The following is a 105,890-nucleotide window of genomic DNA, read 5'->3' as shown; positions in this document are numbered from 1 at the left end:
TCATTTTTAAAATTAGATAGCCAGTGGAAATTTGCTATATGACACAGGGAGCTCAGATCTGGTGCTCTGTGACAACCTAGAGGGGTGGGAGGGAGTGGGAGGTGAGAGAGAAGTTTAAGAGGGAGGAGACACACGTACACCTATGAATGATTCATGTTGCTATACAGCAGAAACCAACACAGTATTGTAAAGCAACTATCCTCCAATTAAAAATAAATATTTTATAAAGACCTATTGTTCATCAAAATATATTAAAGTGAAAAAAGAAGCCAAAAGTGTTTATGTACAAAGGAAGTATGTTCAGAAAGTATAAAGAACTTCTGTAAATAAGAAAAAGACAACCCAACAGAAAATGGGCAAAAAACTTGAATGGACACTTCACACAAGAGGATATTCAAATGGCTAACAAATATAAATGGTGGATAAATTTAAAAATATAAAAGACCAAGAGCTTTCGATTTTAAAATACCCTTTCCTGGAACTACCCTAGTGGTCCAGAGGTTAGGAATCCATGTGCCAATGCAGGGGACACAGGTTTGATCCCTGGTCCAGGAAGATCCCACATGCCATGGAGCAACTAAGCCCCTGCACCACACCTACTGGAAGGCATGCTCTAGGGCGCATGCTCTGCAACAAGAGAAGCCATTACAGTGAGAAGCTCCAGCACCAAAATCAAGAGTAGGCCCCACTCTCCACAACTAGAGAAAGCCTGCACGCAGCAATGGAGACCCAACACAGCCAAAAATTTTAAAAACTCTTTCCTTAAATAAATAAAAATTAAAAAAACCCTTTCCTCCATATTTCTGAAGCATGTAAGTAACATGTATGATAATTCAGTTCAGTTCATTTCAGTATGATAATTAAAATTTTTAAATATATTTAAGATTAAATCAAGTAAGATGTTGGAAGAAGATAGTTGTGGTGCAGGGACTTAGTTGCTCTGTGGCATGTGGGATCTTCCTGGACCAGAGATCAAACCTGTATCCCCTGCATTGGCAGGTAGATTCCTAACCACTAGACCACCAGGGAAGTCCTGGAAAAGGGTTTTTTAAAACCAAAGCTCTTGGTCTTATTAATAGTAGTTATCTTTAGAAGGAAGGGGACAGTTTTCATCTTTTATAGTACATATTTCTGAATATTTTAAAAGTTATAATTTTTTACTTCTAATGGATAACATTCACCTGGTTCAAAAACCAATAAATTATAACACATGCATCGAGAAGTCCTTCACCCTGTCTTTCCCTCCACCCCACAAGAAATTATGATTGTTTTCTGTGTATCTTCCCAGAATTTATTTATATGGAAACAGGAAAGGATCATAAAATCTTATTCTCCTCTCCTACACAAAAGGCATATCTTACTTGCTAAGTTAAAAAGCCCAAGTACAAGAGTGTTTTAACTTAGGAAGACATCCTGGAGATCTTTCCATATCAGTACACAGGGAACTTCCTCATTCTTTCTCACAGCTGCATAATGCTCCACTGTCCATATCTATTACAGTTTTTAAAATCAGCCCTCTGATGGTTATTTGGGTAATTTTCAACCTAATTACAACCAACAGGCTCATACATCACTTCATATGTAAGCAAGTGTGTCTATAGTAAGAATTCCTCAAAGACGGATTTAGTTGAATCAAGGTGTAAATACACCTACAGTTTGGTAAACACTAAGGGTTGTGACATTCTCCTCTTCCATCTGCACTGAGGCAATGCCTGTTTCCCCATATCCTCTTACAGAGTATATCTCCAGACATTTTCTTGTTTGCCAAGCCAATAAGTACATAACAGTAACTCCGTGCAGCTTCCCTGCTGGCTACATTGGTAAAGAATCCATCTGCAATGCAGGAGACCTGGGTTCCATCCCTGGGTCTAAAAGATCCCCTGGAGAAAGGGAATGGCAACCCACTCCAGTATTCTTGCCTGGAGAATTCCATGGACAGAGGAGACTGGCTAGCTACCGTCCATGGGGCCGCAAAGAGGACACTTTCACTTTTTCATTACAACTGATACTAAACATATTTTTGTATATTTGAGGCCTATTTGTAATCATTTTTCTGTGAAGTCTTTGTTCCCCGGTTCTTTGCCTATTTTTCTAGTGGGTTTTGAATGTAAATTGTTAGATATTTTACAATGAGTACTCAATATATATTTGTATTTGGGGGAAAATTATTCAAAAAGGAAAAACAGATGTTAAAACTCCAGTCATAAAAACAAATATGCCAGCCTTTCTTCCAGGAGTCTGGAATCCGGTCAAGGCGTTGGGGGGCGGGGGGTGGGGAGGAGCTACACACGATTCTCCTGCCGCGGTTGACAGGAGCCAGGATCCCACAGCGCATGCCTGTGTACACGTGCTCAGCGGTTTCCTAACGGAACATCTGTTGCGCATGTTCCTAAACCCGTCCTACTGGGACATTTCCCACAAAAAAACTGAAGGCCGTTTGCACCTGTGCATTGCGGACGCTGTGAGCATCACCTGGCCACCTGCTGTTGGAAAACGTCCCCGACTTGAAGAAGGAATTCCACTACAAACCAGACTTCTTCCCATGGCTCTTAAACAAACAAAAAACCCCATTGCATCACATCAGCGGGTATTCATCACAGCCTCTCTAAACAGTATCTAAAGCGAGTGTTTCAAATGGATGCTTTATATTGAGGACGAAATAGGATGATAAAGGACTTTAAAACGTGTCAGGAGTTTAACAGTAAACTATATACTTACTAGACAGAGAAAGAGACGCGTAGAAAGAAAAGGCTGGGGAGCAGGGGTGGTGGGAATCTATTATTCACAGAGAAATAGATGCTTTTCCAGTTTGGTTGATGAGATGGAGAATTAAACCTTACCAAAAGGTACCATTGACTCCCAAAAGGATGCTGCACCAGTCATGTTTCTGCATTTTGTGAGACTTTTTGAAAGCTCTGGAGACAGTGCCCAAAGTTTTTAAAGCCTTAGAGAGGTGGTTCTGGATGCTCAAAGACCTTTTTCCCCAATAAGCTATAATGTTAGCTCTACTCTCCTCACCCTGAAAAGCATCTTGTGTTCAATAGCTGGTTATATATGGCCCGAAGAAGTTTCTTTAGGGACCAGAGAATTTTTTAAATAAGTCCTGCCAAGCATTACCTTCATATTTTAAATTTATCTTTCTAAATAAGTTTGGAATGTCAGATGGTACCTGCTACGAAGTGGGGGAGATGGTGATGGCTGAGCCAAGATTTATTCGAAGTGCTCAGCTTTTCCTACCATTTCAGCTGTCCATACCTAGCCAGATGCTTCATCAAAGCTCTAATAGGACAGCATATTTCAGAAAATGGACTGAAGCCTTGGCTGTGTAAATGCAGCTTTTCACCACCACGACACTCCTGGTTGGAGCCAGTTGGACCAGGTGATCTGTCCTTAAACTAGTGTATCCTGTGTCCTGGTCTTTATTAATGTTTAGTTATAAAATGCACTTACTGTGTTTGACCACTGTGAGGGTAAATTCTTTAATAGCTACTTTGGGTCAGACTTCTACATTAGAATTTCTTTTTATCTTTTTTCCTGAAGCTTTAACTATTTCTTAGGTAATGTTTATTGGAATTTAGCAATGTGGATATTGTTGATGGCCATTGTTAAAGCATGTTCAGTGGCCTGTGGGGACAGAGATGCAATTAGGGTGGATTTTAAGAGAATAGGAGTCAGTAGAAAAAGCATGTGTACACCAGTGGCCTTCAAACTAGGGCATACAAAGACTTTCCAAGGGACCAATTTTCAGGTCCTCAGTTTCATATGAACTCTTTTCTAAAATTGTGTTTTCCTAAAAACACTCTTCCCAAGAGCAGGCCTGTGTTACGGGTACAGCTTCCCCTTTCCCATGTCAGCTTTCACAGTCACTCCTTTTCTCTTTCTTACAAAAGAAGGCATACATCTCTTTGTATAACAACAGCATGTTGCCCAGGATGTAAAATGTCCAGGGATGACAAGCAAAGGGGACAATTCACAACACTGAACAATGAATTGAGAAAGCAGAAACTATTGACTGCAGCCAGGACACAACAGTGCCTGTTCGGAAGAGTCTCCCCAATCCAGACATTCAAAGTTATTTTGAACATTGGGTGTTTTCATAGTCTTTCCTTTCAACCAAATTGAAGATGACAGATAACAATGTGATGACAGTACAAGAGTCATTTGGGGCATTAATTTAAGAGTCCAAAGAAATGATTGATATTGCTGTATCAATTTCTTCTACTTCTACTTAGTAATGTGAACAAGTTTCTAATCACATAAAAATGAAAAATTGGAATGTAAACTGATGCTGAGCCCAGCGTTCTGAGCAGTAAGCTATGCTCAAAAATATAAGCCAATCAGGAAAATTCCTGGTGATCCAGTGGTTAGGACTCCAGGCTTTTACTGCCAAGGGACTGGGTTTGTTCCCTGGTTATGGAACTAAGATCCCGCAAGCCATGAAGCCAAAAAAAGACAAAAAATGAGAGAAAATATGTAAGCCAATTAAAAAAAAAAGTCTACTCGCTTCATTAAGATAGGATTTCCAGAATTTCTCTGGTGATCTAGTGGCTAAGGCTCCCAGTTTAGGGGGTCTGGGTTTGATCCCTGGTCAGGGAACTACATCCAACATGCCCTAACTAAGAGTTTGCATGCCACAACTAAAGATCCCGCATGCCTCAACTAAGACCTGGTGTAGCCAAATAAATACTTTTTTAAAAAGATAGAATTTCTAATAAAATTTTACTTCAGTGTGATTTTGCTGTGTTATGGTTTTAATAATTACAATGAACCCATGAGACACTGTTTAACTTTTAGAGGCTTCTGGTCACAGGAAAACTGTAAACATGTTAATTTTATATACTGTTTTTCAAAGAAGTATGACAGGTAATCAATAAAAGACTTTGAAGCAAAAGATATATTAGGGTAAAATTCTGTGAGGGAAGTAAATTAGAACTAGGAGTTAAAAAGAATAATGAATAATTATTTTTAAAATTAATAATTTTATTGATTTTAAATAATAAAATTTGTGTGCTAAAGATGAGCTTTTTACATTGTTTTTGGTTTTTTAGTGAATGATGAGTATCATATTTAGATGTACTAAATATATTTTAAAGTGTTTAAAACACTAATACATACAATATTCTGGAAATTACAGCCTTTCCAACTATATAAACAGCATGAAAAAATTTAAATGTTAAACTAAAAATGTTTGCCAAGGGGAAACTAAAAACTGAAAAGCTATGTGCCAAGGGGATACATAGCTTTACCAAATCTCCCAGGGAAGGCAAAACAAACAAACAAACAAAAAAAACTTTGAAGACCACTGCTGAAGAAAAATACAAGTTTTTCTGTGAGGGAGAATGGCAAAATGGCATAGTGTCTGAAGGGTAATGTTGAGTCAAGAGGAATGATTTGAAGTATGAGTTGAGACATGTTTTGAAGCTGATGGGTGTGGAGAGGGGGGAAATTCTCCTCTACCCTCTGGGTTCAAATTCAGAATTAAACTGACGTTTAGATGAGCAGGCGAAAAGCATACAAGTTTTGTTAAACTTTTACATGCACATGGCCCCTTCACAAGAGACTGAAGATAAGAAGAAGTGACCAGATTAGAAGAAAGCTTTTATACTTTTAGACAAAGACACAATAAACTTGTGAAGAAATGACAAAGAGGTTTGAGCTGGTATAGTAAAGTATAAGAAAGTGGCTATGGCATGTATGGGGGCAGGCTGAAATAGATGAGTTATTTTATGTAGTAAGTTTGTTTGTAGAGATCTGTTTCAGCATTGATTCCCAGTCTATGGTGATAAGGGTTTTCTTCTCTTCCTGATACATGGAGAACACCTTTCTCTTGGGAAAATTTTTTTTTAATTTCATGAAAACAGACATTTCAATATTTATTCAAAATAATAAACAGCTGCCAATCAAAGTAGTAAACTAAATACACAGGATTTAAATTATATTCAACTTATCTCTAGAAGAAACATGTTGTAGAGAATACACTAGGAAAGGTTTTACTTTCTCTAGAGATGTAGTATAATTTTTTCCCCATTCTAGAAAATTAAAAATGAGGGACCTGATTTTTTTTTTCTCTGTCACTTTGACTACCAGGAAGTTTAGAAGCAAATATTCAGCCTTAGAGCCTTAAAGATCATTTCATTCTAGTATCTTTTCTTGAATCATAACTTTCTATTTTAGATTTACATTACTTTCATCCTGAATTTTACATTTCTGATTTATATTTTGATATTTTATTTTATGCTATAAGCTGACTCATATGTTTCAGTAAAGAAGTACTAGTGTAAACAAATTAAATTGCCCAACAAACTGTTTTTGCAGTCTGATATATTTGCAATATGCTTTTATTTATTTATTTTTATTTAAAAATATTTTTTATTTTATCTTATATATTATCCAGAAGTTATGTAAGAATGATAGGGATGGTATGGGGAGGGAGGAGGGATGAGGGTTCGGGATGGGGAACACATGTATCTCTTGGGAAATTTTATGGCCTGTTTTTAGGTAGAAAAAAAAGGAGGTCAAAGAGCTCTTTCTGCATCTGCTGTTTCTTAAGTGCCTTTGGCTGAAAATAATATACCAAAAAGGCATATTTGGGAATGGCATATCCTGATAGAGCTGATGTAGGAGAGGGGAGTGGCATTCTTGGCAAGGTGGCAACCCAAAGGATCCAGGCAGAAACAAAGTCAATTTTGATGCAGGAGGCAAGGAAAAGGTGGCTGCAGGTGTAGGTAAATCATATATATATAATGAAAGGATTTTTTTTTTTCAGTAAAAAATGGAGTGGGATGGGGCATTAGTTGAAGAGGGGTGGATGTTGTGAGAGTTTAGGAGATGCTGAGAAGTAGGTGATAGATACATTACATGTAAGTATAAACTTATCTGAAACCTACATAGCCTAGATAGAGGTCCAAATGTGTCTGGTGGTCTATAGAAAAACTTATGTTTTTGCTTTATGGAAGGGAACTCTAGTGATGGAATTCTTGCTAAGAGAGAAAACATTAAAATTATTTTCCTATTATCCAATCCCATATAAATATTATTGCAGTTTTCAGTCATATTTCAACATTTTGAAACCTCACAAATCTCAAAATGTCCTTGACATTTGATATATATTGTCACCTCCGACTCTGAAAAACTATGTTGGAATACCAGAGAATCATCACTGATATTTTTCAGATATTTTCACATACATTTTAAGTCAAATTTGAGAAAAAAAAATATGATAGTCATATAAGTCAAATAGTGATAAAAGTCCTTGTTATATCAGAAGTGAATATGGAATTTTTATTTTAAAACTCTGCTAAAAGTGTTTTGTTACTAAAATCAAATTTGTTTTGTTTTCTTTATTGAAATCTTACAATGGGCGCTGAGTATTTTAAAAATTGTATTGGTTTTTGTAAAGATAATAGATTTTTGTCAAATTGGTCACTTGACAGAAAATATATTTCCTTAGTTCTTAACATGCCAATGATGTGAAACTAAAATACTAAAAAATAGAGCTATTCATATTTAAAAGTTTAAATTTGTCATACAAATACATTTAATATGCCATATGTCTTGGGAGCTCTCTCCTAAATACCAACTGATTAAAATATAAACTTCATATCTCATTATATAGAATTTTTAAATCTAAAATATTGAACCTACATGACAAGGAACAGGACAAAACAAAACTTTCTTTAAAAAGCAGAACCAGGGGATTCCCTGGTGGTACAGTGGATAGGAATCAACTTGCCAGTGCAGAGGACATGGGTTTGATCCCTGGTCGGGAAGATTCCACCTACTGTGGAGCAGCTTAGCCCGTGTGCCACAGCTACTGAGCCCAAGCTCTAGAGCCCAGGAGTTACAACTACTGAGCTCACGTGCTGCAACTCCTGAAGTCCATGCACCCTAGAGTCTGTGCTCCACAGCAAGAGTGGCCACCAAAATGAGAAGCCCATGCACTGCAACAAAGGGTAATCCCTGATCACCAAAACTAGAGAAGGCTGGTGCGCAACAACAAAGACCCGGCACAACCAAATTCAAACAAACGAAAAAACAGAACCCAGGAACACTTCCTTGGCGGGCTAGTAGTTGGTCTCTGCACTTCCACTACAAGGGGCGTAGGTTTGATCCCTGGCTAGGGAACTAAGATCCCATATGCTGCATGGTACAACCAGGACAATATTAAAAATAAATAAATATACTACAAATATGCTACTATCTAAATCCTGAATTCTGTTCCTAGATTTAGGTAGGAAATCCAAAGAAATCACATTATTCAAATCTATTTGTTCTTGAGTTTCAACTAATACCAAGAGTTTAGGTAGAAAGAGGATGAGATGGCTGGATGGCATCACCAACTCAATGGACATGGGTTTGAGCAAACTCTGGGAGTTGGTGATGGACAGGGAAGCCTGGCATGCTGCAGTCCATAGGGTCACAAAGAGTTGGACATGACTGAGCAACTGAACTGAGACAAAAAGAAATTATCCAAAAATTTTCTTGAATATCAAGTTCCTGAGTTTGGATAGCAAGGGTTGCCTAGAGTGTTATTCTCCACATATATGCATAAAAATGTTATAATTATTCCGATGTATCATCTATCAGAAACTGTGCATCATCCAGTACTTCTCTCTCTTCCCTCATCCCTAAAACCCAATCAAGTCCTGAAAAGTTGTATCTCCTAAAGTGAAAGGCACTCAGTTGTGTCTGACTCTTTGCAACCCCTTGGACTATACAGTCCACAGAATTCTCCAGGCCAGAATACTGGAGTGTGGGTAGTCTTTCCCTTCTGCAGATGATCTTCCCAACCCAGGGATCGAACCCAGGTCCTCCTGCATTGTGGGTAGATTCTTCACCAGCTGAGCCACAAGGGAAGCCCAAGCCACAAGGCAAGCCCAAGGATACTTGAGTGGGTAGCCTATCCCTTCTTCAGCAGAGCTTCCTGACCCAGGAATTGAACTGGGGTCTCCTGCATTGCAGGTGGATTCTTTACCAACTGAGTTATCAGGGAAGTCCTGTATCTCCTAACTCAAATCTGTTTCCCTCCATCATTCTCACTCAATCCAACAAGTGTCTTAATGGTCACCATGTATATCAAGTCTCTTTGGTCCATTCTTTCTAGAAAAAAAAAACAGAAAAAATATTCTAGACATTGTATTCATGCCACTGTCTCATTTAACACCCTTCAGTGGTTCATCATTGTCCTTAGGATCAAAGCCTATGTCTCCAGGGCTTCATCTCACATCTTTTCCTGCTGCTGCTGCTGCTAAGTTGCTTCAGTCGTGTCTGACTCTGTGTGACCCCATAGATGGAAGCCCACCAGGCTCCCCCGTCCCTGGGATTCTCCAGGCAAGAACGCTGGAGTGGGTTGCCATTTCCTTCTCCAATGCACGAAAGTGAAAAGTGAATGTGAAGTCCCTCAGTCGTGTCCAACTCTTTGCGACCCCATGGACTGCAGTCTACCAGGCTCCTCCATCCATGGGATTTTCCAGGAAAGAGTTACTGGAGTCGGGTGCCATTGCCTTCTCCATCTTTTCCTGCTATTCTGACTCTATTCCAGGTGCATCAAACTATTACACTTGCTTTTCCATGAGAGATTCAAATCCTATCTCCAGGCTTTCTTTATTCTGTCTCCACCTTCCTAGAACAATGCCATCCCTTTCCTATGAATAGCCTCTACTTCAGCTCTATACCTCAAATGTTACTTTTTTTGGAGAGGCATCTCCTGATCTCCCCTCCCCTCACCTGATGGGTAGATTAGGGGTCTATTCTCTGAATTCCTCTTGGAACTCATGCTCCCCACTGCACAGCAGTCTATTTTGTGAAGTATCTTATCTCCACCCCCCTGAACTCTAGGAGTGTAGCCACTATCCCTAGTTCTTGGCACAGGACTGACACACAGTAAGTATATGCTCATAAATACTGCTGCATGGATGAATTAACATTTCCAGTAAAATTACTATAACCTGCTTCACAAACTCAAGTACCTATGTATTTGCAATGCTTTTGTTTTTTTCAAACAACTGCTTAACCACCCAAAGCCCTTTTAGCAGGATGCCCATTATATCCCACCTGGAGAACACTCCCCCATAGATTGTCCAGATATCACAAGCAATGACTTGTGCAGGTTATAGTGGGCTATGTTCTCTTAATTAGAGCCTGATCAATTGGCTAATGCCATAGTTTCTCATCTCACACTGTCACTTTTGGAAAGCCATCCCCCTTGATCCAAAAGGCAGTGCTTGTCCATTGCTTGTAGATGAGGCCCTTGTAGGTCTATATGAGGCTGAGCAAGGAAGATAACTTAGTTTGTTTGCCAAGGATGTTCCACATTTGGCCTCCCAAGGGCCCACTCTTCACAATCAACCTGAGCAGGTCACACACAGTCACAGGAGGGCTGGGTCAGGAGGATTCAATGTGCAGCAGTTCCAGAACCACCATTTCTCCTTTCTCTACAGCAAGCACCACTTGCCAAAAAATGAGGCAGTTTAAAAAAAATTTTTTATAGTAAAACACAGAAAGTCCTGCTATGCCTCTCTCTCTTTCTGAATGTCCATTCAGAGCTCCTTACTGCTTGCCTATCCTAAGTAAAGCTTCCCTCTGTCACTCTCTACCCTAACCTGTACTGTGAAAGGAAAAACACAAATTTGATCTTTTGCAGAGTACTTTTCTGGTCAGGCATCCTGTCATGTCAAGAAAGAAGACACAGGCACGGAAAGATACTGAACTAGTTGAAATTTGAAAACTTAAGTCTATCCTCCAACTAGTTGGTCTAATGATTTAGCCTCTTTAGACCTCAATTTTTATCATCTGAAAAAGTAGGAGACACTTAGATCCTTTCTAGCTCTTTAGAATTCTATAATTTCAATATTTTAAAAATCAATTTAGTTGAAATATAATTTACATATAATAAAAAGCATTTCAAGTATGCATTTCAAGTGTTTGACAAATTTATACTATAATCAAGTTATAGACCATTTCTATCACCCCAAAATGGAATTTCCATTTCCATCATAGTTCCCCCTCATGCCCCTCTGCAGCAAATCCCCCTGAATGAGGCAACCACTGGTATGCTATCTGTTACTATAGATTCAATTTTTCCTATTTCCAGATTTCATCTAGATGAAATGTTATAATATATACTCTTTCTAGTTTATTATTTTTTAGCATGGTAAAATACATAGAGGCCTTCTTCATAAATCTGTGTCATCTTTGCACAGAGGTCATGCTAATCTTTCCTGTACAGTTCTAGTTTTAGTATACATGGTGCCAAAGTGGGCACAGTATGTAAAACACAGTATGTAAAGACTCCTTTCATACCTGGGTTTGGTTTTTGTTTTTGCATGGTATAATATTTTTGTGATTTACTCCTGTTATTGCCTGTTCAAGATATTTTAAATGTATTTTTAAAAGCCAACAGTGTTTTTAGACTGGATACTTTTTGAATACCACCATTCAAATATTAAAAAGTTAAATAAACTTGAGTGATTTCTTGATTTCACATAGGATCTGTTTATTAGCAAAGAAAAGGTTCCTGTGCTATTTATTTTCAGAATCAATTGCTTTCACAAGTGAAAATGTAATGGTGGTCCATATAAGGATGCGATCAGAGCAGGGCAACAGGGATAACACTATGGCAGCAGGTCATCACAAGCCATTGTGAGGAGAGCATTGGAGAGAGTGGTGGGGCAGCATGGGGGTGGTTAGGAGATTGGCTCATATGGGTGATTCAATACATGAGAAAATATATTTCAGATAATGGTAGCCAGACTGATCACCAACTGAGAAGGAAGAAACAAAAACAAAAAGGCAAAATGTTAGATGAATCCTGCAGTACTGAAATGGGTTTGGCATTACCAGTGTGAATTAACAGTTTATAATATAGGTGAATAGTACACAAATAAATACAGAAGTAAAGTATATATTTATATTTCCTAGCTCTGACCACAGAGTGGGCCCAGAAGCAGAAATATCCCAGTAGAAATGAACACATCTAGGACCCAGACGTTGGTTTCTAAACACCACTCGTCACTAAAAGGAACCAGTCTTCCTTGAAGACTCTGATTCCAGAGTGGAACAGGGAACACACAACTTGAGCTTGGAACCTCTTATTGTGCTGAGAAGATGGAAGTCCTAAAAATAAATGATGGGGAGATGTCAAGAGGAAACAGTATCCAGCTTGATGGGGCTCCTGCTGGTCAAGTCTGGGATAATTTGAGCATCAAATTGATATTTATATAACTCATTGAGTTAAAAAGGATGCATGTTATAAACAAATGAATCAGATATGTGGATAAGAGACAGCTTTTTCTTATAGTAAGAGAGAAATAGAAAAATACCATTTGGCAACTATCATAGTAGTAGTTGACTGAAGGAAGAATAATCAGTGGGTTCCAATACTAATTGATAAAAATGTGATGAGTAACTAGATATTAGTATAGTTTCAAAGTATTTCCACATACAATACTTTTAATTACAAAGAAGAAAAATAACTTCATAATGGAGATTAGAAGATAAGATCTTTCGCAAATGATCAAATTTAATAGCACCAATAAATTGCCACTGTGCCACTCAATAGGATATGAGGGTTTACTGGACAAATACAAATCAAGGACAGTCTATAAAATTCCTTTGTTTTATAATCTTCAAAAATGTCAAGGGCATGAAACTCAAAGACTCAGGAACTGTCCCAGATTTAGAGAGTGTGATGAGACATGACAACTAAGTACAAGGCATGAATCTAGACTGGATCCTTTACAGGTAATATAAAAAATATAATTGGGACAATTTACAAAACTTGAATGCAGTCTCTGGGTGTATATGGGAATTCTCTGTGCTAATTTTTTTCTGTAAGTTCTGAATTATTTCAAAATAAACTTTTAAAAAGATTAAATCAATTGGTTTTAGAAATCATTTTTTATATTTACTATCTTGGCCAGAATTCCTTAGAACTATTTTTTTCCCTTTTTTTTTTTTTTGTCAAGAATGCTTTTGGATCTGTTAGGATGTATCACTGCAGATGGTGATTGCAGCCATGAAATTAAAAGACGCTTACTCCTTGGAAGCAAAGTTATGACCAACCTAGATAGCATATTCAAAAGCAGAGACATTACTTTGCCAACAAAGGTCCGTCTAGTCAAGGCTATGGTTTTTCCAGTAGTCAAGTATGGATGTGAGAGTTGGACTGTGAAGAAGGCTGAGCGCCTAAGAATTGATGCTTTTGAACTGTGGTGTTGGAGACTATTGAGAGTCCCTCGGACTGCAAGGAGATCCAACCAGTCCATTTTAAAGGGGATCAGTCCTGGGTGTTCTTTGGAAGGAATGATGCTAAAGCTGAAGCTCCAGTACTTTGGCCACTTCATGCGAAGAGTTGACTCATTGGAAAAGACTCTGATGCTGGGAGGGATTGGGGACAGGAGGAAAAGGGGACGACAGAGGATGAGATGGCTGGATGGCATCACTGACTCGATGGACGTGAGTCTGAGTGAACTCCGGGAGTTGGTGATGGACAGGGAGGCCTGGCGTGCTGCGATTCATGAGGATGCAAAGAGTCGGACACGACTGAGCGACTGAACTGAACTGAACTGAACTGAGGATGTATTTGCTTGAAAGTAACAGGAAATCCAACTCAACTATCTGAAACAATTAAAAGAAAAAAAAAAAAAGCATGTTCTTACAAAATGTCCTGAAGTAGTTTAGCCAAAGACTTTCATTAAATTGAAGTCCATTTTTCAGTGTAGCAACTTTGTCCTCTCTTGGCTTTCTTCATGATTGCAATATGGTTTCAGCAATTCCAAGCTTCATGTTATGACATTACAAAATCCTGAGGTCTGAAAGGGCAGAAGAGTGCATCCCTTACTCACACCTATTTTTAAATAGCAGAGAAAATTTCCCAGAAATGCTACAACAGACTTTGCCTCACCTCTCATTATCCACAATCACATGCTCATTCTTAAATGAATCACTGGCAAGGGAAGTTGAATCACCATTACTAGCCTGGACTAATCAAAATTCACCTTCTGGGGCTAGTGAAGTGTTGGCTTCCCTTATAAGCATCTTACAACTTAACACTTGAGAAAATCTGGAATTCTATTAGCAAAGAAGGAAGGGAATGGCTGCTGGGTAAGCAACCCAACATTATCTGCCACACAATGCTTCTTAATTTGATTGAATAATCTTTAAAGATTTCTTTAGTGATCTCTCTTTTCCAGTTTTCTCACCTTCTGAGACGGCCCACAGTCTGTCTGTGGGGTATATATCTCTCTAAATAAACTTTTCACTTTACAATGGGCTGCTCTTGAATTCTTTTCTTCACAAAGTCAAGAACTCTCACCTGGTGGCTGATCCCAGGGACTCACTCAAGACCCCGGGACACGACCACCCTCTCATGTCCCATTTTTTCCTTCAACATAATGATTTCAAAATAAAATTGTTTTTTTTTTTAAATCAAAACTATGTAAAGAGTTATGCTCAGAGAAGCCTAGCTTTTCCTAACCTCTCCACCTTATTCCTGCGCCCCATAGATAATCAGTTTTGTCTTTTTTTTTTTTTGGTTGATGTCTTCTGTTTCTTTTTGCAAAAATAAACATATTTATTGTTGAACTAATGTGGATATGTTGTTAAGTAAAACTGAGTATATTATTTAAAAATAGTCTATGAATTTCTTATTTCTATTTCCTAAACAAAAGACTCTTACTCTATACATTTCTTGCTTCTCTGCTCAATACACCCACATCAATTCACAGAAATAGGGCTTCCCTGGTAGCTCAGTGGTGAGTAGTCCACCTGCCAATGCAGGGGACATGGGTTTGATACCTGATCTGGGAGGATCCTAGATGCCTCAGGGCAACTAAGCCCATGAACCACAACTTTTGAGCCTGTGCTCTAGAGCCCGGGAGCTCTCCTGAGGCCATGTGCCACAATTACTGAAGCCCTGACAACTACTGGAGCCCATGCTCCAAAAGAGAAGCCACTGCCATGAGATGCCTGTGCATTGCAACTGGAGAGTAGTCCCCGCTCACCACACTAGAGAAAAAATAAGAAAAAAGAAAAGCCTCTATCGCAATGAAAATCAAGCACAGCCAAAAATAAATAAATAAAAACCAGATTAAAAAATTCATAGAAATAATCTTTGCCCTTGTTCTTGGTAATGGCAAGTCAGTACTCTAATGTGTTGAAAGTGAAAGTCGGTCCATGTCCGACTTTTTGTGACCCCAAGGACTATACAGTCCATGGAATTCTCCAGGCCAGAATACTGGAGAAGATAGCTCTAATTTGTTGGTGCCCTATTTATTCAACCAGTTTCCTGCTGATGGACATTTGAGTTGTTTTCACATTACTGTTATTGTGAATGAATAGTGCTATAATGACAAATTTTACTTTTGTATCGTTTTACATTTGTCAGGATGTAATTTCATAGTAATTTCCTAGAAGTGGCATGGTTGGTTTAGTTGCTAGGTCATGTCCAACTCTTGAGACCCCATGAACTGTAGCCTGCCAGGCTCCTCTGTCAATGGGATTCTCCAGGCAAGAATACTGGAGTGGGTTGCCATTTCGTTCCCCAGGGGATCTTCCTGACCCAGGAATTGAATCCAGGTCCCTCACATTGCAGGCAGATTCTTTACTGACTGAGCTAGGAGGGAAGCCCAGAAGTGGCATTGCTGGGTCAAAGGATAAATGCACATGTATATTTGCTGCTGCTGCTAAGTCACTTGAGTCGTGTCCGACTCTGTGCGACCCCATAGACAGCAGCCTACCAGGCTCCCCCATCCCTGGGATTCTCCAGGCAAGAACACTGGAGTGGGTTGCCAGTTCCTTCTCCAATGCGTGAAAAGTGAAAGTGAAGTCGCTCAGTCGTGTCCGACTCTTCTCGACCCCATGGACTTCAGCCTACCAGGCTCCTCCATCCATGGGATTTTCCAGGCTGGAGTACTGGAGTGGGGTGCCATTGCCTAGACATTGCCAAATTCCCCTCCTTAAGGTAGTACCATTTTATTCTTTTCAATTTTTTTTTTTTTTTGTCATTTTGAAAGTTGAGAATTGGTACTTCAGTGTAGTTTTAAGCTGCGTTTCTCCTATAATACACTCAGCACCTTTTGTTTGTTTGAAGGCCATTCATATATCTTTTTCTGTGAACTGTCTATTTTGTTCTGTTTTCATCAGTTTTTGTCTTTTATATTTTTATCTTGATTTTTAAATAAGTATTATATATTAGTGAGATTAGCCCTATGTAATAAAGCCTTTAATATTTTCTCCAAGTTGCAATCTTTCCTGACTTATTTATTCATTTTCTTTATGCCATGAAGTTATTTTAAAAAGTAGTCACCAGTCTTTTCTTTATTGCTTTCCCCACTCCAAGATTATAAAGGAATTCATACACATTTTTTCTACTTTTTTGATTTAATTATTTACAAATAGCTCTCTGATATTTTGAGATTCTATTCTAGTATATGATCAGGTACACTGTAAATCTGTCATTTTCAAAATATTCAGTTGTCCCAAGGCTTAATTTGTTAAAAGTCCAACTCTCCCAGTAGGTTTGAGATGCTACCTTTGTTATATACTCAAATTCTTTATTTTCTTGAGCCTATTTCTAGATTCTAGTAGATCCACACCCAGCTTCAGTTGTAGAGACTTCATAGAGTGCTTTTACATCTGATAGGGCCAGACTATTCTGCACACTACATTCCATTTCTTTTTCAAGATTCTCCTAGCTCTTCTTGCATATTTTTCTCCATATAAACTTCATTATCAATTCATCTAGTTCCATGAAAAACATATTTTTATTGTAATTATACCAACTTTATATCTTATTGAGGGAAAATGAACAACTTTATAATATTGTAAATCTATCCATGAACAAAGGCTGCTTTTTGTATATGTTCAAGTAAAAAACAAACATTAATGAAATAGAAAACAAAAATACAATAGACAGAATTGTAGTTTAACAGGAAATGACCAGTCCATAATTATTCTTTAACGGAGCTTTTATAGTATTATCACAGGATATAATCAGGTTACATTTACCTCTGTCCAGGCCCTCTGTCTCTATAATGCACAGTTTAATACAGAAAATATGGGTTTCACTATGCCACATATTACACAAGTTTATGGAATGTTAGTGGTGCAGTGGTAATGAACCCGCCTGCCAATGCAGGTGGAGGGTTCCATCCCTGGGTTGGGAAGATCCTCTGGAGGAGAAAATGGCAACCCACTCCAGTATCCTTGCCAAGAAAAATTCCATGGACAGAGCAACCTGGCAGGTTATAGTCCACTGGGTTGCAAAGAGTCAGACATGACTAAACGACTAAGCACACACACACAAAGGATTTTGCAATATACATCATTTCTTTCTCCAAACTAAAAAAAAAGAGAGAGAAATAGTTTGTCATCTTGCTAGCTAGTGGAGTTTTGACAAGAATCTTTTATAAACTGCTTTGCAAATTTGGGAAAATTTATGTATTTACAAAGTAACTGTATAGTCTTGCCAGCTGGGCTCTTAAAAAATGCTCTCTGTACTAAATTTTTAAAAATTTCATTATCTTGGAATGAGAAAACTTTTTTTCACATTAGCAAACATGGTCTGTAACTCACCTCATGCATTTTATAAGAGTCAGTCAGTTCAGTCACTCAGTCCTGTCCAACTCTTTGTGACCCCATGAACCATAGCACGCCAGGCCTCTCTGTCCATCACCAATTGCTGGAGTTTACACAAACCCATGTCCATTGAGTTGGTGATGCCATCCAACCATCTCATCCATCTTTTGCCATCCCCTTCTCCTCCTGCCCTCAATCTTTCCCAGCATCAGGGTCTTTTCAAATGAGTCAGCTCTTTGCATCAGGTGGCCAAAGTATTGGAGTTTCAGCTTCAACATCAGTCCTTCCAATGAACACCCAGGACTGATCTCCTTTAGGATGGACTGGTTGGATTTCCTTGCAGTCCCAGGGACTCTCAAGAGTCTTCTCCAACACCACAGTTCAAAAGCATCAATTCAAGTGTATTCTTTTTAATGGCTGAGTAATACTCCATTGTGTATATGTACCACAACTTGAATCAGTTCTAATGAGGTGGATAAAACTGGAGCCTATTATACAGAGTGAAGTAAGCCAGAAAGAAAAACACCAATACCGTATACTAACGCATATATATGGAATTAAAAAGATGGTAACGACAACCCTGTATGCGAGACAGCAAAAGAGACACAGATGTATAGAACAGTCTTTTGGACTCTGTTGGGGGGGGGGATGATTTGGGAGAATGGTATTAAAACATGTATAATATCATATAAGAAACAAATCGCCAGTCCAGGTTCGATGCAGGTTATAGGAAGCTTGGGGCTGGTGCACTGGGATGACCCAGAGGGATGGTACGGGGAGGGAGGTGGAAGGGGGGGTGGTCAGGATGGGGAACACATGTACATCCATGGCAGATACATGTTGATGTATGGCAAAACCAATACAATATTGTAAAGTAAAAAAAAAAAAAAAACTGGAAAAAAAAACAAAACAAAAGCATTAATTCTTCGGTGCTCAGCCTTCTTCACAGTCCAACTCTCACATCCATACATGACTACTGGAAAAACCATAGCCTTGACTGACGGACCTTTGTTGACAAAGTAATGTCTTTGCTTTTTAATATGCTGTCTGGGTTGGTCATGACTTTCCTTCCAAGGAGTAAGCGTCTTTTAATTTCATGGCTGCAATCACCATCTGCAGTGATTTTGGAGCCCTCAAAAATAAAGTCAGCCTCTGTATTGATCTTCAAACATTTTGGTTTGTGGGGGTGGGATTGAGGGTGAAGGAGAATGGGTCATAATCTTAAATTTCTTCATCCAATGGCTTTTTTTCCCCTAAAAGCTGGTTCTTTGAAAACCTGATAAAATATATTAGCCTCTGACAAGATTAAGGGAGAGAATGACTTCCCTGGCTGTCCAGTGATTAAGACTTCATCTTCCAATTCAGATGGTGAATTGGAAGATTCCTGGTTGGGGAGCCAGAATTTCACATGCCTTGGGGCCAAAAAACCAAAACATAAAACAGAATATTGTAACAAATTCAATAAAGACTTTTAAAAATGGTCTACATAAAAAAAAATCTTAAAAAAAAGGGCAACAGGAAATGCTAATTAGAAATGAAATTCATGGGACTTCCCTGGTGGTTCAGAGATTAAGAATCTGCCTTGGAATGCAGAGGACATGGGTTCAATCCCTGGTTCAGGAAGATCCCACATGCTGTGGGGTAGCTAAGCCCAAGCACCACTGAGCCCACAGTCCTTAGAGCCTGTGTTCTGCAACAAGAGAAGCCACCGCAATGAGGAGCCCACACATCTCAACTAGAGAATAGCCCCCACTCACTGCAACTAGAGAAAGCTTGTGAGCACCAGTGAAGATCCAGTGTAGCCAAAAACAAATAAATATTTTTAAAAATTAAAAAAAAGAAATTTATGGAAAAACAGGTGAGGCCATGTGATTGTGTTCAAAGCAACAGAATTTGAGGCAAAGTCATGTAAGCCATTACCAGGCCTGCCCACACATAATCGTCTCCTCTATCCCTGTCCTCTGATAAGCATGGCTTCTGGGAAGCCTGTTTTAAAAAGTGTGGAGTCAGAAGATAGTAAGAGCCTGGGTCCTCAAATTACCAATTCAGGAAGCTTTCTGCTAATGAAGAATACGTATTTGAAATTTACTCAAATGACATGTAAACTTCTATTGTACTTGAGCCCTTTGGGGGGTGTGCAGTTAGAATTACCTTAAACCAGGATTCAGTGTGTAAAAAACTCAGCATCTCAAACTAGTGGGGCAAAGAATTCTAATATGCGTTATTTACCATCAGCATGGAAACTGGGAAATCATCTGAAAGAAACACAAAGTTGCATCCATACTTCACATATTATACCATGAAAACTTTCAAATGAATCAAATACTTAAATGGGAAAAATGAAATCATACACTTCCTACAAGGAAACACGGAGGATTTCTTTATAGCTTCTAAATGTGAAAGACCTTTCTACACATGACTCAGAATCTAAAGTCATGAAAGATTAGATTTTTAAACTTGAGAAGCTTAACGGAAAGACTCTCTGCTGCTGCTACTGCTAAGTCGCTTCATTCGTGTCCGACTCTGTGCGACCCCATAGATGGCAGCCCACCAGGCTCCCCCGTCCCTGGGATTCTCCAGGCAAGAACACTGGAGTGGGTTGCCATTTCCTTCTCCAATGCATGAAAGTGAAAAGCGAAAGTGAAGTCGCTCAGCTGTGTCCAACTCGTAGTGACCTCATGGACTGCAGCCCACCAGGCTCCTCCATCCATGGGATTTTCCAGGCAAGAGTACTGGAGTGGGGTGCCATTGCCTTTAAGGACCAAAATACATCATTCACCAAGTAAAAGGAAAAATGATAAATAGAAAACTTCTTCACTTTGTTCTCTCAGTCCTAAGGGTGGTGGTTGTACCTACAAATACTCTTGTACCTCAATAACCTCTTTTCATTTTTTAAATTCTCCATTGCCTGCTTTCTAGTATTGACACCCATTTATTAAAACACCTGGGCTTCCCTGGAAGCTCTTCTGGTAAAGAATCTGCCTGCAAAGTGGGAGACCCTGGTTCAATTACTAGGCCAGCAAGATCCCTTAGAGAAGGGATAGGTTACTCACTCCAGTATTCTTGGGCTTCCTTGGTGGTTCAGCTGGTAAAGAATCTGCCTAAAATGTGGGAGACCTGGGTTCAATCCCTAGCTTGGGAAGATTCTGCTGAAGGAAGGCATGACAACCCACTCCTGTATTCTTGCCTGGAGAATCCTCATGGAGAGAAGAGCCTGGTGGGCTACAGTCTATGAACTTGTAAAGAGTTGAACACGACTGAGTAACACAGTACAGTACAGCGCAGCACAGCACAACATTAAAACACCTAATACGGTTTCTATTTGCTGACATACAATTGTTTTATAGCCTTTAATCTTTAAACCATGTAAACTATTTTTAAAAATAAGAAAGAAATAGAACAAGCTGATTGGACTTAATCAGATACAAAGGTCTTTATAAAGCCATAGTAAATTAAGACAGTGTAGTTCTAGCACAGGATTAGACAAAGACCAATGGAAAAAGGTAGGATCCTGGAAAAGCTTATACATATTCAGAAACATGACACTATATGACAGGCACCATTATAAATTAAAAATAAGGCTGAAATCATTTTATATTTAAATGGAAAAAAATGAGAATCAGATCCTCACTTTATAGCACAGCCAAAGTCAATATCAGGTAGATTAAAGAGCTAGGTGTGAAAACACAAAACTTTAAAACTTCTGTTAGTAACTATTCCTATAAATTTTGAACAAGAACGGATTCCTTTTAAAAAAGCAATATTCATTTATCTGGCTACTCTGGATCTTAGTTGCAGCACTCGGGATCTACAGCTGCAGCCTTCAAACCCTTAGTTGTGGCATGTAGGATCTAGTTCCCTGACCAGGGATGCAACCCAGACCCCTGCACTGGGAGCTTAGAGTCTTAAGCCACTGGACCGCCAGGGAAGTCCTAAAGAAAGGATTTCTTAAATAAGATGCAGAAGCTACTAACCATAAAGAAAAAAAAAATTTGGCAAAAATGACTACTCTGAGCCACCAGGGAAGCCCCACATTAAAATTAAATTCCATTAACAAAGGATCCTTAAACAAAGTGGAAAGCAATGCCACAGTCTGGAAGATAGAATCAATAAAGGATTAGTAGCCAAACTATAAAGATATGCTACAAAATCAGATTTGAAAAACTCAATAGAAAAGTGGTCAAGGGATAAAAACAGGCAGTTTTCAAAAGAGTAAACACATATGGACAAAAAACATCTGAATATATGCCCAACCTCAGTAGCAATTAAGGACATACAAATAAAAATAACAAGTCACTGTTTCATACTCACTGAACTGATAAAAATTAAAGTCTATCAGTATGTGGTAACCATTCACAAACATTCAGACTCTCAAGGGAGAAACTAGAACTCTGAGGTGATCACATGATTTGTTTTGGCCAATTAAATGTGAGCAGAAATGATGTGTGTCACTTCTGTGCATAAACTTTCACAGCCAGAGTAGAAGCCCTTTAGTTCTCTGTCCCTCCCTCTCAGAACATGTGTCAGGATGGATCCCTCTCAGGCCAGGTCCCTGAGTGACTGCAATGAACAGCCTTTCACTGCTGACCTGCACTGCAGTCGCAGCATGAAATAAACTCTGGAATTAAGCCACTGGTGGTTCTTGGTTGTGTGCCCGTGTGCTAAGTCGCTTTAGTTGTGTCCAAATCTAATGGACTGGATTGCCATGCCCTCCTCCAGGGGCTCTTCCCCACCCAGGGATCGAACCCACGCCTCTTGTCTCCTGCATTGGCAGATGGGTTCTTTACCACTAGTACCACCTGGGAAGCCCAGTTCTTGGTTGTTGTGGCTTAATTTAGTCATCCTAATTGATATAACCTTCATTGTTGGTGACAAAGCAGAAATGATGGGGACCTTCACATGTATGCTAGCAGGCCAGGCGGTGGGGCAACTCTGGAGATTGGTTGACTCGTGCAACTCACAGATGCACAAAGACAATGATAAAATGTTTCTACTGCAGTGTTATTTTACAAAAAAAATTTTTTTTAATAAACTCAATGCCCATTTACAGGAAATAAACACATATTTTTGTAGATTCACAGAATAGATGACTATGGAGTAGCTAAAATAAATAAACAAAAGTTATCTCCCTCTCCCACAGAGTCCATAAGACTGTTCTATACATCAGTGTCTCTTTTGCTGTCTCGTACACCGGGTTATTGTTACCATCTTTCTAAATTCCATATATATGCGTTAGTATACTGTATTTATGTTTTTCCTTCTGGCTTACTTCACTCTGTATAATAGGCTCCAGTTTCATCCACCTCATTAGAACTGATTCAAATGTATTCTTTTTAATGGCTGAGTAATACTCCATTGTGTATATGTACCACAGCTTTCTTATCCATTCATCTGCTGATGGACATCTAGGTTGCTTCCATGTCCTGGCTATTATAAACAGTGCTTCGATGTGGGAGAGGGAGAGGGTGGGAAGATTTGGGAGAATGGCAATGAAACATGTAAAATATCATGTAAGAAACGAGTTGCCAGTCCAGGTTCGATGCACGATACTGGATGCTTGGGGCTAGTGCACTGGGATGACCTAGAGGGATGGTATGGGGAGGGAGGAGGGAGGAGGGTTCAGGATGGGGAACACATGTATACCTGTGGCGGATTCATTTTGATATTTGGCAAAACTAATACAATTATGTAAAGTTTAAAAAAAAGAAAAAAGAAAAAAAAAGTTATGTTTCAAAAATGTATAAATCTCAAAAATGCAGAGCATAAAAAATCAAATGAGCTACATAGAATGAGTTCATTATACTAAATTTAAATAGTATTTTATGTTGTGGATATATAGTATATGTAGTAAAAGTATAACAACATGCATGGGAATAATAGACCTATAGAATAAATATATAAAAGCACTGTTATGGGAATAGGCAATTCTGGTATTGAAGAAAGGGAGTGAAATTTAAACTTGATATTTTAAGTGGTGCTCCTTGTTTTGTTTTTTTAATCCTTTTCTTCATTTTTCTCATTTGCCTTCTAGGATTCCTTATGTATTTTAGCTAAAATTCCTTTTAACAGTTTTTTCCTCAATATTCTGTTTCCCTCTACAACCAATATGCATATGTGTACTTGGCAAGGAAGACTAAGCAAGCATCAAGCTTAATGGGACTTAAACTATGGTTTTCTTGTACTATGGCGCCACCTTACGGCAGCACTCTGGAGAGCGCACTGTACTGTAGCACAGACATAGTGCAATATATATGCGTTCATATATTCTGAAAACATCAGAGTATATGCTTTCTTGATTTTTTTTATGCTCCTGAACACAACTTCGGCTGAGGTTTCCAGTGGTAGTCACTTAAAGATGGCATGTCACATAATAAAGTTCTCAGCCTCTCTCACAACAGTCACCTGACCTTTAAAAAAATACTAACTTAGCACCTCAATACATAAGGCAAATGCTAACAAGGATAAAGGGGGAAATTAACAGGAACACAATAATAGTGGGGGACTTTAATACCTCAGTCACACCTATGGATAGATCAACCAAACAGAAAATTAGCAAGGAAACACAAGCTTTAAATGATACAATGGACCAGGTAGACCTAATTGATATCTATAGGGCATTTCACCCAAAAACAATGGATTTCACCTTTTTCTCAAAGGTACAAGGAACATTCTCCAGGATAGATCACATCCTGTGCCATAAATCTAGCCTTGGTTACATTTAAAAAAATTGAAATCATTTCAAGCATCTTTTCTGGCCACAATGTATCTGTATATCAATGTATCTGATCACAAGTTGATGTAAGATTAGACATCAACTACAGGAAAAAAAAAACTATTGAAAATACAAACCTATGGAGGCTAAACAACACACTTCTGAATAACCAACAGATAATGGAAGAAATCAAAAAGGAAATCAAAGTATACATAGAAACAAATGAAAATGAAAACACAACTCAAAACCTATGGGATTCAGTAAAAGCAGTGCTAAGAGGGAGTTTCAAAGCAATACAAGCCTACCTCAAGAAACAAGAGAAACATCAAATAAACAGCCTAACTTTACATCTAAGGGCAACTAGAAAAAGAAGAAAAGAATAATCCCAAAGTTAGTATAAGGAAATAAATCATAAATATCAGAGCAGAAACAAATGAGAAAGAAATGAAGGAGCCTATATCAAAAATCAACAAACTAAAAGCTGGTTCTTTGAGAAGATAAAATAGACAAACTGTTAGCCAGACTCATCAAGAAAAAAAGGAGAAGAATCAAATCAAAGAATTAGAAATGAAAATGGAGAAATCACAATAGACAACACAGAAATACAAAAGATCATAGACTACTATGAGCAGTTATATGTCAATAGAATGGACCACTTGGAAGAAATGGACAAATTCTTAGAAAAGGATAACCTTTCAAAACCAAACCAGGAAGAAATAGAAAATCTTAACAGACCCATCCCATACGGAAATTGAAACTGTAATCAAAAATCTTCCAATAAGCAAAAGCCCTGGACCAGATGGTTTCACAGGTGAATTCTACCAAAAATTAAGAGAAGAGTTAACACCTCTACTACTCAAACTCTTCCAGAAAACTGAAGAGGAAGGTAAACTCCCAAATTCATTCTATGAGGCCACCATTACCCTGATACCAAAACCACACAAAGATACCACAAAGAAAGAAAACTACAGGCCAATATCACTGATGAACCCAGATGCAAAAATTCTCAACAAAATTCTAGGAAACAGAATCCAACAACATATTAAAAAGATTATATATCATGACCAAGTGGGCTTTATCCCAGGGATGCAAGGATTCTTAGATATTTGCAAATCAATCAATGTGACACACCATATTAACAAACTGAAAGACAAAAACCAGATTATTATCTCAAGAGATGCAGAGAAAGCCTTTGAAAAAATTCAATACCCATTTATGATCAAAACTCTCCAGAAGGCAGGCACAAAAGGAACATACCTCAACATAATAAAAGCCATATACAACAAACCCACAGCAAACATTATCTTCAATGGTGAAAAACTGAAAGCATTTCCTCTAAAATCAGTAACAAGACAAGGGTGCCCACTCTCACCACTACTATTCAACATAGTTTTGGAAGTCCTAGCCACAGCAATCAGAGAAGAAAAAGAAATAAAAGGAATCCAAACTGGAAAAGAAGAAGTAAAACTCTGTTTGCAGATGACATGATCCTTACATAGAAAACCCTAAAGACACTACAAGAAAATTACTAGAGCTAATCAATGAATATAATAAAGTTGCAGGATACAAAATTAATATGCAGAAATCCCTTGCATTCCTATATACTAACTGAGAAAACAGAAGGAGAAATTAAGGAAACAATCTCATTCACTATTGCAACAAAAAGAATAAAATACTTAGGAATAAATTTACCTAAATAAACAAAAGACTTGTATATAGAAAATTATTATAAAACATTAATGAAAGAAATCAAAGATGACACAAAGATATGGAGAAATATGCCATGTTCATGGACTAGAAGAATCAATATAGTGAAAATGAGTATACTACCCAAAGCAATATATGGATTCCACACAATCCCTATCAAGCTACCAACAGTATTTTTCACAGAACTAGAGCAAATAACTTCACAATTTGTATGAAAACACAAAAAACCTCAAATAGCCAAAGCAATCTTGAGAAAGAAGAATGGAACTGGAGCAATCAACCTCCCTGACTTCAGACTATACTACAAAGCTACAGTCATCAAGACAGGTACAAAGACAGAAATACAGATCAATGGAACAAAATAGAAAGCCTAGAGATAAATCCATGCACCTATGGACCCTGGTGGCTCAGCGGGTAAGGCGTCTGCCTGCAATGAGGGAGACCTGGGTTCGATCCCTGGGTCGGGAAGATCCCCTGGAGAAGGAAAAGGCAACTCACTCTGGTACTCTTGCCTGGAAAATCCCATGGATGGAAAAGCCTGGTAGGCTATAGTCCATAGGGTCGCAAAGAGTCAGACAAGACTGAGCAACTTCACTTTCACATGGACACCTTATCTTTGACAAAGGAGACAAAAATATACAATGGAGAAAAGACAAGCTCTTTATTAACAAGTGGTGCTGGGGAAACTGGTCAACCACCTGTAAAAGAATGAAACTAGAACACTTTCTAACACCATACATAAAAATAAACTCAAAATGGATTAAAGATCTAAATGTAAGACCAGGAACTATGAAACTCTTAGAGGAAAACATAGGTACAACACTCTCTGACGTAAATCAATCACAGCAGGATCCTCTGTTATCCACCTCCCAGAGTGATGGAAATAAAAGCAAAAATAAACAAATGTGACCTAATTAAACTTAAAAGCTTTTGCACAATGAGGGAAACCATAAGCAAGGTGAAAAGGCAGCTTTCAGAATGGGAGAAAATAATAGCAAATGAAACAACTTACAAAGAATTAATCTCTAAAATATACAAGCAGCTCATGCAGCTCAATACCAGAAAAATAAATGACCCAGTCAAAAAGTGGGCCAAAGAATTAAACAGACATTTCTCCAAAGAAGACATACAGATGGCTAGCAAACACATGAAAAGATGTTCAACATTATTCATCATCAGAGAAATGCAAATCAAAACCACAATGAGGTATCATCTCATGCTGGTCAGAACGGCTGTCATCAAAAAGTCTACAAGCAATAAATGCTGGAGAGGGTGTGGAGAAAAGGGAACCCTCTTACCCTGTTAGGAATGCAAACTGTTATAGCCCCTATGGAGAACAGTGTGGAGATTCCTTAAAAAACTGGAAATTGAACTGCCATACAAGCCAGCAATCCTACTGCTGGGCAATCACACCGAGGAAACCAGAATTGAAAGAGACACAAGTACCCCAATGTTCATTGCAGCACTATTACCTAGATGTCCATTGGCAGATGAATGGACAAGAAATGGTGGTACATACACATAATGGAATATTACTCAGCTATAAAAAAGAAAGCATTTGAGTCAGTTCTAACGGGGTGGATGAAACTGGAGCCTATTATACAGAATGGAGTAAGTTAGAGAAACACCAACACAGTACATTAACTCATACATATGGAATTTAGAAAGATGGTAATGATGATCCTATATGAAAGACAGCAAAAGAGACACAGATGTAAAGAATAGACTTTTGGACTCTGTGGGAGAAGGCAAGAGTGGGATGATTTGAGAGAACATCATTGAAACGTGTATATTACCATATGTAAAACAGATGACCAGTGCAAGTTTGATTCATGAAGCAGGGCACCCAAATCCGGTGCTCTGGGACAACCCAGAGGGATGGGGTGGGGAGGGAGGTGGGAGGGGGGTTCAGTGTTGGGGGATACACACACACCTGTGGCTGATTCATGTTGATATATGGCAAAACCCACCACAATATTGTAGAGTAATTAGCCTCCAATCTAAATAATTTAAAAAAATAGTAACTTAGGACTTCCCTGGTGGTCCAATGGTTAGAAGCCACCTGCCAATGCAGGGGATGTGGCTTCAATTCCTTGTCTGGGAAGATTCCACATGCCTCAAAGCAACTACGCCCCTGTGTCACAGCTACTGAGCCCACGTGCCCTTAGAGCCTGTGCTCCGCAACATGAGAAGCAACCACAATGAGAAGACGTCACACCACATCCAGAGAGTAGTCCCTGCTCACCAAAACTAGAGAAAGCCTGTACACGGCAACAAAGACCCAGCACAGCCAATAAATTAAAAAAAAAAACCAACAACTGATAAACTCATTAAAAAAAAATACTAACCTAGACCTACCTACTCCAAAACCACCATCAGAGAGACTTACCCTGATTTGTTGGACAAAGATAGATGTCACTTAACAAAAATTCAGCTACGCTACTTACTGGGTAAAAGTCATGTTTCTTCCCTGAGTATATGACTCCATACACTTAAACACTATCATATTATCATATCACTACTTATTGTTAGAAATGAATACACTTTAGAGACCCCTTTTTTGACAGTTGCCTGCATTTCTTGCTGAAGCTTCACTATTTCTTAATTTTTTTTAAATTCTCATAATTTCAATGAGCAGTAGTTTCTGGTTGCCTCATTTTAATTTGGGAAATATATTATGTATAGATAAGCATAGTCTAAAACAACAACCCACCATTCAAAAAGAACAAACGTGAACCCTGTATTGCTTGTTTCATATATAATTTTACTAACAGCATTAGAGGTGTAGGGAGTCAAGATCAATAACATCAACAAGAGCAGTGAGAACATCTGACTGCTAAACTGTGGCCATGTTGTGAGTGTAACACAATTCAGAGAAGAGAGAGGTCAGCAGATTCATGGAAGAGGTTAGAGTTGAGTAGGGACTTGGAGCTAGAGGAAAACTTCAACAGGTAGCAAAAAGCACATGAGCAATCAAGATGGGGGGAACAGCATGAGGTAAGGCCAAAAAATGGGAATGAGCATAATATATATAGTTATTTCAAAATAATAATGACCTAATAATGTTTCACATCTTTTTGAACACTTACATATGCCAGACACGTTTTAAGTGCTTCACACACGTTACCCGGTTTAACACAGTATTATTGTCACCCAGAGCATACTACTCGGGTCATTCTTTTCTGTTCCTCTTAAGACAAACTGCCATGTCTGGGACTCAGTTTCTCCACCTGTTTAAAAAAAGAGGCAGATAATACTGCACTGTGTGTATATGATGTACAGGTAAACACAAGAAGAGACTACATAGAAAATGATATATTTGTTAGGGTAAATTGGTAGATAAACAGCAGTAACTCGTTTACTTTTTTTAAAGGAACTTCCAGACTGTTTCGCAAAGTGCAAAACAGCTGCACCATTTTACATTCTGACCAGGAGTGCGTGAGGATTTCAATTTTGTACATTCTTGGAAACATTATTAGGTGGCTTTTTGCTCATAACCATTCTACATGGTAAACAGTGGTGATTCATTGTGGCTTTCATTTGCCTTTCCTTGATGGCTAATGAGGCTGAGTATCTTTTCAAGCAGTTTTGGCCAGTCATTTTCTTTGGTGAAATGCCTATTCACGTCCTTTACTATTTAAAAAAGTGGGTTGTTTTTTAATGCTGAGTTTTAAGGGTTCTTTACATATTTTGGATATAAGCCCCTTATCAGATACATGATTTGTAAATATATTCTGCCAGCCTATGGGTGGTCTTTTCACTTTCTTGATTGCATCCAAATGTTTTCAACCTGGTGAAGTCCAATTCATCTACTTTTGTTGCTGTTGCTTGTGCTTTTAGTTCCATGTCTAAGTATCCATGGCCAAATCCAAAGCTGTTAAGATTTACCCGAGTTTTCCTCTAAGAGTTTTACATTTCTTTTGTTAAGTTCATTCTTCAGTATTTTATTATTTTTGATGTTATTATAAAGGGATTTTTTAAAATGTTATTTTCATATTTTTCTAGTGTATAAAAATGGATTTTTGTATATTGATCTTGTGTCCTGACATCCTGAACTTAATTACATGTTCTAATAGTTTTTTTTGGTGGATTTCTTGGGATTTTCTATATACAAGATAATGTCGTCTGTGATTAGATATGGGCTTCCCTCATATTCAGTTGGTAAAGAATCTGCCCGCAATGCGGGAGACCCTGGTTTAATTTCTGGGTTGGGAAGATCTGCTGGAGAAGGGATAGGCTACCCACTCCAGTATTCTTTATTAGGTATGTTTACTTCTTTTTCTATTTGAATGCATTTCATTTTCTGACATTGGAGACAAACTGCAAACCAACAAATACAGAAAAATAACGAAACGTCAGATTTGTGATTTGTACAGGAATAAACTATGATGATGTAACGAGTGACTTGGTAGCTATCTCAGATTGGGAACATAGAAATGCCTCCTGGGAAGATATCTAAAATCTGAAGTATAATAAAGAAACTTCTCTTAGCAGTGGGATAGCTAATGTAAAGGAACTAAAAGGTGGGAATGAGTTTACTTACTGGAGGAACAGGTAGACCATGCGACTGGAATGGAGTAACAGGAAGGGAAAGGAAACCTAACAGGCAGTCCAGGGCTAGGCCGAATGTGACTGTACAAACCTGGGCAATGGAAACTGGGTTTTATTCGCAGTTTGAAGAAGTGCTACTGGAGTGTTAAGCAGGGAAGTGATGTGATCTGAATCACACTTCAAAATTACTGTAATTGTTTTGTGGATAACAGAGGTTGAAGTGGGAGCTGGAAGCAGGTAGGAGCCTTGAGATGTTGCTAACCTGGAGTAGTAGGCTACGGCGATGGAGAGAAGCGAATGGATACAGCGTATGTATGGGACTTGCTGATGAAATTGGATGCGGGGAGCGAAGGGAAAAGAGGAATGATGAATAATTTCTAGATACTCAGCTTGTGCACTTGAGTGGGCAGTGGTGCCATTTACTGAGCAAGCAGGGAGTTGGTGGTGGGTTGGGGAGCTACATCACAAGTCATGCTTCTATCATGTCAAGTTGGTGACACTTACTGATATTCCAAATACAAACGTCAAGTAGGCAGTTGGATTAAATAAGACTAGAACCACAGAGAGGGAGTTGGGGTCACTTGTTTTCAGTATGAAGGAGCTACCAGTAAGGCAGAAGGCATTTCAGGAGAAAATGTTTTAGGCAATCCACAGTGAAACTGTTTCAAATGCTACAGGCCTAGTATGTGAGTTACTTTAGCTCCCTGAAAGTTTTTCTCTACCTGGAAAATGGGAGTAATACCCGGTCTGGGGGTTGCCTGTAAGACTAAAGGCAAGAGGCACTCAGAGAGCCAGCGAAATCTCAGCACATACATTTAGCAACTACACTTTTACCACCACCTCTAGTTCATAAGAACTGGTCTTGGCATAGGCAAGCAGAAAAAGCAAAACCAGCTACATTTTCTGAAGGAAAGATAACCTTGGAAGAAGAGCTGCTCTAAAACAATGGCTGCAGCCTCTCTCTCCTTCAGTACACCTCACTGAAAACAGCACAGGTCACTACCACCTATCAGGAAATAGATTTCCTACCTAACTCTTCCTATAAATCCTGTTTACACTGGTTAAATAAAGCAAGCCTTTGAGTATAACAAAATAACAAATGATGCCACAGCAACTACTTAAGTATTAGGCACCTCTCACCTTTCTTGCACTGAACACACATCAGTCTTAACAACTCAAGTTAGAGGAAGAGGGGTATCCATCTCTCATTTTAAAAACTTTAAGGCCAATTCCCAAATATTAAAATAACAATGCAGCAATAATACTAGTTAACATTTCTATTAGCCAGAAAACATTGTATTTTAGATCTCTAAAACATTTAATCCTCCAACTATCCTTTTGGAAATAATATCATTCCCATATCATCCTTCTCAATAGATCAGCCTTATCATTTTATTATTATTGGCTGTGAGTGAGGCATGCAGGATCTTATTCCCTGACCTTAGTTTTCAGGCCAGGGACTGAACCTGTCCCCTCTGCCTTGGAAATTGGAGTCTTAACCACTGGACGACCAGGGAAGTTTATCTGTGCTCACTCAAGTCCAACTCTTTGCCACCCCTTGGCTCCTCTGTCCATGGAATTTTCCAGCCAAGAATACTGGAGTGGACTGCCATTTCCTTCTCCAGGGGATCTTCCTGACCCAAGGATTGAACCTGTATCTCCTGCACTGCAGGCAGATTCTTTACCACTGTGCCACAGGGGAAGCCCTCAGGGAAGTCTCTAGATCAGTTTTAAATGAGAGGATTAAGCCTATTAGTTCGCTGATTCCTAAAATGTCAACATTCCTCTTGCCATCTCCTATTTGACCACTTCCAATTTGCCTTGATTCATGGACCTAACATTCCAGGTCCCTATGCAATATTGCTCTTTACAGCGTCAGACCTTGGTTCCATCACCAGTGACATCCACATCTGGGTGTTGTTTTCGCTTTGGCTCCGTCTCTTCATTCTTTCTGGAGTTATTTCTCCACTGATCTCCAGTAGCATATTGGGCACCTACTGACCTGGGGAGTTCATCTTTCAGTATCCTACCATTTTGCCTTATCATTCTGTTCATGAGGTTCTCAAGGCAAGAATACTGAAGTGGTTTGCCATTCCCTTCTCCAGTGGACCACATTCTGTCAGAACTCTCCACCATGACCCGTCCGTCTTGGATGGCCCTACACGGCACAGCTCATAGTTTCACTGAGTTAGACAAGGCTGTGGCCCATGTGATTACATTGGTTAGTTTTCCATGATTGTGGTTTTCAGAATGTAGAGTACAGAACGAAGCAGGGAAAAGGGTAATAGAGTTTTGCCAAGAGAATGAACTGGTTATAGCAAACACCCTCTTCCAAGAACACAAGAGAAGGCTCTACACATGGACATCACCAGATGGTCAACACCGAAATCAGATTGTTTATATTTTTTGCAGCCAAAGATGGAGAAGCTCTATACGGTCAGCAAAAGCAAGACCGGGAGCTGACTGTGGCTCAGACCATGAACTCCTTATTGCCAAATTCAGACTGAAATTGAAGAAAGTAGGGAAAACCACTAGACCATTCAGGTATGACCTAAATCAAATCCATAATGATTATACAGTGGAAGTGAGAAATAGATTTAAGGGATTAGATCTGATAGACAGAGTGCCTGAAGAACTATGGACGGAGGTTCGTGACATGGTACAGGAGACAGGGATCAAGACCATCCCCATGGAAAAGAAGTGCAAAAAAGCAAAATGGCTGTATGAGGAGGCCTTACAAATAGCTGTGAAAAGAAGAGAAGTAAAAAGCAAAGGAGAAAAGGAAAGATATAAGCATCTGAATGCAGAGTTCCAAAGAATAGCAAGGAGAGATAAGAAAGCCTTCCTCAGTGATCAATGCAAAGAACTAGAGGAAAACAAGAGAATGGGAAAGACTAGAGATCTCTTCAAGAAAATTAGAGATACCAAGGGAACATTTCATGCAAAGAAGGGCACAATATAGGACAGAAATAGTATGGACCTAACAGAAGCAAAAGATATTAAAAAGAAGTGGCAAGAATACACAGAAGAACTGTACAAAAAAGATCTTCAGGACCAAGATAATCACGATGGTGTGATCACTCACCTCGAGCCAGACATCCTGGAATGCGAAGTCAAGTGGGCCTTAGGGAGCATTATTACGAACAGAGCTAGTGGAGGTGATGGAATTCCAGTTGCTTGCACTCAATATGCCAGCAAATTTGGAAAACTCAGCAGTAGCCACAGGACTGGAAAAGGTCAGTTTTCATTCCAATCCCAAAGAAAGGCAATGCCAAAGAATGTTCAAACTACCACATAATTGCACTCATCTCACACACTAGTAAAGTAATCCTCAAAATTCTCCAAGCCAGGCTTCAACAATACATGAGCCGTGAACTTCCAGATGTTCAAGCTGGTTTTAGAAAAGGCAGAGGAACCAGAGATCAAATTGCCAACATCCGTTGGATGATCGGAAAAGCAAGAGAGTTCCAGAAAAACATCTATTTCTGCTTTATTGACTATGCCAAAGCCTTTGACTGTGTGGATCACAATAAACTGTGGAAAATTCTGAAAGAGATGGGAATACCAGACCACCTGACCTGCCTCTTGAGAAACCTATATACAGGTCAGGAAGCAACAGTTAGAACTGGACATGGAACAACAGACTGGTTCCAAGTAGGAAAAGGAGTACATCAAGTCTGTATATTGTCACCGTGCTTATTTAACTTCTATGCAGAGTACATCATGAAGAATGCTGGGCAGGAAGAAGCAAAAGCTGGAATCAAGATTGCCGGGAGAAATACCAATAACCTCACATATGCAGAAGACACCACCCTTATGACAGAAAGTGAAGAACTAAAGAGCCTCTTGATGAAAGTGAAAGAGGAGAGTGAAAAAGTTGGCTTAAAGCTCAACATTCAAAAAACGAAGATCATGGCATCTGGTCCCATCACTTCATGGCAAATAGATGGGTAAACAGTAGAAATAGTGGCTGACTTTTATTTTGGGGGGCTCCAAAATCACTGCAGAAGGTGACTGCGGTCATGAAATTAAGAGGCTTACTCCTTGGAAGAAAAGTTATGACCAACCTAGACAGCATATTAAAAAGTAGAGACATTACTGTGCCAACAATGGTCCATCTAGTCAAGGCTATGGTTTTTCCAGTAGTCATGTATGGATGTGAGAGACTATAAAGAAAGCTGAGCACCGAAGAATTGATGCTTTTGAACTGTGGTGTTGGAAAAGACTCTTGAGAGTCCCTTGGACTGCAAGGAGATACAACCAGTCCACCCTAAAGGAAATCAGTCCTGAATATTCATTGGAAGGACTGATGTTGAAGCTGAAACTCCAATACTTTGGCCACCTGATGCGAAGAGCTGACTCACTGGAAAAGACCCTGATGCTGGTGGGATTGAAGGTGGGAGGAGAAGGAGACAACAGAGGATGAGATGGTTGGATGGCATCACCAACTCAATGGGCATGAGTTTGAGAGTTGGTGATGGACAGGGAGGCCTGGCATGCTGCAGTGCATGGGGTTGCAAAGAGTTGGACATGACTGAGCTACTGAACTGAACTGAAGCCTCTTAGAATTGGACTGGCTAGGTAGCCCCCATGCCTTTTAACTGGGAGGTGTGAAAATAGAATAGTTGAGGATTGAAGAATTACTTCGAGATGTTGAAGATAAAAGGTTTTTTGTTTGTTTTTATACATTTGCCTTTGGCAGATTAGTGTGGTGGGCTTCCCAGGTGGCTCAGTGGTAAAGAATCTGCCTGCCAAGCAGGAGATGTGGGTTTGATACCTGGGTCAGTAAGATCTCCTGGAGAAGGAAATGGCAACACACTCCAGTATTCTTGCCTGGGAAATCCCCTGGATGAAGGAGCCCAGTGGGCTACAACACAACCTAGTGGGCGCACACACACACTTAGCATGACAGGGCTTCAGCTTCCAAAGCACTCAGCACAGCTCACAATACCTGGCTAAGAGTTCTGAAGAAGGACAATAACAAAATAATGCAACAGTTATAAATCACCTTTTCTGCAATATTTTATCCCTTAAATGTTTGCTGAAGTCCTTACCAGGTTAGTTTTTTTTTTTTTTTTTTAGTGAAGTCGCTCAGTTGTGTCTGACTCTTTGTGACCCCATGGACTGGAGCCAGATTCTCCTGGCAAGAATATTGGAGTGGGTTGCCATTTCCTTTTCCAGGGGATCTTCCTGACCCAGGGATCAAATCCAGGTCTCCCGCATTGCAGGCAGATGCTTTAACCTCTGAGCCACCTGGGAAATGTACAAAATTCATTTCTTCCATGAAAACCTATGATCTGGAGCCCATCTGAACTTTTTGAGAAGATGCAGTGATTCAGATCAAGGGACTCTACAAACAACTTTTGTCATTAATGTTTATTTCAATTAAATAAATGTGAATTCAGAATTAATGTAAGATAAAACCTCAAAGTATTTAGCAAAACAAATGCTATTATGAGCTTAATTAAAATGTTTGTGTTACCTGTGTTATGAACTACAGACATTCACAAAATTTAAAGCACATTCTGAAGAAAATAAAATTCTGATAAATTCTGTTTGTAAAAATCAATTCAGTGGTACAGTCCCCTTGGGGAAGAAGCAATCTGCCTTGTTACCATCAATTAAAAATCAAATGAGATATTTTCCTCTTTCAGTTGTGACCGTCACAGCAAACCTAAATCCTTTATTGATCAGAGAATACAGTAAACAAGACTGGTATTTAACAGGTCTTACAGATCACATAGTATAAAACATTTTCTTTTGCAAATAAAATGTATAAACTATTTCAAAAATATCAAACCATTGAAAAATATGTCGACTGCAACAAAATTTCCAAACAGAAGTTCAAAAATCTTGGCAAAGCTATGCATGTAACATCAAATAAAACCTAGCTTTATTTACCAAATAAAATATTCATTAAAAATACATAACACTTCAACATTTCAATAGAAATTGCTGTTCTGTCATACACTAGCAAGTCTGTTTTCTAAATAATTTGAAGAAAATTTCTAAGATAAATGAAGACTAAAAATAAAAACAATGCAAATTAAAGTGTTTTAGAGACCTACATATAAGTAATTTCCAAACACATAATTGTTATATGATTATGGTTTGGAACAAATTTTCCCTGAGCACTCTTTCTGCTTGGTTAGAAAAACTGATTTCTCCTGAATAATTAGATTTTTCACCCATCAAGTGTATCTGGGAATCTTTCCTTCCAGACATCTCTAAAGTAATAACTGATTGTAACCATCTTAAGGGGCTATTTGAATGGCTATAGAATTATGGTTGAGTTTTAGTGTCCTGAGAACTGTACAGTGGGTGTCTTATACAACTGAAATGATTTACTATTCTAAAACTATCAACAGTTGTTTTAACAACTTCAGAATCCAAATTTCTTTTAACAAATTCAGCTGTTTTAACTAGCTTCACAGAAGAAAGAAGTAATAATCAGTAATTCCAGACCAATACATACATATTAAAAACTGAAAAAAGAGTTGGATTAACATTGTGATTTCTCTGGAATAACACTGAAAAAAATTAAGCCTTCTGCCCAAAACAGGAAATACTTCACCTTAAAACTTTACGTAACTCAGTTTTGAGATCTGTCACTTCTTAAAAGTCATGCAAGCATAAAATTAGCATCACTGGAAATTTCGTCACATAAATGGCAGTTCTCAATGCCATCACAAGATTTACAGCCCAAAGACATACATAATCAGTGCACATGTACAGTACCACTACTAGATGTGTTCCCCTAATTTTTTAAGATCTTAAAAAACTCTTAGCTATTTGAGAGTTTAGGCCTCTTCTCTTTCAAATAAATAAAGTGTAACAAATGCCTTGGAGTCTTAACTATATAAATTTCTAAATACTAATTTTTTACATAGCCTAGCATCACACTGATAGCTAACGGTGAATGATGTTGGATTTGTGATCTCTGAAGAAGATTTCAGCTTCAGGACTAGGGACCAAGCTTGATCACTCAAGAGCTTCTGTGTAGGAGAATTCTATTAAAGTATAAAAAGGGACAGAGAAACCTTCTGACATAGACATCAGAAAAGGGATGGAGAGTGCCCCCCCTCCATAGTCTTATCAAGGCCTTATATACTTTGATCAGACCCACTCCCACAACATTCATCTTAAATTAACAAGATTCGAACTAACAATAGAAAGGTCTTACCAGATCCACTCCCACAAAAAACATCTTATTATAACAAGACTAGTCAGAAGGTTCTTGTTAAGAAGGATAAACATGTCCTAGAACAAGACACATTGCTGTTACATAATCATTAGTACAGAGCTTAAGGAAAAACATACCCTTGAGTCATTAGCTGTGGGCTTAAAGAAAAAATGTTTTACGTGACTAATGTAGAAAAAAAATGTTTGTCCTTTTCTCCTTGAGAGCCCCAGGCTCCTTTCTCCTTCTCGAGGGCCCCAGATCCCTTCCTCCTCTGTGAGGGCCCTGGACCCCTTCCTGTTTGAGGGCCCCAGACTCCTTATCAACCTACCTAAGAATGAATTCTCTCAACACCAAAGGAAAATCAGATTTAAGAAGTTTCATATTTACAATTTCATAAGACTTAACTATATATTTCCCTTACCACTAGATTTTTGTGGCTTTCAAGAATATTTAATAAATAACTTAAAACATTTAGAAGTAATCATTCCAAAGATCTTCAAGTAAGCAATTTCAAGTGTCCAGAGGTATGTCTTCTGTCTTCTTATATTTTAAGGTGCTTTACACAGGCCGACCTTGACCAAAACGACTTTTAGACCTAGATTTTTTTAAACAGAAAAGAACGTAAGAGGTGCTTCTAAAACAACAAGAAGTTGCCACTGCTTTATGTTAAGTCTGATTGACACTGTCAAAATTTAAAGCAAATTCATATACCTCCATAATCCACTTTAAAAATTCTTGGAGTGAAATGTATTTTGGAATTCAGGCCTTTTTTAATTTGGTGGAGATAATATGTACATACATTGTATATTATGAATCTGGAGTAGTGCCCCATAACCAAACACATGAGTACTTCTTTACTGACCTAAATGAGCATTTATGTTAAGATAAATAAAAACTACAAATAGCACCACAGTAGCTCAGATCAGGTTTGAGTTGCCACAAATGTATGAAAAAAACTTTGGGCTTTCTGAGTTTTCTGGATTTCAGAATTGCAGATAAGGCATTTGGATCTGTAGTATTAATGATCAAATTTCAGTAACTGCTAATCTTTCAAAGAAAATTTGTGCTGTCAAATGACAAAGAACATACAAGTTAGATATTCTTTTTCTTTGGCCCCATTGCACAGTATGAGGAATCTTAGTTCCTGGACCAGGAATTGAACCCTGGCCCCCAGTAGTGGAAGCATGGAGTCTTAACCACTGAACCTCCAGGGAAGTCCCACAAATTAGATTTTATCAAGAGAGAACAAGAAATAAGAAAAGTTCAATGATTTATATAAAGTAGTAATACATTATCAATAAACAGCATAAAGATCCTGCTAGTTTGCAGTGGCACTGCAGCTTACATTTGTCAGCTGTTGGCTCAGAACCGAGCTGACTCAATAAACAAAAAACTGATTTTAAAAAACTATACTTTCATTAAATTTTGTCATCATGACCTTTTAAAGTCTTAACTCTTAAGTTAAAATCTGGTTCTGACTAATGTCTTGATGATCTAATCTCCAAACAAAATAAAACCAAATTATGTGCTTCTAGCGTTCATATGATTTTTCCCTTAAGAAAAAAAAAAATCATCACTTCAAAACTGGCATTCTGAATTCACTTCTGCTGATTTACCTTGTGTTTTTTTCCGAGCTGCTCTGCCGAGCACTGACTGGCACTGAGGCCTTGATTTGTGCTTCAAGCCTGGAATAAATACCTCCTGCAAACTGTAAAGGAGCAAAATTAAGTTACTATCTATATGGAACCAATAGAAGAAGTTTGGCTTTATTGAAACAGCATTACTTTTTAATTTAGAAGCAATTTTTTTTTAATTAAAAAGTTTAGCTCTTTGAGTTATAATTTATACGTACTACTTTAAAATTCACCCTATTTAGTGTACTGTTCTGAGTTGAATTTTGACAAATGCATACAGCTGTGTGAACACTTATAAGGGAGACATAACCCAGTTCCATCACCCCAAGAAAATCCCCTGGTGCCCCCTTTTAAGGCCAATGATTTGACGACTTTCTGGCAACCATCAACTTCTGGGTTTTTTTTCTTGGCTGGTCTGTGTAGTTTGCAGGATCTTAATTCCCTGACCAAGGATAAAACGTGTGCCCTTGGCAGTGAAAGAACAGAGTCCTAACCACTGGACCGCCAGGAAATTCCCCTACTTATCTGTTTTATGTCCTTACACCTTTGCACTTTTTAGAACCTTATATATATACAGAATCATGTAGCTTACAGCCTTCTGAATAGGGCTTCTTTCACTTACCATAATGTGCAGGTGATTCATCTATGTTGCAGCATGTATTAGTAGCTCATTCTTTTTTATATACACTGCGGTCTCATTCACTTATCAAATAAAGGACATTTGGGTTGTTTCTAGTTTTTAACAATTCTAAATAAAGCCCTTGTAAAGATATGTGAAATGATCTGCATGGTGAGTAAACATTAAACAATATAAGAAACAGCCAAACTGTTTTCCAAAGTAGCCATTCCCTTTTGCACCCTTGCTAGTTACATATGACAGTTCCAGTTGCTCTATATTGTTGTTAGCATATTAAAAAAAATTTTTTTTAGACATTTTAGTGGGTGTATAGTGGTATCTTGTTGAGGGATTAATTTATGTTTCCCTAATGACTAAGAAGGCCAAAGAGGCTATCTGAGGAGGCTTCACTAATAGCTGAGGAAAGAAGTAAAGTGAAAGGCAAAGGAAAAAAGGAAAGATACACCCAACTGAATGCAGAGTTCCAGAGAAAAGCAAGGAGAGATAAGAAGGCCTTCTACAAATGAACAATGCAAAGAAACAGAGGAAAACAACAGAATGGGAAAGACTAGAGATTTCTTTAAGAAAACTGGAGATGTCAAGGGAACATTTTATGCAAGGATGGGCACGATAAAGGAAAGAAACAGTATGGACCTAACAGAAACAGAAGGGATGAAGAAGGGGTGGCAAGAATATACAGAAGAACTATACAAGAAAGGTCTTAATGACCCAGATAACCACCATGGTGTTGTCACTCACCTAGAGTCAGACATCCTGGGGTACGAAGTCAAGTGGGCCTTAAGAAGCATCCCTACAAACAAAGCTAGTGGAGGTGATAGAATTCCAGTTGAGCTATTTCAAATTCTAAAAGATGATGTTGTTAAAGTGCTATACTCAGTATGTCAGCAAATTTGCAAAACTCAGCAGTGGCCATACGAATGGAGAAGGTCAGTTTTCATTTCATTCCAAAGAAGGGCAATGTCAAAGAATGTTCAAACTACTGCACAACTGTACTCATTTCACATGCTAGCATGGTAATACTCAAAATCCTTCAAGCTAGGCTTCAACTGTATGTGAACTGAGAACTTCCAGATGTACAGATGGGTTTATAAAAGGCAGAGGAAACAGAGGTCAAATTGTGAACATTTGTTGGATCATGGAAAAAGCAAGGGAATTCCAGAAAAATGTCTACTTCTGCTTCATTGACTACGCTAAAGCCTTTGATTGTGTGGATCATAACAGCTGGAAAACTCTTAAAGAACTGGGAATACCTTACTTGTCTCCTGAGAAACTATGTGGGTCAAGAAGCAACAGCTAGAACCAGACAGGGAACAACGGACTGGTTCAAAACTGGGAAAGGAATATGTCAAGGCTAAATACTGTCAACCTGCTTACTTAACTTTTACACAGAGTATATCATGTGAAATGCTAGGCTGGATGAATCACAAGCTGGAATCAAGACTGCTAGGAGAAATATCAACAACCTCAGATATGCAGATGATACCACTCTAATGGCAGGAAGTGAAGAGGAACTGAAGAGACTCTTGATAGGAGGTAGTGAAAAGCTGGCTTGAAACTCAACATCAAAAAACTAAGATCATGGCATCTAGTCCCATCATTTCATGGCAAATAGAAGCAGAAAAAGTAGAAGCAGTGACAGATTTTACCTTCTTGGATTCCAAAATCACTGTGGACACTGCAAAATTTCATGGTGAAAATTTTGACTGCAGCCATGAAATTAAAAGACGCTTGCTCCTTGGAAGGAAAACTAAGTCAAACCTAGCCAGCATATTCAAAAGCAGAGCTACCACTTTGCCGACAAAGGTTTGTATAGTCAAGGCTATAGTTTTCCCAGTAGTCATGTATGGATACAAAAATTGGATCATAAAGAAGACTGAGCACCAAAGAACAGAAACTTTCGAATTGTGGTGCTGGAGAAAACTCTTGACAGTCCCCTGGACTGCAAGGAGATCAAACCAGTCAATCCTAAAGGAAATCAACCCTGAATATTCATTGAAAGGACTGATGCTGAAGCTCCAATACTGTAGCCACCTGATGTGAACAGCTGACTCACTGGCACAGACTCTGATGCTGAAAAAGACTGATGGCAAGAGGAGAAGTGGGCAGCAGAGGGTAAGATAGTTAGCATCACTCCTCCAATGGACAAGAGTCTGAGCAAACTTCAGGAGATAGTGGAGGACAGAGGAGCCTTGGTATGCTACATCCCATGGGGTCACAAAGAGTAGGACAAGACTTAGTGACTGAACAACAATAATAACGACTAATGGTGTTTCTGGTGGTGGCTCAGCAGTAAAGAATCTGCCTGCACTGCAGGAGACAGGAATTCAATCCCTGGGTCAGGAAGATCCTCTGGAGAAGGAAATCCTCTGCTCCAGTATTCTTGCCTGGGAAATGCCATACACAGAGGTGCTGGTGGACTACAGTCCAGGGGGTCACAAAAGAGTTGGACAAGACTTAGCAAAAACAAACAAAAAAGATGACTCATGTTGCCATCTTTTCCTGTGCTTCTTTGCTACCTTCTCTCATGAAGTCTATGGTTAATTTTTTGCCTGCTTCTTTTTACTGGGCTGTTTATTTTCTCACAGTTTATGACTTGTTTTTTTCATTCTCTTAATAATGCCTTTCAAAAAGAAGTTTTAACTTTTGATGAAATCCAATTTTTTTCTTTTATGGATCATGATTTTGGTGTTGGAGCTAAGAAATATTTGTCTAACCCATGGTGATGAAGATTTTTTTTCCTGTTCTTGTAGGGAAGTAAATTTTTCAATAAAAGCATGAGGGGCAAAAGTTACTGTAAATATATGATACTGATACTAATAATGATATATAATGTTATAACTAATATGTAATTCAGTAAGAGTACAGGTATTTTTTTTTATCATTTTTATAGCAAGATAACATCTTAAAGATAACATCTAAGCACGATACAGAGCTGATAAAGTTAGCAACTCCAGGAGGTCACCTTCCACGGTGAGTTGATCTGTTCTTGGATACTATACTTTCAGCGACAGTGTACTTTACTGTGTGTGTTACACAGTATGGACCATACAAGGTGGTGAAAAACTTTTCTGTGAATGAACTGGCTAACTGGTACAGAATATAAAAATATATTAAAAATTTACTCTTTTAAAATCATAAAGCATCTTTATACTTATGATGAAAATAAAGGAGGAAAGAGTACTAAGCGAGCACCATACGTGAGTATGTAATTCTTACTTCTTTTGCTTCCTTTGACCTGACTCGATCCAGATCACCCAATCTCATCTTTATTAGGTGCCCAGTAATTTCAGACATCCGCCGCTGATCTGAAATGTAAAAATTAGTAAATCTTACTTTTTATGAAGATGTTTAATTATTCAGCCTTCTTGAAAGTGGAAGCAGTGGATGAAAGTCAGTCTGAGAGACCTCAGAATGACGGATGCATGAAACCACACATTATCTACTGGGGTTGTCTAGTAATGAAACTCTGGTTGATGCCTAAGGAAATGTGCTAATTTGGGGCCTTATTTCAGTTGGAACCTTTAAAGCTATTCAGCATTCTTTATAAAAGACTCCTATCATTGCTATTTATATCCAATTTGTACAGTACCCAAATATTACTACTTACCATCTTCTCTTTGTGCATCTTGGTTGAATCTCAAGGATCTTGTGGCATCCCACTTATTCTTCTGCATACTCACACTATTAAAAAAATTAAACAAAAATCAGCCTTGATGTTTTTAGAGTGAACATCTGACTGGATTAAGGAGTAATACTCACATGAAAGGAGACACATCTCTAGAAGTTGACTAAAAAAAAGTAGACAACATTGAGGCCCAATTAGAACATATTTACTGATTAGCATTATAGGTAATAACAAAAAAGAGTTTACATTTATTGGGTACAAGATACTGTACCAAGAGCATTACAAGCATTGTTTCATTGAAGCCCTGCAACAACCATGTGAGACAGATGCGATTATTATCTCTATATTAAAACAGTTTCAGAGGAGTTAAGAAACTTATCCAAAGGGAAAGAGGCCTAGAATTTGAACCTGTTTTATCTGACCTGGAAGCCCCACACCTCTAATGCAGTCTTTTAGAATTCACTCATTCTGTGCCTGTGGTCCTTAACATGGAGATGAATGTGCAATCCATCCAACATATACTGTGTAGAATGTGTCCCCGCCCCAGTTTTTCACAAATTTTTAGAATCCACAGTTCCTCTTTTAGCCAACAGTAGTTATACTGTTTTCTTATTCCTACCTGGCTTTTTACTCCTTCCTTTGAAGGCATGAGGAAATAAGAATAATTTTAAAAGGTCATAAAATATAATCAATTCTAAAAATTATTTTATTTTTTGAATAAGTAATACTGGTTCAAAATTCAAGAAGTATAAATAGGACAAAGTAAAAAAGTTTCTGTCCTTCCCCCTAGATATCCAATTCCCTTCCTTAGAGGCAACCAATTTTATCAATTTCTGATATAGCTTTCTATAGCTATTTTATGGATATATAAGAAAATTCATATATATTCCTTTATCTAGTCTACATAAATGGTAGCATAATATACCACTATACATACTGCTCTGCACTTTGCCTTTTTTCTTCTTATAGTTAATTTGCAATGGCGTGTTAGTTTCTGGTATAAAGTGATTCAGCATATACTCTGGAGTGGATAGCCATTCCCTTCTCTAGGGAATCTTCCCAACACGGAGATCAAACCTGGGTTTCCCACACTGCAGGTAGATTCTTTACTGTCTGAGCTACCAGGGAAGCCTATTATATATATATTTATATATATATTCTTTTTCACATTCTTTTCCATTGTAGTTTATTATAAGACTTTGAATATAGTCCCCTGTGCTGTAGGATCTTGTTGTCTATTTTATACATAGTAGTTTGTATATGCTAATCCAAAACTGCTAATTTATCTTTCTTATACTTCACTTTCCTTTCTTCATGTGTCAATATACCTTAGAGATCTTTAATCTCAGTCTTCATAGAGATTCTTCACTCATTTTTACACTGCTAGCATTCCACTGTGGTACTCGTAGCTCTTCTTTTTCGGATTTTTCCTGGATGTATCTGCTTATTTCTTAATACAAACTTTAGAATAGTAATAGATAATTTATAGTTACCTTCTCCAGTGCCTTTTCTTTCTTCTGACCACAGGGTGAAGACATCTGCTTTTTTGGTTGTTTAGTGAACTTCTTTGGCTTCTCCTTTTTCCCTGATAATAGAACATTAGTGTTATCAGTCCATGCACTTGTCACATCCAAAGAATAAAATCACTGAAAAAATAAAACACTGTTTTTAAAAACTAAGAAATTGCCTTTGGGTAAAAAGTAAATATATGGAGAAATCAAACTAAAAGTGCTTTATAGAGGTTCATTTACTTTTCTTCTTTCTACTTGGCGAAAATCTTAGGAAAAAAATGAGGGCAATGAATTCCAAGTCCCAATGAAATTAAATGTAGAAAAATGTTGGGGAAATTACACATATTTCCCTGAATCTAATGTGACAGTGGAGTCATCTCCTAATTCCAAATTTTTCAATATAAAAAATAACTGTAACCCAAAAAATCACAAATTGAGAAGGGGAGGAAAGAAGGGTTCACACACACAATCTTTAAAATGCCTTTGTTCACACAGGAGGTTGGGCTATAAGGGTAAAAATGGAGGTAGACCATAAATGATCCTAGGAAGAAGCAGATCTGGGATAAACTGTATTCAAAACGAGGGCATTCCTGCTATGAACATTCAGACCTTACTCTTGGCTGACAGTTTAGTGGAGAAAGGAGACAGGCCAAAAAAGAGGGAGGGGAAAGAAGTATTTCTCTAAAAACAAGGTTGGAGGGTTGATAATGATACATTAGATTGTTGTTTCCCAATTATCAATTATTTGCACACCATCTTTACAGTTTTTGCTCTATCTTAAAAAAGAAACTTCATCACTACCATAAATGAAAAACCTGTAAAATGTGCTACATAGAAGACAATCTTGCAGATAACAGAATAAAGACAAAACAACATCTAGAATCCAGAGAGATTTATTTTTCTGCTGGCCCTGGGCCCCTGACATGTGTGTCTCTGTTAATGTGGGAGATTAACAAGTGTTATATTGCTAAAAGCCGTGACAGGGTGGGCTACATGATAACAGCAGTGTGAAAGGGTGGAAAATTCCTCCCCCGCAAATGATGATAAAAACAGAACAAAAATAGTATGAACAATCATCTGCAGGTACTGGAGAATAATCAAAGGAAGAGAGAAAGTTCACTGTTTACATGTGAAAAAAGCTTTCTTATCTGAGGGCACTTTCCCCCTCCCCAGCTCAGGGAGGAAAATTATAACCTTGAGTTGCAGGGAGAAAATGATAGAGTTCAAAGCAACAGAGAAGCTAGGTATTCAAAGGGGAAAATTTGGAAATAAGAAAGAGATCTGAGGCCTAAAATGTGAATATGAACTAATTCTGAGCTGAATGTTAAACTATGCAAGTACACGGGAGACCCTAGGAAGCTCAGCTAAAAAGGCAAGCAGAAACTAGGGTGGTGTTGATCACTGGAAGACAGAACTGCTCTCTGTGAGAGGAGGCACATTTCCTGTGCCTTTGAATGACTTCCCCAAACTGTCTTTAGCTTGAGCTTCTGAGAGTCTTGCTGGCTTGAATTATCACAGGTCAGACCTGGGACTGGAAAAACAAGTAGGAATCTAGGGGAACCCCAAAGCAAGAAACCACCAAGCAGCTGAGCCCCCAATAAATTCTTTCCCTGGCTGACCACTAAACTCCCCAGACTGTCATCCTGCAGATGCTGCCACCCTCCGTGGTGACTGCTGAGGAGCTGGGGGAATGCAAGAAGCAAGGTGAACAAGGAACAGGATTGGCCCCAGATAGCTGAGGTGCACATGAAAGGAATAAGTTTAGTGAGCCCAGAGGCCTGCATCTTCCCATACACAGAATGCTAAATTCCTTCACTTGATACCTGATCTTGATGTTCAGACTGCCTGCTCTATTTGTTGCAAACTTGTATATAGCCTAATGTCCCCCTGCCTCCATGGAGCAGTTTTCTCAGAGCTACTGAGATGCTGTGTCCTGGGCTCAGTGTCTTAAACATCCCCACCAGATAAAATAGCTCTCTACTTTTAGAATGTGAATATATTTTTTCAGTCAACAGTTTTGGAGACCATGAAGGAACCCAAAGCAGATTTCTTGCCTCCACCTAAACTTCATGAGAAACCAAGACATAGTACCAGAAGAAGCTCATTAAACTACACAGGCTGGTATGCCCTTTGAGGTGGGGGATAGGCAAAAGCAGCAGCACTTAGCAGGCAAAAAAACCTGTGCAGAGACACCAGCAGGGAGACACATTTTGCAGTGTGGCTTAGGCAGGTTAACTGCTTATGAGAACAAAAATCCCAACAATTTTTAGGAGAATAAAAGGTTTCAGAGTTGCACAAAGATGACCAACCTAGATAGCATATTGAAAAGCAGAGACATGACTTTGCCAACAAAGGTCCGTCTAGTCAAGGCTATGGTTTTTCCTGTGGTCATGTATGGATGTGAGAGTTGGACTGTGAAGAAAGCTGAGCGCCGAAGAATTGATGCCTTTGAACTGTGGTGTTGGAGAAGACTCTTGAGAGTCCCCTGGACTGCAAGGAGATCCAACCAGTCCATTCTGAAGGAGATCAGCTCTGGGATTTCTTTGGAAGGAATGATGCTAAAGCTGAAACTCCAGTACTTTGGCCACCTCATGTGAAGAGTTGACTCATTGGAAAAAATTCTGATGCTGGGAGGGATTGGGGGCAGGAGGAGAAGGGGACGACAGCGGATGAGATGGCTGGATGGCATCACTGACTCGATGGACGTGAGTTTGAGTGAACTCCAGGAGTTGGTGGTGGACAGGGAGGCCTGGTGTGCTGTAATTCATGGGGTCACAGAGTCGGACACGACTGAGCGACTGAACTGAACTGAACTGAACCTACAGAATTTAATTTTCACCCAGAAGTCATGAGATAAAGAAAATGATAAGTATGATCCACTCAGAAGAAACAGTTGATAGAAACAGATTGAGAAGGCCAGCATGTTGGACTTGGGAGACAATAATTTCAAAGCAACTGTTACAAATATGTTCAAAGGAAAAATGGTAGAGAGAATCTCAACACATAAACAGAAAATATAAAAGAAGAACCAGGGGGGAAATTCTAGAGCTGAAAGGTATAACTGAAATGAAAAAGTTAAAAAATGTACCAGATAGGCTCAAAAGAAAATCTGAAATGGCAGAAAAATGAATCAGTGAATGTGAAGTCAAGGATTAGAAATTATCCAATCGGGGGGAGAGATGACTGAAGAAAGGACCCAGAGCCTCAGAGACAATATCAAAAGGCCATAGGTGTATTGGAGACCCAGAAAACAAATGTGAGAAAGGGGTACAAAAAATACTTAAAGAAATAATGATTGTAAGATAACAATTTATAGATTCAAAAAATTCAGCAAGTCCCAAATAAACACATAGAAAATCACATCTAGGCATACCGTAGTCAAGCTTCTAAAAGTCAAAAATAAAAAGATAAATCTTGAAAGCAGAGAGATGAAAAGTATACATTACATACATAACAGGGGAAAATTTTTATCACAAGGACTAACTTCTCAGAAACAATGGAGGCCAGAAGACATTGAAATGACATATTTAAAGTGCTGAAAGAAGGCAATATACAGATACATAGTTATACAGTTATGGCTGATTAGTGCTGTTGTATGACAGAAACCAATACAACATTACAAAGCAATTATCCTCCAAATTTAAAAAGAAGTGCTAAAAGAAAAAAGTTGTTAATCAAGAATTAAAAATTGAGAAAATTGTACTTCAAAAACAAAAGCAAAATAAAGACATTTTCAGGTGAATAAAAACAAGAGAATTCACTAGTACACTTGCAGTATACTTGTACTACAGGAAATAAGAAGTCATTCATGCTCAGTTGGTTAATCCATGGGGTCGCAAAGAGTCAGACACACTGAGAGACTTTCACTCATGAATGAATGAATGAAAGAAAATAACATCAGATGGTAACAAAGATATAGACACAAATGATAAGTATGTTGGTAAATATAAAGGACTAAAGGTATATGTTTTTCTTTGTTCCCTTCTCTAAAGGTTCTTATGTTAATATTTTACCTGGAGTAATTCATATTACCTTTAAGTAGACTGTGATAGATTAAAAAGGCATGTTGAAATCTTTAGAACAATCAAATGCAAAGAAATATAACTAAAAAGCTGATAATTTAAATAATACACTAAAATTTTCTTAGCACAAAAAAAAGCAGTAAAGGAGAAACAGAGGAACAAAACATTTGAGCCAATTAGAAAATGAATAGCAAAATGGCAAACCTAACACAACCATATCAATAAACACATTAAATATAAATAAAATAAATGGTCCAATCAAAATGCAGAGATTGTCAAACTGGACAAGAAAGCAATTTCCAACAATATGCTATCTACAAGATACATACTTCAAATTAAAAACTCCGACTGTTGAAAATAAAAGGATAGGAAAAAGATATGTCATTCAAATGGTAAACAAAACAAATCTAGAGTGATTATGTTAAAATTAAACAAAACAGACTTTAAGATAAGCAGTTCTACTATAAATAAAGAAGGCTCCATCTACACTATAAATGTATATATACCTAGTTACAAAGCTCAAACACACATTACGCCATGCCATGCCTGCTGCTCAGGCATGTCTCGACTCTTTGAGACTCCATGGACGGTAATCCATCAGGCTCCTCTCTCTATGGAATTTTCCAGTCAAGAATACTGGAGTCAGTTGCCATTTCCTACTCCAGGGGATCGTCCCAAACCAGGGACTGAACCCATGTCTCCTGAGTCTCCTGCATTGGCAGGCAGATTCTTTACCACTGTGCCACCTGGGAAACTATATCATGATAAAAGAGTCGATACACTATAATTGTGTATGTGCCCAGTTACAAAGCTCTAACCCATACATAAAGCAAAAGCTGACAGACTTGAAAGGAAAAATACATAAATTAACATGATAGCTTGAGATTTCAATACTAATCTCTTACTAATTGATAGAACAAGTAGTCAGAAAATGAGCACTAGAAAATCAAACCGACTTCACTCTACATTTACAGACTACTCCACCAAAAACAGCAGAATTCACACTGTTTTCATGCACATCTGGAACATGTGTCAATAAAACTTAGAAGATGAAAACACAGAGAGTACATTTTTTTGATCACAATGGAATTATATGAGAAATCGACAACTGAAAAGTATTCAGAAAATCTGAAAATATTTGGAAATTAAACACATTACTGAGCAATACATGGGTCAAAGACAAAATCATGAAGGAAATTAGAAAATATTTTGTACTAAATATAAATGAAAACAAGACATACCAAAATCTGTGAGAAATACTTAAAAAGCAGTGTTTAGAGTGAGTCTTATAGTTTTAAATGCTTATACTAGAAAAGAAAGAAAAAAATCAGTGATTCAAGTTTCCACATTAAGAAGCTAGAAAAAAGAGGAAATTAAGTCCAAAGTAAGTTCAAGGAAGGAAACAGTAAATATAAGACTGAAAATCAATGAAATATAAAATAGACAAACTACAGAGAAAGTCTATGAAATCAAAAGCTGGTTCCTGGAAAAGATCAATAAAACTAATAAACCTGTAGCTAAACTTATCAAGAAAAAAGGAATATAAAACACAAATTAACAATACCACGAATGAAAGAGGGACATCATCAGAGATCCTTCAGATAGAAAAGGATAAGAAAATACTATGAGCAACCTCATGCTAATAAATCTGACAATGACAATTTGGATAAAATGGACATATTCCTTGAAAGAAGTCAAAACAAATTTAAGAAGAAATCAGATCAGATCAGATCAGATCAGTCGCTCAGTTGTGTCCGACTCTTTGGGACCCCATGAATCGCAGCACGCCAGGCTTCCATGTCCATCACCAACTCCTGGAGTTCACTCAAACTCACGTCCATCGAGTCAGTGATGCCATCCAGCCATCTCATCCTCTGTCGTTCCCTTCTCCTCCTGCCCCCAATCCCTCCCAGCATCAGAGTCTTTTCCAATGAGTGAACTCTTCGCATGAGGTGGCCAAAGTACTGGAGTTTCAGCTTTAGCATCATTCCTTCCAAAGAAATCCCAAGGCTGATCTCCTTCAGAAAGGACTGGTTGGATCTCCTTGCAGTCCAAGGGACTCTCAAGAGGCTTCTCCAACACCACAGTTCAAAAGCATCAATTCTTCGGCACTCAGCCTTCTTCACAGTCCAACTCTCACATCCATACATGACCACAGGAAAAACCATAGCCTTGACTAGACGAACCTTTGTTGGCAAAGTAATGTCTGCTTTTCAATATGCTATCTAGGTTGGTCGTAACTTTCCTTCCTTCCAAGGAGTAAGTGTCTTTTAATTTCATGGCTGCAGTCACCATTTGTAGTGATTTTGGAGCCCAGAAAAATAAAGTCTGACACTGTTTCCACTGTTTCCCCATCTATTTCCCATGAAGTGGTGGGACCGGATACCATGATCTTCGTTTAAGAAGAAATAGAAAACTTGAATAGCACTATATTAATAAAAGACACTGAATTCATAGTTAAAAACCTTCCTATAAAGAAAACTCCAGGCCCAAATGACTTCACTGCTAAATTTTATCATACATTTGAGGGCCAAAGAATACAAATACTACACAGATTCTTTCAGAAAAAGGTAGTGAACATTTTCCAACTGATTTTATGAGGTCAGTATTAACCTCATAACAGAATTTAAAGATGACATCATAAAAAAACTACAGGCAAATATCCCTCATGAGCACTAATAAAAAATCTTTAACAAAGTACATACAAGCAAGTGAAATATAGTAATATATAAAGAGAAAAATGTCTATTGATTAAAGCCTAGATGCTGTGAAGTTTCATGTAACCATGCAAATTTTTGTGTCTAACTATAAAACTCCTAGAGGAGAACATAGGCAAAACACTCTCCGACATAAATCACAGCAGGATCCTCTATGACCCACCTCCCAGAATATTGGAAATAAAAGCAAAAATAAACAAATGGGACCTAATTAAACTTAAAAGCTTCTGCACAACAAAGGAAACTATAAACAAGGTGAAAAGACAGCCTTCGGAGAAAATAATAGCAAATGAAGCAACTGACAAACAACTAATCTCAAAAATATACAAGCAACTCCTGCAGCTCAATTCCAGAAAAATAAACGACCCAATCAAAAAGTGGGCCAAAGTATTAAACAGACATTTCTCCAAAGAAGACATACAGATGGCTAACAAACACATGAAAAGATGCTCAACATCACTCATTATCAGAGAAATGCAAATCAAAACCACAATGAGGTACCATTTCACGCCAGTCAGAATGGCTGCCATCCAAAAGTCTACAAGCAATAAATGCTGGAGAGGGTGTGGAGAAAAGGGAACCCTCTTACACTGTTGGTGGGAATGCAACTAGTACAGCCACTATGGAGAACAGTATGGAGATTCCTTAAAAAACTGGAAATAGAACTGCTATATGATCCAGCAATCCCACTGCTGGGCATACACACCAAGGAAATCAGAATTGAAAGAGACACGTGTACCCCAATGTTCATCGCAGCACTGTTTATAATAGCCAGGACATGGAAGCAACCTAGATGTCCATCAGCAGATGAATGGATAAGAAAGCTGTGGTACATATACACAATGGAGTATTATTCAGCCATTAAGAATAATACATTTGAATCAGTTCTAATGAGGTGGATGAAACTGGAGCCTATTATACAGAGTGAAGTAAGCCAGAAAGAAAAACACCAATACAGTATGCTAACACATATATATGGAATTTAGAAAGATGGTAATGATAACCCTGTATGCGAGACAGCAAAAGAGACACAGATGTATAGAACAGTCTTTTGGACTCTGTGGGAGAGGGAGAGGGTGGGATGATTTGGGAAAATGGCATTGAAACATGTATAATATCATATATGAAACGAATCGGCAGTCCAAGTTCGATGCATGATACTGGTTGGGGCTGGTGCACTGGGATGACCCAGAGGGATGGTACGGGGAGGGAGGAGGGAGGGGGGTTCCGGATGGGGAACACGTGTACACCCAAGGTGGATTTATGGTGATGTATGGCAAAACCAATACAATATTGTAAAGTAATTAACCTCCAATTAAAATAAATAAATTTATTTTTAAAAAAAGAAATGCAAATTATTTCTAATAGGAAAGATAACCCCAAAGACTATGGATTTGCTACCCTGTAGAACATTAATCAGTTTTGTATCTAATTTGCAATCTTTTTTTTAACATTCTTTTTTCAAATGCCTATAAATACCTGAGTCGTCAAATGCCTAACCCCAACCCTAACTTTTGGGAGAAGGCAATGGCACCCCACTCTAGTACTGTTGCCCGGAAAATCCCATGGATGGAGGAGCCTGGTAGGCTGCAGTCCATGGGGTCGCTAAGAGTCAGACACGACTGAGTGCACTTTCATTTTCCACTTTCATGCATTGGAGAAGGAAATGGCAACCCATTCCAGTGTTCTTGCCTGGAGAATCCCAGGGACGAAGGAGCCTGGTGGGCTGCCGTCAGTGGGGTCGCACAGAGTCGGACACGACTGAAGTGACTTGGCAGCAACCCTAACTTTTCTCTGCTAGTTCTCTCATTTTAACTCTAATGATTTAAAAAATTTTGATACAAGTTCATTTTACAGTTGTATAAAATAATGTTTTTTTAATTGTTAAAAAAAATCATACTTTGATGACTATTATCTAATGCTTCATTTGATTGGCATTTCAAATCATCTCAGGTATACTGATGTAGTCACACATTTTGAGAAACCCATTAAGTTACACCTGAAACGAAAACTCGGAGGATTATTTCTTAGTATACCACACTTTTTAAAAATAACTTTATGAGTGTTCTGTGTTAGTGTCAGGGTTAGAGAATCTTGATGAAGCCTCTATTATTTTTTCCACATTGTAACCTAGCATGTAGACTTATAAAGCCCCTTCCTCATCCCTTGCATTAAATCCTTCAGGATATAGCCTCCTTATAAAAGTGAGATGAGTTTCAACTTAGAAATCCATACTCTGTTTCTTGGATACTTCTTCTTCATCTCCAACTTCATCTTCAGTGACCTCAGACCCAGTGGTATATTCTTCTTCTTCGGAAAATAATGACTGTTGTTTCTAAAATAAAAAGCAAAACATACCGTATTAAAATTTTATTTTATCACATCACCAATGAATTCTTCCAAACACATTTATCTACTTATTCTGGATGAATGTGCCAAACAAAAACTGATAAAATGACCACTGCCTAGCACAACATTTGGGAAATGGATCCAAGAATTTCTACATTTAAGACAGGATAACATTATAAGAAATATTTAGAAAATTTACTATTTTCATAGATTCTAGCAGAGTGATGGGCACATTATAGGTACTTAGTATTTGCTGAACTGCAACCCTATTTCTCAACTGAAAATATTTTCCTTGATTATTAAAATAAAGTTAAAATACAATAATTGTCAATATTAATGTAGTCTCATAAACAAGCAATGGGGAGAGAAATGGCAACCCACTCCAGTGTTCTTGCCTGGGAAATCCCATGGACAGAGAAGCCTGGTGGGCTACAGTCCCTGAGGTTGAAAAAGAGTCAGACATGACTTAGCAACTAAACAACAAATAAGTACATGTGCACACTCTCTGGGTGAATGTGGTCTTGGATTAAACATATCCACATCAGTTTCGTGCATCCAGCCACCCTCCTGTTATCACTGATACCAATTTCTATTCCATTCTTATGAATACTGGTGGTAGATGGCATAGTAACGGCAAACAGGCAAGAAAAAACAGTAAGTCAATCAACCATCCAAATAAATGGAACTTAATTGATTTGTTGTTTTGTTCAATATTCTAAATGTGACTTGCAAGTGACTTTTCAAAAAACTCCTTTAAGAAAACTTATGGGTTATGCAGCCAGATAATGGAGTATATGTCTGTTTTACAAGTCCATGGAATTATTCAGGCCAGAATACTGGAGTGGATAGCCTTTCCCTTCTCCAGGGGATCTTCCCAACCCAGGGATCAAACCCAGATCTCCCGCCCTGCAAGCGGATTCTTTACCAGCTAAGCCACAAGGGAAGCCCAAAAATACTGGAGTGGGTAGCCTATCCCTTCTCCCCAACCCAGGAATCAAACTGGGGTCTCCTGCATTGCAGGTGTATTCTTTACCAACTGAGCGATGCGGGAAGCCAACGATATTTTTAGTAAATGTGAAATTATAGATGCTGAAAAGGATGCTATACATTTAACTAACACCTATAAAATAAGGGTTTTCTACAAGCTCAGTTGGTAAAGAATCTGCCTGCAATGCAGGAGACCTGGATTTGATCCCTGGGTTGGGAAGATCCTCTGGAGAAGGGAAAGGCTATCCTCTCCAGTATTCTGGCCTAGAGAATTCCATGGACTGTATAGTCCATGGAGTCACAAAGAGTCAGACATGACTGAGCGACTTTTACTTCACTCGCTTCACTATAAAATAAGATACTTATAAGATTCTATTAAACTAAACTTTGATGTAGGGAAAAAGATTTATGAAAGTGAAATATAGTTGCTCACTTACCAGCTGCAGAGTCCAGTTTTTCAGTGATAAGAACTATAAAAAAAGCCAAATAAGAGATTAATACTTAAGATTGCAGCTCCTTATTTTCATGTGGATATCGTAGAAGAGTTAGAGAAAGTTACAAGTATGGCTCCCTTCTAGGGTGAAATATCTCATCTAAAAATGACATAGTACAATTTTTTATATTCCCTGTATAGAGAAAGATGTGTATGTCTACAAAAAAAAGAAAAAAAAAAATCAACATTTCCTAATTTCTAAAGAACAAATAAATCACATACAGAGATAACATAATGTTATTTTGTTAATTATTTCACTTTTTAATGTTTATATTTTATATTAAATTAAGGAGCCATACATATATGGATATTCAAGAAATTTAATTTGCTATTTTATATACAATTTATAAATAAATGTCAATAATTAAACACTAATAGTGATCTGAAGCTTATAGAACATTTTACATGGAATATTTTACTTTCTTAGGTAAATGCTACTTCAACTAACACAAAGACAGGACATTCTCAGGTAAAGAGAGACTCCCTGGCTGTTAGTCACAGGAATCAAACGCATCAAAGCTTTTCAATCACCTTAAAAACATCTCAGTTTTGAAACCTTGGAAAAACTAAATGCATTACTGAATACAATTTTAAAAAAGAGAATTTTACACCAAAAAAGTTTATAGGACTAAGAGGGGATAAAATACCCCATTCATATGATCTTTATTCTGCAAATTACTATTTGTCCATAATAAACCCTGAAGACTATATTTTCCTCCAAAATTTGATTATTAATTCTTTGAGGGCAAGGAAAATATCAGCCTTATAGTCCTGTTAATTCAGCATAACACTTTGTTATGATAGTAAATGTCTATTAATGAAAATTGCAGTATTAATTTAAACCGATCATATTTCTGTCAAAGATTAAATATCATCAGTTGTTTTTATAAATAAAGAATAAATGAAACAAGCTACTTACAGCATTAAGCTCCCCACTCTTGGGGCCCCATGGTGTATTTGGCTCCAGTAAAACATCACAGTCTAGACCCTTTTCATCGCAGGGACCACCAGAATCACTTTAAAGAAAAAGACATTTTAGGAAGAAGTGTCTAATTTCTTAAGCTCTTTCTTTTTTTTGCCTGCATCGTACCCAGTAATGAAAACGCAGAGTCCTAACCATAGGACAACCAGGGAATGCCCCAATTTCTTAAGAATTTAAATGCAAACAATACTGCTTTAACTGCAAATGTTCTATAAACTGTTCTTCAGAAATATAGTTTTTAAGTATAAGGTGTGCCATTCAACATTTACATTTCTTAATGCATCTCGTGATTCCCCCAGCAGAAGTCACCCCATATGGGGGGAGCACCACTTACACTCAAGCGTCATACTGGCCAGGTGGTAAAACAGGCTACAATAGTGGATACTACTTTGAGAACAGCTTTTGTTAGAGGGTCCTCCTACCCCCAACCTGATAGTCCACTGCAACTGCAGAATGATGGAAGTGACTGCATTAATTACTAAATCTAAGAAGTTCAAATCCATGCAAAGATAACTTGTTGCAACCATCAATTTTTTTCTAGTTCAATCAGTCAAGCTAAGATGGTCTCAAGTAACTTTAGGAACACTTTTTAAAACCCTCAAAAACTGGATTGTGGGCTTCATCTTTTCAGTCACCAGGAACTCCTATTATTAGTTTCTCTTCCCCTTGGACTTCCAATATTTTTTCCCCCCTATCAAATAAATACATGCTTGCTCTTATTGTAAGCTAACACAATTTCAATTAGGCTTTCTGAAATAACACAAACTACTTAAGGACTACCCATTACTGATTTGGGGAAGCACTAGGGGTAGAAGATTCTAGGATGGGAACCACTGAATGAATAAAGCTACAGTACAGGGTTTCCCTCACCTCACCTAATTGTATCTCTAGCAAAAGGCACAAGGATGACATCTTTGTGTTTGTGCAGATCATCCAGTATTTTGGCAGTTGGACAGGACAGCAAATCTTCACCTTCACCTTGATCACGAAGAGTAACCATATGGTCCTTTACTTTACAACCCTGTTGTGTAAAAGACTAAATCTGAGAGGCTGGTTCATTATAGAAACATTCCTTTAAAGATGATGGTTTCTGTTCTTTTTTGCTCTGTCACACCATCCCATGAACGAGTTTACAACTTTTTCTTAAGAAAAAATATTACTTATACAGAAAAAAGCATGAAACATAAATGCATACCTTAACTAATATCCATTTAACACAATCCACACTAAAAAACAGAATACTGCCAATACTCCAGGATTCCCACAGGGCCATTCCCAACCAAAATCACCTCCTATTTCTCAAAGGATAACCTCTATCTCAAGTTTTTTGGTACTTCCTTCCTTACTTTTATCCTTTTACCACTTAAGGATACATCTCTAAACACTACAGTTTAGTTTTGTCTCATTTGTTTTAATGCTATGTTTTTGTGATTCAACCATGTTACTGCATGTAACTATTAATATATGCACAGTATTTCTCTATATGAATAATTATCATTTGCTTATCTATTCCATAGTTGGTGGGTGGCTTGTTTCCAGTTTGGAACTATCCTTAGTAGTAGTATTATGAACATTCTTCAACATGCTTCCTGATACACAAGTGCTCATGTGCACCAAATTAAATGACTAACAGCAGTGTATGAAAGTGCTCATTACTCTACGTTCTTGGTAACACTTGGTAATTGTAGTTATTCTGGTGAGCATGTAGTGGTATTTGACTGTGGTTTTAATCTGCATTTCCCCAATTAAAAATGAGGTTGAGATCCTTTCAATGTTTAGTGGACAATGAAGAACTTCCTTGTGTGAAGTTCTTATTGTCTTTTTCTATTAATTTGTACAAGTTTTAAAAAATCTTAATATGAGCCTTTTACAGCTACATGTTGCTAATATCTGGTCCCACCTGTGAGCTTGTCTCCTCAGTTTATTATTTAATGCAGCTAATGTACTTGAATTTAAAATTTCTTCCTCTGTGGTATTACCTTTTAATAGCTTTATCAGCTTTGCCTCATATATAGGCTTTTAAAAAATATTTATTTATTTACTTAAGGCTGCATTGGGTCTTCATGGCTGCGAGTGGGCTTTCTCTAGCCGCAGCAAGCAGGAACTACTCTCTAGCTGCGGTGCGTGGGCTTCTCATTAAGGTGGCTTCTCTAGTTGCAGAACATGGACTCTAGGGCACAGGTTCAGTAGTTGTGGCACATGGGCTTAGCTGCCCGGTGGCATGTGACATGTTCCCAGACCAGGGATCAACCAGGGATTGAACCTGTGTCACTGGCTTTGGCAAGTGGATTCTCAACCACTGGACTACCAGGTAAGTTCCACATACAGGCTTTTGGGGGACTAGTTTGGACCATTTTTCCCCCATTTTGATGTCCCAATGTTCCAGTACCTCTTCCTGGGAAGTCTATCCTGTGCCCACTGCTCTGTAATGTCACCTCTGTCACAGTCAAGTATCCAGGTAGCTTCAAGTACAGAATTCCCCAGTATCTCTGGGGAAACGGTTCTAGGAGTCCCATATATACAAAAATCCATGGATTTAACCAATTGCATATTATATATATATAGTACAGTACATATTTATTTTTAAAAATCCAGGTTTAAGTGGACCCACATAGTTCAAATCAGTGTTTTCCAAAGTTCAAGTATATTTCATTCTCTTGTATTGGTCCATCTGTTTAATCTTCATCAATGTCACCCTGTCATAATTACCAAGACTTACAATAAATTTTGATATTGGGTCGGCCAAAAAGTTCTTTCCGATCCCTAAGGTGTTATGGAAAAACCTGCTAAGTCATTTTGGCCAACCCAGTACTTCTACCTTTGTGTTCTTTGAGAGTCTCTTACCTGTTCTTGGCCTTTTGTATTTCCATAAATATTTTAGAATCAGCTTAGCAACATTCCTGATTTAAAAAACCTGTTAGGATGTTTATTGAGATCACATGGATCATAGGTCAGATTGGGGAACATTAATTTATTTAGGCTGTGCTGGGTTTTCATAGCAGTGTGTGGAAACACCCCATATGAGGGTTTCTCCAGTTGTGGAGCACAGGCTTTTGAGTGTGAGAGTTCTCTAGCTGAGACACACAGGCTCAGATGACCTGTGGCATAATGGATCTTAGTTCCTTGACCAGGGATCAAACCTCTGTCACTTGCATTGAAGGGTGGATTCTTAATCACCAGATGTCCAGCAAAGTTCCACATCAGTGGATTTTGAGATAGCAGAATAGGAAAAGTTCCTTGATTTTGATTCCCATTGCAACTAGCCTTTAAGAAAGACTACCCACAAATTCAATGTAGAAACAGATCTGGGAATCTAGCTGTTTTCTCTTAATTCAGACATTGAAGAGAGTTATAAAAAATGTCAGTGTTATTTTCACTTATTTTTTTGCTTTGGAAAATATAGTTATTTTTCATAAAAATATGCTAACATGTAATGAGCTTATTATTCTTTTTCAATGAATTAAAATTAACCTTTTCTGTTTTAATTTCCAATGGTAAATAGAGATAGATATAACCCACAGAAACAAAGCTCTCTAGGAATCTCAGCTTTTAAGATTTTTTTAGAGATCTTGAGTGCAAAAGTTTGAGAACCAATGTTCTAAATGATAGGAAGAATAATTACTAAGTAATCTTTCTGGGGCACTGACATGTATAGGAAATCACATCGGTGGTTTAATAAAGTCTTTCTGTACATTAGAATTGCAATAAATAGTAAATAAATCTTTAATGATAGTATAAAAGTCTTCTGAGGAAGTTCATAATTTAATACATTTTTGTGATCAAATAAATAGAAAAAGTTTCTGATGGTTCTTAAAATTACAGAATTGCTAAGTCAAAATTTTCAACCAGTCAGAGCCCAATATGCCAGACTATAGAGATATACGTGTGAAATAAAAATCAAAATATGTAGAAAGGAACGGAGAAGGCGATGGCACCCTACTCCAGTACTCTTGCCTGGAAAATCCCATGGACGGAGGAGCCTGGTAGGCTGCAGTCCATAGGGTCTCAAAGAGTAGGACATGACTGAGCGACTTCACTTTCACTTTTCACTTTCATGCACTGGAGAAGGAAATGGCAACCCACTCCAGTGTTCTTGCCTGGAGAATCCCAGGGATGGGGGAGCCTGGTGGGCTGCCGTCTATGGGGTTGCACAGAGTCGGACACGACTGAAGTGACTTAGCTGCAACAGCAGCAGAAAGGAAAAAAACACTGTTTGATCCAGCATGTTTATGAATATAGTAAAGGTTAAAAAAAAAAAAAAAAGCAAAACTAGTCAATCTGTAATCTTGGACCTTAAATCAGTGGCTATAAATATAACCTTCATAAAAGCAATCTTTATTCTAATCAAGAAAACTACCAAAATGTTTAATTAAATTGCTAATAATCCAGGCCTTGGATCTTCACTGGAGTGAATCATATTATAGCTTCCTAAGGAAATTATTCACCAGCTCCTTCCTCCCTTTGCCATTTCTCTTTGAGAACCTTTAATCTTAAGGAAAGATTGCGAGTACTTATTTCAATAATTGTGTACATAGTCCTTTATTTAGGGGGATTGTCTTAGAAAATGGTAAAAACCACAGTTTTCTTTTCCTTAAACATAACTCATAGGAGATGACTGTTCAGTTCAGTTACTCAGTCGCATCCAACTCTTTGTGACTCCATGGACTGTAGTGTGCCAGGCATTCCTGTCCATCACCGACTCCCGGAGCTTGCTCAACTCATGTACATCGAGTTGGTGATGCCATCCAACCATCTTATCCTATGTCATCCCCTTCTTCTCCTGCCTTCAATCTTTCCCAGCATCAGGGTCTTTTCCAATGAGTCAGTTCTTCGCATCAAGTGGCCAAAGTACTGGAGGTTGAGCTTCAGCATCAGTCCTTTCAGTGAACATTCAGTCAGGACTGATTTCCTTCAGAATTGACTGGCTGGATCTCCTTGTAGTCCAAGGGAGTCTTCTTCAACACAATTCAAAAGCATCAATTCTTTGGCACTCAGCTTTCTTTATAGTCCAAATCTCACATCCATACATGTACTGGAAAAACTATAGCCTTGACTAGACAGACCTTTGTTGGCAAAGTAATGTCTTTGCTTTTTAATATGCTGTGTAGGTTGGTCATAGCTTTCCTTCCAAGGAGCACGTGTCTTTTAATTTCATGGCTGCAGTCACCATCAGCAGTGATTTTGGAGCCCCCCAAAATAAAGTCTGTCACTGTTTCCACTGTTTATCCATCTATTTGCCATGAAGTAATGGGACTGGATGTCATGATCTTCGTTTTCTGAATGTTGAGTTTTAGCCAGCTTTTTCACTCTCCTCTTTCACTTTCATCAACAGGCTTTTTAGTTCTTCTTCACTTTCTGCCATAAGGGTGGTGTCATCTGCATATCTGAGGTTATTGATAATTCTCCCGGCAATCTTGATTCCAGCTTGTGCTTCTTCCAGTCCAGCGTTTCTCATGATGTACTCTGCATATAAATTAAATAAGCAGGGTGACCATATACAGCCTTGACATACTCCTTTCCCAATCTGGCACTAGTCTGTTGTTCCAAGTCCGCTTCTAACTGTTGCTTCCTGACCTGCATACAGATTTCTCAGGAGGCAGGTCAGATGGTCTGGTATTCCCAACTCTTTAAGAATTTTCCAGAGTTTATTGTGATCCACACAGTCAAAGGCTTTAGCATAATCAATAAAGTAGATGTTTTTCTGGAACTCTCTTGCTTTTTTGATGATCCAACAGATGTTGGCAATTTGATCTCTGGTTCCTCTGCCTTTTCTAAATCCAGCTTGAACATCTGGGAGTTCACGGTTCATGTACTGTTGAAGCCTGGCTTGGAAAATTTTTAGCAGTACTTTGCTAGTGTGTGAGATGAGTGCAATTGTGTGGTAGTTTGAACGTTCTTTGGCATTGCCTTTCTTTGGGTTTGGCATGAAAACGGACCTTTTCCAGTCCTGTGGCCACTGCTGAGTTTCCCAAATTTGTTGGCATATTGACTGCAGCCCTTTCATAGCACCATCCTTTAGGATTTGAAATAGCTCAGCTGGAATTCCATTACCTCCACTAGCTTTGTTCATAGTGAAGCTTCCTAAGGCCCACTTGACTTCGCATTCCAGGACGTCTGGCTCTAGATGAGTGATCACACCCCCACCATGGTTAAAGGGTCATGAAGATGTGTTTTTAATAGTTCTTCTGTGTATTCTTGTCACCTCTTCTTAATATCTTCTGCTTTTCTTAGTTTCCTACAGTCAGTCTCTCCCATCAGAAAGCTTCCACAAGCCTCTTGTCTTTATCTGTCAGATGGCAGACAGAATGAAAACCACAATCACAGAAAACTAATCAAACTGCATGGACCACACAGCCTTGTTTAACTCAATGAAACTATGAGCTGTGCCGTGTAGGGCCACCCAAGATGGACGGGTCATGGTGGAGAGTTCTGACAAAACATGGTCCACTGGAAAAGGGAATGGCAAACCACTTCAGTATTCTTGCCTCGAGAACCCCACGAACAGTATGAAAAGGCAAAAAGCTATGACACTGAAAGATGTACTCCCCAGGTTGGCCAGTGCACAGTATGCTACTGGAAAAAAGTGGAAAAATAACTCCAGGAAGAATTAAGAGATGGAGCCAAAGTGAAAACAACACCCAGGTGTGTATGTGACTGGTGATGGAAGTAAAGTCCAAAGAACAATATTACATGGGGAGATGACTGAGGTTTATGAAAATGATAGCGTAAGCCAGTATCACCCTCCCCCAGGCCCATTTTATGCTCACCTACACCTGTTGGTTTCAATGATCACTCATTTACAAGAAGACTTACAAATCATTATCTCTAGCCTAACCCCTACACAGTCTACACAGCAGTTAATATTATACAGAATGATCACCTAGGTACACTGTTAAGTGAAAAAGGCAAATTACAGAATAAGATGAACAGTCTGATTCTATTTCCAATGTGAAAAACATTTAGTTTGTGTCTAAAATGTATAAAACAAAGTCTTAAGGGAAGTTGTGAACAGTGGTTATCTTTAAGAAGAGAAGTTGAATGAGGGAGTGGTATGAAATGAGATTTCTACTTTTTACTACACTTCCCTGTGTACTTAAATCTTTTCTACGTGAATGTATATTTACATTTTAAAAACAATAAAAGAGGAAAATATTTAAATACAAAGTGTTAATAAGTACTGTAATTACCAAACAGCAACCTTCAAAATCTACCTTTGTAAGCTGAGTGGGGTCAAATCGAAGAACCTTTTGGTTACAGCAGGGATAAATTCCAGTGCCAACAGTACTCAGCGAACTTCCTGCAGTAGGATAAATCACTGTCTCTGAGTGGTACTGACAGTGTGAAAACTCTATGCACAGAAACGTCTGAAAAAAAGAAATACACAAAAGCAAGTACTATTCCCACAGTGAAATTATACATCTCAAAAATACTCAAGACCACATACTGTATGTTCCATCACATAAAATATACAGAAAAGGCACATCTCTAGAGCTAGAACGCAGATGTGTGGATGCCTGGGGTTAAAAGTAAGACTAGGTTGGGGAGTGGATGCAAATGGATGCAAGGGATCTTTTGGGGGTGATGGAAATGTACTAAAGTTGGATGGTGGTGATGGCTGCACAATTCCAAATTTATTTAAGATCAGTAAACTGTACACTTAAAATGAATGAATTTTATGGCATGTAATAATACCTCAACAAAGCTATTAAAAAGCAAAATCAAAAACGTTATTTGAATTTCAGAGGAGTTAAATTGATCTTGATGTATATCTAATTTTATAATTAGCCAATCACAAAAGAGGTTTTCCAATGGAAAAAATTAAATAAAATTTTGCCTCCCTTATTCTTGGACATATTTTTTAAGGTAAATGCTTAATATCACTCTATCTGTGATAAACATGGAGTAACTGAATCACTCGTGAAAAACTTACTGATGTTTAATTATAAGACTAATACATTTGTAAGTTGGTAAAATAAAGAAAATAAAATGAACAATTTTAAGCACTGATCTTGAACACAAAAGATAGTCTGTAATTCAGAATTCTTAGCAGTTAGTTCCAATTATGATTTTCAAATAATAGCTTTCAATTAAAATTTTTTGAGTCTGGTAAAAGCTATAAGGTGCATACTCATACAAAGTATTTGCATACAAACTTTTATGAGTTTATAAACTCTCTGTAATAAATATTAAATATTATAAATCAATATTCAATTTGCTTTGAAGGGGAAAAAAATCCTTCAAATTTTCTGCAGTCTGACATGCTAAACATATCAGGTTTTAGGAGCCTGATATCTTTGATTATAAGTGACACTCCATTGTGGAGAGGACAACTATATACCTATTAAGTAGGAAAAAAAAAAAAACACCCAAACCAACCTGACAATATCAAGTGTTAGAAAAGATATGGGGCAATTGGAACTCCTATACGTAGCTGCTGCTGCTGCTGCTGCTGCTAAGTTGCTTCAGTCATGTCCGACTCTGTGTGACCCCATAGACGGCAGCCCACCAGCCTACCCCATCCCTGGGATTCTGCAGGCAAGAACACTGGAGTGGGTTGCCATTTCCTTCTCCAATGCATGAAAGTGAAAGGTGAAAGTGAAGTCACTCAGTCCTGTCTGACTCTTAGCGACCCCATGGACTGCAGCCCACCAGGCCCCTCCGTCCATGGGATTTTCCAGGCAAGAGTACTGGAGTGGGGTGCTATTGCCTTCTCCGCCTATACATAGCTGGAAAGGATAAAAAGTGGTTCAGGGACTTTGGGAAACTGTTAGGCATGGTATAAATGTTAAGTTTACATTTACCATACAACCCAACAATCCTATTTCTAGGTAAATACTCAAGAGAAACATATTCACATGAAAGCCTGTATGGGAATGTTTATAGATGCTTTCTTCATAATGGCCCCAAACTAGAACCACCTGCAGTCCTCCACTGGTAAGTGGATAAACATACAGTAGTATATTCCTCTGATGAGCTACTACCTAAGGCTAAAAAGGAACAAATGGGCAGATACAACAATGTGAATAAATTTCAAATACATTATGCTACATAAAATAGACTCAAAAAGCGAAATACTGTATGATTCTATTTATATGACATTCTGGAAAAGTCAAAATTACAGAGACAGTAAACAGATCAGAGGCTGAGATGGGACAAGAACTGACTAAAACCAGCCACAAGGGAATTTTTAAGGATGACAGAAGTAGTCTATGCTTTGATTGTGGTGGTAGCTATACAACTGTATGAGTTTGTCAAACCTCACAAAAAGGATACATTTTACTGTATGTAAATTATACTTCAATAAATCAAGCTTTTAAAAACTGGGAGGACATACAGAGTCACTGGGAAGAAAGAGTTTGAAAAAAATGTCACTCTGATGGTTGTAATAAGCTGCTCTCTGTGCTGCCTTACTCTACTGAAAATGAGTACCCAAGTGAGGGGGCAGGGAGACCTACAGGATTCATAAAATATTTTATGCAGAACACTCTGAATTTATACATAAGACTAATTAGGAATGATTGTGACCAATAAAGATCTAATTATTTTATAAAAGGATTTATTATAAATACCTTCAAATTGCAAGTTTTCTTGTGCTTTTAAGCCTTCATTTAGAAGAAGTGGACAAAACATTTTTGGTAACATGATTATTAATAACAATGTTATTAATATTAATATAATATAATATAATATTAATATTAATAGGGCACATCTCAGTAGCATCCTATCTGCAAAGGTGTTTCTGAATTTCTAAAGAAACTTATGGGCTAACAGAGAAACAGTTCGGCTGGAAATAAATGAAAGGCAACAAGAATCCTGTATCTTTTTTCTATTGAAAAAAATGAATTCTATCACTTAAAAACCTGTTGGCTTTATAAAAATTCATCAAGTCATTGATTGTTTCAGCAATGGAAATAAAAAAGAGGAAGATCACAGTAAGAGAAACGAGGTCAGATGCCAGCAATGTTTAATAGCACCATTGTTTCTGCCACTAGTTTCTTAAAAAGATGTCAGATGTTGTACAAACACACCCTAACTAATTAAATAGCATATGTCAAAAGAGCCTGCTCTCAGTGGTTACAAAACAGGAAACTAAAAAAAAAAACTCACCTGATAACATCTTGAACAAGTTAGCCAGTTGACTGTTCCCCACAAGCGCCAATATACATCTCTCCAAGATTTTAATTCTTCAAAAAGACTATTCAAATACTCATGAACATCCCAAGTCTTATCTCTAGGGAAAAGAGCCTCAGTTGTTATATTATTTCACAAGTAAGCAATAGAAACAATTTGTTTTAAACCAATATTTTTAAATTTGTGGCTTATTTTCAAGAACACTCCCCAAACGATGGCTACGGAAGGGACTACACTGAACGCTCGATAAAATTTCATTTCGGAATTTTATTCTGTTTTTACCTGTGGACAACAGAAAAAAGTGTCACAGACTGAATGCCAAATTATTTTACTACTCAAGATAAAGGGTTATAAATTAAATATAATTTAAGGACTTCCCCAGAGGTCCAGTGGTTAAGAATCTACCTGCCAATGCAGGCAACACGGTTTGATCCATCGTCCAGGAAGATCCCACATGCCACAGAATAACTAAGCCCATGCACCACGATTACTGAGCCCATGGTCTAGGCCTGCGAGCTGCAGCTACCATAATAATTGAAGCCTGCCTGTCCAAGAACCCACACGCTGCTACTACTGGGCCCACGTGCTACAATTACTGAAGCCCCTGTGCCTAGAGCCTGTGCTCTGCAACGAGAGAAGCCACTGCAGTGAGAAGCCGACACACCACAGCCAAGAGGACCCCTGCCCTCCACAACTAGAAAAAGCCTGTGCAAAGCAACAAAGACCCAGCACAGAGGTATGGAGTTTCTTTTAAAAATAAATACAGTTTAAGCAGGCTAACAGTTTGGACTTAAGCATATGACACTAAATGGAACATATTTAATTGTACATATCATAAATTATTGGTAATTTTAAACACTCCATTAATGTATTAGTTCTGTACATTATTTTCAAAATTATTTTCTAGTAATGGAGTAATAAAGTAATATACAATCAGGTCTCAGTAATATACATTTTTAAGTTCAATGATATAAATTTAAATAAGCAGACAAGACTTAAAACTCCATTTGCAATGGTTACATGTAACAAGTTCCTATGCTTCTCTAAGTCCCTAATGTTTTTGAATTTTTGTTATTTTTGTCTTTAGTTCAAGATACAACAAAACACCATTATGTTATTACAAACTACATCTGTTTTAAGTTATTTGAAGACATTAAAAAAATGTCATTAACAGCTAACTTGCAGGAAAAATACTTTTAATAAAACAACAAAACAGATGTCAAATTTAGTATGTTTTTTCATACAGCAATATTAAGTTATTGCTGTCAAAATGGAAATAATTTTCAAAAGGTGATTCAAGTCTCAAGATAAAGAAGTATAAAATCCCAAGTGCTTATATTCCCTTTATTATATGAAGAGAAAAATGAAACATTTTAATGTTGACTGTGCTATTAATACTAGAGTCAAATGTCATATTTTTCTCTAGATTTGTTTTAATGTTTACAATATGAAATTAACAGTTGTACAGTTTTTCCTTTAATAAAAGTACTGCACATTTTTAATATAGGAAGAAAAGCAAAAAGCAAATGAAAATCATCCATAATACCATCATTCAAAGGTAACACCACAGTTAATATTTAATGAACATGTTTCTGTTTTTTTTTTTTTTAATAGTTTATTTATTTATTTGGCTGTGCTGGGTCTTCCTTGCTGCATAGGCTTTTTCTCTAGTTGTGGCGAGCAGGGGGGTTACTCTCCAGTTGCGGTGCATGGGCTTCTCACTGTGGTGGGCCCTCTTCTTGCAGAGCACAGACTTTGGGCTTCAGTAGTTGTGGCCCATAGGTTTAGTTGTTCCACGGCCGGTGGGATCTTCCCAGACCAGGTATCGAATCTGTGTCTCCTGCATGGCAGGCAGATTCTTTACCACTGAGCCACCAGGGAAGACCCTTGAGTTTTGTTTTATAACCTGGGTTTTTTTCTTATTTAATTTACTATCAATTCTCCATGCAACTATACATTCTTTTGGGCTTCCCTGGTGGCTCAGATGATAAAGAATCTGCCTGTCATACAGGAGACCTGGGTTCGATCCCAGGGTCGGGAAGATCCTCTGGAGAAGGAAATGGCTACCCACTCCAGTATTCTTGCCTGGAGAATTCCATGGACAGAGAAGCCTCGTGGGCTACAGTCCATGGGGTTGCAAAGAGTTGGACATGACTGAGCAACTAACACACACTACATATTCTTTTACATTCTCAAAGACTGAACATTCAGAAGCAATTAAATGTGTTTTATACAAATACAAAATATGTTTTGTGTTTTATACAAATACACATATTTTAGTTCATTTAATCATTTGAGTGTTGTTTTTTATTGATATACAGCAATCAATGTCCTTACTAAGTGCTTTCATAAATCAACATTACCTCTCTGAATAAATCACTAGCAGTAGGATACTGTCAGAGAACACACATATATATTTTAAAGTTTTTGTTTTCCTGAGACATTATTCCTATTTATAACCCTTTCCACCTACTCCCCAACTCAGGATGAGAACTAGTTTTGAACTTAAGGAGAATGAAAAAGAACTATGCATTAATATAATACTGAAGAAGTATGAAGACTAAATATAGAAAATCCAATTTTAAAGACAATTTGCCTCACTCTAAAATTCATCTGAAAATAAATCTGGTTCTCTTGTCAAATTCAATATAACACTTGAAATCTAGCAGTGAAAAATCATTTTAATGGCACTGATCAGAATATCTTTCAAGATAAAATATACTTTTACAACTTTGTTTGGAAAGTACCATCTTTCTAAATCAGAGTTGGATCACATGAAGAAAAAATGTTTCCCATTCCTTTTAGAAGTAGTTTTGCTTTATAAATACACCATTAATTCACATTTAAGAATCTGTATTTTATTTTCACTACACCTTATATGAATGTATATAATATTTCCATGCTGATCCACATTGATTTTTCCAGGAATGCAAGGAATTCTTCTTTCTGTTTCTTTTGTTAAAAGTTTCTTACACAAACAGCATCTATAATAACACAAAGATACAATTAAAAAAATACCTTGATTAAAAAATGGCTAGAGGAAATGAACAGACATTTTTCCACAGAGGAAATATAGATGGCCAACACAGACATGAAAAGATGTTCAACATCGAATCCTCAAGGAAATGCAAATGAAGACCAAAATGAGATATCACCTCACACCTGTCAGAATGGACATCATTGAAAAGAACACAAATAACAAATGCTGGTGAGGATATGGAGAAAGGGAACACCTGTACACTGTTAGTGAGAATGTAAATGGATGCAGCCACTGCGGAAAACAGCATGAGGGCTGGCAAAAAAACAAAAACAGAACCACCATATGATCCAGCAATTTCACTCCTGGGTAGACATTAAAAAAAAAAAAAACCTGATTTGAAAAGATACATACACCCTAATGTTAATAGATGCATTATTTACAACAGCCAAGATATGTAACAACCCAAGTGTCCATTAACAGAGGAATGGATAAAGAAGATGTGGTGAGTATACACACACACACACACACACACACACACAATGGAATACTACTTGACCATAAAACCGAAATTTTGTCATCGGCAGCAACAGACATGGAGGGCATTACACTAAATGAAATAAGTCAGACAAAGAAAGACAAGTGCTGTATGTCATTACTTATACATGGAATCTAAAAAATACAACAAACTAGTGAATATAACAAACAAGAAGCGGACTAATAGAGAACAAACTAGTGGTCATAAGTGGGGAAAGTGTAGGGAAGGGCAAAATAGGAGGAGGGGAGTGGGAAATACAAACTACTGGGTATAAGATAAGCTCAAGGATGTATTATGCAATGTGAGAAATATAGCCAGTATTTTGTAATAACTGTAAATGGAAAGTAACCTTTAAAATTGTATTAAAAAAAACAACAAAGACAATACAAAAAACACTCAAGAAGAAAATTTCAAATGTACTAAAATTAAAGAATTTAGCTGCAATACATAGCATACTAAAGAAAAATATACCTGTATAATGTTGCTGCATTATTCCGAGAATCTGGATTCAAGTACTCAGGATCAAACAGTCTCTCAATCTTCTTACAAAAAAGTTTACTAGTAACAACAAATGACCAACAAATTAATTTTCTCTATCCACGATACCAAAATTACTTGATAGTAATGAAAATAAACGCTGACCTATTTGCACACGTAGAAAATAAGACTAATAAGTCCTTAGAGAGTCCTTCCGTGGGAATTTATAATACATTTTTTGCTGCTCTAAGTAAGTAAATCTACTAATGAGAATTGCTTGTTAAGAATCAATTTTCACAAGAAAAATGAGACACGTGGATGTCTACCTCTCTTTCAGTTCTTTGTTAAGGAAAATTCCAGATTGAGGATTTGGGAAGTTTAACAATCCTGGGTCTACCAATAATTTCATACATGACCTTTGGCAACTTAAAATCTCTGAAACTTATTTTCTCCATCTAGAAAATGGGGCTACTAATTTCAAATGCATAAGATTTTAAAAGGGTTAAATAAGATAGTGTTTTTAAAGAGTGTCAGACATAGTATTAAACATTCAATAAATGTTAATACTTTACTATTATGCATAATATAATAATCTGGACCTCCCAAGAGATGCTACTGGTAAAGAATTTGCCTGCCAATGCAAGAGATGTAAGAGATGCAGCCTTGATCCCTGGGTTGGGAAGATCCTCTGGAGGAGGGTATGGCAACACACTCCAGTATTCTTGCCTAGAGAATCCTATGGACAGAGGAGCCAGGTGGGCTACAATCAATGGTGTTGCAAAACGTCAGACATGACTAAAGTGACTTAGCACGCATATAACACAATAATGTTAGACATGAACTTAATTTTTCTGTAATCATTCAGAGCAAACATCTGGAAAAAAGTTGTTTAAATCCAATCAACCACATTTCTGTCCTCATCTTACTCTACATGGTAGCAGCATTACACATATTTGAACACTTAATTGCTTCCTCCTTTTTGAAACCCTCTTTCCTTTTGCCTTCCCTTTGACCCTCTGGCTCTTCCTTCTCAGGCTCCTTAACTCTCCTTTGTTGAATCTTCCAAATGTTGGGCAGTCTTTACACTATGCTCTTGTTAATAATTAGGAAATAAACAAAAATAGCATTTATAATAGCACCAAAAAATTCAAATGCCTAGGAATAAATTTCACTTAAAAAAAAGGAAAAATGACTCTATACTAAAAACTATAAAACACTGCTAAAATAAATAGAGAGTTATACCATGTTAATGAACGGAAAGACTCAATATTATTAAGATGTCTCTTCCCAAATCTACAGGTTCAGTACTAACCCTCAAATTTGCAGGTGTGTGTGTGTGTGTATGTATATGAGAGAAAAAGAAAGAGAAAATGGGCAGGCTGATTATAAAATTCATGTGGAAATGCAAAGGATATAAAATGACCAAGATAGCAATCTTGGAGAATGGCAAAGCTGGAGAATTTTAGATTGGTGGTGGTGGTTGTGGTTTAGTCACTAAGTCGTGTCCAACTCTTGCAACCCCATGGACTGTAGCCTGCCAGGCTCCTCTATCCATGAGATTCTCCAGTCAAGAATACTGGAGCAGGTTTCCATTTCTTTCTCCAGAATTTTAGATTACTAGATACCAAAAAAATATTAGAAAGCTACTGTAATTAAGACAGTGTCCTACTGATAAAAGTATAGACAAAGAAATCAACAGAATAAAATGGAGAATCCAGAAAGAGACCTCACATATAAAATCTCCTGGTTTATAGTAAAGGTGCCATTGCAATTCGGTGGAGAACATGTGGTCTGGCTAGGAAATCTCATTTAGTTCTATGGCTTTAAACCTCATCTACTCATATTTTTATTTTAAGCCCTGAACTCTGACCTAAACTTCAGACTTACATCTACCTGCCATCCTACCTGAATGTCCAAGAAGTATATTAAATATATTAAATAAACCTAAAAAAATAAAAATAAATAAATAAACCTAACAAGATCCAACGGAGAAGGCAATGGCACCCCACTCCAGTACTTTTGCCTGGAAAATCCCATGGACAGAGGAGCCTGGTGGGCTGCAGTCCATGTGGTCGCTGAGAGTCGGACACGACTGAGCGACTTCACTTTTACTCTTCACTTTCATGCATTGGAGAAGGAAATGGCAACCCACTCCAGTGTTCTTGCTTTGAGAATCCCAGGGACGGGGAGCCTGGTGGGCTGCTGTCTCTGGGGTTGCACAGAGTCGGACACGACTGAAGCGACTTAGCAGCAGCAGCAGCAGCAACAAGATCCAAACACATCTTCTGATTCCCCTCACCCCAGTCACTGCTCTATTAATGACACTATCATTCACTTAGTTACTCAACCTTAAAACCTAGTAATTATCCTAAAATATTCTCTTTTCCTATATCATCACATTTGAAAATCTGTCAAATCTTTGTAATAACATACTCTGAATCCACCTACTTCCTTCCAGAACCCCTGCCTCTAACTCTAGTCCTAAGCTTTCCATCTCTCACTAGACCACTGCACTAGACTTCAAATAGGTCTTGCTTCTTATATCCTTATAGTCTTTTCTCCATACAGAATAGACTGATTTCTTAAAAACAAACCAGATCATGCCACTCCTCTGCTTCCATTCCACCTAGAATAAAGTAGACACTCCCTGTATGACCTAAACAGCTCCTAACGCTGTTGACCTCATCTCACACAACTCTTGCCCTTTATACTAAGGCCCTGTTTTGGTAATTTTTAACATAATTCACCATCATAATCTGTTTATATACGCCTTATACAAAGTAACTAATTTAGTTACTATCTTTCACCTCAAGCCATCAGCTCAGAATACATTTTACTTCAGGCAGATCCACTCAGTTTCTCGGTTGTGTCGGACTCTTTCTGACTCTGTGGACTGCCCCACCAGGTTTCTTTGCCTATGGAATTCTTCAGGCAAGAAGACGAGTGGGTTGTCAGTTCCTTCTCCAGGGGATCTTCCCAACCCAGGGACTGAACCCACAACTCCTGCATCTCCTGCATTGGCAGGTGTATTCTTTACCACTGAGCCACCTGACAAGCCCCATATTTTAATTCATTTAAAATAAAATGGAAATAGATTTCCAAATATATTCTAAATATAGAATTTTTACTAAAATGAAATAAAAATAACATTATTTTCTAATCGGAACATTACCTTTAAAATTAAATTTTAAAAATTACCTCCTAAACTTATCTTTCTTGTCCTTCAAATCATCAACTTCATTGTGTGTAAACAGATCAGCTATACGTGTAAGAAGATTTGCATTAATACAGTTCATGTTGCATGGGGTAGCTACAATGGCATTCATATTTTTGTGGCAATACTGTATACACTGTTCAACCTAAACAAAAAAACACAGAAAATGTGTTGAAGATAGAAACAGAAAGGATAATGTCATATCAATACTTTTCAAAGACAAAGATTCATTAAAGGCTTAACCCATGTATTGCTAGGCAATAACTTAGCTCTGCCTGTTTGCGTCAAACTATACTGTTCCAAAGTGGTCTAGTAGGTCAAATTTATACAAACATAGCTAGAAAAAATTTCAAACTTCTTAGAATATTTTGAACAACAATGTAATGAACATCTTTCATGATTGTGGCAGATATAAATCTTAAGTAGACAAACTCAAGGGTACAGATATGTGACTTTCTATTACTAAACTTAGTGACAATTTTATGTCTCCATTTCTCTAACAAACAATTTCAGTCACTTTAGGGTTTTCTCAGCTCTGTTGTGCTTGCTTTCTGCCTTTGTTCAATGTCAGGTATATTTACTTTTCAAGGTAGATGGTGTTTTGGGGAAAAACAGCACTGGTTAATTATGTATTCTTCTAAATATTTTGCTATGATATAAAAATCATGCTTTAGGTCTTAGATTACAAAAATCAAAACTCAGAGACTCTTTTAGTCTCTCTTTTTTCCCTATAACCCTCCCCTGAAGCAATTAATACCAACAACAGAAGAGGGAGGGACTAAGGAGTACAAAAATACAATAAAACCTCAAACAAATAAATGAACTTCACATCTGTTAACACAGTAAAGGAATATTTTGCTCTGTGTAGTTTTACCAGAGGTGAAAAGCAAATATTCATTTAAAACTACAAAAAATATAAAAAAACATCTGAATGATAAAGAAATTTATTAAATAAAAGGAAAAAGAAGAAAAATATATTCAGTGTTAAGAGTCTGATATGGATATATTGTGCTTTTATGTTTCATCAACTATTTTTAACAACAGACATAAGCATGTGGTTTACACATACAAAATTACATCTTTTAGCAGTTGGGCATTCATTTCTTAGTTTGCTTAACTATAAATGAAAGACACAAATGAGCAGTACAAGTTTAAACCAATTATTTAAATAGTAAAACAAATATATTCCAATTAATTTTCTTTTAATTTGGTTTTATGGCCAAATCCCTTTTGGGGCAAAATTAATGCTGTTTAGTTTCATCTGATGCAACAGCTAACTCCTCCCCCGAGGATAAGTTGCTAGCTTTATAGGCATCCTGCGCAAATGACACACAGTAGCCTTAAGCCTTTCCCAATACAACAAAGTACCTCCAAACACCAGCAGCTGATTCTAATGAATCACAGTCTTGAATCAACAACTACTTTAGGAAGATGTCTCCGAATTTTCTAGACACTTGAAAAAAACATCAAGTTATATGTTAAATCAAGCATAGGTGAATAGAAGAGTTGGATCTTTTGTTAATACTTACCAGTGAATCCATTTTCAAAAACTCTGAAGAAATAAGAATTGAAATGACGTTTCCTGGCTCTAAAAAAGAGAGAGAAAAAGTTAAATTCTCCTTTTGATTTTCATCTCAATCTCCTTAGAACAGGCTCCTTCTCACCTTAAAAGACGAGGTTACTTTAATAAGAACAATTTAATAAAATCTTACTACGGCTTATATGCAAGAAAGAAAATGCAAAGTTAAAATTTAGGGTATAGAGAAAACATAGCAAATTTGCCCTGGAATTAGATTTACATCGAGTAAAAAGACTCCAGCTAAAGATATGATATATACTAATTCCTCCTTAACTAAACCAGGGAAAAGGATAATTAAAATTGAGAATATAACTCATCACACAAAAATCACAATGAAGTTATTTCAAAAGTGGTTCAAATACTTGTTATGAACAAATGCTTAATTTAAAAGATTCTTAAAGATAATAGAAAATTTACTACTGCAGAAATGAAAAAGGCAGACTTCAAAGGCACAACCAGGGAAAGGGGATGCTGGCTGATGCGATCTTTTCAGTAAACCTCAGTCATTTTCCATGAGTTATATTTAAGGAAAAAGAAACATTTTGATATTTACTGTTACAGTACTAAGACAGTCCTCCTAAATAAAGGACTATGTACACAATAAGTATAATAAGTAATTCCAATCTTTTCTTAAATAACAATTCTAGATGGAAGGTTCTCAAAAAGAAATGGTAAAGAGAGGAAGGAGTTGGTGAAAAATTTCAACTATAATATGACCCACTACAGTTAAGACCCAAGGTCTGGATTATTAGCGATGGAATTAAGCATTTTGCTAGTTTTCCTAGTTAAAGATTGCTTTTATAGAAGCTTAACACTTGTAGCCACTGATTTAAGGTCAAGATTACAGAATGACCAAGTTTGGGCCACTTTTTAACCTTTTGACTGGTTGAAAATTTTGATTTAGCAATTTTGTAATTTTAAGAACCATTAGAAACCTTTTCCCTTAATTTGGTCACAAAAAGGTATTAAATTATGAACTTCCTCAGAAGACTTTTATACTGTCAGTATAGATTTATTTACTAGTAAGAAATTAGAAATATTTTGATATTACTGTAAATTGTAATTCTAGTGCACAGAAATACTTATATTAAACCCCACCAGTGTGATTTCCTATACAAGTCAATGCCCAAAAAAGATTACTTAGTAATTACTCTTCTTATCATCTAAAACATTGGTTCTCAAACTTTTGCTCTCAAGACCTCTTTTAAAAAAGAATCTTAAAAGCTGAGATTCCTAGAAAGCTTTTGTTTAACTGGGTTACATCTATCCATATTTACTATAGTGGAAAATAAAACAGAAAAAAATTAAAATATTTATTATTCTTTTTCAATGAATTAATAAACTCATTACATATTAACATAATTTTATGAAAATAACTGTATTTTTCAAAAAAAAAAGAAAATAACACTGTTTGACATTTTCTATAAATCTCTTCAGTGTCTGACTTAAGGGCAGATAGTTTGATTCTCACATCTGTTTGCACACTGAATTTGTGGGTAGTCTTTCTTAAAGGTTAGTTGCAACGGGAATCAAAATCATACTAAGAGCATTTCCTATTCTGCTATCTCAAAATCGTCTGATTTACCTTGCAATGAGAATGGATCTTTAATCTATGCATTATTTTTTGTTAACATCATGCATTGATCATTTGAAAGACACTGGTTTACTGAGTTATGCAGATCTTCCAAATGTTGAAACATCTCATTATACATTATATTAAAAAGTCTTATTTGTTAATATTTAAAGAAAAGTCTTTAAATACAGAGCAACTATCAAGCACATGCAAGCAGATACAAGTTTCCCAAAACTCTTAATTTTTACTTGAAAGCATGAATTTTATCACTGGCAACAAATATTGTTAGTTATTTCCCTTTCAATGACTGGCTCACTTAATTCATTTTCAAAAAACTATCTGCCTTGGACATTCCCTGGTCCTAGTGGTTAGGATGCTGAGTTTCACTGCCGTGACCTGGGTTCAACTCCTGACTGGTGAACTGAGATCCTGCAAGTTGTGCAGTGCAGCCAAAAGAAAAATTAAAAAATAAAAAAGGAGGAAAGTATCTGCCAGATGCTTAAGTGAGGGTCTGTCAGCCATTCTTCCAAGTAAAAATGGTTTTGTAAGAAAGCAGCTAATTTAGCTTGCAACTCAGGCAACTGTACACGTGCTTTTCCTTCAGACAACCATCATACTCCGGTGTGCAGCAAGACTGCACTTCCTGTGTCATCCCGTAGAATGTCAGAAGAATGTATAGTCAAGAGTCAAGAGTTAATATAATTAGTCATTTTTACTGCCTCATCAAGGATACTCCTAAGAGAAACTATTTTTGCCTTTTCTTTTTTTCCCGTTTTTACTATGAGCACATGGGCTGAAGAACACAGTGACCCCTCATACAATGTGATGCTCCTTCCTTGATGTGTGCTAAAGCTCCAACAGTTCTATCCTCTATTACTTCTGCACTTTCAGGACAAATGTCAACACAGAGGGAAAAATGATAAATAACATCCTGGCATTATTAAGCAGATTCCCTTGACCTTGTGGATCCCCTAAAAGGATCTTCAGGACACCAGCAGTCAGTCATCGTAACATACAGTGAAAATGGCTAATCTAGAGACCTGTCCATTTGCCATAAATTCACTAAAATTTGCTAAAAAAGAATGAGGTATCAGTTTCCTAAACAGTGATTACTAATCTGAACATAAATACTAAGGTTTGAACAATTTTCCACATTTCCTATTTTGCCTGAAGCAACTACCAACTGACACAAGAATTTCACTACAAAGTAAGTAATAGATTGTCTTTTACCTAAAGTGGGCATCTCACAATCTTTATTCTCCTTAGTGTTCCTTTTAACATATTTTATCAACCAGTTGAAAATGTGAACGTCACAATGAACTGAAATGTCCACCTCTTCCCAGCGCTGGGCATCCACAGATAAATATTCAGCAAAGTACTTCATTTCTGATATCAAAAGATCTCGTGGGCAAATAAAATCTTCTTTCAAGTTTTTTGCTTCATCACATACATGGATCACCATGTTTGGCCTTCATGAAAAATGTTACACAGAAATGAAATTATTAGAGTTTTAGAAGAGGAGCCAATAGTATTGACATTTATTGGAAGTATCAGAACCAGATGTTTTTCAAGGTTTTAACCACATATCAGTTTTACAAGGCTTGACATTCAGAAGTTTACATTAGCACTTTTCTAGAATGCTGATCTGTACCTGAAAACTATGACTAATTTTAGTTAAGCTACTGACTTAGTAAAATAAAATTTTTTTACTATAGAACTTATAAAAGGTTTGAAACTTATTATTTTCAAATTATAATTATAGTGTTTTTAAAAAATACCAATTCACAAAGAAAAATTAAATTACAATTTCTAGTTCTTGTGAGGAACATAAAATGGCACTTTTACATGGTAATGGATACAGAAAGGAGATACAGATGAAACACTAGAATCTTCTTACTATTAGTGAATGGGAAAAAGTTAAAATTATTCATTGAATGGTGAATAATTAGAATATCTATTTTGTTATTTTTAACAGCTAGAAAGCTTGTTTCTGGGCATTCAATACATATAAATCAGTAAATGTGGTTTAAAAACTCAACACTACAATGTGCTTATTTACTTATTTAAAAAACAATTTAAGAATAGGTTTATATATCAGAAAGACTACTTCAAAAATTATATACTCTTTGAATTTATATGCCCTTGAAAATTATATTACCTCAAAAAGAAATACTCATGTGATCCACAGCTGCCTTCATGTCATTACATTACAAAAGGAAACGATTAAATAGGAAGAGATACACTAATCTACAATATGAATTTAATGTGTATTTAAATGAACTTCAAAAATTTTTAACACAAAGAAATTACATCTGAAGTAACACTGGCAACAGAATAAAGATTAATAATCAGTGCTTTGTCAAAATAAAGGAATTTAAGTAACTTTGCAAGTTGTTCTTCCGAAGACAGTACAGTCAAAATATAAACAGATAATGGCTGGTATAATGAAATATGAAAATTCGGTGAAATTTTGGGCCAAAACATGAAATGCTAAATAATAATAGTAAAAAATCAACCTGATAAATTTTTATGCTACACAAACAAACCTATCAGTTAAAAATCTACATGAGGGGACTTCCATGGTGGTCTAGTTGTTAAGAATCTGCCTTGCAATGCAGGGGACACGGGTTTGATCTCTGATTGGGGCACTAAGATCCCACATGCCATGCAACCAAGAAAAAGTATTTGTTGAACATTAAGAATATATTGTTTGAGTATCTGTCACGGTAAAAATAAAATTTTAAAAAATCTATGTGAGTAAAATTCACTAAGCTACAAAAGGGTGAATTTTTATTTATTGTAGTAAAATATACATAAAGTAAATGCACTCATATTATTATGCAATTATCACCACCATCCATCTCTAGAATCCATCCCAGAACTTTTCAAAAGGGTAAATTTTACGATATGTGTTATTAAAAAACTATCAAAACTGAAAATACCCAAAGAAACCTTTAGAGATAATGAAAATGTTATCTTCATTAGTTATATGGCTAACATTCATCAAAAGTGAATACTTAAAATATGTGCAGTTTATTGTATGTAAAGTACACAAAACAATACAAAATTATTAAAACTTGCATTACATTGAAATATATATTTTAATTTTTAAATGTTTCTATAATGAGTAATTATATCCAAATAGTTCTAAAATACACATCCAGTTTCTTTAATAAAGTTGAAGAACTAATGGCAGAGATTTTTCTTTGGGTTTTAAATTTTACTTTCCAAAACTTTATGTTAATGGATGTTATTTCTAATATTTATAAGATGAAAATGGATTTTTAAAGTGGAAAACTGTTGTCTAATTTATAAGTAGTATGAATAAGCCATATGTTCACCTATTAAGCAGTTGTTGATAGTTCAACACATCAACTACCCTGAGATCAATTGTTTCAGCAACTGTGTAATGTGAAATTCCTAAATTATGGTAACTGATATATATAATCATCACTCATATATTTTATAATTTGAAGTTGATATTCATATTAAAAGCTTATCTAGCAAAGAACCAGCCTCCTACCCTTCAGATTCTTCAGTCTTTTCTCCACCATTATGAGTAGTACAATTTTCACTTTCTGAAGAACAATTCCTTGTGGAAGCTATACTATGTCTTCCTTAAATACAGAAACAAACACATACAAAAACAAAGGGGGGAGGTTAGCATTTCTAGCTGAAAATGGGTTCTTACTTATTGAATGGTTATACTATAAACGCATGGTTTCCAAGAGTAGTTAAAGATGGAACTTTGTTAGGTGCCTTAATATTTCTAAAGGTAAATGAAAGAAACAGTATGAAAAACAGTCACAAATTGCTAACATTACACTAAAGATTAAAAAAAAATACTAACCTGGTATGTAGGGACAGGGGTCAAATGTTCAAAAGCCTACAATATAGTTTCTCTTCCTGAAGCAAATTTTTGTATCAATATTCTGCTACTGCTGAGATTAAAACAATTCACTACACTGAAGATTTCTAAAACCAGCTATGATTTTCAATGTAATATGGAGAACATCTCCCATACCCTGCTTTTGTGTCATCTGAAGCTACTACTGACTTTCATAGAGGGGAGCTATAAAAAGGTATCGGGAGAGACAAGCAAGATTCTCTCAGTTAAAAAAAAATTAAGTAAAAGGTACAGGTCAAATTCCTCTAAATTTTATGACACAAATAGGCTAACACAATGGAGTAGTAGATTTTAATATAGTGAAAACCTTTTTTTTGGTAATAGTGTTTGCCCTGTATGTTAACATCTAAATTTTTTTTAAATATAGCAAAGACAAATTTCTAAAGCTCAGGAAGATACAAATACTAACAGATTTTTCCTGTTAAGGTTTCTATTACCCTTTAAATAAAGTTGACTGGAATGCATAATATTTTTCAGAATTATCATAAGGACAAGTACTGCATTTTGCTCTTAAAACCTTACCTGTTTTAGAAACTGCATCCTGACCAACTGGAGTCTCCTGAAATTCTCCTTGTGTGTCAAGAAGAGAGGATTTGATGTATGTGGCTAAAGTTTCAACAGGACTCTCTCCAGCAGCCATGAGGGGACTATACTGGTTGTCCACAGGTGAACTTCCACTGCTCTTCAGCTCATCAAACCTCTTTGCACACTGTAAAGGCATAAAGGAAGGAAATGCAGGTCTGGGGGATTTTAATCATCTTTTATAAGTGAAAAATTATCTCTTGGGTAACAGCTAGAAAACCAGTGTGTATTTCAATACATGAAAGCCTCTCACTTACTTTTTTCTTTTTTAAAATTCAGGGTAGATTTTTTAAAATATGCTTTAACTCAAAGCCATAATATATTTATACACCTGTAGGAAAATGAAGAATGCCTTCACTAACCATATTTCCCCATGATCTATGTCTATTATCAGTTGACAATTTAAAAACTTAAGTTAAAAACTTGGCTGTTATTTTCACACTGAGTTTCCACCAGGAACAAGACCATATTCTAACCTTCAATAGAAAACAAATCAAAAGGTATCTGATTTGTGATCCTAGATTTTCTTCATTAAAATAATGAGTCTTTGTTCTTACCAACAGTGAGGTTCACCTGCACAAAATACTGTAGTAACACTTAAAACACTTTTAAATATATGGCCACGTATTTGGGCAGTTTGTTCTAGCATGATGTTCTCCCTTAACTCATTGTTAGTCATAGAATGAATTTAGAAAGACCAGATTAGCAGTGAAAAAAAATACAATAGACTGGAAAATATCAAGAGTGCATTAAGCATAGTAAGGCTAAGTTGTCCATGAAAATGTCATTTCTCAGGTCACAACACAAAATGCCTTCCTTAATGTAGGTTTTCATCAGATAGCACTCTAATAGCATTCATGTTTAAATCTCCATCAATTGCAATGTGGATGGCAAGTTACACAGCAGATCAAGTAATATGGGAGGTACAAAAGGAGGAAAATCTATACTATGTACACACACATATGGTAAGTGAATAATGCATTGGGTACGGCATAATTCATTTACTACACAAATATTTACCAAGTGCCCACTAGGTATTGAGCACCTTTTAAATGAAGATTATTTACTAATAGTATTATAGTACTGTTACTACTAACAAATGCCTACTCAAGGTTTAGTCCTTTGAAAACACATTTAAAAGATATATAAGAAAAGGACTTCCCTGGCGGTCCAGTGGTTAAAACTCTGTGCTTCCACTGAAGGGGGTACAAATTTGATCCCTGTTCCTGCAACTAAGATACTACAAGCCATGCAGTGTGGCCAAAAAAAAAGAAATTTTTTTCAATTGGGTGAATCTGAATACGCAGTGGATATTAGATGATACGATGGAGTTACTGTTGGTACTGTAGCTAAGTAGTTATATAATAATATACTTATCTTAAGAGGTATGCTGCAGTCTATGGAGTGATGTCTGAAACTAACTTTTATTTATTTTTTTAGAATATTTATTTATTTGGCTGCATCAGGTCTTATTTGCAGCATGCAAGATCTAGTTCCTGACCAGGGACTGAACCCAGGCCCCCTGCATTGAGAGCTCAGAGTCTCAGCCACTGGACCACCAGGGAAGTCCCTGAAACTTACTTTTAAAAGTCAAAAGAAAAAAAAAAGTTACATAAAGAAATCAAGCAAACATCTAGAATTACTGACCCCAAATAAAGGATATAGGGATACTATGCTCTTCTTTTAACCTTTCTATATGTTTGAAAATATTCACAATAAAAGCTGGGAAAATAGTCAAATTCACAGATTGGCCTCATTTTAAAACCAAACATGTAAAAATCCAAAAGATGAAAAAATATAGATTAAGGAATGATAATATACACTAAGTTCCTTCATCATTGCACAAAGACTTACAATCAAGGGCAAGTAATCTCTGTGGGTATGTTTTCTCAGCTGTAAAAGAAGAGGGTAGAACTTGGTTCATTCACTGATTCTATAAGTATTGAGAGTATATCATGGGAAAGGCAGTAGTGAAAATGCTTAAAATCTACTGAATAAAATCACTAATGTTCCTTCTACTTCTAGAAACCTGAGACGATTCACTCACTTTAGGGTTCCTTTTAACAGCAAAAATTCTGAGGTCTGTATTCTCAAACTGGAGTTCAGAGATGAATTACCAGAAAGAGTACCCAATAAGAGTTTTTAGGTTACAAGTTTTGCTTCTGAGGATTACAGTAATAAAAATCATTTGAATCATTAGGATGACAGAATATTTTAAGACAAAGGTAGAAAACAGACTTAGTAGAGAAGAGATGTGCTAATGCCAAGGGAAGGCAAGTCATGTCTTGGGGCAACACAAGACTTCACCACAAGTTAGAGAAAAGTGGAGAAAGAATACAGGCTTTGAAGGACTTTTGGCAATATAGGCTAAACACAAAAAATTTTGTGCCACAAAAGACTATACAATATTTGCATTACAATCGCAATTTAATTTCAGCAAAACACTGATCACATTAAGCTTATTAGTTTGAATTATGTTGGTTTGAGTTTTCCCTTGTGTCTACAAAATGTAAAATCTGGTTTATGATTGTATAGGTGGGTTTATACCTGGTATTGTTAGTGCACATTTAATTTCCACTGTGATAGTAATTTGGGTCATCACTGGAAGTTTTCAAGTTTTTTCCTTTAAAAAGGTCTGTATATTACTCAATTCTGAGAAGCATAGCATTAGCAATTTAATAATAAAACTGGATTTACAAATGTTTTATCTACCCATTCAGTTGTAAATATGTAAAATAGGCTGAATTTAATCATAGCAGGTGGGTTAATAAATCATATATCTACATAGATTATATATATAGTCAAGTCATATTTTATGCATATTTAGTTTTTACATGCATATGAATATGTGAAACTCAAATACTTCTTCTTTCTTAGTAGTTACACCTTTAAATTGATTACTTTTTCTGATTTCTTTTCAGTAGCTATCTGGAAGACTGTTAGTTACCTCTTTGGGTGTTAATCCAGGCACAAGCCTTGCCACAGTTTCCCAATTGATGGTCTGGTGGATTCCAATTAATGGGTAAAGGATCATGTCCAATACCATCTGGTTGTTATTATTTAGGAAATTGTTGTTTTCTGAATATCCACGACTCATCTTTTGGAACTAGAAATAGACAAGACAAATTTATTTGCATCTGAAATCCAAATGTTTTCAGAACATTATAAATCAGTTATAATTCATTCCTAAGAATTAACTGCTACTATAAAAAAGGAAAATGAAACTGAAGTAAAAGTCAACACAGAATATATAGCTCAAGTCTCTTCAAATATAATAGCACTTGAATATTATGGATTGGTAGATACATGGATCCAAGGATGTGCATGCTTAGTTGCTCAGTCGTGTCCAACTCTTTGCAACTCCATGGACTGCAGCCCATGAGGCTCCTCTGTCCATGGGATTCTCCGGGCAAGAACACTGGAGTGGGCTGCCCTACCCTCCTCGAGGGGATCTTCCCGATCCAGGGATCAAACCCACATCTCCTATGACTTTTGCACTGCAGGTTGATTCTTTACTCACTGAGCCATCGGGGAAGCCTAGAAGGATATACAGCTGGGTAAATATGTGATTTTAAAAATATGATAAAATGTTAAGGACAGAATATAAGTGATGGGTATACAAGTGTTCACTATAAAATTCTTTTCATTTTGCTGTATGTTAAAAGCTTTTCATAACAAAACACAGAAAAAGTTGAATACAATATATCTTCATTAAAAAACCTCTTATGTGTGGCTGATTTACATTTTGATTAGCAGTTCATGGATGGTGGAGCTAAACAGTGAAAAAAAAGATAGTTACATGATAATTTCATTGCAGTCCCAAGCCATACGTTCTCTCTCTTTGATTGAATGTCCATGCTACAATCAAAGCTGAGTATACTTAATTTGATAGGTGTAATCAAATGAAACTTTCTGCTGCTGCTCCTGTTGCTGCTAAGTCGCTTCAGTCATGTCCGACTCTGTGCCACCCCAGAGACGGCAGCCCACCAGGCTCCCCAGTCCCTGGGATTTTCCAGGCAAGAACACTGGAGTGGGTTGCCATTTCCTTCTCCAGTGCATGAAAGTGAAAAGTGAAAGTGAAGTCACTCAGTCGTGTCCGACTCCTAGCGACTCCATGGACTGCAGCCCACCAGGCTCCTCCATCCATGGGATTTTCCAGGCAAGAGTACTGGAGTGGGTTGCCATTGCCTTCCCAAATGAAACTTAGAACCAAGTTAATCTGATATTTTAGGATAAGCATAATAGTTATTGTGCATGTGATTATGAATTATATATGGTGAGGCGATTATATTAACAAATGTAATTAGCATTGTTTTTATATGTTTGAAACATTTTTTTGTAAAGTTCTCTTATTCCTTGTCTTCAGAAACAATGTGGCGACTGGCCTGACAAGGTTTAACCCTTACACACACCCAAACACACCCTCTGACTCTCATATATAAAAAGCCATAGCACCTCTACACACATACACACTCACACGCACTCCTGCAGAGTGGTGGCCTCCCCTGCTTTTTCACTTGGTTCCCCGCCCTGGTCCTACTATCACATACCCTCTGGTTCAATCCAGGAGACCTTGAATCAAGTGACTAAAGGTGTGTCCAAAATCTTCAGGCAACATGATGACAAGAAAAAAAAGTCTCTGGAAGGCTTTCCAAAGGGATGTACCTCAATAAACATTTAGCGAGTACCAACTATAACCCAGGCCAAGCACTGGGAATACCACAATAAATACGGCATGGTCCCTGTCCTCAAGGAGTTTACTAGCAGAGAGCTGAGGATACAGGTAGACAAACAGATGATTTTAATATCATCTGCTGAGAGCCAAAGCACAGGGGAGCCATGCAAGGGCAGAGGAGGGACAAATAATAACTGTTGGTATTGTGGAGGAGGGGATGACCAGTATTAAAGAGAAAAAGAATCTCTCTCCTTCAACCTTAAGAGAATTTTCAGAACTTCTTTATCAGGTGTTTACTAGGAGCCTGGAGCTGTGCTAAGGCTTTTATATAACTTATTTCAATTCTCACACAACCCTATAAGATAGAGTCTTTCCCCAATTTTACAAGATGAAGAAACACATTCAGAAAAGTTAAATAATTTGGACAAGGCCACAGAGGTAATAAGAGGCAGAACAAAGACCCAGGTAAAACTGACTCTCAGATCCATGCTCGTTCCATTACATTCGAGAAGTAGAGTATAGGGGAGATAGCAAATGGGAATGATGGCTTAGGACAGAGAGAGACAGAGTCTAAACATTATGAAGTTAGTAATGATTCAATGAAGCAATTTCCAAAGCTTCTGCTTGTAAGCCAAGGGAGGCAAAAGGCTGTGGTACTGAAGGAAAAAAGCTACTCCCTTCAAATTTAAAAAACTTTGAGAATTTATGTCAATTATACTTCAATAAAGCTGAAATCGTTTTAAAAAAATTAACATTTACTGAGCCTCCACCATGGGCCAGGCATTGTATCTGAAGTTAGAATGTATATTTACAGATGAAAAGATTTACCATTAGTCATATCTATGACTTAGGGCAGACACACTGAAACCATACTCACAAGAAACTAGTCAATCTAATCACACTAGGACCACAGCCTTGTCTAACTCAATGAAACTAAGCCATGCCTGTGGGGCAACCCAAGATGGGCGGGTCACGGTGGAGAGGTCTGACAGAATGTGGTCCACTGGAGAAGGGAATGGCAAACCACTTCAGGATTCTTGCCTTGAGAACCCCATGAACACTATGAAAAGGCAAAATGATAGGATACTGAAAGAGAAACTCCCCAGGTCAGTAGGTGCCCAATATGCTACTGGAGATCAGTGGAGAAATAACTCCAGAAAGAATGAAGGGATGGAGCCAAAGCAAAAAGAATACCCAGTTGTGGATGTGACTGGTGATAGAAGCAAGGTCCGATGCTGTAAAGAGCAATACTGCATAGGAACCTGGAATGTCAGGTCCATGAATCAAGGCAAATTGGAAGTGGTCAAACAAGAGATGGCAAGAGTGAATGTCGACATTCTAGGAATCAGCAAACTGAAATGGACTGGAATGGGTGAATTTAACTCAGATGACCATTATATCTACTACTGAGGGACAGGAATCCCTCAGAAGAAATGGAGTAGCCATCATGGTCAACAAAAGAGTCCGAAATGCAGTACTTGGATGCAATCTCAAAAATGACAGAATGATCTCTGTTTGTTTCCAAGACAAACCATTCAATATCACAGTAATCCAAGTCTATGCCCCAACCAGTAACGCTGAAGAAGCTGAAGTTGAACGGTTCTATGAAGACCTACAAGACCTTTTAGAACTAACACCCAAAAAAGATGTCCTTTTCATTATAGGGGACTGGAAGGCAAAAGTAGGAAGTCAAGAAACACCTGGAGTAACAGGTAAATTTGGCCTTGGAATACGGAATGAAGCAGGGCAAAGACTAATAGAGTTTTGCCAAGAAAATGCACTGGTCATAGCAAACACCCTCTTCCAACAACACAAGAGAAGACTCTACACATGGACATCACCAGATGGTCAACACCGAAATCAGACTGATTACGTTCTTTGCAGCAGAAGATGAAGAAGCTCTATACAGTCAATAAAAACAAGACTGGGAGCTGACTGTGGCTCAGATCATGAACTCCTTATTACCAAATTCAGACTTAAATTGAAGAAAGTAGGGAAAACCACTAGACCATTCAGGTATGACCTAAATCAAATCCCTTATGATTATACAGTGGAAGTTAGAAATAGATGTAAGGGCCTAGATCTGATAGATAGAGTGCCTGATGAACTATGGAATGAGGTCTGTGACATTGTACAGGAGACAGGGATCAAGACCATCCCCATGGAAAAGAAGTGCAAAAAAGCAGAATGGCTGTCTGGGGAAGCCTTACAAATAGCTGTGAAAAGAAGAGAAGGGAAAAGCAAAGGATTACAGGAAAGATATAAGCATTTGAATGCAGAGTTCCAAAGAATAGCAAGAAGAGATAAGAAAGCCTTCTTCAGTGATCAATGCAAAGAAATAGAGGAAAACAACAGAACGGGAAAGACTAGAGATCTCTTCAAGAAAATTAGAGATGCCAAGGGAATATTTCATGCAAAGATGAGCTCAATAAAGGACAAAAATGGTATGGACCTAACAGAAGCAGAAGATATTAAGAAGAGATGGCAAGAATACACAGACGAACTGTACATAAAAGATCTTCACGACCCAGATAATGATGATGATGTGATCACTGACTTAGAGCCAGATATCCTGGAATGTGAAGTCAAGTGGGCCTTAGAAAGCATCACTACGAACAAAGTTAGTGGACGTGATGGAATTCCAGTTGAGCTATTTCAAATACTGAAAGATGATGCTGTGAAAGTGCTGCACTCAATATGCCAGCAAATTTAGAAAACTCAGCAGTGGCCACAGGACTGGAAAAGGTCAGTTTTCATTCCAAGCCCAAAGAAAGGCAATGCCAAAGAATCTCACATGCTAGTAAAGTAATGCTCAAAATTCTCCAAGCCAGGCTTCAGCAAAACGTGAACCGTGACTTCTTGATGTTTAAGCTGGTTTTAGAAAAGGCAGAGGAACCAGAGATCAAATTGCCAACATGGGCTGGATCATGGAAAAAGCAAGAGAGTTCCAGAAAAGCATCTATTTCTGCTTTATTGACTATGCCAAAGCCTTTGACTGTGTGGATCACAATAAACTCTGGACAGTTCTAAAAGAGATGGGAATACCAGACCACCTGACCTGCCTCTTGAGAAATTTGTATGCAGGTCAGGAAGCAACAGTTGGAACTGGACATGGAACAACAGACTGGTTCCAAATAGGAAAAGGAGTACGTCAAGGCTGTATATTGTCACCCTGCTTATTTAACTTATATGCAGAGTACATCATGAGAAATGCTGGGCTGGAAGAAGCACAAGCTGGAATCAAGATTGCCGAGAGAAACATCAATAACCTCAGATATGCAGATGACACCACCCTTATGGCAGAAAGGGAAGAGGAACTAAAAAGCCTCTTGATGAAAGTGAAAGAGGAGAGTGAAAAAGTTGGCTTAAAGCTCAACATTCAGAAAACGAAGATCATGGCATCCGGTCCCATCACTTCATGGGAAATAGATGGGGAAACAGTGGAAACAGTGTTAGACTTTTTTTGGGGGGCTCCAAAATCACTGCAGATGGTGACTACAGCCATGAAATTAAGAGACGCTTACTCCTTGGAAGCAAAGTTATGACCAAACTAGATAGCATATTCAAAAGCAGAGACATTACCTTGCCAACAAAGGTCCGTCTAGTCAAGGCTATGGTTTTTCCTGTGGTCATGTATGGATGTGAAAGTTGGACTGTGAAGAAGGCTGAGCACCGAAGAATTGATGCTTTTGAACTGTGGTGTTGGAGAAGACTCTTGAGAATCCCCTGGACTGCAAGGAGATCCAACCAGTCCATTCTGAAGGAGATCAGCCCTGGGATTTCTTTGGAAGGAATGATGCTAAAGTTGAAACTCCAGTACTTTGGCCACCTCATGCGAAGAGTTGACTCATTGGAAAAGACTCTGATGCTGGGAGGGATTGGGGGCAGGAGGAGAAGGGGACGACAGCAGATGAGATGGCTGGATGGCATCACTGACTCGATGGACGTGAGTTTGAGTCAACTCCGGGAGTTGGTGATGGACAGGGAGGCCTGGCGTGCTGTGATTCATGGGGTCGCAAACAGTCGGCCACGACTGAGCGACTGAACTGATGACTTTATTGGGCTCTAAAATCACTGCGGATGGTGACTGCAATCATGAAATTAGAAGACATTTGCTTCTTGGCAGGAAAGCTAGGACAAACCTAGACAATGTGTTGAAAAGCAGACACATTACTCTGCCGACAAACGTTTGTATAGTCAAGGCTATGGTCTTCTCAGTGATCATGTATGGTTGTGAGAGCTTGACCATAAAGAATGTGGAGCCCCAAAGAATTGATGTCTTTGAACTGTGTTGCTGACGAAGACTCTTGAAAGTCCCTTGGACAGCAAGGAGATCAAATCAGTCAATCTTAAGGGAAATCAACCCTGAACACTTACTTGAAGGACACATGTTGAAATATTGAAACTCCAGTATTTGGTCATCAGATGCAAAGTGCTAACTCAATGGACAAGTAAGTCCCTGATGCTGGGAAAGATTGAGGGCAGAAGAAGAGGGCATCTGAGGATGAGAAGGCTGGATGGCATCTCCAATGCAATGGACATGAACTTAGGGCAAACTTCAGGAGATGGTGAGGGACAGGCATGACTGGCATGCTGCAATTCATGGGGTTGCAAAGAGTGAAACACGACTGGGCGACTGAACAACAACAATGACTTTATTGATGCTGAATCTGTGCTGGAAATATAATCCCCCAAAACAAAACTGTTCTTATGGAAAAATGTTACCTATTTTAGGAAAAGAAGTATAAAGCAGAGATACACTGACACACTACTACAGTGGAAGAAGCAATGCACATAGAAATCTGAAACTTAGGTTTGAGGTTTAACTCCACACAAATTAATCAGAGCAGGTCACCTGATCTTCTGCAATGAAATTAAGTGATGGTAATAACCTATGAAAAGTGAAAGTGAAAATCGCTCAGTCGTGTCAGACTCTTTGCACCCCACGGACTATACAGTCCATGGAATTCTCCAGGCCAGAATACTGAAGTGGGTAGCCTTTCCCTTCACCAGAGGATCTTCCAAACCCAGGGATCGAACCCAGGTCTCTCAACATTGCAGGTGGATTCTTTACCAGCTGAGCCACAAGGGAAGCACAAGAATATTGGAGTGGGGAGCCTGTCCCTTCTCCAGAGTATCTTCCCAAGCAAGGAACTGAACCAGGTCTCCTGCATTGCAGGCGGATTCTTTACCAACTGAGCTATCAGGTATACCTCTGATTGACTTTATATAAATAATCAAAGAGATTATTTTGTGAAAGCACTGTGAAAAAAGCACCTCACAAATCTGATGCAGCATAAAATAACAGTACCTATGGTATGGACCTAACAGAAGCAGAAGATATTAAGAAAAGGTGGCAGGAATACAGAGAAGAACTGTACAAAAAAGAATCTTCACGAACCAAATATTCATGATGGTGTGATCCCTCACCTATAGCCAGACATCCTGGAATGTGAAGTCAAGTGGGCCTTAGGAAGCATCACTGCAAACAAAGCTAGTAGAGGTGATGGAATTTCAGTCGAGCTATTTCAAATCCTAAAAGATGATGCTGTGAAAGTCCTACACTCAATATGCCAGCAAATTTGGAAAACTCAGCAGTGGCCAAACGACCGGAAAAGGTCAGTTTTCATTCCAATCCCAAAGAAAGGCAATGTCAAAGAATCCTCAAACTACTGCACAATTGCACTCATCTCACACACTAGAAGGCAATGGCACCCCACTCCAATACTCTTGCCTGGAAAATCCCATGGACGGAGTAGCCTCGTAGGCTGCAGTCCATGGGGTCGCAGAGTCGGACACGACTGCGCGACTTCACTTTTACTTTTCACTTTCATACTTTGGAGAAGGAAATGGCAACCCACTCCAGTGTTCTTGCCTGGAGAATCCCAGGGAAGGGAGAGCCTGTTGGGCTGCCGTCTATGGGGTCGCACAGAGTCGGACACGACTGAAGCGACTCAGCAGCAACAGCAGCACATACTAGCAAAGTAATGCTCAAAATTCTCCAAGCCACGCTTTAACAATACATGAATCATGAACTTCCAGATGTTCAAGCTGGATTTAGAAAAGGCAGAGGAAGCAGAGATCAAATTGCCAACATTCACTGGATCACTGAAAAAGCAAGAAAGTTCCAGAAAAACATCTATTTCTGTTTTATTGACTATGCCAAAGCCTTTGACTATGTGGACCACAACAAACTCTGGAAATTTCTTAAAGAGATGGGAATACCAGACTATCTGACCTGCCTCCTGAGAAATCTGTATGCAGGTCAGGAATATTGGAGTGGGTAGCCTATCCCCTATTCTACAGTTAGAACTGGACATGGAACAACAGACTGGTTCCAAACAGGAAAAAGAGTACATCAAGGCTGCATATTGTCACCCTGCTTATTTAATTTATATGCAGAATGCATCATGAGAAACGCTGGGCTGGATGAAACACAAGCTGGAATCAATGTTGCTGGGAGAAATATCAATAACCTCACATATACAGATGACACCACCCTTGTAGCAGAAAGTGAAGAAGACCTGAAGAACCTCTTGATGAAAGTGAAAGAGGAGAGTGAAAAAGTTGGCTTAAAGCTCAACATTCAGAAAACTAAGATCATGGCATCCGGTCCTATCACTTCATGGCAAATAGACGGGGAAACAGTGGCAGACTTCATTTTTGGGGGCTCCAAAATCACTGCAGATGGTGACTGCAGCCATGAAATTAAAAGACGCTTACTCCTTGGAAGAAAAGTTATGACCAATCTAGTCAGCATATTAAAAAGTAGAGACATTATTTTGCCAGCAAAGGTTCATCTAGTGAAAGCTATGGTTTTTCCAGTAGTTATATATGGATGTGAGAGCTGGACTATAAAGAAATCTGAGCACCAAAGAATTGATGCTTTTGAACTGTAGTGTTGGAAAAGACTCTTGAGAGTCCCTTGGACTGCAAGGAGATACAACCAGTCCATCCTAAAAGGAAATCAGTCCTGAATATTCATTGGAAGGACTAATGCTAAAGCTGAAACTCCAATACTTTGGCCACCTGATGGGAAGAGCTGACTCATTTGAAAAGACCCTGATGCTGGGAAAGACTGAAGGTGGGGAGGAGAAAGGGACGACAGAGGATGAGATGGCTGGATGGCATCACTGACTCAATGGACATGAGTCTGAGTAAACTCTGGGAGTTGGTGATAGACAGGGAGGCCTGGCGTGCTGTAGTCCATGGGGTTGCAAAGAGTCGGACATGACTGAGTGACTGAACTGATCACCTAGGATCAAGTTAAGGATAATGTGACATGTTTATATGTTGGAATGGGAAACTGGAATGCAAAAACTCTCAGTGAAGCGTTAACAATGATTAGTACTACATCATTGTATACATAAAACACTGATGCAGGACATCGGGTGGTAGACATAATAGATTTATCCTACATGCTTCTGCATGAACATTAGAAAGAAACAAGAAAATTACAACTTCCTAGCAAGCAGACAGGTACCTTGCTGAAGGCCCAGAATCGTGTTGCGTATGGACCCTGGAGCTAGACTGCCCAAATTTTTGTCCTGGTTCCACCACTTAAGGTATTATCTGGTTCAGATTACGTACTCTATGCCTCAGTTTTCTCATCTGTAAAACAAAGAATAGTAGTAGCTAGCCCATATACTTTTGAAGATACATGGATAGTGTTACCCGGCACTTAGTACTACGTAATGTTTATAACAGTAACATTATCATTCCCAAGAGCCTAGGATTAAACAGATTCATAAAGATAAATGTAACAGATGAAAAGGAGAGACACTGACTTTCCAATGAAGTAAGCTCTCAACAAAATGAGTGCAAAATCAGATCTAGATTCTTATCTAGTTACCATTTCCAGCAGTACAACCTATGATTTCAATGGTCTTGACTATAATACAAGGAAAATAATACCTACCTCTGACGTTATTGTAAGGATTAGATAATATATATAACACACTACCTGGCATACAGAAGGTGATCAATAATTATTTCTTATTTTGGCCACTTTACTGGCATAAAAATTTTCAAAAACTACTTTAAGAACTGTAAAACACTGCCTTGAGCCCAGCTGAAAATAGATTTTACAGAACTTCATTGTTTTCTACTTGTGCACCTAGCACATCATCACTTCATACCACACAATTTGAGAACTATGTTGGGGCATGGAGTATTTTATTACAATTCTGTTTGAGCCTCAATAGAAAACAGTCTGAAACAGAATACAGGGCAAGGATTTGGGTGCTGTTTTTACTTTATTTCCAAAAAGATTACTTAAAAATTTCTAAAATATTTATTGTGGCCTACAATGTGGAGGTACCTGTTAGCTAATCAAAAATACAATTAATATAAAATATTTTCAAACTTGTATGTGTATTCCATACCTGTATAAATACTCATTTATAATACATGTTTAATTTACATCATCTAAGATCGACATTTTAGGAATCAGTGGACTAAAATAGACTGGAATGGGTGAATTTAACTCAGATGACCATTATATCCACTACTGTGGGCAAGAATCCCTTAGAAGAAATGGAGTAACCATCATAGTCAACAAAAGAGTCTGAAATGCAGTACTTGGTGCAATCTCAAAAACGAAAGAATGATCTCTGTTTCCACAGTAAACCATTCAGTATCACAGTAATCTAAGTCTATGCCCTGACCAGTAATGCTGAAGAAACTGAACTTAAATGGTTCTATGAAGACCTACAAGACCTTATAGAACTAACACCCAAAAACGATGTCCTTTTCATTACAGGGGACGGGAATGCACAAGTAGAAGTCAAGAAATACCTGGAGTAACAGGGCAAATTTGGCCTTGGAGTACAGGATGAAGCAGGGCAAAGGCTAATAGAGTTTTGCCAATAGAACACACTGGTCATAGCAAACACCCTCTTCCAACAACACAAGAGACAACTCTACACATGGACATCACCAGATGGTCAATAAAGAAATCAGATTGATTATATTCTTTGCAGCCAAAGATGGAGAAGCTCTGTACAGTCAGCAAAAACAAGACCAGGAGCTGACTGTGGCACAGATCATGAACTCCTTATTGCAAATTCAGACTGAAATTGAAGAAAGTAGGGAAAACCACTAGACCATTCAGGTATGACCTAAATCAAATCCCTTATGATTATACAGTGGAAGTGACAGAGTGCCTGAAGAACTATGGATGGAGGTTTGTGACATTATAGAGGAGGCAGTGATCAAGACCATCCCAAGGAAAATAAATGCAAAAAGGCAAAATAGTTATCTGAGGAAGTCTTACAAATAGCTGTGAATAGAAAAGAAGCGAAAGGCAAAGGAGAAAAGGAAAGATATATGCATTTGAACGCAGAGTTCCAAAGAATAGCAAGGAGAGATAAGAAAGCCTTCCTCAGTGATCAATGCCAAGAACTAGAGGAAAACAAGAGAATGGGAAAGACTGGAGATATCCTCAAGAAAATTAGAGATACTAAGGGAACATTTCATGCAAAGATGGGCTCGATAAAGGACAGAAATGGTATGGACCTAACAGAAGCAGAAGATATTAAGAAGAGGTGGCAAAAAGACATAGAAGAACTGTACAGAAAGATCTTTACGACCCAGATAATCACGATGGTGTGATCACCAACTTAGAGCCAGATATTCTGGAATGTGAAGTCAAGTGGGCCTCAGGAAGCATCACTACGAACGCTAGTGGAGGTGATGGAATTCCAGTTGAGCTATTTCAAATCCTAAAGGATGATGCTGTGAAAGTGCTGCACTCAATATGCCAGCAAATTTGGAAAACTCGGCATGGCCACAGGACTGGAAAAGGTCCGTTTTCATTCCAATCCCAAAGAAAGGCAATGTCAAAGAATGCTCAAACTACCGCACAATTGCACTCATCTCACAGGCTTGTAAAGTAATGCTCAAATTTCTCCAAGCCAGGCTTCAACAGTACGTGAACTGTGAACTTCCAGATGTTCAAGGTGGATTTAGAAAAGGCCAAGGAAGCAGAAATCATATTGCCAACATCTGCTGAAACATCGAAAAAGCAAGAGAGTTCCAGAAAAACATCTACTTCTACTTTATTGACTATGCGAAAGCCTCTGACTGTGTGGACCACAACAAACTCTGGAAAATTCTTAAAGAGATGGGAATACCAGACCACCTGACCTGCCTCTTGAGAAATCTGTATGCAGGTCAGGAAGCTACAGTTAGAACTGGACATGGAACAACAGACTGGTTCCAAATAGGAAAAGGAGTCCTTCAAGGCTGTATATTGTCACCCTGCTTATTTAACTTATATGCAGAGTACATCATGAGAAACGCTGGGCTGGAAGAAGCACAAGCTGGAATCAAGATTGCCGGGAGAAATATCAATAACCTCAGATATGCAGATGACACCACCCTTGTGGCAGAAAGTGAAGAAGAACTAAAGAGCCTCTTGATAAAAGTGAAAGAGGAGAGTGAAAAAGTTGGTTTGAGGTTCAACACTGAGAAAACTAAGATCATGGCATCCAGTCCCATCATTTCATGGCAAATAGATGGGGAGACAATGGAAACAGTGATAGACTTTATATTCTTGGGGTCCAAAATCACTGCAGATGGTGATTGCAGCCATGAAACTAAAAGACATTTGCTCCTTGGAAGAAAAGTTACAACCAACCTAGTCAGCACATTAAAAAGCAGAGACATTCTTTGCCAGCAAAGGTCTGTCTAGTCAAGGCTATGGTTTTTCCAGTAGTTATATATGGATGTGAGAGCTGGACTATAAAGAAAGCTGAGCACTGAAGAATTGATGCTTTTGAATTGTGATGTTGGAGAAGACTCTTGAGGGTCTCTTGGACTGTAAGGAGATCAAACAAGTCCATCTTAAAGGAAATCAGTCCTGAATATTCATTGGACAGACTGATGCTAAAGCTGAAACTCCAATACTTTGGCCACCTGATTCGAAGAACTGACTCATTTGAAAAGACCCTGATGCTGGGAAAGATTGAAGGCAGGAGGAGAAGGGGACGACAGAGGATGAGACAGTTGGATGGCATCACTGACTCAATGGACATGAGTTTGAGTAAACCCCAGGAGTTGGCTATGAACAGGGAGGCCTGGCCTGCTGCAGTCCATGGGGTCACAAAGAGTCCGACAGGACTGAGTAACTGAACTAACTCAACTGAACATCATCTAAACGTGAAAAAGAACTTTTTTCTGTTGATATTTTCCTTACACAACTGAATCACACCAAGCAAGTGAAAACTACCCAGAATTAATTCCAGTTAAACAGATGTTCAAGAAAGCATCCCTAGAGTCAGAATTCTCTCAGAGTAGCTGCAACTGTGCATCCCCTTCTGGAAAAGAAGTACAGACTTATCAAAAACTGCCAATAAGAAAAAGTTTGAAACTCAAATTATACTATTACTAGATTTACTCCCATTCATGATAAAATATTAAAAACATGCTAATGTTTAGTATGAAACATGTTATTTACCAAAAATAAAAATTGTTTACTACTCTAAATACTCTACACTTTTTAACACATCTCATGCCCTCTCCATTTCCACGATGGTAGTTTAAATGTACTAACAAGACCAAACAGAGGTCCAACACTGGCATCTGTTTTTCCTATTTTCAAATAGAAAAAGATCTGGTAGACAGAGACTTTGCCCCTAGGCGGAGAAGGATAGGTGCTAGAGGGGCCAGCAGGGCAGGTCAAAGGCCTCTGGCGTAACAGAGGATGGGCGACAACACTGAGTCATCACCAGGGTAGAAGCCTTGTGCCCAGGCTTTCTGACCACGAGAACGGGCATCTGGCTTTCATAGTGAAGGAGAAAATAAAACCACAATTGAAACCTAGAAAGAACACATCAAAGACCCGCAACCTTCGACCCAGAGGCTCGCTGCACTGCACGTCCTCTAAGGCAGCCCAGACCTTGGTGGTCTCCCGCCTCCCCTCGGGTGCAGAAACTCTGGGCGCTGAGCGGGTGAGGGGTGGACAAAGGCGCAGGGAAAGCAGTGGGCCGAGGCAGGGGAAGATGCAGGGCAGGGACTAGGGGTGGGGCCAGGACGGCAGACGCCGTGCTCCGTCAGCTGGTTCACTAGAGGGACCGGCTTTGGAGATCTGGAGAAGGCAGAGCCGGCGGGCCGCTCGATGCACGTGGGGGCGGTTCGGGGGCACTTTCCACTAGCTAGACTCCCGCCGGCTCTAAAGCGGAGGAGGCCGCAGAGGGGGCCGCTAGCCTCCAAAGGTAACGCCTCTCGCCGCACTTTCCGCCCCCAACCAGCCCCCGAACTCCCTCAGCTCGTCACTCACCTCTAGGCCGCAATGGCCCTCGCTTCGCCCCCGTCACCTGCAGAGCCCGGTACCGCCCGCGCCATGAAGCGGCCGCGACCAGACCCGCAAACCCAACCGCTGGGGTACCAGAGCTGCGGGGCGGGGAACGCGGAGATCGACGCCGCCTGGCCAATCGCAGGCCAGCGCCGCAGCGGCGCAGCCAATGAACGACGAGCTCCTTTCGGATGCAGGGAGCGGGTGCTGCGAAGAGCGGCTACTCGGCCTAGCCTTTGCCGGTTTCTTCCCCGCCCCCCTCGAATTCTTTCTCAGGCCTGTCGCAGTGCAGCGTCCCCACCCTCCCAGCGTCCTGTCTCTTAGCAACCAGATGCCCTCTAGAGCCAGAACTTCACTCAGAATGATCGCCTCTGGGTCCAGAAGAAAGGGAGAAATGGGGGAGAAAGAACTCATAAAGAATGAAGTTGTTGGTGGCTTTGATATACCCGCTTAGGTCAGGTAGAATAGGAAAATTGCACGATCTGTGGATGCAAGAAATATATTGGGTGAAGCGTGGTCTTCATCAGGAGGCATCTCTTGAAAAATGTATATAGCTTTGGGTTACTCCTTGAGGTTTCGTACATTAATAGGTTCAGGAAGGACCTTACTTTGGTGACTACTACTGGGAACCTAGTCAGATGTGTAAGGCCCAATCTTGTAGAGTAAATGCTACATGTCAGTATCTTTTCTCTTTTAAAATTTTGTTTATTTTAGTTGGTTTACAATGTTGTAAATTAGCTTCTGCTGTACAGCAAAACAATTTAGTTACATTTCTTTCCATATTATTTTCCATTATAGTTTATTACAAGATGTTGAATATAGTTTCCTATGCTAGGCAGTAGGACTTTGTTGTTTATCCATTTCATATACAATAGTTTGCATCTGCTAATCCCAAACTCAATCTAGCTCTCCTCCACACTCTTCCACCCTTGGCAACCACAAATCTGTTCTGTGAGACTGTTTCATTGATAAGTTTATTTACAGTATTTTTTTCAGATTCCACATATAAGTGATACCATATAGTGTTTATCTTTCTCTCTCCAATTTACTTCATTTAGGTTGATAATCTCTAGGTCCATCCATGTTGCTGCAAATGGCATTATTTCATTCTTTTTATGGCTAATTAGTATTCCATCACACACACACACACACACCCCACATCTCTATTCATTCATATGTTGATGGACAGGTTATTTCCATGTCTTGTCTATTGTAAATAGCGCTGCTATGAACACAAAGAAGCCATTTGGGCCTAAGCCATTTCATAATCCAAGCCTGGCTGCAATGTTTGCCCTTAAAACAGGTCTCAGTAATTAATGATCTTAAGGGAACAAAGGGAAAGCAGAAATAGAGAAAAGGCAGTCAAGAAATAGCGCAGTGGTAAAGCAATTTTAGTTCCTCCTCAAGGGATATATATAATAAAATTATATCTTTGAGTTCTGCAGGAATTAAGGCCCCCATTCAGGTGAAGGATGGAATGATGATGTTGACCCTCCTGACTTCAATCAAATAAGACTCGAACTCTGTTGACCTTTGCCCCAATTTTATGCTGAATTCTCTCTGCTCAAACCCCTTCATGAATATGCATATATCCTTAGCTTAAAATTTACCTATTTGCTGTTCAGGGAGACATTGCTTTGATAAAGATCCTGTGCTCTCCTTATTGCAACCCAGTTTTCGAGTAACACTTTCACACAAGCTGAAACTCAGTTATAATGGTGATGAGCCAGCTTAAACTATGAAGACAAGAACCCACACAGGACTGACTGCAGAGCAGTAACAGAACCTGTGTTTTGAAGTTTACCTTGTGAAGCAAAGCTGCCTAACACCCTAGATTGCCTGCCTACCTCTGGACTGTTACATGAGGAAAATGTTTGTCTTCCTTTAGCTACTGTATTTTGTTTATTTTTTGGTGTCTATTTGTTACAGAAGCTTAGTGTATTCTCTAAAAGATAAGGTTCCTGAAAGTAGTGCACTGCAATAACAAAGATCTAAGATACATAGGACACTGGTAGGTAGAAACAGATTGCAGGCTGTGACTTTTCCCAAAGGTATTTTCACCTGCACTAACTTTAAAGACTGATTATCAAGCCCATGGCTCTGAGGGAAGTGGTTTAGAAAAGGTCAGAATGTGAGTTTATTGTTGTCTGCCACTCCTTGGTTTTAGCAAGTTTTGACCTAAAGAAATGAAGTCAGTTAAGAATGAACCAATTGCAAGCAGAGATAGAAGAGAATAGAGCTCTACTACTGGACTCCATCCATAACCACTCCTGCTGCTGATCCATATACTATGGTCCTTCTCTGAGGGATCAACTTAGATACTTATTAATAACATCTGAAGTTTTTCCTCACTACTCTCCCGTCTTTTCTAGAACAATATACATCTACAGAATGACAGAGCTAGAAAGGATCCTTGAGAGAACTTCTTCAATCTTTCCATTTTAAGATCAGACAGAGAAAGTTTAAGTGACTTGTCCAAAGTCAAATAGCCACCTCATTAGGTTTAACAATCTTTGCCCAAGGAAGAATCTTTGGTATTGTGCAGATGTTTCGTCCTGAGCCCTTTTATGTGGAATAGGCAGTCTCACTTAAAGACTTTCATCCACTTTCTATCCTTCTCCAGTCTAAACCTTTTGTGTTCATAAGATAGCTTTAGTACAGTTTTATTATTAGTTTTAGTACAGACTAAATTGGAGAAGGCAATGGCACCCCACTCCAGTACTCTTGCCTGGAAAATCCCGTGGACGGAGTAGCCTGGTGGGCTGCAGTCCATGGGGTCTCGAAGAGTCGGATTTGACTGAGCGACTTCACTTTCATGCGTTCGGAGAAGGAAATGGCAACCCACTCCAGTGTTCTTGCCTGGAGAATCCCAGGGATGGGGGAGCCTGGTGGGCTGCCGTCTGTGGGGTCGCCCAAAGTCGGACACCACTGAAGCGACTTAGCAGTAGCAGCAAATTGATCTAGGAGCTTCCTAGGTAGCAGAGTAGTAAAGAATCCACTTGCCAATGAAGGAGATTTAAGACACAGGTTTGATCCCTGGGTTGGGAAGATTCCCTGGAGTAGGGAATAGCAACCCACTCCAGTATTCTCACCTGGCAAATTCCATGGACAGAGGAGCCTGATGGGCTACAGTCCATGGGCTTCACAAAGAGTCTGATACAACTGAGCACATACACACAGGTTGCTTTAACAAAGAGACCCAAAATACAAAGAGACCCAAAATAGAATCACTGAAACAGACCTCTGAAATGGCTACAGATGACTTATTCTTAACTTGCACACCCCACAGAGGGAATAGGAGACAGGATAAAGAATGCATGCCCAGTACTGTTAAAGGCAGGATCCAGAAGTCACATGCATCACTTCCACTTCTATCCCAGTGGCTACAATGTAACCACAAAGGAGGAGGCTAGAAAAGGTAGAAACCATGTGATCAGCTACATGGCCAACTAAAAGGTGGGAGTTCTATTTTTGAATTACAGGAGAGTAAACACTGGTGGCCAGTGACTAGTGTCTACCCAACAGCCTAGTTTCTAGGATTATATCATACTCAATTACTTACTTCACTAGAATCATTTATCTTTTTTTTTTTTTTTGCTGTGCTACCAACTTGCAGGGATCTTAATTTCTGACCAGGGATCAAACCTGTGCCCCCTGCAGTGGAAGCACTGAGTTCTCACCACTGGATCACGAGGGAATTCCCTGAAATATGTTTAACTACAGTGAAATATGAACTGAAAAGGGACTTCATTAGCACTGCAAAAATAACATGGAAAAACATTTATGAATAAAAGGCAATAAACCATCAAATATTACTGGAGAACATAATTTAAAATTAAACAGGGACGTCCCTAGTGTTCCAGTGGTTAAGAATCCACCCTACAATGCGGGCGATGTGGGCTTGACCCCTGGTCGAGGAACTAGGAACCCACATGCTGTAGGGCAACTAAGCCCAAATGCCACAACGAAGGGCCCACATTCCACAAGTAAGACCCAATGCAGCCAAATTATATTTTTTTTAAGAAGAGAACTACTCTTAAAAAAAATTAAACATAACTCTCTTTATGACAAGGCAAAGAGTTGTATAAAACAACAATAAAAACAAAATTAATGTGGTAAAGTCAAAGTTATTCATAAAAGCATGTTTCCTTCATCTGCTTTAAGGTCTGAAAGAAAAAGGCTGTGTTGGGGGCTATATTTACTTCCTCAAAATGTCCCATATCCCAGCATAGAGCTTTAAAAAAAAAAAAAAACTACCATGAAGTAGAGGTCCCTGTTCACAATAACGACTTAAATTCATATGTCAAATGCTCAGCCTGCAAGCCCTCCATCTGTGTACATATACATACATAGTCCACACACATGTGCTAAGTGTGGAAATCTTGTCGAAATCTTGACTGCTTACTCCTGAACAGTAACTTTTCCACTTGTCCCTCAGTATCTGTGCTAGTAACAGGTAAAGATAATTTCCCCCTCTTCTAATGGGTTAAGAATCCACCTGCCAATGCAGGAGACCTGGGTCAGGAAGATCCCCCGGAGGAGGGAATGGCTACCCACTCCAGTATTCTTGCCTGGAGAATTCCATGGACAGAGGAGCCTGATCAGCTACAGCCCATGGGATCGCAGAGTTGGACATGACTGAGTAACTACCACTTCCACTTTTTTTCATAGAACATCTCTGTTCCTATAGGGCACCATTTTACCTGATCTCCTAGCAGATCCTCAGTCCTTAAAGATAGCTCCTGATTCAAAACTGCATTTTGATAACATTGTTATTAAGAAGTACTTATCACTTTAGCCAGAGACCTTATTATATGCCAGGTACTTTGCTTAATGCAGAATATCCTTTGGACCTCTTAGCAACTAAATGGATATTATTTTGAACTTACTATTACTGAGCTTCAGATTGAAAAGTGCATTAACCATTCATACTAAGAAAGTAATTTTTGCTGGCTTTAAAAAAATTGTTGTTTCACATACAAATGGAAACTGAGTAAGGGATTAAATGTTTAATCCTTAATACAATGGTTAAGAAGTGGGTTTTTCCAATCAATTTGAATTCAGTTGCCTTATCATATAGGGATGAACAATTTTCAAAGAATTTCAGAGAATATAAAAAATACATTAAACTTCACTATTAAAGAGGTATCTGATTTTTCCTTTAATTAGTCAGAAGGCATTTAAGAATCTTCCTAAATCTTAAATTCTCCAGATGTTAGCTTTTAAAAATTCTTTTTATTTCTGACTGTGCTGGGTCTTCATTGCTGCTCAGGCTTTTCTGTAGCTGCAGTGATCAGGGGCTACTGTCTAGTTGCAGCACATGGGCTTCTCGTGTGGGGGACCACGGGCTCCAGGGTACACAGGCTTCATCAGTTGTGGCATGCAGGCCCAGTAGTTGGTCTTCTCAGCTCTAAAGCACAGGTTCAATAGCTGTAGCACACTATTGAGCTTAGTTGCTCCGCAGCACGTGAGCTCTTCCTGGATCAGGGATCAAACCTGTGTCTCCTATATTGCCAAGCAGATTCTTTACCACCGAGCCACCAGGAATGCCCCTGAATGTTTGTCTTAATTTAAGGATGTGACAATCTGCAGCACATGAGAAAAATAAGATGAAATATACATGCTTGCTGGTTTATTAACTTTACAATAGAAATTATGCTTTGTTTACTTTCCAGTATTAATATCTTTTCTTCATTCTTGTTTCTCCTCATGTTCCACTGGAGATATTGAGTGTCCCAGTTAATTTCAATGTAAAGATTCATTTTTATAAAGTAAAATATTAGTTTTATGAAAAAGTATCAAAGAAAACAAAAACATAGATATATCTGACATTTCACAATGTAACATTTGGAATAACTGTCTACAAGAGTCTGGAAGTTGTAGGGGGCTTCCAGTTTTGGCACTATGGTGGGCTACACATGAGACTTTCAACAAGACAGATTCTGGCTCGGACACACGCGTGAAAGCAGTACTGATCTCATATGAAGTGGGGGGAGAGGCAAAATCAATCAAAATGGGCGGGAAACTCCAGGCAGAAGCGAGGGGTATGAGCGCCCCTGCCAGAGAAACTTAGCTGTGAGGATTCTGAGCTTTGGGCTCAGAAGTAGAGTAAGGGTGAGGGGAAATGAACTACTCCCACTCAAGACCTTCAAGAAAGGGCTGAAATGGCCCCCAAATAATGATGCCTCTATACCAGCAACAGCAGAAGTGAATTCTTTACAATTAAGCCTTGACCAGATTTGGCCTGCAGAATTTACAGATTAACAAGGAATGAATTAATAAAGGTTACCATAAATGTGAAGAGGCCAGATGCTATGCATGAGAGTCAGCACAAACAACAAGCATTTTAACTTCGAAGGATTGCAGGATCTGGAGTTCTTGTCGACATTAACATAGCATACTTGAACATGCAAATACTACATACATGAAAAATTCACCAGATTGTAGCACAAAGACAGAGGTGAAAAATATGAAAGACAAAGATATGAAGGGTAGGATGAGGACTAAACATATGTCTAATATGAATTCTACAGACAGAAGATAATTGTTGTAAAATTTCCAGAATTGATTAAAGATGCATTCAAAGATCCACAGATCCTAAAATCAAATGTATGCTGAATATAATACATAAAATGAAGTTGCTGGGGGCAATTACAGTATCAATTCTAATTATGCCATCTAAAAAGTATATGTTATCTAAATGATTGGAGTCTTTTCTCTGTGGTTTAGCTTCCAACTGAAGTTTAATAAAGCTGGCTTTAAACTAAGATTTTCTTAAGTATGCTAGGTTATGAATGTATTATTGGTGTTTAAAAATCAACCAAATTTAAACTACACAGAATTTAAATAATAAAGGGCATATAGTTTGATGTTTCTATGTATTTAAATCTTTATTACTATTCAGTTCAGTTCAGTCGCTCAGTCGTGTCCGACTCTTTGAGACCCCATGAATCGCAGCATGCCAGGCCTCCCGGTCCATCACCAACTCCTGGAGTTCACCCAGACCCACGTCCATCGAGTCAGTGATGCCATCCAGCCATCTCATTCTCCGTCGTCCCCTTCTCCTCCTGCCCTCAATCCCTCCCAGCATCAGAGTCTTTTCCAATGAGTCAACTCTTCGCATGAGGTGGCCAAAGTACTGGAGTTTCAGCTTTAGCATCATTCCCTCCAAAGAAATCCCAGGGCTGACCTCCTTCAGAATGGACTGGTTGGATCTCCTTGCAGTCCAAGGGACTCTCAAGAGTCTTCTCCAACA

The 105,890-nt window shown here is 38.1% G+C and overlaps 1 protein-coding gene and 1 non-coding gene across 6 annotated transcripts; both read right to left on the bottom strand.

The window, feature by feature from the left end:
- Positions 1-11,155: 11,155 nt before the first annotated feature.
- LOC133257864 (U6 spliceosomal RNA) lies at positions 11,156-11,263 on the bottom strand. Its single transcript, XR_009739725.1, has one exon. It is a non-coding gene; the product is annotated as a U6 spliceosomal RNA (small nuclear RNA).
- A 24,641-nt stretch (positions 11,264-35,904) lies between these two features.
- On the bottom strand, positions 35,905-98,709 carry SANBR (SANT and BTB domain regulator of CSR). 5 transcript variants are annotated; one of them, XM_061432490.1, is made up of 23 exons: positions 98,621-98,709; positions 93,824-93,951; positions 84,613-84,771; positions 81,606-81,792; positions 80,700-80,793; positions 78,407-78,645; positions 75,554-75,612; positions 74,009-74,169; positions 70,805-70,891; positions 69,692-69,802; positions 66,795-66,918; positions 63,899-64,051; positions 57,563-57,708; positions 56,625-56,721; positions 55,650-55,682; positions 54,112-54,211; positions 45,120-45,211; positions 44,246-44,263; positions 43,761-43,789; positions 43,609-43,682; positions 43,218-43,306; positions 39,347-39,438; positions 35,905-38,325 (listed from the first exon to the last, which is right to left on the bottom strand). In XM_061432490.1, exons 3-23 carry the CDS (start codon positions 84,760-84,762, stop codon positions 38,289-38,291), a joined length of 2,172 nt encoding a protein of 723 aa, XP_061288474.1. In that variant the 5' UTR covers positions 84,763-84,771; positions 93,824-93,951; positions 98,621-98,709; the 3' UTR covers positions 35,905-38,288. The 5 variants fall into 5 exon arrangements, 4 of the variants coding, with proteins under 4 accessions (XP_061288474.1, XP_061288473.1, XP_061288476.1 ...); XM_061432489.1 differs by lacking the exon at positions 93,824-93,951; XM_061432492.1 differs by lacking the exons at positions 44,246-44,263; positions 93,824-93,951.
- Between the last annotated feature and the right edge of the window lie 7,181 nt (positions 98,710-105,890).

Source organism: Bos javanicus, chromosome 11 (genome assembly GCF_032452875.1).
Source record: "Bos javanicus breed banteng chromosome 11, ARS-OSU_banteng_1.0, whole genome shotgun sequence".
In the NCBI taxonomy this organism is placed as follows: Eukaryota; Metazoa; Chordata; class Mammalia; order Artiodactyla; family Bovidae; genus Bos; species Bos javanicus.
This window is presented reverse-complemented; position numbering and strand designations above follow the sequence as displayed.

Excerpts from the sequence above, each read along its gene's own strand:
- SANBR (XM_061432490.1), bottom strand. The coding sequence starts at position 84,762 with ATGAGTCGTGGATATTCAGAAAACAACAATTTCCTAAATAATAACAAC. Across the intron at positions 39,439-43,217 it reads GGTCAAAGGAAGCAAAAGAA|TTTGCAGGAGGTATTTATTC; the intron begins GTAAGAATTACA and ends GCTCCTTTACAG. Across the intron at positions 38,326-39,346 it reads AGCTCGGAAAAAAACACAAG|GTCTAAAAGTCGTTTTGGTC; the intron begins GTAAATCAGCAG and ends AAAAAAATCTAG.